A 144179-nucleotide genomic window follows, 5' to 3' on the forward strand; every position below is an offset into this window, starting at 1 on the left:
CGAAGGTTTCAGGTGTTGTGCCCTGGCACCGCTGGGTCTTAAAGAACCCAGTCCTTCAGTTGGCGCCCAACGTGGGGCTGCATCAGTGGTACCGGTCCAAGCCCGACGATCGTGAGGAACTTCGTGTGAAATCTCCGAGGGAAAGTGCACTCCGCTTCATCGATCCTGTTGTCGAAACAAGTGGCCCGAAGACTTTTCCCGCGAAGATTCCCGCCTCCTGACGGCTGCGACGGACTGCTGCCCTGACTGTAGACCTGTTTTGGCGCCTGGCGTAGACCTTGGTATAGCGAGACGATTGACGGGCCTTCCTGGTGACGCCATCGATCTTTGAGTTAAGTATTTGTGGGTCGCTCCCAGAGTTCTTGGTTGTTGACACTCTAGCGAGTGTTTTTGTTGTTAACGCTGTGTGAGTGTTTTTGTCGGTGACACTTTGCTAGCGTACTTTGTTGTGTTGTTTGACGACTGCAGCCGCCAAAAACCGAGGGTTTTGTTCTTTGCTGGGACTTGGTAAATCCCGTGACCCTTGAAGTTTGTGAAACTCGGCTAGTGTGCAAGATGCCTGGCCGCAGTACTTTGTTTAGTTGTTTCAGGCCTTGTGGTACGGATTCCCGACTGGAGGACTCGTGTCCGATACCTCCAGTTGGAACTCCCACGTATGAACTATATAGCAAACATGGGCTAGGCCCGATTACTTTTAATGATTACTGGATTAAATATACAAAGAAAGATGGTGACCTTCGCTGGCCACCTCATGGTAGCTTCGAGGCCCCGATCTTAGATAATCTAGAGGTTAAATTGTTCGCGAAAAAGTCAAGGCCGGCCATGTTCGATGCCTTTCGGTTGTGGCGTAAAGAAGCCCGACAGAAAGAAATCAGACAGACTAAGCGAAATCAGCGAGATAGTGCTGGTACCATTGTAAAGAAAGCAGAGCAGTTCCAGCATGATAAGGAGGTTAGGGAAAAGGAAGTGTTTGACAGATTACAGCGTATGACAATAGATAAATGTTATCCTACTTTGCCTACGGAGCCGGAAAAGAAGGATGAGTCAGTTGAGGATCCTTTAATGTCCTATCTTATGAAATCGCCACCTCCGTACGTACAGGGTACCACAGCCCCTGTGATTCCCCCTGTACCTGTTCCTGCACCTATTCTTCCTTTGCCTGTTCCTCAACCTGCACCCGTTCTTCCGACTGTTCCTGCTCCTTCATCTGTTTCTATTCCTACTGCTCCTCCGCTTCCACATACTCCTGCTCACGCTACTGCTCCTGCTCTGTTAACCCCTGCCGTTGCTTCTGTCTCTACTCCTTCACTTGTTAGTCCTGTGTCCTATACTTCTCCCTCTACTCGTAGTCGTAATTCTCCTCTTGCGGCTAGCTTCTTTCCTTCGCTCGGACCTGTTCGTGGGTCCGCTGGTTCAGATGGTCCTCAGAGACGTAGTCAGCTTCCTGGAAACAGAGAACGCATTGCGCTATATAATATGGCGATGGGTTGGATGGTTAATCCTCTTAGAAGTCCACCCCGTGTTGTCCTCGAAACATTTTGTCAATTCAATATACCAACCCAGAGATATGTGTTTAATGAAATGTGTAAGTTCCTTCATGATCAGATAGCGGCCGACGCACCTGACGAGGTGCTGACAGCGTTGTCTGATTTGCAACTTCAGTTCTCGAATGGACTGATAGTGGATACCAACGTTCGACGTGCTGTTGAGCGGTTACTATCTTTTCGCCCCGCTCCGATCCCTCATGCATTATTTGTCGAGGATGTCGAAAGACAGACAGACGAGTCTGGTCAATTCCCTATGCGTGAAGTTCCGCCAGTTTGGATGCCAGGTAACCCCGCAGCTGCTCCTCCGATCTTGCCGTTCTTCCAGAGAGTATGGATACATCTCCCGTGGAAGCGATCAGAGGTGTTACAGGTAAAGCAATCTTTGCCTGACCCTCGCAAAAATCCGGCAGGGTATTACAAAGAATTATCGCAGCTCGTGGATGCTACGATAATGAATCTTGCCGATATCGACATGTTGTTTGGCAATGTCGTACCACAGCCGGTATGGGCTAAGATTCGCCATGAAAACCATCCGAATGAATTAGGTGGTGCTTGGGCTGCCATTGTAGCGGCAGATGCCGGACAAGTTGGTGGTGCTAAGCCCGACCAGCTGATTACTGATCTTCCCCAAAGAATAATAACATTAATGAAAACTCTTATGCCGGCTATGAGGGTGAACTGGGACAAATTGTCAGCTTGTAAACAGAAAAAGGACGAGAGTGTCTCCGACTTCTTTACGAGGTTTGAGGAGGCATTCATTGATCATAGTGGTCAGGATATGAGCACTGAGGGTGGTCAAAGATTGTTTGTGGATAAATTTGTTTCGAACTTACTGCCCGATTTGAGCAATAAATTGAGGAATTCAGAAAGTGCATGGGCCGTTTCTACTTCAGCTCAGATATTGGCTACGGCACAATATTATGAGAACAGAGAGAAAGAAGAGAATGACCGTGCTGATAAAAAGACGAAAGAGCTAAAAACTAAAATACTGCTTCAGCAAGCGTATCCTCCACGTTCAAATCAGAATAATTCACAACAGAATAGATCGCAGCCACAATCGAATAGATCCCAAAATCGTAATGACTCCTCTTCCCAAAGATCCTCGTTAGGGTACAATCAATGCGCGTATTGTAGACAAGAGGGTCACATTAAATTTAATTGTCCCGTTCTAAATGAACGTAACAGTGGTAACTCATCGAGAGGTGGTCGTGGTGGTTCGTAGCAGACATCACGTGGTAGAGGTCGTGGTGCTCAGAACGATCGCTCAGATAACTCATCAAATTCCGATAATTGTTTTGATCAACGTAGTTCGTCGCAAGGACGATCTGCGCAGTACAATGTAGACGATTATTACGTCGATCAGGGGACTGACGACAGTAATTACTAGGACAGCCAAAGACAAGGAGAGGGAGTGGTATCAGTTCCGGTTGATCAGAGAGGGCCTTACGTCGCAGTTGCTACATCGGGCGTCGTTGAGCCTTTTCTGTTGGACACTGGTGCAGCGAAAAGTTCCATTAAGCATTCGAAACTCCCTGGCGCACCTTTGTCTGGCTTAACAAATGTTTCTGTTGGATTCTCTGGCGCCCCCGTTAGCAATCCAGTTTCGCGCCCTTTGCCCCTTAAAATTGGGCCACGTGAGCTAGAAGCTCCGTTGATTTTGACTACGGGTTGTGGTGAAAATCTTATGGGTCTGGATTTGCTTAAACGTTTGTATGCGACTTTGTATTGTTCTCCTGCGGGTGTGAAGCTTACGTTAGGAGAGAGGGTTGTCTCTCCCATGTACTTGTCCCTCGATAAGCTCCCACCGGAATTGAGTTCTCTTCCTGCGTCTTTGTGGGCAACGGGTCCAAATGATGTGGGCCTACTTGATATCTCCCCTTATGTTGTACAGTTGAAATCTAATGTGCGATTGCCACGTATCCCCCAATATCGTATCTCCCTTGATGGCGAGCGAGCACTGTTAGCGATCATTTATGATTTGATCGAGAAAGATGTTATTGAAGAGACTAGGGGAAACGTGTGCAATAGTCCTGTATTGCCCATTCTTAAACGTACTGATCCTTCAAAACCACCTGTTTATCGCTTTGTTATCGATTTACGGGAGGTGAATAAAATTGTGGTTCCTCAATTCCCTGTTGTGCCTGACATCACGGCGCTACTGACTCTGATTCCAGCTTCTGCATCGTGGTTTTCGGTGATTGACTTGAAAAATGCGTTTTTCAGCATCCCGATTGCCGAGGAGAGCAGAGACCTTTTCGGTTTCTCTCTTGGTGGACGTAGCTTCCGGTTTAAACGCGCTCCTCAGGGCTACTGTGAAAGTCCATCTATTTACAGCCAAGCCTTGAAGGGTCAACTGGATGCGTTTAGGTTGCCGACTGGTGCGGCCTTAATCCAATACGTCGACGACTTATTGGTGGCTGCTGATACTCAGGACATTTGCAAAATTGCTACGGTGTCGTTGCTGCAACATCTCTGTGAGTTAAATCACAAGGTGTCACCTTCTAAACTCCAATATTGTTGTCAAGAAGTAACCTATCTTGGTCACTTATTGTCAAAGGAGGGAAGGAGGTTGACCCCAGAGAGAATTGCAGCAATTGCGCGCATGGCTGTGCCAACAACCCAAAGAGATGTGCGTGCCTTTCTAGGTATCACGTCGTACTGCAGGCAATGGATTCCTAATTTTTCATTGCTAGCGAAACCATTGGTGGCTCTTACGTGCAAGGATGTTTCGACTCCTTTACCATGGACGGAAGAATGTCAGAAAAGTTTTTCTGAACTGCGTGACTCATTATGTTCGGCTCCTGTGTTGGGTACTCCTGACTATAGCAAGCCGTTTACATTATATGTTCATGAGAGAGAAGGTTGTGCTTTGAGTGTCTTAACGCAACCTTTTGGTGGTAAGCAACGTCCATGTGCATATTTTTCCTCGACCTTGGACCCAGTAGCTAGAGCATTGCCGAGTTGTTTACGAGCAACAGCGGCAGCTGCGGTCTCCATCCGACAATCAGCAGGACTGGTCATGGATAATATGCTTACGGTGATGGTTCCGCATGCAGTCGATACTCTTTTGAATCGGACGAAAACTCAGCACTTGACGAGTGCGAGGTTGTCTGGGTACGAGTTGACGCTGTTGGCAAGTCATATTCAGATAAAACGTTGTAATGTTCTGAACCCGGCAACTTTGTTACCAATTAGCACAGAGTCAGATGAAGTAGCAGAACATGATTGCTACTTGAGGACAGAGGAGGAAACAAAAGGTCGAGTGGACCTTAAAAACACCCCATTGGAAGATCCGGATGGTACATTGTATGTGGATGGGTCATGCTTTAAGTTGCCGAATGGCGATGTGACTACTGCTTATGCTGTTGTAACGTTGAATACTGTTGTTGAGACTGCAAGATTAAATCAGAATTCTGCCCAAGCTGCAGAGCTGATTGCTCTTACTAGAGCGTGTGTGTTAGCGAAAGGGAAACGTGTGAATGTGTTTACCGACAGCCAATATGCGTTTGGCGTCGCACACAGTTTTGGACGATTGTGGAGAGAGAGAGGTTTCTTGACGTCGCATGGTACGAAGATTCAGCATGGACAGCTTGTGAACGATCTCTTGGATGCACTTACGTTGCCTAAGCAAGTTGCAATTGTTAAATGTAGTGCGCATCGTAAGGTGACGGATGATGTTGGTTGTGGTAATGCGTTTGCGGATGAGACTGCTAAGGAGACTGCCCGGAACCTTAGCACTCGAATGTATGTGACGAGTTCGGTTAGGTGGCCTACAGAATCGAGCATGTGTGAGGACACTATCGAGAGTGTGAAAGCAATTCAGAATGAAGCCACCGACACTGAAAAGACGAAGTGGAAAGAAAGTACGGGAAAGTTGGATGCGAATGGTTGTTGGATTGATTTGTCTGATCAGAAAAGATGGATGTTACCAGATGCGTATGTGCTGGCCGTTGTGACAATGGCACATGGGTTAGCACATATTAGCTCAAAAGGTATTTGCAAATTATTGTCCCCTGTGTGGAAGAATGATGGTATCGCGAAATGTGCTGAACGTCTGGTGAAGAATTGTATGGTGTGCATGATGTACAATCCTGGCAAGGGAACCCCAACTCCTCCTGGCAGTTTTGCTCCCCCTTCATGCCCCTTTGAGGTGATTCAATTGGACTTCATCCATATGGAGCGATGCAATAACCTGAAATACGTTTTAGTTGTGGTTTGCGCATTCTCCCGATGGATCGAGGCTTATCCTCTCAAAGACAATACTGCTTTGTCTACTGCGAAAATCCTACTGAAGGAATATTTTCCTCGGTATGGAATGCCTAGAGTCGTGTGGTCAGATAACGGAAGTGAGTTTGTGGGTAGTGTGATGAAGAGTGTGTGTAAGGGCCTCGGAATTAATCAGAAATTCCATAGCGCCAATCATCCCCAGTCAGCTGGATTGGTTGAAGGGTACAACGGCACCCTTAAACTAAAGCTAGCGAAGATTCAGGCTACGACTGGTCTTTCGTGGCCTGACGCTTTACCTTTAGCATTACTGTCAACTAGGGCGACTGTACACTCCCGAGTAGGGCTTAGTCCCTATGAGATAGTGTTCGGTCGTCCTGCGAATGTGTGGGGGGTTCCTAGGCCGGGAATGTTCTGTGATCTTGAGTACCCAATGTTGATCGATTATCTTCATGACTTGACTGCTAAACTGAGGTTAATTCACCAACAGGTTTACGACGCATTGCCGACGCAGACGGAGGGTCCAGGCCACCAGCTCCAGCCCGGAGATTGGGTGGTGACGAGAAATTTTTCACGCAAGAATAATCTGGACCCGAGGTTTACTGGACCCCATCAGGTCCTCCTTGCCACGAGAACTGCAGTTCGTCTTGAGGGGCGGAAGAATTGGGTGCATGCCACGCACACCAAGAAAGTCCCCATTCCGTTACCAGCAGACTCGTGGGTGAGGAAAGGCATTGCATCAACTGAAACCGAAGGATTGCCGGCGTTTGTACCTTTTAGCGACGCACAGCCTGTCGGAGAATCCTCAGCGCAGCAGAAAGACATTGTTGAACAATTGTCAGCAAAAGACTCAAGACCAAAACATTCAACTGATCAGCAGGACGCTGTCCCTTCAACGGATCCTTTGTTTGACGAACAGACGCGTCCTGGGAAAACTCGATACTTTTTGCGATCTAGCACTAAAGACTAATAAAAGATCCTGCTTTGTTGTATTGATAACTGCATTATCCCGTTTTCCGTGATCAGTTTGAACATTCGGACCATTGTAATTATTCTGTATATATTCATTGAGTTTCATTCCTTATACCTTTTTTTTGCTTCCACAGCTGAGAGACTATTGTTTTGCATACATATACATATTGTGCATTAAAGGCCGTAGGGCCGCGCGCGTACTTCCTTCTGGATAGTAGGTCTTGACGCTAGGTTAAAGGCCGTCGGTTCCTGGGAACTCCTAGGGATTGACTATTGCTACACAGAACGAAGTGCGTCAAGAAACGTTGCGGACGGTCGTAGGGAATGGCATTCTCGAAGCTGAATGATTTGGAAGGAGCTCATGTTCACAGATTCAAGCTGCAGCAACTCAGTCGTACCAAATGCTTTAGATTCCAACTGTTTGTATTGTTTTTGACTGCTTCTGCATTATTGGCGGGTGGGGTGTATTACACGATGTCTTACTTCTTACCTTCTACTACACCTACTCCTGCTCCTGACCCTAAACTTACCTCCACTGTTTCTCCTCATTCCTTTCATATGTTACCGGAACACGAACAGGCTAGACGTGTAGAATTCCGCAACAATTCCTTTATTCAGCTCCTTCATCAGCATCAGTTAGTGGTTAACACTACTAATTGTTGGGTGTGTGGGTTGATGCCACATACTACGGATAAGGGAATTCCATATCTGGTGTTACCGTATAGTTCCCAAGGGTCAGCTCGAGCATTTCAAACAATGTTTCGGAGCGCACTGGGTTTCCACCCCATTCGAGAACCACGTTCTCCCTACTCTGGTCCTACCTCGTATCAAAAACCTTTGTCGATAGCAATAGAGGATTTAGATAGTGATATCTATGATCCCTCGCTTATTCCCGAAGAAGAGATACAAGCTTATAGGGTCCTAAGTAGAGGTGAATATAGTGTGTTCACTAGCGAAAAGCAGCTTAAAAGCTCGCCCCCGATATGGGTCGTACCCCACACTGGTAACTTTTGCCTTATGGGTCGTGGCCGAAGATCGCAAGCCCGACTTGGAGCAAGTGCTTGCACTGAAAATTACATACTGCCGATGGTCTCGTCCCCTGTGTTTCTGGCTGCCAAGGGCACATACTTTATCTGTTATGATCGTGCATACGCATGGTTGCCCGCTGACTTCATGGGCTCATGTTTCATTGCAAATCTGTTGCCTCCGACATTCACTGTAGATGCCGATTATCATAAGACTAGAATTGTGCGAGGCGTAATTAGCGAAGAGGATACTGCCGGTCAAGAGGCAGGAGACTTTTTCAAGGGTTTCCTCCCGTTTTGGGGACCTATGGTTAATAGTAGGAACCTGAGACAGTTGACTCGAGTGGTAGAATCGACAGCTAATATTACAGCCAGTGCCCTTGGTAATATCACCTCAGAACTTCAGGCGGATAGACTTATGACGTTACAAAACCGTATGGTTTTAGATGTCATCTTAGCAGATCGAGGTGGGTTATGTAAGGTGATCCATTCGAGCGGCTGCATTTTCATTCCAGATAACGCTCCAACTGTTTATCAAGCCATCTCGAGGTTGCATAAGATCTCCGAATCCATACACGTGGATGTAGGGGATTGGACGCTACTTGGGTGGTTTTGGGGCCTGATGTCGACTTGGGGTTGGAAGATTCTGATGATCATCGGAGTCGTTGTGGTGTTCCTGTTCACGTGTTGCCTTTGTGTGCAGTGTGGTCCTGCCTTATGTGGCCTCTGTGCTACAACGTGTATGAGACAGCCACCTGTTACCAAGGGGACTCGGTGGGACAGAGCTATGCTACAGCAACATCTCGATGGTCTGATGAATATCGAATATGATTCCGACTAGTGCTTGCCTACATGAGGGCAAAAGGAGCGTCTGAGGTTCCGTGACGATTGTAAGTGGTGTTTTCGACTCGCACGAATATGGTCGAGTCTAGTATCTATGAACCGCAAATGACGAGTTTAGTAAGTGTGCGCAGTTTCGCTGTGCTAACTTAAACCGTTCGTTTGTTATGTGGGTTTTTCATCTGTACCCACAGGTTCCATCTTAGATACGGCATCCATTTTGTCTCTTGCCCTCAAGTAGCCAGCGAACGGACGCTGTCCGCTTCGCGACCCTGGGACTCCCAAGATAGTTGCGGAAGACACATGTTCTTTGAAAGTGTCTTTATGACGAGGGGGATGATGCTGGAAGGCAGATAGGCGCCGCTCGAGGCTCATCTTGCCGCACGGACTTATTGTCTCAGCCGTGCATCTCATTAGGCACGTCCCTTTGATGCCTGTATCTCGTGTTTCCCGATACCTCCCCTTTTACACCCTTTCCGATCTCCCCACTGTCTCCGTCTTCCTCTGCACCTGTCCTTGTTCCTATTTTTGATCTGTTTTACTGCCAATTGGAATGCACTAATGTTGGGAAGATGGGTTTTTACAGTTGGGAACCAACAAATGTTTCCGCACTTATGTTCCGGACCTCATGTGTATCAAAGTGACCAAAGCGACCCCTCTGAGGGATAATGGTGGGAACCGGGTTGTAAACTTTTGTGTTCAATGTAAATGTATGGGTAAAAACTGTATAAAAGGAGCGATCCACAGAACCAATTTGAAGCAGTCTCCCCGAACTACACTCGATGTACTTCCTGTGATTTCTGTGTTCCCTGCAGCAAATAAACTTTGAATCTTTGACGCCGAAGGAAGTGTCCCGTGTCTCTGTGATTCGTACGCCGGAGCGGGTTACCCACGAAGGTTTCAGGTGTTGTGCCCTGGCACCGCTGGGTCTTAAAGAACCCAGTCCTTCACCTCTTGAAATACTTTGTGGTCTACGGTCCATCTTAAGCTCACCTGCTGATTTGGGACATCTATTGAGATCTTCACTGAGGCATCATCTGAGATATGTATAGGACTATGCATGACAGAGATGCGGTATCGACATAATAATCAGCAATAAAATGAAAAACTAATCCTGAAAAATAACCATATTTTTTGGCGTGGAAAATATACTCTCTTTCTTCACACATGCTATCCCTCCATATGCCCTTACCCCCAAATTCTGCATCATATTTAGTGTTGGACTTGGCCCTCTCTGCAGGGTCAACCGTAAACCTTCTGCCTTCCCCCCTCCTGTTTTCTGAACCTGTTTCTGTTGGCTTTTTGGACTATGTGCACTTTACTACTGCTAGCCAGTGCTAAAGTGCTTTGAGCACACTCCTTAAATCATGGTAACATTGGCTTTCTTCCAATTGGCACATTTAATTTACCTATAGGTCTATAGTGCAGTGGTACTACACATACCCAGTGCCTGTAAATGCCTACAGCCCTTATTGTGATATACATTTAAGGAGCCCTTTAAAACAGGTCTCATTGTAGCCTGTGTCTAGTTTTAAACTGCCAATTCAACCTGGAAAAATAAACCTTTTGCCAGGCCTAAACATTATTTATAATCAGGGCTCCCGGTTTTCCGTTTAAACAGACTTTTTCATATAAATACAGACGGAAAACAATTTTTTCTTTGTCTCTATTTATATGTAAAAACTGCAAAATACTAGTAAATTTTGCCAGGCGGCCGTGCTTCAGCCCAGAGTTGCCATTCGCCTGGTCCTTTTGTTGCTGCCCCAGCCCTTGTTTTGAATTCGGCATGTATTTCTGTGGCCTCAGGGGACAAATTAATGGTGCGCAACGCCCATGGTATCAAAAAGATTCAGACACCCCCGCCCCCCCACCCCTCGTGTGTGTCAGCCCGGCAGAGACAGCTTCCCGGGTACACACCAACAGCGGCACCAGAGTACTTCACAGGTCTTTAAAAGACCATTTATTTGCTAACGAGGGTTTGTTGTGTGTTCTCACCCCTTCTAAGCATCCCTGCAGCTCCGCTCTTCATATTGCTCCGAGAATCAGGAGTGCCTCAGACATTCACTGGCAGGTCGTGTACCTCTCACTGGGCCGTTGCAGTGCTCTTTTCTGCATAATTGGTGCTGCGCAGGTAGGTGCACTTAGGGGACTGAATACATGTGTCACTTCTTCTACCTTAGAATCTTTTATTAACTGCGGTCAGTGAGGGATGGCACTGGGGACCTCCTGACAGTCATTGAGGTCACAGGGTATTGCCTGTTTCCATTCATGCTGGGCAGCTTAAAAGTCCAAAGACATGAGTTCTATGGTGGCCGCTTCTATGAATGGGTGGCAAGTGCATTGTGCCGGTGTGTTTCTATAGTGAAGGCCCCCACAAGAGTATTGGGTGTGGTGCGCCAAGTAGCTGCTAGGTGGCAGGGTCTGCTCCCATTATGTCTGGTGGCATGTCTTTGCTGTCTTTATACGATGAAACCCGTGTTTAATGTCCATGTCCATGCCTATGTCCTGGCATTTTAATTTGTGTTTTTGTGTGCCTCAGCGCTCTGAGTTTTTTCAATACTTGCTGTAAATTACGCCCTCGGCCTCCGCTCTATAAATTGGCAAATTAGCTTGGTCCCATTAAGAAGCTAATTCATGTGACCTATGGGGGTTATCAGATATGCATGTTGTGCATGCGGTATTATGAGCTAATTTTCTTTTTCTTTGTTTACTGTGAATATTGCTGCTCTGCCCACAGGCCTCCAATCATGTTACCGAGTAGGATTGTAAGGCCATTGCCATTTTAAATGTCACCTTAAGATATATGGTCATAAAACAGTTACAACGAACAGGTAACATCATTGTAATTTATGGACATAATCTATACAGTTACACATTTCACTAGCAGTTGGACGCTGGCTCTTGTTGGCAATTTCAATGTTCTGGGTCTGCAACAACTAATCCTAGATCCAACTCTTGTAGCTGGATGCACACTTAACCCCATGTCCGTCTGCGGCTTGGTGGTTTGTGGTGTCCCTTTTGCATAGTGATCGGTGTGTGTTGAGTTTGTTGCCATTTAGTTTGTTGTTCCCTCGGCTCTTGTGTCCATATACAAGCAGTTGCAATTTTGTTTTGGGGGTCTGAAATAAAGGTGGAAAAATACTAGCTGTATCCTTGTCTTTTGCTTGTGGCAAAAATAAATGCGGATAAATACAGAAAAAATGCCCCAAAAATAAAAATGGATAAATACAGACGGAAATGGCAAAAAAATAAATACCATAAAACCGGAAGCCCTATTCATAATACATATGAGCCACTCCTAAAGTAGGCTCTAAACAGCCCATAGAGCGCTCTGGATTATATTTAAAAAGTTGCACATGTACTTTTACGTTTTACATATCCTTGCAGTTTTCCACTACTGTGAGGCCTACCTCTGCCATAGGATAACATTGGGTTACCTTATTACATTTAATAAGTGCTAATGTTTGAATGGTAACAGGTAAAAATATCATGTTTGGGCTCAAATGAATTGTAATTTAAAATCAACTAAAATGGTAAAGTTGGATTTTAAATTGCAATGTTGAATATGCCACTTTAAAAAAAATTACTGAGTAAAAGAGCAGGGTTGGGCCAAATAACTGTCAGCAAGGCTAGGGCACTCTATAATATCAAACATACAGATGCCAGGACTGACCTTATTAGTTATATAACTAGCAACCCAAACTCAAAGCTACAGGCATCTTCGCAGCAGGCTGGAAAATTGCCCACCAAGATTTCCTACAAAGAAGAGCAGCAAGCATGGCAACTCTTCTGGCCCCGCAGAGCGCCCAAAGGGGGCCAAAAACCATGGATGAATATTTTAGGAGGGTAGATACAATGCTCAATGCCATGTCGAATGCCATGATTGAGAACAATCACAGATAAAAGGACAGTGCACCTATGACAGGTGGTTATCAACAGACCTCCCTGACTAGAGGGGATACACCTCCAACACCACCAACGTCCACAGAGGGCTTAGAGGCTGAACAGGGAGTAGATGAAGGTGCAGCAGCAGCTCAGGCAATGGATGTGCACAACATGGACAACACCACAAAAGGTTATTTTTCCATTATTTGCCCAAGCCCACAGACAAGTATGGAAGGCAACAGTGTGATAGAACTTTCCTCAGGTTTGATAGCCATGCCTTTCATGGAGTATGAGTTATTCAGCGAGTCACTCTTAAAGATGTCGTGCTCCAGTCTATTCCAACTGACAGGTGACGGAGCACCTGTGACAAACACGCAAGTCAAAGCAGTAGTTTTGGCCGGTGACAACATCAAATTGAAATCTACCCAAACCAGCACTCAGAACCTAAGTGGATGGGAGGACGCAGGTCCAGGAAGTCACAAGGAATGGCCACTCAAGGAAGAGCAACAGCAAGGACCGAGGCTGTTTTGCAGGAGAGACATAATAGACCGGCCACCTGAAAGTAATGGATTCAGAACGAATCTAGAAATAAAGGTTGAAAAGCAGCTACAACTGAAAATAACAAAGCACATAGGATACTACCTAGATCAATAAGCGTCAGGAAATAAGCATGCTCGGTTGAAGACAAAGCAACTGATATTATCCAACAGAGCGCAAGAAAAAATGGATGTGGCAAACGGAACTAGTACTCCCAACCCTGCCATCACTCCCAACACCAGCAATACTAACAATCGGCTCAGACGGCTGTTTACTACTGAAGAGAGCAACAAGACTAGGTGCAGTAATAACACAAGTCTCACCAGCTCTACAAACAAAAACATCAAACCATTTTCAAGATGCAAGAAAAAAAGGCTGAAGACAAGAAATCTATGATGAGGCAAACTAAAGCACTAAGGAGCTGGGAGCAATACCCTACGCTAGAAAAGAAAATTGCTAAGAATGAAGATCCCTCCAGCATGAAACTCTTTCTGATCTTTGAAAAACAAAAGAGGTCTGTGACAATGGGCACACAAGTCCAAAAACCAACAACCTCAGAGGAAGTTGGAGCAAACATGGTTCAAACCACCAACTAAAATCTAGACAGAACAGTGCCAAGGCCAGCGCAAGTGGTAGCTAGGAGGAGCCCGACATATGATCACACGCCCGCGAAAGTGGTGATCGGAGGGAGCTCAGGACTAACAAGAGCCCAGAGTATAGACACTGCTTCTCAGGCATCGCAGGAATATCTAAATGAAACAAAAAGAAAGATCATAGGTGCAGTGGAGATTAAAAGCGATTAGCCTTGCCAAAGACTGGCAAGTGAGTGAATTAATAACATTGTGATGGAAAACAAGGGCAACAGAACTCCAGGCAAAAATATCTGAGAAGACTCACAGGCCCACGTACTGGCATCACAGAAAGTGATGCTTTGCCCTCAGTATACATATTTACAACAAGGGGTGGTGAGGGACAGAGTCTCTGAATTAAGCAGAATACTCTCACCCAGTCAAGAGATCAGGGCTAGATCCAACACCGTTTTTTAGCTCACTGCACCATCCCAGTTTCAGAACCTGGCTGTATGCAAATTAGTCTGTTCCTGTCCCAGTGCATGATGGGTACAGGGCAAACCAAACTACAAAAGCCAATTCTTACACTGGGAAGGAAACAAGCTACCGGGGACCGGTTTCTGGCATTTCAGCCGTCTTCGGCCCGGCTTGCTTGAATCCTGATGGTGCAATGAGCAAGGGACTCACATCTGAGTATACCCTTCCACGCTTAGGGTGGACAAAAATATTTACAACAAGGGGTGGTGAGGGACAGAGTCTCTGAATTAAGCAGAATACTCTCACCCAGTCAAGAGATCAGGGCTAGATCCAACACCGTTTTTTAGCTCACTGCACCATCCCAGTTTCAGAACCTGGCTGTATGCAAATTAGTCTGTTCCTGTCCCAGTGCATGATGGGAACAGGGCAAACCAAACTACAAAAGCCAATTCTTACACTGGGAAGGAAACAAGCTACCGGGGACCGGTTTCTGGCATTTCAGCCGTCTTCGGCCCGGCTTGCTTGAATCCTGATGGTGCAATGAGCAAGGGACTCACATCTGAGTATACCCTTCCACGCTTAGGGTGGACAAAAATATTTACAACAAGGGGTGGTGAGGGACAGAGTCTCTGAATTAAGCAGAATACTCTCACCCAGTCAAGAGATCAGGGCTAGATCCAACACCGTTTTTTAGCTCACTGCACCATCCCAGTTTCAGAACCTGGCTGTATGCAAATTAGTCTGTTCCTGTCCCAGTGCATGATGGGAACAGGGCAAACCAAACTACAAAAGCCAATTCTTACACTGGGAAGGAAACAAGCTACCGGGGACCGGTTTCTGGCATTTCAGCCGTCTTCGGCCCGGCTTGCTTGAATCCTGATGGTGCAATGAGCAAGGGACTCACATCTGAGTATACCCTTCCACGCTTAGGGTGGACAAAAATATTTACAACAAGGGGTGGTGAGGGGCAGAGTCTCTGAATTAAGCAGAATACTCTCACCCAGTCAAGAGATCAGGGCTAGATCCAACACCGTTTTTTAGCTCACTGCACCATCCCAGTTTCATAACCTGGCTGTATGCAAATTAGTCTGTTCCTGTCCCAGTGCATGATGGGAACAGGGCAAACCAAACTACAAAAGCCAATTCTTACACTGGGAAGGAAACAAGCTACCGGGGACCGGTTTCTGGCATTTCAGCCGTCTTCGGCCCGGCTTGCTTGAATCCTGATGGTGCAATGAGCAAGGGACTCACATCTGAGTATACCCTTCCACGCTTAGGGTGGACAAAAATATTTACAACAAGGGGTGGTGAGGGACAGAGTCTCTGAATTAAGCAGAATACTCTCACCCAGTCAAGAGATCAGGGCTAGATCCAACACCGTTTTTTAGCTCACTGCACCATCCCAGTTTCAGAACCTGGCTGTATGCAAATTAGTCTGTTCCTGTCCCAGTGCATGATGGGAACAGGGCAAACCAAACTACAAAAGCCAATTCTTACACTGGGAAGGAAACAAGCTACCGGGGACCGGTTTCTGGCATTTCAGCCGTCTTCGGCCCGGCTTGCTTGAATCCTGATGGTGCAATGAGCAAGGGACTCACATCTGAGTATACCCTTCCACGCTTAGGGTGGACAAAAATATTTACAACAAGGGGTGGTGAGGGACAGAGTCTCTGAATTAAGCAGAATACTCTCACCCAGTCAAGAGATCAGGGCTAGATCCAACACCGTTTTTTAGCTCACTGCACCATCCCAGTTTCAGAACCTGGCTGTATGCATATTAGTCTGTTCCTGTCCCAGTGCATGATGGGAACAGGGCAAACCAAACTACAAAAGCCAATTCTTACACTGGGAAGGAAACAAGCTACCGGGGACCGGTTTCTGGCATTTCAGCCGTCTTCGGCCCGGCTTGCTTGAATCCTGATGGTGCAATGAGCAAGGGACTCACATCTGAGTATACCCTTCCACGCTTAGCGTGGACAAAAATATTTACAACAAGGGGTGGTGAGGGACAGAGTCTCTGAATTAAGCAGAATACTCTCACCCAGTCAAGAGATCAGGGCTAGATCCAACACCGTTTTTTAGCTCACTGCACCATCCCAGTTTCAGAACCTGGCTGTATGCAAATTAGTCTGTTCCTGTCCCAGTGCATGATGGGAACAGGGCAAACCAAACTACAAAAGCCAATTCTTACACTGGGAAGGAAACAAGCTACCGGGGACCGGTTTCTGGCATTTCAGCCGTCTTCGGCCCGGCTTGCTTGAATCCTGATGGTGCAATGAGCAAGGGACTCACATCTGAGTATACCCTTCCACGCTTAGGGTGGACAAAAATATTTACAACAAGGGGTGGTGAGGGACAGAGTCTCTGAATTAAGCAGAATACTCTCACCCAGTCAAGAGATCAGGGCTAGATCCAACACCGTTTTTTAGCTCACTGCACCATCCCAGTTTCAGAACCTGGCTGTATGCAAATTAGTCTGTTCCTGTCCCAGTGCATGATGGGAACAGGGCAAACCAAACTACAAAAGCCAATTCTTACACTGGGAAGGAAACAAGCTACCGGGGACCGGTTTCTGGCATTTCAGCCGTCTTCGGCCCGGCTTGCTTGAATCCTGATGGTGCAATGAGCAAGGGACTCACATCTGAGTATACCCTTCCACGCTTAGGGTGGACAAAAATATTTACAACAAGGGGTGGTGAGGGACAGAGTCTCTGAATTAAGCAGAATACTCTCACCCAGTCAAGAGATCAGGGCTAGATCCAACACCGTTTTTTAGCTCACTGCACCATCCCAGTTTCAGAACCTGGCTGTATGCAAATTAGTCTGTTCCTGTCCCAGTGCATGATGGGAACAGGGCAAACCAAACTACAAAAGCCAATTCTTACACTGGGAAGGAAACAAGCTACCGGGGACCGGTTTCTGGCATTTCAGCCGTCTTCGGCCCGGCTTGCTTGAATCCTGATGGTGCAATGAGCAAGGGACTCACATCTGAGTATACCCTTCCACGCTTAGGGTGGACAAAAATATTTACAACAAGGGGTGGTGAGGGACAGAGTCTCTGAATTAAGCAGAATACTCTCACCCAGTCAAGAGATCAGGGCTAGATCCAACACCGTTTTTTAGCTCACTGCACCATCCCAGTTTCAGAACCTGGCTGTATGCAAATTAGTCTGTTCCTGTCCCAGTGCATGATGGGAACAGGGCAAACCAAACTACAAAAGCCAATTCTTACACTGGGAAGGAAACAAGCTACCGGGGACCGGTTTCTGGCATTTCAGCCGTCTTCGGCCCGGCTTGCTTGAATCCTGATGGTGCAATGAGCAAGGGACTCACATCTGAGTATACCCTTCCACGCTTAGGGTGGACAAAAATATTTACAACAAGGGGTGGTGAGGGACAGAGTCTCTGAATTAGGCAGAATACTCTCACCCAGTCAAGAGATCAGGGCTAGATCCAACACCGTTTTTTAGCTCACTGCACCATCCCAGTTTCAGAACCTGGCTGTATGCAAATTAGTCTGTTCCTGTCCCAGTGCATGATGGGAACAGGGCAAACCAAACTACAAAAGCCAATTCTTACACTGGGAAGGAAACAAGCTACCGGGGACCGGTTTCTGGCATTTCAGCCGTCTTCGGCCCGGCTTGCTTGAATCCTGATGGTGCAATGAGCAAGGGACTCACATCTGAGTATACCCTTCCACGCTTAGGGTGGACAAAAATATTTACAACAAGGGGTGGTGAGGGACAGAGTCTCTGAATTAAACAGAATACTCTCACCCAGTCAAGAGATCAGGGCTAGATCCAACACCGTTTTTTAGCTCACTGCACCATCCCAGTTTCAGAACCTGGCTGTATGCAAATTAGTCTGTTCCTGTCCCAGTGCATGATGGGAACAGGGCAACAGGGAACCGGTAGCTTGTCTCCTTTCTGGTGAAGAATTGGCTTGGTAGTTTAGTCTGCCCTGTTCCCATGATGCACTGGGCCAGGGACAGACTGATTTGCATATAGCCAGGTTCTGAGCTGGGATGGGGCAGTGAGATAAATAACGGTGATGGATCAAGCCCTGATCTTTGGACTGGGTAAGAGTGGTCTGTTTAACTCAGACACTCTGTTCATCACCACCCCCTTTTGTAAATCGTTTTTGGCCACTATAGGTGTGGCAGGGTATACTCAGACATGAGTCCCTTTCTCACTGCTCCATCAGGATTCAAGCAAGCCGGGCCGAAGAAGGCTGAAATGCCGGAAACCGGTCCCCGGTAGCTTGTCTCCTTTCTGGTGAAGAATTGGCTTGGTAGTTTAGTCTGCCCTGTTCCCATGATGCACTGGGCCAGGGACAGACTGATTTGCATATAGCCAGGTTCTGAGCTGGGATGGGGCAGTGAGATAAATAACGGTGATGGATCAAGCCCTGATCTTTGGACTGGGTAAGAGTGGTCTGTTTAACTCAGACACTCTGTTCATCACCACCCCCTTTTGTAAATCGTTTTTGGCCACTATAGGTGTGGCAGGGTATACTCAGACATGAGTCCCTTTCTCACTGCTCCATCAGGATTCAAGCAAGCCGGGCCGAAGAAGGCTGAAATGCCAGAAACCGGTCCACGGTAGCTTGTCTCCTTTCTGGTGAAGAATTGGCTTGGTAGTTTAGTCTGCCCTGTTCCCATGATGCACTGGGCCAGGGACAGACTGATTTGCATATAGCCAGGTTCTGAGCTGGGATAGGGCAGTGAGATAAATAACGGTGATGGATCAAGCCCTGATCTTTGGACTGGGTAAGAGTGGTCTGTTTAACTCAGACACTCTGTTCATCACCACCCCCTTTTGTAAATCGTTTTTGGCCACTGTAGGTGTGGCAGGGTATACTCAGACATGAGTCCCTTTCTCACTGCTCCATCAGGATTCAAGCAAGCCGGGCCGAAGAAGGCTGAAATGCCAGAAACCGGTCCCTGGTAGCTTGTCTCCTTTCTGGTGAAGAATTGGCTTGGTAGTTTAGTCTGCCCTGTTCCCATGATGCACTGGGCCAGGGACAGACTGATTTGCATATAGCCAGGTTCTGAGCTGGGATGGGGCAGTGAGATAAATAATGGTGATGGATCAAGCCCTGATCTTTGGACTGGGTAAGAGTGGTCTGTTTAACTCAGACACTCTGTTCATCACCACCCCCTTTTGTAAATCGTTCCCCTCAGTATACGTCATGAGGAAGGAAAGATACTCTCAATAGGGGAAAAATCCTGAAATTGCTTCAATATATTCCCCCGTTGGCACATATAATGAGCAAAGACCTCCTCAACATACACTTTGAGGAGGACAAGCTGCGGTCCACCATGGAAAACAGGCTAACAATATGGAAGACAACTGCTCAGCCTGACTTGGTGGTACGGGAAAAGAACAGCTTTGAAAAATGGGGCATAGTGGTCTGGGAGTCCGGAGATGAAAAATACCCCCACATGCTTGACAACCAAGCAGCCGCGGTCGACAGTAGGAGTTCCTGAAGGGCGGTGATGTGGGGAGGGGGAGGGGCAGGGTGGGGAGTAGTAATGTATAGATCACAGAGTTTAACAGGTAAGTAAACATATAAATAAATAAAACAAATGTTGTTGCGTACACTGCATCACCAAATGCGATGCAGTGCGCGCAACTAAATCCATTTTATTTATTTATATGTTTACTTAACTGTTAAACTCCGTAATCCATACTTTACTACCCCCCACCCTGCCCCTCACCCTCCCCATGTCACCGCCCTGCAGGAACTCCTACAGCTGACCGCGGCTGCAACCAAGATGGCAGCCTCCTCGAATAACAAAGAAATGGTGCAAACACACAATGCATCTTAAGAGGAACGGACTCCTCAGAAATTTCACCTAGCTTCCACAACTTCACGATTTAATTCAGTGCAATAGAGGGTAAGGTGAGCGAGAAGTAACTGACGGTAACAAAGCAGATAAAGGCTGGCTCAAATCCCAGACTTGTAAGGCAATTCATTTCAATATAGCTTTAGTCGGTGCAAATAAAAACAAACCCCATAAAAGCATATATACAAATAATAAAAGAAGACATTTCTATAATACTTCAAAATTAATACCCACAATTAAATTACATTTTTCACATTGAGCTTTTCATGGGGATAGTATCAATTTGAATATAGTGAAGTTCCAATGCATTAAAGTACCATAAATACAGAAGTACAAGCTGCAACAAGGTATACAATGAAGTGCTAGTGCTTATATGTGCATATAGATATATAAAAACGTACAAATATTAAAATAAATTATAATTAGTTGTCCTGTCTTTCGTATGACAATACGTCAAATTTGTGCATAATCTTTTCTTTTCCTAATTGAAAGTTGTACAAAACGAATGACAGAGCTGATTGTTTTCACATTATCCAGACTACAGACAAAATTAAACACATTTTTATAGTTAAAAAGTGTTTGTTAAAAACGGGGTTTTAAAACTGATTTCCGAATACCCATATAAAAAGGACTAAAAAGTATAAAATGCAGAGAAGATTGTAAAGTTTTACCATCACATGGACAAGGTGGTAATATATGACACCATTTTTCCATTCTTGGAAATGCAATTAAATAATGGAAGGTACCCATCCTTAACCTAGTCAGGTAGTTTGGAACCCAGCAAGGCCACTACAACACAGGGACGTCACAATAATAATTATTCCTAGCCCAAAGTCACAACATAAGGCAGAAATCGCAATCTCATCACAAAAATAAATTGATGATGGACTACCAACATATGTCTGAAGCTCATAACATGGAATGTGGCAGGAATCACAAGCACAAGAAACAGCAAACCAGCAATGGAAAAGATCCAAGAGGGGGACATTCTGTGCTTATCGGAAACCTGGGCAACCATGGAGGTCCACTTACAAGACTTTGCAAGCACACACTTACCAGCTGGAAGATTACACTCTGACGGCACGCCCTCGGGTGGCCTTGCAAAATATGTAAAACGTGCAATAGAAGTACCTATTAAATGAGATTGGAAAATCGCTGGATACGCTACAGTGCATTGTGATAAATGGACTATTTGACGGCAAATCCAGAAAGGAACTTTTCATTATCAATGTATATCTTAATAACAATGCCCCCCTGAAGTTGACAATCTCTAAACAGACTATTGAAATTTTAGAGGAGGTGCTTTGTGAATACACCCACATGGACCTGATCATTACTGGGGAATTCAACCTTCACCATCTGAGTCAACAGCTTCCTAAGCTCCTTCAAAATAATCTCAGCTCAGGTCTGGACCGAACAAAATAACCCAAAGTGTCAACTTTGTTCTCCTTTAACAATCAAACAACAATTGATTATACCTTCATCAGAAAACGCATGAGGTACAGGATACTAGGCTTTCGGACATACCAACTTGATACAAGCAACCATCCAATGCTCATTTCAGATTTCAATCTTCGATGTGAATGTTAAGAAGAACTACAGCCTATAAGTAAAACATGAGGGTTGGAGGAGTACAAATTATTGAAGAGGATTAGATAGAATCACTTCACTATTCCAAACTGGGAGTCTTGGAATCAGGGATTAACACTGAAGGGACAAAGAACGGCTCTCACCATATCTATTCAGATTTGGGCCACCTGGATTGAAGAGCTGCGGGCAGTCCTGTGAAATGAGGCCAGGAACACAGCCTATAAGAAGATGGGAAACTTAGAACAAACCAGGAAATACAACAAAGAAGCGAATGACAGCACCCTCACTCTCAGACATGCTAAACGGGCATGTAAAAAAACTGGCACTCCAAGGGCAGAGAGTGTCTACGAAGAAGCCCATCAGAACCATAAAAATCTAATATGGAAACAAAAATGCTTGATGAATGAGAAGGAATGGATTAAGCTATTTGCCTTGTTGAAACCCAGCAAACAGAAGCAAGTCTGAGAATATATAGCCAAGATGGAAAATATAAAAACAAACAGTCGAAATTCAGTTGAGGCTGAAGCTTGGTTTCCACACACAGCAGAAATCTACATGCCGAAACACGTTGGCCAAAGTATTAGGAGCAAAAACAACACTTGATGGACAGAATGCAGAACAATGTCATACATTCACCCCAGTACAGAGATCTGGGCCTAAATCCATCATTTTTTTGCACTCCACACCACCCCAGTTCAGACATGGCCATATGCAAATCAGCCTTGACCCTGTGCCTCATGGGAACAGTCCAGCCCAAACTGCCAAGCCATGTCTTTCCTGGACCGGAATCAAGCATCCTAGGACCGGTTTCTGGCTATCAGCCGTCTTCAGCCAGGATAGCTAAACTCCAGTGGTGTGGAGAGCATAGGACTAGGATTAGGAGGTCCTCATGGCCAGGAGGGGCAGCCACAGAGGTAGAAGACAAGACACATGAGGCTGGCACAGCACAGGAACTTCAAGTGATCATAAAGATCATAAAAATGATAAAAAGGGACGAATCTCCAGGCCCCAGTGGCCTACCAGGTGGCCGGTTTAAACATGATACTAAAGGCTGGGCGGAGTTACTATCACCTTTTTATGCAAATCTTCATGGGACATACTGGATTCTTGGCATGGTTCATTACTGCAGTCAATTTACAAGAAGGGAGTAAAGACACACCAAAAAATGACAGGCTTTTTGCTTTGACCGACATCGAAGGCAGAGCGTATGCTAGTACCTTGTTACAAGAGCTAACCACCTCGATTGAGGACAATGGAATCTTACCTTTCTATCAAACTAGATTTTGAAAAGGCTGCTTCAACCTACCGGTATTTGCATGCTTTGCTGACTATTCAGCAGGCTTCGTGGAATAAACCGTAGCAAGCTTTGGCACAAACTGTCCAGCTGGAGGATACCAGGTAAATTACGGAAGGCAATTATGCCATTGTATACCAACACCTAGGTGAGAATCAAACTGGCGGGGGACACGGTCACACACAAACCGCCACTGACCAAGGTCTAAAACAGGAATGGGTCCTAGCGCCAACACTCTTCAGTTTGTACCTGGCTGACCTGGGAAAAGTCCTACAAGCCACTACCTTATTAACCCCCAAAATCGGGCAGCAACATTTACATGTGCTTCAGTATATTGCCGATCTGGTTATTCTCGATCACACCAGAGTAGGCTTGCAAAGAGGGCTGAATGCACTAAACATCTTCAATACGGCAAACAAACCTGTGGCTAATCCCTGAAAACTAAAGTCGTGGTTTTTGTAAAATACCAGAAAAAGCGTTTTCAAAGTGGAGGCTGGGCAGCAACAACATAGCAACAGAAAGAGCATACCACTACCTAGGAGTGTGGCTAAATGATAAAGGAAAGGCAACCACTCAACAGGCTAAGACGCACGCCAAAATACAAGCCACCATCTACGCATTGTGCAAGCTGTCATGTAACTTATAAGGAGAGTGACAAAATCTAAATTACATCCCACGCATTCCCATGAAAGATGGAAAAGATCATGGAAAAAGCCCGGTGCTAAAAAAGGCTTTTTGCACGTCCCAAATATACACACAACGCCCTTATCCATCAAGAGTTTGGCCTGGTACAACTCAAATATGAATGTAGGAGCACCCTGGTAAAATTCTGGTTTAAGACATTAAAAGCCCAGAAAGGGTCCTTAAAGAAGGTACAAAATAATATTTGAAGGGGGACCGAACCCATGGCAGAAGTATTGTCTTGAGTCAGTGGCAGAGTTGGGTGTATCCAGGCATGCTAGACCCAAGAGGAATTAAATTATGCAGCAATCAAGAACTAAATAACCAAATCATCCAGTTATGAAGGAAGGACAAGACAGCCAGATTAACGGACATCGGAGTTTTGGCAGGCCTAATGAAATCATATGAGACAAATAACATCCAGACATACGTGAATAGCGCCCTAGGAAGGAAGTGCTTCATGGAATTCAATGGGCGCACTTAGTGCTATTGCCAATTAATGAATTGAATCCTGGCTGGAAATCCCTGATGAATATCTCCACATAGAAAAGATAGGAGAAGCGGAGACAAAGGTTTCTGGCCAGTGATTCGTGGATAACATTCGTGAGGAGGGGAGATAGCACTACTGGAGTAAGGTTTCCCATACCCATAAATGCCTCTGGGACTAGACTTTACAGTGTTTACTTCTTACAAAGGAGAGGTATTAAAAGAGCAGGGTCAATTGGAATTTGCTAGACTTTGCTGGAAAGGGGACAAAGTGGTCTTCTTTGGAGGTCTGGAAAGCTGTGAATATACACTATGATGAGGAGTTGATAGAAGAGATGGGTCTTTAGTTTGTTCCTGAAGTGGCAGATTGAAGGTGTTTGGTGAACATGGGTCTGATGACATTCTAGACGAGAGAAGGTCTGGCACTTAGTATTAAACTTCTATCTTTTGTATTACAGAACGTAGATGTTGCTGCAAAATATTCTGTGCAGTCCCCAGGAATTTTTTATTTTGGTCATCAGATAAAGGGAAATACTGGACTTTTATTGCCATGTAGAAAGCAAAGCTTGTTTTGAAGCTAAAGTAGGAAGCGGTAGGATGAACTTTAGAGGGCTGGTATAGTCCTGTCATGTCTTGAAGACATTTTGATGAGCTGGATTCTACAATTTAGAGTATTCTTGTAGGAAAGGGCATTCCGAATAAGACCATTGCCTCCTTCAAAATCCGACAAGAACAGTGCTTTGAAAATAGTTCTGAAGTCTTCTTCTACGAAGGAGGAAGTCATTCTGTAGAGAAGGGATAACTGGAGGCTTGCGGTCATTATTTGTGTAAAATGAGTCCTGAGGCCTGTGATGGTATTGAAGTATGAGATCAAGGACTCAATGTATCTAGTTTCATCTGAGTGAAAAGATCCTAAACATGTTGCTGGCTGTTTCCACTGACAATGAACATGAATTGTGTCATTCTGATATTGAGAATGAGGTATGCTTTTAACATAGAAGCTTATTATGGCTAGCAGGCATTCAATCAGCCAGTCAAAATCATTGTTGGTATACAAGTTGTTCAATTAAAGTTGAATGTCTTGTACATACTGATGAATGTAGATGTCCTTACCTGACTAAAGTCTTACAACTATTTCTAGTGTTAGGTTATAAATGACTGCCATGACTATGGAGCCTTTAGTGACAGCAAATGTTAGGACAATGGGCTCAGAATTAGAAGTATGCATCTGAGTTCTTTTCTTCAGGTATAGCTCCAACTGGTGCTGGAAAGTGATACTGAAGCTTAGTCAGAGATTGAAGGTATGAAGCTGGGGTCAGTGGTTGATAGTTTGAAGAATTCCAATATGGCAAGAAGACAGAGCCAATAATTTGTCTTTGACAGAAATGTTCCATTAGGCATTTGGAAGACAGCTGTCTCTGTAGTTGCTTGAAGTATTGCTTGAGATGGATTATCCTGAAGGATGCAATTGTTCTTGCTATTCACTGGTAGTTAAATGGCAAGAATCTTCTCAAGTGTCTCCTCAAGGAATGGCAAGGGCACAATGGGTCAAACTTTGCAAAGCAAAATTTGCAAATGCAAAGGTTTTGTTCAGAATATTATTTGAGGCTAAGGAGTTCTTATTAACAGTATTATCATTAGAACAGACATATTTCCAACTCTTTCTGTATGAGATAGCATTCTTGTTGCCTTTCCTTTGTTTCCCTTTCAAAAGAAATATCCGCTCTTTGTCTGAAGCAAAACATCCTGATTATTTTTCTGATGAATTACCTCTGTGCACTTCACATTATGGTTCTTCCAATTACATTTCGCAGTTCATAATAGTAATGATTTCATCAAAGAATACAGATGTAATAGTATTCACCTTAATTAACAGAATTCACATTTGTGAACAGAAAAATTAGTCACTTGCATAGCACATTTAAATTAATTTAAAATAATATCGGAATGATAGCAGAAAGGTCAATATCATTTTCGTTATTTTGAAATAGAATATGTCATGCTCCTTCTTTGTGACTTCATGTTTGTACATATTACTAATGCATTTCTGTTTCTCTTGATTCTTTCAATAAGGAATATATTTTATTTTGAAATGGCCTGCACCACATCTGTTTGAATACAATAAAAAAGAAGGCAAATTTCAACGATTTAAAACTTATAAAACTAGAAAAGCAAAAACATTTTTGCAAACATACTCACAAAGATACCATAATATTTATAGCATTTATTCATATTACCCTTGATACAGCAGAGCCTGCCTTCAAATCTTGTCTGTAATGTAATAGATAAAAAAACATTGAAATTGAGCAGTTTTGTTGGCACTACAAACTTAACTCCCCCAAAAAACTGTTTATGACTTGAAAAATTATCTTACCGATCATAACCACAACATCAGTCAATTGAGTTTTTCTGAGAATTTATATAATTAAGTATAATGAACACACATTCCTTTATCTTATGAATAAGGGTTTATAACTTTCCTTCAACAGAGATTTTTGCTTTGAATTTTATTGAGGTTTTAACTAGGCCTGGGCGACATATAATTACGCTGGCATAATTTGCGTAATTTGGGAACTTTTGTGTTATTCTTGAGAGGTGAAATGCTGGAAATTATGCCATTGTACCATTTTGCAGAATCACACCACTGTTGTGGCAAAACTGTAGTACAAAAGTGTGGGAACAATGCAAACAACCATAATGCAGGTGGCTGTTCTCCGCATTAAGCCCAGGCATAAATCTCCACTCTGTTCGAAGAGTCTTCGGAATTCGGCAATTCCGTATTCCGAGAACACGGAGTTAGTGTAAACTCTGCACTCCGTGTGTAATCATGAGGAACTAGCCCAAAACAAGAAGCTTCAAAATGTGTGTTTTTCATATTGGAACACCATTGGGTTCTTATGAAAGCCCTCACCTACCAGACTAGTTGGTGGCATGCTTCAACATCGGGCCCCACCCGGAGGCACCGAGTGTACCCCGGGTGTGCAGCAATGCCTGTTTACAGTGGAGCGGGATTTGATACGTGAGTGTGCAGTGAAAGTGTGCGAGTATTAGCTAAAAGACTCTCCCAGGGTCCCACTACCCACAAGGGTTATTTTACTGATGGGCCCTTGGCAGTGTTAAAAACAAGGCAGCGGATGTGCATGGAGGTGACTATGGTCTCCCACATCCATTGTGGTCAACATGTTACAGCAAGGCTTCATAGTGATCTGACTTTCTTCAGGACCTTATATATGTGTAAAGTGGCTAAAACTAGGTCAATAGATTGTATGTGACCAAGTATGTGACACACTCGCTAAGGTGCGAATAAGCATGGGCGAATTTTGCGAATCTGGCATTCGCGAATTTGCGAATTTGCGTATTTGCGAACTCGCAATCCGCAAAATCCGCAAATTCTCGCGAATTTGCAGATTTTTTTGTTTTTATAGTGTTCACAAGGATTACTGCCAGTTCGCGAGGATTTTGTACCAGTTCGCGATTGCGAACTTACTTGTCGGCACGCAACGGTCGCAACTATGTTGTTTCTACGTCTGGTTCATCATCACAGGTTCACAGCACCCTCTGTTTCAACACTGCCACCCTCTGTTTCACCCATGCCACCCTCTGGTACATCAATGCCACCCTCTGGTTCATCATCATCACTGTAGATTATGGGGGGAAAAGCAAGCACACCTGCCCTGCTTCAACTGACATGAATTAATTTGGGGTTGAATTATTAATGTGTCACTGTTTTAAAATTCCAGTCTGGCACCTGCTTCCTTATCTGTAATTTGCTTTCTGTTGCAGTGCAATTTTTTTTTCCAGGACCTTTGTGGCCTACTTGTAGCTATTCTATGATCGGCTGTGAGGGTCAGAGCAGGGTCATACAATTGTTGCAACTAGCAACTGAACTCTGGAGGGGCCCCAGTCAGGAAGCACTACAGGGAATGGTTACTAATGATGAATTTGAACTTTTGCACCTGCTGCTGAGTGCTTTCAGTCTAGCAAAACTTGTTTTTCTGCAGAACAGAAAATGTAATGCCCCCAAAAAAACTTACTTGTGAAAGTTTATTTCTAATCCAAAAGTGATCCAAAGAAAGTCAAAAGGCCTCAAATCCAAAAAAGGGCAGGCAAATGTCAACCTAAGGAGTTATTCTGATAAAAATCATCATTTTCAGAAGGTCTATGCTGCTTGCTAGTGGATTTCTTGTGCAGAATTGCAAATTTTGTAATTTCGCGAGTGCGAGATTGTTGCTGCCCGCCGCACCTACAAGTTCGCAATTGCGAACTTACACCGCACGCCGCAAAATTGTATCACCAAGAAAAAAAAATCCGCTGCGTGCGAATTTGCGGATTTTCGGTAAATTCGCGAGCGTTCGTGGATCGCGAATTTACCAAAAATCCGCAAAATCTGCGAGCGTAACGGATTTTCCGCCCATGCTTAGGTGCGATATATGTAGGAGGAGAATGTCCTCTATGGTTTTGTACCTGTAGTGATTAAAATATAAAAGACAAAACAGACAAACACACAAATATGAAAATTAGCATCTATAAAGGCACATATTAATCATGTGGTTTTATGCCGTTGTGTATATGCTCTAATCAGATTCAAACGACGGTGAGGTACGGAACATGACCGGGTTGTGGCGTATGATTGTCAATGTCATCCGTATACGCTACTGTGTCCAAAAATCAATAGTGGGATAATGGCATGGGTATATCACGGTGACAAATGTGCATAAAACAGAACAGGATTTTTAAACTCTTACTCAGATAATTGTCAGAGAAAACCTCATGAGTTTTCGGCAGGGGGGTCTGGTTCATAGTCACATCTTAGTTTGTATAAAAGAAGCAGAGAGAGTGTGGTTTGTAACGCAATTGGGATTGTAAAAAAGTACCCCCGTGATCTAGAGGTATTGGATCCCAGAAATGCCCACATACTTTGTCAAAGCTCCGGACCCACCTTAGACCTATTTCGCTGCATCGAATCTCCGGTATGGGCAAGATTTAAATGGAAGCTGCGTTTCTCAGATGGATGTAAACTCCTGCTTAGCGCGAATATCGTCTGCAGGGGGTGAAAGTCAAAAATAGAAAACAGACAATGGACGTGACTATAGTGTGGGTCACTGTTGTGCCTGCAAAGAATGGCAATTAGTCCTCGTACTACACTTTACATTATTGCTCATGTGCTGACTGAAGTAGTTTTATAGCGCACTGTTTGATACAAATAAACATTAAAATCAAAGATAAAGAATAACATCCAAAGGGTAAAGAGTGAAAACAGACTATGTATTTGTAGTTTTACACCCAGACGCGGTGTTTATATATTTGAGAGAGAAGAAAAATGCTCAGTTTGTGGTAAAGGAACCCAGATGTTGTTTTTGTCTGGCGGGATGGATATTAAAAGATGATGATTGAGCCACAGAGTTTGTGACTCATTGTGTCTTTACACATAATATCCCGGAATTTATCAGTTTCCCTTGTTTATTTATATATAGTCTAATGGAGACCAGTCAGTAAGCATGTTCTGTGTGGGGTTCTAGAGGGCACGATTGGTAATGGAGTTCAGGTGTTCAAATTGTGCCAGGGGATAATATCATTCAACCCCTGTAGGTGGGTTGAAAGGCGGTATATCCAACGCTGTTCTTTGGTGAGAAGGAATTTGTGATTGCTGGTGTTATTGCATTCAATATGTTCAATCACTGTTCAGGACATGTCATTTGGTGTATGTCTATTTTATATGTAGTGATTCGTTAGTTTGCCTATGTTCTTTTTGCACCGGATGGTGCTGTGGTGTTCCACAATTCTGGTTCTCACTTTGCGTGTCATCGTGCCGACGTAGCGGAGTTTGCAGGGACATTCCATCAAGTAGACAACATTGGTTGTGTTACAGTTGGTATGTTTTATTGGATGCCATGTTTTGCTGGGTTCAAGATCAAGTGTCTTGGTGGGTTGGGTCAGATGGCAGACACTGCAATCACCACATGGGTAATGGCCTACTATGTTGGGTAGGCCCCAAGCATTAAGGACAGAGATGGTGGTGGTGTTTTTAGACATCCTGGGACATGTGGATACCAGTTGGTCTTTGAGGCTGCTAGCTCTTTCATAGGCAAATAGGGCTTGGTCCCATTTTCCAGTTCCTGAGTTCACAATGCGCCAGTTCCTACATATTATTTTTGCAACCTTGTTTGAGCCCTGATTATAGGTTGTGACACATGTAAGTGGGGCAATTGTTTCCCCTCGTGTGTTATCATCTAAGAGGGCCTCAATGTTCTGGTTGCGGGCACGTTTTTTGTTTGTTTGGACAATTTTCTTTGGAGTATCCTCGTTCGTGTCGTTTCATGGCAAAATCTGCAGATTGTTCATGGTAATCTGAAGTCTGACTGCAATTTCTACGTTTGCAGAGAAATTGGCCAAATGAGAGGTTCTCCCTAAGTGTTCGGGGGTGAAAAATATCGAATTGTAACAGAGAGTTCCTTGGTGTCGGTTTGTGATATGTGGTCATTTTGAGAGTGCCTGCCTCCGCTTCAATATTGAGGTCCAGGAAAGCTATGTTTGTTGCATTGGCAGCACTGGTGAACCGTAGGTAAGGGTCACGTTCATTAAGCCAAGTGAGGAAGGTGATTAGTAATTCTGGGGAGCCAGACCAGATCATCAGGATGTCGTCTCTGTAACAACGCCAAAACTTGATGTTATGAGTATGGGGGTTGGTGGCTGGTAGTATGTGCGTTTGTTCAAAATGATAGACGTAGGGCCTGGCCATGCTTGGGGTAAAAATGCTGCCCATCGATGTGCCATTAGTCTGAAGGTAGAATTCCCCTTCAAACTCAAAGTAATTCTCCTTCAGAGCTAAAGTGGCGCATTTCAGGATGAAATCTCTGGGCGTGTTGTACTCCCAGGGGTCTCCATCAGTATATCATGTGTACCACTGTGCACTACACATAATCTTGGGGTTCGCCATGGCCTGATGACATTTCACAACATGTATATTATTAGCAGTATAGAGTTTCCACAATCACTTAGTATCTTCACCCCCACTTCTATGCCTTGTTGTTGTTTTCACTAATAAGTCATTCATTTTGTTTTCATTTCTCCTCCCTCCCTCCTTCCTTGTGTGCCTTTCTCTAGCCCTGATGAGTTACACCCCCTACACGGTGTGACGAAACACGTGTCGGCTGGCTACTATCTTACTGTACTGTTCACTATATGACTTATAAAAAACTTTATTCACACGAATCTCGATATCCTACGTTCTTTTTTGAAGCAACTACTTTCTCTCAGTAGAATCTTTAGTCCTCACACCCGGACTATTTACCACACGTGCATGTGCACAGGATCTGTTCTCCATCATGGAGGACTTGTAGTGTGGCATCCTGAGGAAGACTAACCCCACTAATAGTTGTGAGGTGGGGTCAAAACTCAGGTCCTTAATGAGGTTCAGTAGATGTTTTGTGTCTCTGATGTAGGTGGATGCTAATTGTACTAGAGGATTCAAGAAAAAATCACAGAACTGAGAAAGTGGTTCTAAAAGGGAGTTGATTCCTGAGACAATGGGTCTCCCAGGGGGTGTCTGGCCTCTTTGTGTATCTTTGGGACGATATATAGAAGTATGGGACTCTATGCTGGTTCGCTTCTGCATTATCCGCCAAATATGTAACAGTTGCTTGTAGCATCTTGGTTGGGTCTTCTTTCAGGGGTCTTAGTTCCACGTGCCGCTAAGTAGCCTTCTACATTCAGTGGTGTTGTCCCTTTGGTCCTGAATCATGATGCCTACCCCTTTTTCAGCCAGTTTGATAATTATGTTGGGGTTCTCCTGTAATTTGCGGACTGCTTCTCTGTCTTCTCTGGAAATGTGGTCAGGTTCACAGGGAGACTTGACGGATGGGGTAGGCAGGTGGAATTGACCTTTAAGCCAGTCTCATTGGTTTGTGTAATGCCTTCTGAGGATGGTTGCTTCTCAAAGAAGGCTTCTAATGTCAATGTGCAAAAAAATTCCTCCTGTTCAGTGTGAAGTTTGAATTTGTGCAGTTGTGTGGTGGGTACAAAGGATAATCCTTTGTTAAGTACTTCTTCTTCCTTTTTTGTGAGGGCGTGGAGGACAGGTTAAAGAGCAGGAACGTAGTCATCGGGTCCTGGGTACGCAACGGTGTCCGCTCGGTTCCTGTTGAGGTTCTCTTGTCTTTTTCCTGGTGTTGGGGCTCACTGGTCCTTCTTCCTCTTCCCAGTGTACCTGTTGTTGGTTCCTTCTCTGTCCTCTTGATCTCTGGCCTTGTCCTAAAAAAGGCAGCCTTTGGTTGTTTTGAAAGTAGCCGTGTGGTCCAAGATGGTACATGGGTGGCCATCCAAGGTATGGGTTTTGGGGTGGGTGGACAAATGGTGGTGGTCCAAAATTCTCGCCTTGATGTTGAAACGTACCCCAAGGATATTGCCATCGTGGTGGGTGTCCCCTACCTTTGGATTTGTAGGAGCCTGCGCTCGAGTCACTAGGGATCAAATTGTTATCTCCCGAAGTATCAGATGATCTATCCTGTTTTTTTGTTGTTGTTTTTTTTTGTCTTCATACGCCATTAGATGTTCTCAGAGCCATGATTATTTGTTCTCTACGGCCCCCTTTTGATTGATTGGCACCTGCAAGAGGGCTCTGATCAGCCTGGATGCGCTTTACACAGAACCTCTCATCTTCATCTGTTCAATTGTTCTATCCGACTGACCCTTTGAACTGACTTGAGTGGTAAAGTAAGTCTGTGAAAAGGCATAATCATTGGACAGATGGATCTCAGGTATTAAAGACTGTCAAGCCACCTCATACATGGCATCCACATTTTTTTTCCTCTTCCAGGTGGCTCTATCTAATTTCAGTGTATACTTAATCAGGGTTTACCCAGTCTAAAAAGATCAGAGAAGTACTCTTGATCCAATTGTTTTTAAAAATGTCTCTCCTGATGAGGAGGATTAAATAAACAGATAGCTTGCTTATATCTAGAGACAACAACTCATTGTTTGGGAAAATACCAAAATTATGCTCACCTGGATTTTAAAACCAAACATAGCTTCCATACCTTCAACAACCGCTCCCCAGAACTGTTGCAGGATTGGGCAGTTTAAAAACATGTGAGCATTGTCTGCTTTTTCCTGCTGATACTTTGTGCAGCAGGGATAGATCCCCTCCGAAATTTAGAAAGCCTGAGAGGAGACCAGTATACCCTATGGAGAGAGAAGAGATGATTTCGCTTTAAATTGGCAGTATATACTGTAGAGTATAGTAAATCATAAGATACTTGCCAGATTTCTTCTGTACTGGAACCAGGCAAGCATTCTCCCCACAGTTATGATGGTAATATGAAGTCGCCATCCACGAGTTCGGTCAAGATCCAATAAAGGTTAGCCCTCTCCTTCTTGTTCCGCTTGCTCATGTTCAAAGTCGTCTCCAGTTCGTTTGAGGCACCCACTTCTATTCCGATTGCCTAAGTCCAGCTTTTTATTTGTAGATATTTAAATTTTGGTAGCCCAGTTCCCGTCAAATTGCTTATTTCTTCCCATGATAAAAGGGAACCCTCTGGGCTAATTTTAGCCCAGCAGTATCCCGGCCAATTTTAGAGGAGTTGCCAACGAATCTTTAATCCACTCTGGTGAGCCTGGGGAGTCCCAAATAGGTGCCATGGCACTATAGTAACTGATTTTTTTTTAAAGTTTTCTGATTTTGAACCAGTTTGTGGCCATATCTTTTAGAGACCTCAACCATACCATCTTAAAAAAGCGTGGATCTCCAAATTTGTATATGAAATTTTGCTCTCCTCCTTTGATCTCCCAAAGCATCTCTTTAAACATGTTTCCTATATCTGAGTCATCTGGTGAGCCCATAAGCATTTCCCCTCCTCTGATTAAAAACACCCATGCATAGTCATTTAGATCGGGCGCACATAAGCTTCCCTTATTTTTCTTTCTTCATAATATTTTCCAAGAGATTCTTATTCCCTTGAATGCCCCTACAAAAGTGTAGATTTTTACCTGGATTTTCTTTAGGCCATCCTCCTTACAACGTAGTGGGATATTTTGGAATAAAAATATAAATTTAGGTAAGAGCATCATTTTCACTATATTGACTCTTCCTATTAATGTCAGTGGCAAATAAGCCCACCCCTTTAAAGAGTCAGAAAATTCCTTATTGATTCTACGCAGATTTGTATCAGTTATATCTTCAATGTTTTTTGCGATTCTGATGCCCAAATATCTTATTTCCTTTTTAAAATTGGAAGGCTATCATTCAAATTCCAAGCCATACATTCAGTTTTTGACTCATTAATCTCATATCCTGAGATTAAGCCAAATTGTTGTGCTGCACTATATATTATTAAAATCGACTTGACTAGATCAGCCGTATATATCATCATGTCGCCGGTGTAGAAAGATACCTTCTTTTCCCAGTTTTTATATTTAAAGCTAGATATTCCATCATGTTTTCTAATCCTTTCCGTGAGGGGCTCTATATACAAATTAAAAAGCAGTGATGATAAGGGACATTCCTGCCTTGTCCGTCTTTTTATAGCAACTACATCCGAATGTTTTCCATCTACCAAAATTCTGGCGGTTGGCGTGTGATAAATTGATGAGACTGCTCTGCTATACTTTTCACCCAGATTGCATCTTTTAAGTACTTGAGCTAAATAGGCCCAATTGACCCGAACAAATGCTTTCGTGGTGTCAACTGTAACAATGGTCATTGGTAGTTTATATAATGTAGCTATGTCTATAGCTCCGATCAGGTTATATGTTAGTTCTTGAATGCCGCTACCTCTAACAAAACCTTTTTGGTCTTCATGCAATAGACCTCCTATAACCCTATTTAATCTCCCTGCTAAGATCTTAGCAAAGAACTTATAATTTAAATTAAGCAGAGAGATTGGTCTATAGGAGTCCCACTCCTTAGATGACTTGGATAAAACAGTACAACAGTAGCTTTGTTTCAAGAGGGGGGATATTTCCACCTCTTTTTCAAAGATGTGAGAGAATAGCTTATCCATCACAGGGGCAAGCATCTCCACCGGAGAACTATACAGCTCAGCCGGTAGGCCATCGGGTCCGGGTGCCTTGCCCTTTTTCTCTCTGTCTGGATTGCCCTTTTTATTTCATTTAGGCTTATTGAGCTATTAAGATTGCTAGAACTTACTTCGTCGATTTCATTTCGAGGGAATTCATCAAGTCAGGCCTCTATCATTTTGGCTCGTGGGATAAGATCTTCTCTATAAATCTTTTCAAAATAGTTTCGAAAAGCTGCTTCAATATCTGTGGGGCTCTCAAGTAACTTCCCAGTGTTATCACAGATTATTTCTCTTATGTTACTTTTTACTAATTCCTGTTTGGTTTTCCAGGCTAGAAGCTCCCCACTGTTTTCCCCATATTCAAAACGGGCCAACTTACTAGCCTCCCACCTTTTCCTCAATCTAGTATCCAGCACTGCCATCAGATCTGTTTTGCAGGATAGCAAATTCTCCTCCAGTATTATGTCTCCCTGACTTATGATCTAATGTTCTAATTTCTTAATTTTAGTCTCAATTTCTCCCACCTCTGCCCTATATCTCCTCTGCCTAGCAATTTGGAGGGATGTTATGCATCCTCTCAGGAAAGCCTTTTAGGCATTCCATACAATTTCTATCGAGGCGGACTCCAAATAATCAAGAAGAAGTTCTCTGTTCCTGCTGTTAATTGTTCTATTACTTCTTCCTCTAACAAAATGGTACAATCTACGGTCCATCTCTTATTTGCTGCTTTACTTGGAAGTTTCAGAACTAACGATGCTGCCGAATGGTCAGACAGGTGCCCGCCTAAGTGTTTCGTATCTTTCACCCATCTCTTCAGCGCTATGCTAAATAAAAAGAAGTTAAACCAGGATTTGTGTCGATATTTTTTATTATGAAAGGTATACCCTCTTCTCCCCATTCTGTCCCTCCATATATCTATCCAAACCAACTGTTTCATGGCGCTTATTAAAGAGGATCTCATTTTACAGTTTTGTGCTGATCTACTTTTATAAGTTCTGTCTAGCAGAGTGTCTAAAACCAAGTTAAAATCCCCTGCCAGTATTAAAGGGTCACTAAATGTTAGCAGCTCTTTGTTAGAAATGTTAGAAGTTCCTTTAGCGGTGCCAGATCATCCAAATTAGTTCCATAATAGCCTGCCACTGTAAATATATGCATATGAAATCTAATACTCTCGATAACCCATCTACCCATCTTATCGACTTTGAAGCCTTTCACCGATAGGGCAGAGACTGGGATTGAACTGCGGTCCCGGGCAGCCTTGGAGATTCTGCAAGGTTGAAAAGCGGCAGCAAGATACCTACATAGCGGAAAAGGCAGGGGGAGCCTCGAACTGAAGTTTCCACAATCCATCAAGAAGGCACAGGGAGTACAAGGTGCTACTGGAAAGCAAGCAGCCCTGCTGAATGGAGCAGAATCCCCAGAGGTGCCAAGGACCGTAAGTGCTGTTAAAGCGCTCTTGGGAGGGAGAGGTGTGACAGAAGGGGAGTGTGCACAGAAACTCCATGGTAAAGGGGAGTTCACAGGTTCTGGCTCAATACTTCACTACAACCTGAGAAGTACAAGTATAAAAAGCTGCAGCCGCCCAAATTATTCCAAAATAGAGGATCCAGGCCACAAGGAACCTATCCAAACCCAGTCTGATGGTCTGGCCAATAGGAATCAAGACAAGCTAGCAAAGTCTAAGGTTTAGCCTAAGAGAAATAGAAAATCAAAAGCGATCCCCAAAGACAACAAGAAGAACCGAAAACAAGACCTACGCCCTCACTAAGAAACTACGTTAAAGTGGTGCCTACCAGCCTGGTACTAAAGCCAGTGGATTGCATGACGAATGATAAAGGGGGCAGTTTAGAGGTACTACTCCAGTATCCAGAGGGCATATTAAGCCCCAATAGCTTTCAACTACTTGAGGGAGAGACCGAAGTAGGTGGGCCAGAAGATCTTGAGATGTCAAACGCAGTAGACAATATACCAAACATACCAAACACAGCTACCCGGATTAATGAGGGGGTAGAGTCCAAGACAAAACAAACTATGCTTAAGAAGATAGAGAACACAGTCAGATCAAGCGAGAGTTCAGAGGATATACCAACGCCTCTTTCACTCTCATACTTGTTACAATCTTTAACACAGGAGATGAAGAGTAGATTCCTCATTTCTGAAAAAATCAAGCGAAAATAAAAAACAATTGCTGGAAAATGGAAGATAAGCTTGACTCTCTGGCAGCCAGAGCTACAGTTTTGAAATCCACAGTGGCAGAACTGACAGCTAAAACAGAGGAAAATAAAAAAGAACTTTCTAGACTGAAGGAAGGTGGAATTATTTTCCAGGAGAAACTTGAGTCCATTGAAAACTCCCAGAGAAGGAATAACCTTTGTATAGTTAAAGTACCGGAGGGAGCGGAAGGAAACAACATCAAGGAGTTTGTGGTTAAATTGATTAAACAATCAACACAACCTAACATCTCAGAGCAAATTCTTCTGACTGACATTCAGAGGGTCCACAGAGATCCGTTTAGATTAAACCCTAACAAAACTAGACCCAGAAAAATACTGGTCCACTTCTAGACCTATAGTCTGAAAGACGAAATACTAAACAAAGCTCTTAAGAGGAATGTATTGATTGTAGATGGGGTAACTTTCCAAATTAGATCGTATGTGTCATCGATAACTGCCTTTAAACAATGGGAATTAGGTAAGTTATTAGATCCATTCAAGCAGCTAGGTGCAACTGCCCAGCTAAAATTTCCCACTGCATTAAAAGTAATGTTTAATAACAAAATGCGGGTTTTCAAGCGGGTGGAAGATGCGGAAAGTTTCCTACAGTCAATTACTGAGTCTACTTTTGAAGAAATAGTTTGTCACCATGACTATCCCTTTCTCTGTCTTTATGTATTAAGTTAAACTTTTTTTCCCCATAGGACTGGAAGAGGATCTTCTGATTAGTTGTAGTAAGTAGCATTTTAAAAAACAGTAGGAAAAACGGAATGGAGAAAAAAAAAGCCAAAAAACAAAAAACAAAGAGCTTATATTTTCTTACTGTCCTGAACGCCGAGAGGGAAGCCTCAAGGCCGGGGTAGGGCCATGAGATAAAGAGTGGTGGTTTTCCAGGGGAGCATGAGGGTGGGTGAAAGGGGGCTGCGGGGGTCACGGGGTGAGGAGCAAGGGGAAAAAAGGAAAAAAAGTCCAATTCGCCGAAGCAGCCTAAAAAAATTCTTTAAACTATATACCTTCCAAATATTGAGAAATACCATAAAACACAATTGAGCAGGCAATATATCTGAAGGCCTTGTCATGGAATTTAAATGGGCTGAAAGTGAAACATAGGATAGAGAGAATTCTCCAATACCTAAAAGATGCCCCTGAACAGATTCTCAATCTTCAGGAGACACACTTAAGAGAGAAGGAGATGAGGACTTTGTGTAAAAACAATAGATGGATTCAGGATGTTATTTGCACTACACAACAGACAACTACAAAGGGGGTGGCTATAGTGATCTTTCCTGTTTTTGGAAGGTATGTAATTCTCCTCTGTAGACGGGTATGTTTTGGTATACAAAAAAAATGTCAGGTCCTTTTGGAACTTGACAATTTTTTATTGGGTGAGATACTATCTGTATTCTGTCATTTCTTTGTTTGACTCTTCAAGTTTCTTCTTGAAGGATGGTATTGTTGTCTTTAAATGGCTTTCTGTGTTCTGGATGTCTATTATCATGGCGTCTGATAATCGCTTAGCAGCTTTGATTATTAGACCCAGCCAGTCTCTGATGCAGTGCCAGGCGATCTGGGCCCAGTCCTTCCTGAAGGAGGCATCCTTCAGGAAGATCCTGGGGGCATTTGTCACCAGTAGAACTTTTGGTGCAGTGTTTGTGCGAAGGTATTCGGTTAGAATGACACAGTTTAGAATCGTGCGGATCCGATTGCGTTTCTTCTCAGTCAATAAGTACCAGTCTGTTGTTTGTGCTGTGGTCTGTGATATATTGATATCTGTCAGAAAGGAGGAATCAGCGAAGATTTTACTGACATCATCCTCAGTGAATGTTAAGCCTGCGTTTTCTGCCATATTGGGCAACAAGGACGTGTTATCAGTTACAAAGTGTGTGCTCTCAACAGCTGTGTGCAAGCAGTGAGAACCAGAATTTTGGAACACCGCAGCACCATCGGGTGCAAAATTAACATAAGCAAACTAACGGATCACTACATACAAAATGAACATACACCAAATGACATGCCCTGGACAGTGATTGAACATATTGAATGCAATAACACCAGCAATGACAAATTCCTACTCACCAAAGGACAGCGTTGGATATACTGCCTTTCAACCCACCTACAGGAGTTGAACGACAATATCCCCTGGCACAATTTGAACACCTGAACTCCATTACCAATCGTGCCCTCTAGAACCCCACACAGAACATGCTTACTGATTGGTCTCCATAGGACTAACTGGAAAAAAAAGGGAAACAGATTCATTCCGGGATCCTATGTGTAAAGACACGATGAGTCACAAACTCTGTGACTCAACCATCATCTTTTAATATCCATCCCACCATACAAAAACGGCATCTGGGGTCCCTTACCACATTGAGCGTTTTTCTTTTCTCTCAAGTCTATAACACTGCATCTGGGTGTAAAACTACAAATACATAGTCTGTTTCCACTCTTTACCTTTTGTATGTTATTCTTTATCTTTAATTTAAATGTTTATTTGAATCAAACAGTGCACTATTAAACTACTTACTCAACACATGAGCAATAATGTAAATTGTAGTACGAGGACTAATTGCCATTCTTTGCAGGCACAACAGTGACCCTAAACATATAGCCACGTCCGTTGTCTGCATTCTATTTTTGACTTTCACTCCCTACAGACGCTATTCGCGCTAAGCAGGAGATGGCATCCACCTGAGAAATGCAGCTGCTATTTAAAGCTCGTCCAGACGGCCCTCACAACGACAGAGATCTGATGCATCCAAGTAGGTCTAAGGCGGGTCCGGAGCCTTAATGAAGTAAGTGGGCATTTCCGGGATCCAGTACCTCTAGATCACTTGGGTACTTTTTTACAATCGCAGTTGCGATACACACCACACCCTGATTGTTTCTTTTATACAAACTAGAGTGCGACTATAAGCCTCCCCCCCTTGCCAGATACTCATGAGGTTTTCTCTGACAATTATTTGAGTAAGAATTTAAAGAGCCTATCCTGTTTGATGCATATTTGTCACCATTATATACGCATGCCATTATCCCGCTATTGATTTTTGGACACAGTAGTCTATACAGCTGACATTGACAATCATACGCCACAACCCAGTCATGTTCCGTACCTCACCGTCATTTGAATTCGATTAGAGCATGTACACATTGGCATAAAACCACATGATTTATATGTGCCTTTATCGAAGCTAATTTTTATATTTGTATGTTTGTCTGTTTTGTCTTTTATGTTTTAATCACTACAGGTACAAAACCATAGAGGAAATTCTCCTCCTACATATATCGCACCTTAGCGAGTGTGTCACATACTTGGTCACGTACAATCTATCGACCTAGTTTTAACCACTTTTCAAATATATAAAGTCCTGAAGAAAGCCAGATCACTATGAGGCCTGGCAAAAACATGTTGACCACAATGGATGTGGGAGACCATTGTCATTTCCACGCACATCCCCAGCATTGTTTTTAATACTGGCAAGGGCCCATCAATAAAATAACCCTTGTGGATCCCAGGACAGTCTTTTAACTAATACTCACATACTTTTACTGCACACTCACTTACCAAATTCTGCTCCGTTGTAAACAGGCATTGCAGCACACCCGGGATACACTCTGTGCCTCTGGGTGGGGCCCGATGATGAAGCATGCCGCCAACTAGGTTGGTGGGTGAGGGATTTCATAAGAAATCAATGGTGTTCCAATTTGAAAAACACACATTTTGGGGCTTCTAATTTTGGGCTAGTTTCTCTTGATTATACATATTTGCTCAGGGGAAGTGAACTAGCTTTTCTGGTCCTCTCTCTCTCCTTGATACTTCTAAACTCTGCACTCGGCCACAGAGCAGAGTTTGTTTGGGTCCATACGCTCAAAATTTCATTTTACCCACACAGGAGTGACTAGCCAGGCGCTTGCGATAGCCCACTAGATTTTTAGGACAGTTCGCGGGTACCACAAGATTTGCTAGCTGGCCGCCTGCTCGCATGAGATTTTGCTGTCACCACCACGTCATTTCGGAGCTCCAGCAACTTCTGGTGTATGTTTTCTGCTGTACCCAATGCCCCAGACACACAGGATCTACTGCAGGTACAAATCTGGGAAAGATTCTCTCCTCGAGAAGCATCAAAATCTTACGAACTGCTAATTTAGAGTTAAAAACCCCCTCAAATTGACATTTGGCATTTTTTTTTATGTGAGGAATCTTTTATTTTTACTTTCTACTGGAAGGAAGTTGCCCAGAGTCTCCAAATTCCTGTTCCTGTCCAGCAAGCTCCTCCCAATTCTTTACCCATCTCCTGGTCACTTTTAGGAGCTATTAAGAGGAATTCTGTTTTTAGGGCGTTAAGTTTGAGATGATTCTCTGCTAGCCAAGTTTGTGTGTTCCTAAGCGTTGTGCTGAGAAGTTTGATGTCTTCAAGGGTGGTATTTTAAGGTAGAGCTGGGTATCGTCTGCATACATGTGAAACTGTACATTAGATGCTTGGAGCAGTGCAGCAAGTGGTTCCATGACTAGATTGAACAAGGTAGGGGATAGGGAGGATCCTTGTGGGACACCAAGTGTTACAGGAACTGGAGTAGACATATTATTGTTAATCTTGAATTTCTGAGTCCGGTTGTGTAGAAAGGAGGCGAACCATTTGAGTACTGTCCCTGATATGCCCATTCTGAGATTCAGCATATCGAGTAAGTTCTCGTGTTTGACCGTATCAAAGGCTGATGAGAGGTCGAGAAAGATGAGGAGGCAGGTGCCATTCCCATCAAGAATATGAAGTGCATCATCAATTATGTGTGTCATTGCTGATTCTGTGCTGTGGCCTGCTCGGAAGCCTGATTGGTGTGAGTTGAGGAGTTGAAAGTGTTCGATGTGTTTTGTCAGTTGGAGATGTACACATTTTTCTAAGAGTCTAGAGCATGGACCCCACTTGCTTTACAGATTACCGCCCTGACCCTTAAACATGGACTCAGGGCGTGTAATGGGCGCACCAAATCTGATAATCCCAGCAAATATACCTTCAATAGAGCGGGTAGGGAGTCAAGAATAGACTATGTCCTAGTCCAACTGTCCTCGTGGTCGCATATCATTGACTTTAAGGTGTTAGATAGAGTAGATAGTGACCATAACGCCCTAGAATTGGATTATGCTGTCCTTGGTAAGGAGGGTAGGGACCATGCTACGGTGGTGGCAAATTCAGGCCTTCTCCTTGAAAACAACTGAAAGAGAGTAAGTTGGGAAAAATTGGCTAGCAGCAGAGAAAAATTACCCAGCCTTTATACGAGACTCATTCCACTATTAGAAAAAGTTGGTTCCCTCAGTGTGGAACCCAGCTCACGGGAAACCCATACATTATTGTGGTTGGCCCATGAGGAACTCGTTAGGACCTTGGCGACAGATCTCTTCTCCAAGGCTCATAGTAAAGGTGCCGGCTCCCACCGTTCCACATGGTACAATGCCGCATGTCGCAAGGCAAAAGGGGATCTCCTGTCTTTTATTAAGGAGGGTAAAAGCAGACTGGAGATACAGGTTAGAAGACGGGAATGCAAGAAATTGGTCAACAATGCTAAAATGGAATGGGATCAGGATAAATGGGAGGAACTTTCTAGCTCTTTAGCCGTCAGGGACTCCCGCAAGTTCTGGCGTATTGTCAACACGGGGTCTGAGGACCTAGCACCAGCAATAGAACCTAATATCGCACCAGGTGTATGGCAAGAACACTTTCAGTCCCTCTACACAGAGGAAATTGGGGCCAAACGTTATTTATCCCCAATTGTTGATAACCATGTAGAGGGGGACCTCTTTACAGAAAAGGAGGTCGGAGTTGTGATTGCGGGCCTGTCATTGGGCAAAGCGCCGGGGCTGGATGGTCTTCCAGGCGACCTGTTTAAACAGGAGCCTGATGTATGGGCCCCCTACCTATTGGTAATGTTCAATGCTGTTTTGAAGGGCATGGATGTGCCTTGTACTTGGCTGGGCGCAGAGGTTGTTCCTATATTCAAGAAGGGTTCGCCTTTGCTCCCAGCCAATTACAGGCCTATCAGCCTTATAGACGTGTCTCAGAAGCTTTTTGGGAGGCTTATATTAGATCGGCTTCAGAATTGGCTTGAGGAAACTGCTATTCTGAGCCAATATCAGGAGGGTTTTAGAAGGAGGGTATCTACAACTAACCAGATATTCCGCCTAAACCTCATCTATTGGAGGACCTCACTAATTGAGGGGGGCAGCTTGTACACTGTGTTCGTGGACTTGCAAGCCGCCTTCGATTTGGTGCCAAGATCAAAATTATGGAGTGTGCTGGCAGATATAGGTGTCCCGGTAGATATCCTATCTATCCTGATGAAATTACAACAGAACAACTTTGCACGTGGCAGGTGTGGCAGGAATGGGAACCTTACGGATAGATTCCCCGTTGACAGAGGGGTGAGACAGGGCTGTGTGCTCGCACCGACCCTGTTCTGCCTCTTTGTGAATGGGGTAATCGCCCACCTGAACAGGATCGGTGACATTGACGGCCCCAAACTGGTTGGCAGCAGGGTGCTCGCTATTATGTTTGTGGACGACACCCTGCTGCTGTCGAAATCCCCTATGAAAATCCAAAGGGTACTGGATGGGTTTTTGGAATTTTGCACGGAGAGGGGACTTGAGATCAACGCCTCTGAAACAAAATATATGATCCTAAACCCCACTCCCTCAACACGCCCTAATCCCCTGCTAGGTTCAGCCCGATTAGAGAGGATCTCCACTTTTGAGTACCTAGGGGTAACCCTAAATGAGAAAATGACCTGGGTAACACATAAGACCAAAGTCAACATGAAACTGGTGCAGTTAGTGGGTGGTATTTCAAGGGTGGTGAAGAACTCTACATATCGTCCACTCGGTCCTGTTATCCAAATGTACAAATCACAGGCCCGGGGTCACACTTCTGCCCAAAAGCTGATGCTTACGGAAAATAAATTCATCAGGCAGCTGGTAGCTCTCCCCTCAAGTCCCTCTGAGACTGGACTTGGGTATCAGGCCAATCGCTAAGGAATTGGGACTCAAGCCATTAACTTTTTGGCGACAACTGTGGAGTAGTAAAGAACTCATTAACTACAGGACTGAGCTCCAGGAGTTCTTAAATGTACCAAACGTCACCCATATCCCATGGTTAAGCTACATTAAAAGGTCACTTGAGACCCTAGGTCTATCAGATCTCTGGACTGACCCGGCAAATGCAAGTATCAGGATTACACGTAAAGTACTGTCAAAAGCTTATTACGAACTAAAGCTTACTGTTGCCTTGGATGCCATGCGGGTGGGTTCTTTAACAAACCTATTTATTCAAAGTAAAGACTTTTATTCCCTGGAATGTGTTTTGGATGGTATGACTCCTGTGTTAACTAGTAAGCTATTTCTGCAGTGGCGATATGGTACACTACCTCTAAGGTCATTCACCAGTTCCTGGTCTTCGCCCCGACTACTGAGTGCTGCCCGGCATGCGCGCATTTCCAAGAAAATGACTCACACGTGGTATTTTTCTGCAAATCCTACCAAAAAATCAGGAAATACTGGCTCATCCCCTTCTCAAAAATATGGGCTTCAGACACTTTCTCCCTGCGTACAGAATCCTAAAGACTGCTCTGCCCCCCCCGATAGTGTTGCAGTGGCAAAGTATCTAACGGCAATGTGGCACGCACGTTCACGCTTTTTGAAGGCGGACCTGGACTTTTAAATCTTTTAACAAACTTTAGCTCGTCAACTGGTTTTAAGCATCATTGAGGATAATCTGGCTTACATCGTATAGATAAAGTTTTATAATCATTGTTTATTGGATTGTGTAAATTTCATACGAATTTGGATGTCTGTATATCTTTTATGATCTTATTGGTCGAAATAAAGATTTCAAACAGCTTTACCCATCTCCTGGTCACTTTTAGGAGCTATTAGGAGGAATTCTGTTTTTAGGGCGTTAAGTTTGAGATGATTCTCTGCTAGCCAAGTGTGTGTGTTCCTAAGCATTGTGCTGAGAAGTTTGATGTCTTCAAGGGTGTGTATTTTAAGGTAGAGCTGGGTATCGTCTGCATACATGTGAAACTGTACATTAGATGCTTGGAGCAGTGCAGTGAGTGGTTCCATGACTAGATTGAACAAGGTAGGGGTAGGGAGGATCCTTGTGGGACACCAAGTGTTACAGGAACTGGAGTTGACATATTATTGTTAATCTTGAATTTCTGAGTCCGGTTGTGTAGAAAGGAGGTGAACCATTTGAGTACTGTCCCTGAAATACCCATTCTGAGATTCAGCATATCGAGTAAGTTCTCGTGTTTGACCGTATCAAAGGCTGATGAGAGGTCGAGAAGGATGAGGAGGCAGGTGCCATTCCAATCAAGAATTTGAAGTGCATCATCAATTATGTGTGTCATAGCTGATTCCGTGCTCTGGCCTGCTCGGAAGGCTGATTGGTGTGAGTTGAGGAGTTGAAAGTGTTCGATGTGTTTGGTCAGTTGGATATGTACACATTTTTCTAAGAGTTTGGCCAGAGTGGGGATATTGGTGATAGGACGATAGTTAATCAACTCTGTGGGGTCTGCTGTAGGTTTCTTTAGGATGGGCAAAACCTGTCCTACTTTGAGGGAGTCCGGTATGCATCCTTGTTGCAGAGAGCTGTTAAAGATTTTGGTCCAAAGCGGGAGAAGCAATGGGATAAAGTCATGTACAGCGTTAGCGGGTAGAGGATCATTCAAGTGATTGGAGGGCTTCAGTGAACTCAGAATCTTGCCGATAGAGTCTTCCGAGTAAGGTTCGAAGGATGCCCACGATGCATTGTTTTTTAGAACAAGGGGCGTTTTGCTGTGGGGGTTAGAATAAAGTCTTAGATCAGAGAGGAGGTCTTTCCTGATCGTGTCTGTCTTTAGAGTGAAGAAGGAGGAGAATTCTTCACAGGACGGTAGTGTACTAGAGGTGTTGAGTGGTCTTTGAGGTCCATCCCTGGATTGAGTTTTGATTAACTCGAACAACTTCTTAGGTCGGTTCCTTGCCTGGTCAAGTTGGAGGCTGAAGAAGGATGCTTTCTAGCGTTTGATTTTTTTAAAGTATGCGTTTCTTTTTTTCCTTAGTGTTTTGAGGCGCAAAGCTGAGGGGACTGATCTCCAGTTGTGTTCCGCTAGTCTCATGGCTCGTCTATCTTCATTAAGCACTCCGTTGTACCATGGTTTGGAATTCTTAGAGGAAATTCTCTTTAACTGAAGGGGGGCAACTTCATTGATAATAGAGGACATCGAGTTGAGGTAGTGGTCGGTGAGAACCAGTATGTCAGTAGCACCAGTAGGGGGTAGGAAAAGGTTGTAGCTGGAGGAGGGTAGAGAGGAAGGATTGAGTTTCTTCAAGTCTCTCTTCCAGACCTTAGATCTGGCGGCTTGAACCAGGTTAAGTTTAATTTTTTCATTGATGTAGAACGTGATAATGTGGTGGTCAGACCAGTCACAGGGTAGGATTGATTCGAGTTGGGTGGAGTTGCCTTTGGAAATGATAGGATCCAGGATAGAACCTTTGTCATGTGTAGGGCTGTTGCAAATTTGGGTGAGGTCGAGGGCGCTGAGGACATTTTTGAGACTGTTGACCACAGAGTCGTTGTGATCATTCCAATGGAGGTTGAAGTCACCGAGGAATATTTGTGTCTGTTGTTGTCCCGAATTCGATGTGACCAGGTCCATGGATTATTTCAGGGTACTGTGTTTGGTGCACTGCATCAACATCATTGTATAGGACTTTCTAAAAAAAAATGCTGGAACTCCACCTATTACATGCTTGAACGCCTGTTTGAGCAATACAGACCTATAAATTAATATGTCATGCAAAGATGGTGGGCAACTATGAAAGGCGTGATCATAGAGATGGGCCAATGGGGCCTAGTCAAATGCCTGACAGAGATGCTGCTTCCTTATGAGGTGTTCACACAAGAAGTCTGCAAAGAGGACACTACCATGGGCGAAGCTAACCCATTGTTGCACATGCTACAGGAACAGCTAAAGGAGATGTCTGCAATGTACACAGGTGTGGATGATAAAAAAGATGCTTATGACTTGGTGGAGAGCTTAATCCTTTGCTTTTCTGCTAATTTAAGGGAGCAAAGAAACATTGTGTCCACCAAACATTACATATGTGCCACAATTCTTGAGCCACGGTACAAACCATTACCGTCCACTTTCATTGCTTTTAAAGACAGCGATGTTAGAAAATACATAAAATGAATAGCTGAGGAAGGCAGCAAGCTAGAAAAAGAATGGCAGGGAGTTAGTGGCCCACTGCTACAGGGCATAAGTACTGTGGGGCAACCCGAACACAGTGCTATTGGCACTGTGTTTACCATCAACAACAAGCACAGGAGCCTCAGCCCCAAGATCTGCAACTGAATGGTTTCTACTGGCAGGGCTTTAGTCCAGTGCAGAGACAAAGGCAAAAGAGATTGAGCAAAGTGGAGCACCAGCACTTAACATTAAGAGAATGGTCCAGGCCTATCTGGATGACACAACAGAGGTCTACCTTGATCAAAACCCATTACTCTATTGGTATGGGAAGAGGCGCCGATGACTCTGCAGTCTGGCATTAAACTATCTGGCTTGCCCTGTAGCCAGTGTCTCAGCTGAGCATGCTTTCAGTGCTGCTGGTGCCGTTGTTACAGTGAGAAGGACCAGTCTCTTGCCCCAAAGTGTGGAGAGATTATCCATGATCAAAATCAGAACTGGATACTGTCGGATTACCATGACCTCGCCACCTAGATGTCCTCAAACTGTCTACAACTTAACAGAGACAAGATCAAAATATTACATCTTGGAAATGCTCATCTCTATTGGGCTGAGGACTGGTGGCTGATGGAGCTTGGCCCTGCCCCCACTCCTAGAAGTACAGTGAAGATCTTGGCAATCCTCTTTGATAACAAGCTCTCAATGAAGGACCATGTGACTTCCTCATGTGGCACATGTTTTGCGGATAATACGCCTCCTCAAGAGGATCTTCCAGTGGCTGCCACTGGATTTTCGCAAGATCCTCGTCTAGACTCTGATTATTAGTCACCTTGACTATGGTAATTCGCTCGTAGTAGCATCTAATACATCTCTCCATACCAAGCTGCAGGTGGTTCAAAACACTGCAACGCGACTTATTAATAAACAACAATCGGGCACTCCATCTGCTCCTTTGCTTAGAACCTTGCACTGGCTCCCTATGCAAACTTCTCTGCTTGACACATAAGGCCCAGACAGGTAAAGGACCCAAATATTTACATGACAAAGAGGAACCGTACTGCCCTAACAGGAACCTAAGCTCAAAAAATCTGCTCCTTCTCTGCCCTCTACACATCCTAAATACGGAGGACGTGCCTTTTCTTACCTGACTTCATTCCACTGGAACAAACTCCCCTTTACCATTAAGGCATGCACAGACTTTGCTGGCTGCAAGCGACAGCTTAAAACCTGATTATTTTAATTAGCAGCTCCTGACTCTAAGCTACATCGAGTGCTGAGATGTCACCTCAGGGACGAGACGTGTACTCTACAAATATTGAATAACATAACATAACATTACACCATACCTGAAGTACCACAGGAGGAAGATGAGGGAGATTCTGGTCATAAAGCAGTGTATTAGATGACCTACTTCTCGCCAAACCTCCAGAGTTTGAGGACGCGCTCTACTTTCCTTACTACTATGCCTGTGCAAACAACAACCAACGAACTTTCTCTGTCAATCTGTAGTCTATTGGGCGGGGGGCCTGTTGAAGGTAACTGCCGGAAACAGACATTTAGCCATGCTGCCTCTGAGTCTCAATATTGTACACCTTAAGCAGTTGAACCTTTCTCCATGATTTTTCAATATCATTTTTGTTTTTCAATCTACAGACCCTTTACCAAGTGCCACACTGGAAAAACAATATAACATACTCACACTTACCTTACCGAACCACATCTACCAGGCAACCAAAATTGACAGACAGCCCAGTCCAGATGAAACTCCCAATTTGGCAATACAGTATCATTGTTTTTTCATTAATCATAAGAAGTGTGTGTGTTATTTATGTTTGTTTACTTGACTCCTACAGATATTTTAATTGTATTTGCTATCTTTCAAAGCTCCGTACAACAGAATACAGGGGACCATTAGGCTGGCGGACGGACTTCAGTCCGCCCGCCACCCTAGCGGTGCTGGGACCGGCCGCCAGTGGTGCAGCGGTCCCGCCATGACAACTAGGTTGCCACAGCCATGGTGGCATCTGGCATATATTACATTGTGGTGGGCAGTGCTGTAAGCAGCACCTGCCACAATGCAATATATGCATGTTTTGCATTGGCATGCACAACGTGACCGGAACCGTGTGGTGCCTGCCACCTGGTGCATGCAAATGTTGAGGGGTACCATGGGTACCCCCCAAAAGCAGCCCCCCAACCATTGAAAATGCTGCATAATGATATGGATGGCGGTGCCTGTAAGGCACCACCACCATATTATGGGCCTTTTCTGCCCGGTAGGCAATCGTGACGATTGCCTACCGGTGGTAAAGCGGTAGACGGTCTTTCCGCCACCACAGTACCCCCCGCCATGCTAATGTGGCGGGGGTAACAGGCCGTCCAGCAGGGTGTTTTAGCGGGTGGATTGCCACCACCGGTCAGGCGGTGGCAATCCACCCAGCATGCTAATGACCCCCATATTGTAACTTGGGCAGACGGACAGTTTGATTCGGTTTACCTGTACTAATGCTCATCATCATGCATGCATTTTCTTTTCCTCCTATAACAGATTTATGATGGTCGGCTGCCAAGATGAATGTCGTCCTTGTGTAGTGTCTTGTCTTTGTCAAACCTTTCCCTCATTCCCATCCAGTCATCATACCCATAACCCTCTTCCCCAGGGCTGTGTGATTTTTTAAGGTGTGACTAAATTAAATTTACACCATTAATTAATCACACACTTGGCGGGCCGGATGTGGTGAAAGCAATACCAACTCAAGGCAGGGTGACAATCGTCTTCAGTTCTAAGTATAGCACACACTGGCAATATTATATATATGTATAGATTGCCCCCCCCATGCACTGTATTCAATAAAAAAAAAAATCAGAGGAACATAATTCACATTTGCCAGCATCATCATCCTTCTGGCACTGTATTGCGTGCATCAAATGTTAAGTTTGTTCACTTCATAGCTCGAGTCGATTTCATTTTCTATCTTTTACTAGCTCACCATTTTGATTATTTTATTTAGCATTGCTTATTATATTTTCTCATTTGGCTATCTTTTTCTTATGTACTAATATTACTCATCTGTCTCTGGTAAATGTCTCACTTTTTTGTAAAGCTTGCATATAAAATTGCTTAAACTCCGTTTTTTTTTCAATTTAATTAGTTCCCTGCAATGAATATACGTCATCCTACAGTTTGAGTAGTTCGACTAGGAGGGAATGGGACCTCGCTTCCACATCTGGTGCTTTTATTAGTGCGCTAGCATGCTGAAACTATCTACTCCCACCACCATGGCACCTTGGGAAACCATGTAGCCATTGCTTTGTCTAATCACAGAGAAGAACTGTGGGGGATTCATTGTTGAGCTGCAATATTCTCTATACAATAGAAATTCACACAGAGGGGGTCCTCTGAGTCCTTAGGTGTTAATATAGTAATAGTATAGGTTAATATAATTGCGGACTGCAGACTGCAGGGACTAGAAGAAAAGAGTAGTCGGACAAGTGAGGGTAACGCATAGCTATTTGTTGGTGTTATACTATCAGCAGATTTTAAAATCTGGCTGCGGGCCTACATCAAAGGAAGCAGTGCAAAGTAAAATTGTACCTCCAAAAAGATTTGGGGGTACAATTTAAATCATATTTACATCATTATTTCCCTAACAAATATAAACTAGAAAACCCACAACTCCCTAACTCCAACCAATGTCCAAAGTGAGCTTAGAAGAAAGAATGTCCAAAAATATAATTGTCCAGATATGTCAATAAATAAATAACCGATCTATGCCAACACTCCAGCCATGTCTATAACTATAGACACAGAGAAAGAGTTTGAATGGGTATATTGGTTGTGCTTAAATCAACGCATGAAATCCTTTGACCTTGGGGATCCATTTATAAAGATGGTCATGGCCCTGTCCGCGAAACCCACTGCGCGAATTGTGATTAACAGATCCCTTTCCGAGCCACTTACACTTCAACAAGGCACAAGACAAGGCTGCCCACTTTCACCATCCCTATTTCTTTTAGCTCTTGAACCCCTCCTACAGGATATTAAACTAAATACCGAAATTACTGGGATAAGGTTTAAGGATGTGCATGTAAAATTAGCCGGTAATGCAGACAACATTCTGATTGTCACAGAGCATTCTGAACCCTCAATCAATAATCTTATGCACACCATAGAAATGTACTCTGAACATTCAGGCTATAAACTCAACAGAGACAAATTAGAAGTATAGCCATTAAATGTTCACTGCATACGTGAGGTCCTAGGGTCATCAGGTTTGACAGGATACATTAAAAACCTGGGGACTGAATTTTGGAGCAACATAATAAATATATTGCACCACAATAAAAACACTACCCTAGATAAGATTAAAAAACTACTGGACAAATGGTCCCCTAAATATATCACCTGGTGGGGCTGGATCGAAACAAAAAAAATGATGATAACCCCGCTAGTCAATTACCTCATCAATATGCTACCCCTATAACTAACTTATGAATTCCACCACATACTAGATAGCTTGATCTCAAATTTCATCTGCCAGGGTAAGACGGCTAGAATAGACCTTAAAAAGCTTAGATTGATAGATCACTGGGGGGTGTTAACCTAGCTCATTTTAAAACCTACTAAACTGCCTTCATAGCAAAACAAGGCTCCTATTGGCTTTATCCTCAAAACAAGTATACCCTAGTGTGGCTAGAAATAGAAAAGGTCATCCTAAACAATCTAAGGCCACTCACCCTATTAACAACCAACACTACGAAACTAGATAGATCAAAATCTATAAAGAAAAACACAGAAACCGCGCTCTTAAAACTAGAAAATAATCTCCTTACAAGCATAAAAACTCAAAACTTGCATCTCTATGGAATAATCACAACATTAAATACAATAGTAAACCCATATATTTTGAGTCATGGATAAATAAAGGTATTTTCTTCCCACAACAACTAGAATGCTCATCTTATCCTATAACATTCACGGAACTCTAAAATACCTACTAATTTGATAAAATGAAATTCTATAATTTCCTTAAAATCAAAGCATGTAACAATCCCATCTCTCCCCGGTTTCATAACAAAAATTAATAGCTTGGGACATCAAGTCTCTCACATATATAAACTACTTCATCCTAAATCCTCAAACTTAAACAAAAAAAATTACTTTGTTCTGGGAGCAACATTCCTCTGTCCCCTCACCAGAATCACATTGGGTTCAAATATGGAAATCACCATCTGACCAATATTCTATCTAGTTTTATCACATACGAAACTTTGGCTCATCCACAAGGCTTACTGGACGCCAGTGCGTCTACACGCACAACAGGTCCTTTCAGACCCTACTTGTTGGAACTGTAAAGCTTTATGCTCTTTTTGGGAAAAGTGTTCACAATTGTATCACCTTATTTAATTGCCATCTAAAAAAATAATTGACCTCTCTAATTGCTGTTTTTCACAACGCAGACTTAGAAAACCAAACAGACAAGGAACTAATTGACCTTTTACTCATGTCAGTAATAAGAATTGTCCTAAGCAAATGGAAGGCCACTCAATAAGCCTCATTCAAATGTTGGATTATCTGTATCATATGTATTAGAGGCACAGACAATATCTCCATCCAACAATCACCATGGAATTCTCCGGTCAGACACATTTGGTACAAGATAGACATCTACTTCGCCACAAACAAACCATCTTAAACTTGCTTACGATCATACACTAACCTAATCACACCTCAATGCAATTAACCCCATAGGGCTACTAATAGAAGATGATGCGTAAGTCCCCATCACAAACCTTTAACAAACCTTTCACAACCACACTTATCAACCCCGCACACTAAGTTTGAGACTCTTATCTCAATTGCCATGGAAAGCATTGGTCCCATCTCCCTTCTTCTCACCCCTTCTTTCCTCCTATTTACCTAATCCACACCTACCCATTATACACTCAGTCAGGCCAACTTCTGCTTTTTATTATTATTATTATTTGCATTTTTTTTTTACTGCTTCATACTGTTTGGTATCACAGCTTAGTATTGCTGTTTATCTTTTTACTTATGTATTATTTCTGTGTCATTTTCTCCTTCAAAACCTAATAATTTTTTTTTTAAATACATGACCAAAAAAACACACGTTTTCCACAACTCCCACATTCCCACCCTCTCCCCAACAAGTCCCACCAACCAAACAAAATATTTGAAAATGGGCAGGAGAGGCCTAGCAGCCGGCTAGGAGCTTCCTCTCCAATCGCTTGAAATGCTCCTCTATACAGGCGCATCATCCTCTGGAGCATGTAGCGCTGAAAGGCTCTATAGAGTCTATAGAGGAGAGCAGCAGTGGTTGAATGCCAGTGGGTGGCTACCTGACCATGGCACCGGCACTGCGACCTGGCTGGGGTCCGGGGCATTGGAGGCTGCAGCTGCTGCCACCTCCTCTCCCTCCTTCTCCTCGGCCACCAACTGCTGGTATTCTGCCCTGTTGGCCTCCAGCTTTCTTTGCCGGGTCATGGCTGCTACCTCCTGCCTGTTGGGTTGTGAAGATGATGGATTGGCAGGAGTAGATATATCAAAAAAGAAAAAAGACATTGTTACCAATACTCTTAACAAAACAGTAACACATAAAATGATATAATGGCACTGTCGCTCTAGCAATATATAACATTTTCTGGTATCCTCGATTTCTCAGTCCAGTAGATTTTAATGGGTTTCAGGCATTGAGCAATATGGAGTATGAAAGTATTCTTCTTCTCTCTCTTGTTTAAGGAAGTAAATGTAGGCATGCCAGCTCAGCTCGCGCTCTAGACAGACATACTTGTGTTGCATTACTTTGCTAATGTCTGCAGGTGGGGCCGCAGTACTAGACAATTATCTCCTTTCCTATCATGGCCATGCACTGTTAAATACCTCAATTTCACCCTGACTACAAGAAGGCAGATACATTGTTGCAAATATATGAATGATATACGTCACATGAGTTACTACTATTGAAACCATGCAGCCGATAGACAACCCATGACTGTCACTGGTGAAATACCTTGGGTAGACTCTCGGAGGGAGGCGATTGATGATGATGGGTGGGTACATAATATATGTTGTCCTTGAAAACTACTGTGATTTAAGGGAATAGTCTGAAATACAATCTCAAACATTTGAATCAAAAACCTTGATTAAAAAAAAAATCCTTGTTTATGCTTCTTTCCAGGGATTTTTCCATTTATCATTGCATTGTTCTTCTAGTATTTTTATTCTTCACCCTTGGCTATGCTACTCAGTCATCATTCATGTTTTATATTCTCTTCATCCAGTCTTGACCTCGGAATACTATCCATTCATCCAAATATGGCTCTCATTAACAACAAATATTACACCAACATACATGTGTTATTTAACCACACATGCATCCTTGCTTTGACCCATCCAACCTCCCAATGGATTCTTTTCACCCATACACTTTCACCCACCCAGACAGGCATCCTTTCGCCTTTCCTCCATCCTTCACCCACCCATGCATCCTATCAGCCACCTATAGTATATGCACCCTCTCACCCATGCATCCATCTCTACCAATCACATTACTTTTCACCCGTCCCACCTCTTTCCCTTTTACATCAACCCATCAATGTCTGACTCTTCATGAAACTTTCTCTGCTGAGTTGAAGATAGAAGAGGCCATTAGTTATCCAACTCCCACTTTATGCGAAGTAAAGATGGGCGGCTTCAACTATTCACAAGTCTCAACACCCTTGCAGTGAGTATATAAATTGTAAATAAGCAAGCAATATGACTTACCACCTGCCACCACTGCCACTGGCTCACCCCTTGCAGCTGTTGCATCTGCTTCCAGGATGGTTCTGTCATCCCTGCTGGCCCCGGCATTGGTGGTTGGTGTGGCTAGAAAAAAAGTTAAACATTTTTTGATTCCATATACGCCTCCCCCTATAAATTTATTTCTGTAGCAAAATTGACAATAGATACACCATACACATCACTACTATTTGGATACAGACAGTATGTTTCAAAAATATCCAGTTGGGCATTATGTTGGTGGCAATTTTTGTTCTTCTGTACACCTTTTTTTGGGGGCATCCCTCAATCTCTGGACACTGCATTCTATACCAGAGGTGCCTCTGGATGAGGCTTGCATTGAGCACGTATTGTAACATCCGATGATAAATGCCACAACATCAATGTGGGGCGGATGAAGAATATATACCGCTTTTCCAATCAACATTGAGTTTTTGAGGGTGTTTCATTCATTTTTCGAACCAATGGTTTAGAACTGTAACAAGTGTCCCTTTTCCTTTTTGATAACTGAATTTTTGAAAAGCCTCTCAAGAAGACATGTAAAGGAATGGTCTCAGTGGCTAGAGCTATTGGTGAATCTGAGTTTTTGAAAAGAAATAAGAGTGGTCAACTGAGTAGACATAAGGTCTTCTTGGTTGGAAAATGCCCTGGGGCCATCCTCCTGATACTTCCTTCTAGCCATGGTGCATTGTAATCATTTTGAATCACTGACAGAATATCAAAGGTCAGAATATCGACCCACAGAATTATCGAAGTAAGAATATTGACGTTTAGAATATCAACATCCTATCTACATTATTCTAATTAAAATAAACATAGTTAAAAATATTTCTATATTTTAAGAATGATAAGTAGTAATATATATATAATGTAAAAATAACACATATAATATATAATATATGTATATACTAACTTATTAATATCTTGTAATTATTTTAATATCTTATACATTGTTAAAAATATCTTATAAATGATAAAGACATCCATACACATAAAACAATATTATAAATAAAAATTAAATAAATATATACAACAAATTATAAGTAAAATGTGTTTAATATTTTTTAGATAATTTATATACTACAATAACTAAAATAATACAAAAAATATTAGATATTGGAGTGAATAAAATTACTATTCCAACTCCAAACAGTGCAACAGTAGGAAAAGTACTGGATAGCGTAAGGATAACATTTACTATTCCAACTCCAAACAGTAGAACAGTAGGGAAAGTGTTGGCTAGCGTAGAGGTAAAAATTACTATTTCCACTCTAGTGAGTGCAACAGTAGGGTAAGTGTTGGATAGCCTAGGGGTAAAAATTACTATTCTCACTCCAGGGAGTGCAACAGTAGGGAAAGTGTTGGATTGCCTGAGGGTAGCAGTTACTATTCCCACTCCAGTGAGTACAACAGTAGGGAGAGTGTTGGATAGCGTAGGGGTTAAAATTACTATACCCACTCCAGTGAGTGAAATAGTAGGGAAAGTGTTGGATAGCGTAGGGGTTAAAATTACTATTCCCACTCCAGGGAGTGCAACAGTAGGGAAATTGTTGGATAGCGTAGGGGTAACAATTACTATTCCCACTCCAGTGAGTGCAACAGTAGGGAAAGTGTTGGATAGCGTAAAGGTAAAACTTACTATTCACACTCCAGTGAGTGTAACAGTGTGGAAAATGTAGGATAGCGTGGGGGTTAAATTAACATACTTAATAATAAAATAATTGTTGTAAAATAAATAACATATTAATAATTAACAAAGAAAATTATAATAAAGACCAATAAAATTGTATTAATATTTACTTAAATAACATTAAATGACTTCCCACCCTATTCCCCCTTAAACACACAACCTGCCACACATAAAAAATAACACAATTAATTTAAGGATCAATTAATCAATTATTAAAAGTTATTACTAATGAAAAATGATTTGACAAAAAATTAATAACCAATACCAATTAAGAAAAATGTATAATTACTTAATTATATTAAATTACTTCCCACTCTATTCCCCTGTAAACCCACAACTGGATACACATAAAAAAGACTAACACCATTAATTTAATGAAAATTAATGAAAATTAATTATCAATTAATAATACATTTACAATAAATTAATGAACCATAACAATAACAAAATATTACATCACACAGAATTAATATAAGGATACATTTATCAATTAATAAAAGTTAATCACCAATTAATAATTAAATAACAATAAATGAATAATCAATAACAATAAATAAAAACATATCAATCAATTATTTATAATTAAATTATGTCCCACCCTATTCCCCTATAAACTCTTAACCCGCTCTGATACAAAAACGCAAAATTTACATAAAAAAATTACTAATTTATAAACATTTAATACATATATTTAAAAATAATAAAAATGCATTAAAAAATGTTATGCAGATAAAATACATACTTAAATACATAACACTTATATAAATATCGATATTATTATCAACAATATTTTTGCTTACGATATTACTTACTTCAATATTACTTAATTCAATATTACTTACTTCGACATTAAAAAACCCAATATTACTTACATTAGTCAGTCAGTCAAAACACTTTATTCGATTAATTAAAATCATAAAAGACAGTATAAAGCATTTGTAAAACATGTTAAACATAATTAAAAAGACACTCTATCACATTAAAAACAAATATACCTAAAATCCATACAGGTACAAAAATTAAAGGTATTACTTACATTAAGGTGGATATTCTGGTCACTGATATTCTTGACATCAATAATCTGTGCCAACGATATTAAAAAATTGATATTAGTGTAGGTCGATATAAAAAAAATATATATTCTAACTGTGCACCAATCAGTTCACCATCAACTGCTGCTAAGAATACCAGGCCTAGATAAGAAGATACAACTTTGGGGTGTCTAACTTGACCATGGGCACTTATTAGTTTTACAGATTGAGCATGAGAAAGTTAAAGAAAGCCTTCTCATCTCAACAATCATGTGTAGAATACCTTACTTGGTCATGCAATCTGCACTGCAAAGTAGTAGTACTAGTACTAGTGGTAGTAAGTGACGATGACCAATAGGTTCTCTAAGTCCTACAGTACCACCAATAGGCAGTACACAAAATATGTAAGGGGAGTGGGAAAGCTGACTGAAAAAACCAGAAGAAAGGAAGCTACAGACAGACTAATACAGACAGAGACAGTTTGAGGTAAAATACAGACATTAGAAGGATAAAATATCTTAGTACATAGTGGTAGCAAGAAATAGTTCAAAATAAAGCAGACAAATGTAGGGAGATATATATTAATATTAACAATAGGAGAACTTACTGGGGCTAGCAATGCCATTGGACAAGGATTGCTCTTGGTGTAGTGTAGTTCCTATTTTCCCAATAGGCTCTGCACATTGGAATAACATAACAGCAGTGTAGGCGTAGGATTGAGGTCATCTAGGTCTCTACTGACTATGCTAAACTTAATTTAGGTTTGCGCCAGCTAGCTCAGAGGTCACTGGAAACTTTCTCGAATGAAGAGGGATGGATAACCTTCCCTGGCTCAGACAAGAAGGGATTCAGTTTCCGACAACCGCATAAACATGACTATTTTGCTCCCTCAGAATAAGAGTATATCTCTAGAGTCGTGTGAAAACAATAGGCAGATATTTCACTCAGTCAGCAGTGCATACTTAGTTTCACCAGAGTGCAGAGAAATAGAGAGACAGGCATTTTCAATAAAAGGTGTTATTTATTGAGCAGTCTTCTTTCTCATACAAGAGAAGTGAATTGCCACAATTGCAATACTTAGAGTAAAGTAAAGTGCGTACAGTAAAAGTAGTATTATGAAATAATACTGTAAAAGCATTGATACGGTTTCTTAGCCATATGATACTTTAAAATGGATAAAATATATACATACACAAATACATTGACTAAAATACTCAACTGGTGCTTCTAACTAAGCCTACCCCGGTGTACCTGACCTAAGCCTAATACTCGGGAAGGGACAAGTAAGTAGCGATGTTAAGTTTAGTTGGTTAAGATAGTTTTGCCAAGAATCTGCATCAAGAATTCTCCTAAGGTTTTAGTCAGCTCCGTACCTTGGTAATAGAATGTGGGAGGTCTGGTATCTCTTTCCTCAGGACTCGCTATCCCAGCAACCTGGAGAAAAAGACAGCGTCTCTCTCAGTGCGTCAAACAGGAGGGGCGGCTTCCGCGGGTACTCGCATCAGCTGGGCTCTTGGGCAAGTAGATGGTCGCTCTGCTCCAAACCACAGTGTTCTTGCTTAAGGCAACTGTTGGTATTTTATACCTGAAAGGTGCCGGGTTTGACGTAAGGTTGGACATAAGACGTCACCAAGAACTAACAGTTCTTGCAGGACTTCAGGAGTTCTTGTTCGAATCAAAACAAAAGCAGGGGGGGGGGGGGTTTCCCGGGCTGCTGAAGGCTTGGTTTGTTTAAAGAACGCATTGTGCTTTCTAGGAGTCGATGGGAGTAGCCGTTATGTGCTTTGGATTGCATGGGCTATTACTGAATATGAATCTGATTCTTATGCCGTTGTCAGGACATTATTGTTTATAACCTCACAAGGGCATAAATCGGGAATATCAAATTAGGGTCCTAGATAAGAACACGACACCCACTCCACGAATTGATGTCCATCATTACTAAAACTAAGCAATATTAAACATTCAAAGGTGCATGTGTTTTTTTCCGACCCACCCCAAAATACATATATTGCGTTTGAAATGGTATACGGTAAATACACGGAAAATGAGTATTTGTACTGTACGCTTTTCAAGCAGTGTTATCATTCAGAGAAATGCATATATATTATCTGAACGAATTGCAAAATTACACATGAAATGGCTCTAAATACAGAAAAGAAGGTCGAGACCATTTCATCACATATTTATACAAATTTCTGTTATACGTGCTAGAGGCTGAGGTAAAATATTGTCTCTAGTATCCTAAAATAGAAGCTCTGTTCTCTAAGAATAGTTCTACTTTAAGCAGAGTACCATGTGCCAAAAAAAAGGTAAATATTTTGGAAATATGGGCAAAAATAATTTCGCTTTCAGGGGAAAAGTTCCAAATATTTTCTGTAGCTTTGTTTATCAAAAACTGAAGGCCGAATTCAGTTCAGGGAACGCTGTGTGCTCATTGTTTTTATTAAGAGTTATTCTCGTTGGTCGGACAGAACATTGTTTCAGACATACTCGCAAAAAATAGGTCTACCACATCAGGTGAAAGTTCGACCAAGTATGAAAATGCTGCAACTGTGCAGTTTTCTGGGTGAGTGCTAACATCGATGGTAGGATCAGCAATGCTCACAGAAAGCTGTACCTGTTCGGTGCTGCTTTCCTCTCTTACCTCACCGCCACATACTCATGGTGGTGAAATCTCAACGAATGCCATCATCAGAATCGGTAGGCGCTGGGGACAACACGATGCATGAGTCGTTACCGGACCTAGCAAAGTATCGATATCCATTGGTACTGCTGATTGTAGAGTAAGATAGATGTCCAACACGCATTATTCTCCGCATAGCAGACATCGAAGCGCAGGTATGATGCAATCTTGCCAGATCGGTCTGAATGAAAGAAACCAGGTTGTATCTAGATCTCTTAGCCAGGCCAATCCGAGGACCTCAGTGATACGGTCTCGGTATCGTATTGCTAGGATCGTTTCTTCCTTCGTTGCTAGAGTCTTGCCTGTGGATTGGCTTGCCATATCGGTGCAGAAGAAGCAAAAATAAAATTCCTGCCTCGAGTCCCAAGATTAAGGGTAGGCCGCCAAAGACAGAGTGGACAAAATTCGGGAAGATGCCCAGAACTGTCTCAAAGGGTCCTAACAGTTCCGAAAAAATTGTCTTAAATACATGTGCGATGCCACTGGTACATGTTTAAGTTTTGGCTCAACACTTAACAATTAGTTGATAAAAGGGTATGTATCGCTGCTGCTGTCCTTGCAACTTGCAGATCATATGTTTCTTTTGATGACGTTAGAGGCACAGTTGTTTGTAAAAGAATAGACTTCATTCTGCATTCTGCTTAAAGTATCAATTCGAATAGAAGAGATATTCAACCGAGGCCATAACGCAGCCCCATATCTGGATTGCTGTGTGGATACAATACTTGCATACAGCAAATGGCCCCGGAAGTTACAGTTATCGGATAGGCTTTTCCTGGCAGCATGCCACAACAGCTGTGGTCACTTATTAAAATGTAACTACCGTTTGAAACTGGTCTAAAGAATGGCTCTATCTGTTTTGCAGGCGTGCCATGCAAGTGACATGAAAGGTTATTTGAAGACCCTTCGCAAGCTCCATGCAAATTAATTCCTTGACACCGAAGTGTACAGCTTAGTGATTTTTTACAATTTTTACCACTAAGAAATACCTCTCTGTTTCCTTCACTATAACATCTGTGTGTATAAGGTAAATCCCAGGTTGATTTGATGTATTCTTTACTCAACCTTTCATACTGGCCTGCTGGTATAACTCTTGACAGTAATTAAACTGGAAAGTTGTTATCGGAATTGTAATCATTCCATGTATTATCCATTCAATGACAGGTCTTTCTGACATTGTCAATGGTAATCTCTCGAGTTTTTCAATGCTCAGGATTGTATAATCTGCTCCTTTTTGTGCCAAACTGATTTGTTTATCAGTAAGGTTAAAGAGACCGAATAATGACGTTGTGTTGATTAAACGCCATGGTACGTAGCCTGAACGCAGATTATGCAACGTCCAGCCGAGTTGTACAATAGAACGTAATTGAGACTGACCATGTTGTAGCATTAGTAAGTCCTGCTCTATTATATCAAAGGCAGACAATACAATACTGTCCAGTGAATATATTCTGGAAGACAGAGTCGTTAACCCATTGTCCACAACAGAAAGTGATTTTTCCAAATTAATACGATCAATTTCTCTTATTTTTTCTGCTGTTTCAATTTGCATTACTTTCCATGCTTCATTGTATGCAGCGTATATACCGGCCGCTATGAAACTTTTTTGACGCTGTTTGCGTGGTCCCATTAAGAAATCACGCAAGTCAGCACCGTCTTTATGTAAAGTGAAGTGTTGCTTAATTTCAGCCAGTGTGGATTTCTGTAGCCACTCAAGGCATATTTTCCCTACACTGTATGTTGTAACTATCCCTGGATGTTGTCTCTGGGAATATCTAGGGTCTGGTCTGGTCATTTTGAACCCCTGTGTTTTGTTCAGGAATCTATCTTGACAGTTATTCGTGTATGTTGGCCAGATCAACCACTTTTTCCAATCAGCATGTGTTCTGTTTTGGTATAAAATATTAGAAACGTCTATCTCCACACCAGTAGTGCTGTCACTATCAGGCATGGGTTTTGGAATAGACCGTGTGTTCATGTCTTTTATCTTAGCAAGGCCATGACAAGTAGTTTGTTGAATTGTGTCATTCAAGAAAATAATTTGTTCTGGGATCCTGCAGACCCTAAACAGTGATTCTAGGCCTTTTACTTGTCAATCTTTGGAACCCCAGATTGTTTTTGTTTCAATGGTGTTTTTCCAAATTTCGAAACGTAATGTAGACATTTTGTCATAAAAATTTCTGAATACATCAATTTAGTATTTGTCAACATTGTTTTCATTCCTGTTCTATTTGACATTTTAAAATAAAACGTTCTTGGGTCACTGTTATTAAGTCCTGAGAAGTATTGGAATTTATCAGAAAACTTTTTTGAACCTCCTTTTGGTGGTGTTGGACAGTGTTCCCACTGGTTAAAAGATAAAACATTTCTAGGCTGAGCACTTTTATGCAAATAGTGATCACCATAATGGTTGTAGCAGTAAAGCTCCTCATACTTGGACGAACCCTGCAAGTAATTTTGTTCTGTAAATTTTGCTGACATTACTAAATCTGACATCATATTATTAATGTTTTCAAAGTCCCAGTCATCAGAGAAGGTACTAGGTGTTACAAAATCACTTAATGAAATCTTGAGCTGGTGGGATACTTTAAAAGCTCGACCGGGCCCAAAATGTCATAATCAGTTCTGTCCCATGCTACCCCACCGGGTATTGGAATGGCTGTGATGTTCACTGATGACAGTTCTCTTTTCTCGATGTGAGACGATGTGTGTGGCTTTAGGACCAAGTTGATTTTCTGACTTGCTGTGTCCATTGTACTATATTTTCCTTCAATGAATCTTCCCAAACATATAACCATGATGAGCCAAAGCAGGAGGAAAAGTACACCTAACACAATCCAAAATTCAATCCGTGGAGAAATTAGATATGTCTCTTTCAGTTGGAGAAAAAGTTCAATTACTTTGTTTTTAAAACTTTGTGATGGAGGCGTTTCTTCATGTTCGCTTGGGTCTTCAGAGAAATTGTCGAAGTTGATGAAGTAGCCTGATGCAGTTCTGTCAATTGTTGGAATTGCTTTAGGATTTTCATTTGCTTTTGAATTTTTCTTTGTTTCATTAGAACAGTCTAAAGCTACATCATTGTAGATTGGTGTTTCTTGATGAATTGTTATTATTTGGGTTTCAATAGGCACACGTTCCATGGCATTATTGCATAGTCCTTTCTTATTCATTGCAGATTTTTCAATTTTGATTAGTCTCTCAGCATGAGCCTCTTGGATTGTAGCAAACCTTGGTATTCTGCTCTTTCTTGGGAGTCCACTTGGCCTACTACTTATTATTGGCCACATGATTGTGGTTTTACCAAGTCGATGGTTACAACTCGTTTCTCCTTTTTACCAGCAAGGGGCGGTAGTACTACTGATCTTGTTCCGTTGATAGCTAAGACAGGTACTGCTTTTCTGTATGAAGGCCCAAATTCCTTCTTTACCGCGATCTTTTCTCTGACCAGGTCCCCAATCTTTGGAATACAGACAGGTCTTGCTGGGACAGGTGGTTTTTCTTCAGTGGATTTCGACTGTTGTTTCAACTTTATGTTACTCAGGTTTTTTCTTGTTTCATCTAAATCCTGTAAAACAACCAAACTATCTTTGATATCAAAGCTTTTTTCTTCTACCACTGAAGTATGACTATCTAAGTCCTGAATAAGCATTCTAGTTTCGAACAATAGTTCGTATGGAGTGAGACCTTTTAGAGAGTTTCTTGGCAGATTATTAAGACTACGTTGGACACTTCTTAAATGTTTGACCCACCCATCACCCAAACCTAATACCCTCGCCGTTATAGATTGCTTTATGTCCCGTTTTTTTTTTCCACAACCGCATTTCCCTCAGGATGGAAGGGAGAAGAATACCGCAATGCGATGCCCATACTGTTCATGGCCTCTTTGTAAGCTTGAGAGCTAAACGCAGGACCCTGATCAGAATGTAGCATGCCAATTGCGTATGTGCCGATAAAGACTCGCAAATCTTTTATAACAGCTCTGGCGTCAGCCGAGTGCTGGGGTCTACATTTTAAGTGTATTCAGTCTTAATTATTATGGGGACGCATTTCTCCGACTGGATTTCTGCGATATAGATAGCCTGATGCTCTCTAGTAGTGGTATCTGGGCTACAGGCTGGACCGGTTCAAAACTGCGATCTCTGTTGCAGTCCTTGCAATTCTTTGCAAAATAGTAGATATCTACGCTCATTCCCGGCCACCAGTATTCTGATTATAGTTCCATCAGAGATTTCAGGATCTCTTGGTGCCTCAGACCCAACCCCATATGTGCTTCTTGTAATAAGAAGATTCTCCGGTTCGTGTTTGGAATTACCCTATCCCCCACTCCAGGAATTCGAGCAAACGGAACAGAGTTCGCATCAATTATGTATGTATTACTGAGTGGATGGTTGAGAGGTAGTGCTGGATAATCGCCTTTTAATACCTAAAATCGGGAATTACAGGCAGTGTCGCAAACAAAAAACAATGGCCCAACCGGGAATAATGCAACAAAAACCAGGAACCCGTTTTGCACAAAGGAACATCACCCCGATTTTAATAACCAAAAACGGGCAAAACCACAATTGTACAGTGCAATCACATCCGGCTATTGAACCCAAAAACAACCATAAGCCACCATTAACCCTTTCTCCCGTAAGAAGTTCCAGCGATAGGGGTTCAACACAAAACGTGACCAAAAAACAAAAAAACATCCAGTGAGTAACCCCAATCATTCTATCACACGCCCTCAAGAATCATTGAAAAATTTGATACCAGATCTAGAACCAAAGCTAACATTTACCCCCGAATATGAGTCAAAGGGCTCGCATGACATTCTAAACAGAGGAAATTTATTGAAATTATTTGGACTTGTTCCCGAGCTTAGAGGCATATCCTCTCAAGACCTTGTCTCAGTTGAGTTCGGCCAAAAAACAGATCATACAAACTTCGAAGTTTCGGTTACAACCTGGGCTACCAAGGAGATAGCCGCAAGAATCTTTGAAAACAAAGGATCATTCGAACACTGGGGAATTATCATTACACAACATACACGCAAGAGATATCCCTTCCCGCTTGTAAAAAGTTTGCAGAATACAAGCAGTGAGGACAGAACCAACCACAAGCAAAACTTGTGTCTTCATGGTGCCCTCTCGGCTACACTAGCCCAAGAGAACTGTGGTAATGATATATTCCAAACGCATTCTGGTCCAGGCGGGTCCCAAACCCAGGACTGGTCATGGATCCCGTTAACCTTAAATCAAAAGTATACCTAAGAAAAATGAACTTTTAAATCAAAGTACACAGCCAAAACTTGCATTCAATGACGGGGTTAAAATGCCTAAAATAGGCATCTGCAGTTGGAATATTCATGGATTTAGTAGTATGGATCAAGACAGTGAGACCAAATTGTTTTTTAACAAACATGACATTCTACTATTACAAGAGACCTGGAATCTGGTATACCCCACCATTCCTGGCTTCACCGAATATCACATCCTTGCCGAGAGAACATCCAAGTTTGGGCACCCCAGTGGTGGGTTATCCACGTACATCTCGCAGAAATACAATTGGGAGCCGGAAAAACAGGACGTGGGACTAAGTTGGGTGCAGGTAACCAAGATCTCTATAAAACCCTGCCACCAATTGTTATTAATAAACATTTATATTCTCCCTGATCGAACGAAAAAAAAAGAGAAACTGTCCGTGCTTACAGAACTTATAAAAACATTCCAGAAATCAAACTCCCAAAGCTTGCTGATTCTATCAGGTGAGTTTAATTTAAACCTAAACGATGACGATTTATATACTTACATCTCTAGACAAAACACCGGGGCAGAGCCCAACTCATCAATCTCAAAACAACTGACTACGTTGGGATTAACAATCTTAAAGTCTGAAACAGCAGGCGGATTGACAACAGTTCCCACATACATGAGTGGCAAGGTTTCGTCAACGATCGACTTTACCTTAATCAGTAACAAACTGAGCGACTTATTGGAGGGCTATGAAATAGTAACGCGATCTAAAAGTGACCACTTTCCTCAAATTACTTGGATCAACTTAGGGGTGCCGGAGTCTGCCCAACTAACTGCTCTCTCTGATCATACAGAGAAATGCAATTTACGAAGACTGCGTTGGAGGGGCAGCGGAACCAAAGCCATCCATGAAACCCCAAGCGACTTCTTTGCTCTACACGAAAATGAACAAAAAGAAGATCCGGTTTCAACTTGGAAAAATCTGTTAGAGAACCTGTCTATTCAACACTCGGTACCCTTTGCTTCACATCAAGTCCCACTAGTTTTACGCGAACCATGGTTTAATAATAAACTAAGACAGGAAAAGAGAAAATTAGCCCAGGTGCAACGGAAGGCAATAAGGAGTAACATCGAGCGCTCCTCACTAACCTACTCCCTTGTCAGGAGCATGAGAAAAAAGTATTGTAAAATGGTGTGGAAAGCCAAGAATAAACAGAAGGAAGACATGTGGGCGAAATTGCTAGTAGCCAGTAAGAAGCGTAACACAAGGGACTTCTGGGACATTATTAATAAATTAAACAATGCAGAAGTAATATCCCAGGACCCCGGCATTAGCAAACAAAGCTGGGAAGACCATGTTAAAAAGCTCTACTTTAAAATGGACGTATCTCCTCCTGAAAATTATTGTTGTTCCAATCCCACCACAAATTCAATCCACCTGAAAGGAGCAGTAGAAAACTCAACAAATAACAGAGATATAGGAAGGCTTAATGACCTGCCGATACAGTCGGACTCATTCTCCAGCGATAGAGTCAAAAGGTTTATTAACAAACTTAAAACAGAAAGGGCACCAGGTCCCAACGGTCTACCCAATGCAGTATTTAAATATAACGCTGATTTTTGGGCCCTCCAGCTCTCTGCCCTGTTTAACCAAGTTTTTTCCCATAAGCAGCAGCCTCTATCATGGAACGGTAATATCATCCACCCCATTTTCAACAAGCACTGGTGTTGCCAATAGGTCTCGCAGTAGGAAAGTTGGAGCTATTACAATTGCAAATAACAATGCCTTTTATTTTTGTTTTCATTTTAAAAACATAAAGGGCTTTGTCATTTACAAAACCAATAGCTCCAACTTTCCTACTGCGAGACCTATTGTGCACTGCACAGTGTGGGTGAAAATGGCACTGCGTGGGTGTGAGTGGCTTTGAGTGAGTTGCGTTGCGTGGGTGAGTGGCGTTGCATGTGTGAGTGTTGTTGCGTGGGTGAGTGGCGTTGCGTGGGTGAGTGGCGTTGCGTGCGTGAGTGGCGTTGCGTGGGTGAGTGGCGTTGCGTGGGTGAGTGGCGTTGCGTGTGTGAGTGGCATTGCATGGGTGAGTGTGGCGTTGCGTGTGTGAGAGTGGGCTTGCGTGGGTAAAAGTGGTGCTGTGTGGGTAAAAGTGGCACTGCGTGGGTGTGAGTGGATTTGCGTGAGTGAGTGGCGTTGCGTGGGTGAGTGGCGTTGCGTGGGTGAGTGGCGTTGCGTAGGTGAGTGGCGTTGCGTGGGTGAGTGGCGTTGCGTGGGTGAGTGGCATTGCATGGGTGAGTGTGGCATTGCGTGTGTGAGAGTGGGCTTGCGTGGGTGTGAGTGGTGCTGTGTAGGTAAAAGTGGTGCTGTGTGGGTAAAAGTGGTGCTGTGTGGGCAAAAGTGGCACTGCGTGGGTGTGAGTGGATTTGCGTGAGTGAGTGGCGTTGCGTGGGTGAGTGGCGTTGCGTGGGTGAGTGGCGTTGTGTGGGTGAGTGGCGTTGTGTGTGTGAGTGGCGTTGCATGTGTGAGTGGCGGTGCGTGTGTGAGTGGCGTTGTGTTGCGTGTGTGAGTGGCGTTGCGTGGGTGAGTGGCGTTGTGTGGGTGAGTGGCGTTGCGTGGGTGAGTGGCGTTGCGTGGGTGAGTGGCGTTGCTTGAGTGAGTGGCGTTGCTTGGGTGAGTGGCGTTGTGTGGGTGAGTGTGGCATTGCGTTGGTGAGTGTGGAATTGCGTGGGTGAGTGTGGCATTGTGTGGGTGATAGTGGGCTTGCGTGGGTGTGAGTGGCGTTGCGTGTCTGAAAGTGGTGCTGTGTGGGTGAAAGTGGCACTGTGTGGATGTGAGTGGCGTTGCATGTGTGAGTGGCGTTGCATGTGTGAGTGGTGTTGCATGTGTGAGTGGTGTTGCATGTGTGAGTGGCGTTGCATGTGTGAGTGGCGTTGCGTGGATGAGTGGCGTTGCATGTGTGAGTGGCGTTGCGTGGGTGAGTGGCGTTGCGTGGGTGAGTGGCGTTGCGTGGGTGAGTGGCGTTGCTTGGGTGAGTGGCGTTGCGTGGGTGAGTGGTGTTGCGTGTGTGAGTGGTGTTGCTTGGGTGAGTGGCGTTGGGTGGGTGAGTGTGGCATTGCGTGGGTGAGTGTGGCATTGCGTGGGTGAGTGTGGCATTGGGTGGGTGATAGTGGGCTTGCGTGGGTGTGAGTGGCGTTGCGTGTCTGAAAGTGGTGCTGTGTGGGTGAAAGTGGCACTGCGTGGGTGTGAGTGGCTTTGCGTGAGTGAGTTGCGTTGCGTGAGTGAGTTGCGTTGCGTGTGTGAGTGGCGTTGCGTGTGTGAGTGGCGTTGCATGTGTGAGTGGCGTTGCATGTGTGAGTGGCGTTACATGTGTGAGTGGCGTTGCATGTGTGAGTGGCGTTGCATGTGTGAGTGGCGTTGCGTGGATGAATGGCGTTGCGTGGATGAGTGGCGTTGCATGTGTGAGTGGCGTTGCGTGGATGAGTGGGGTTGCGTGGGTGAGTTGCGTTGCATGTGTGAGTGGTGTTGCATGGATGAGTGGCGTTGCATGTGTAAGTGGCGTTGCGTGGGTGAGTGGCGTTGCGTGGGTGAGTGGCGTTGCGTGGGTGAGTTGCGTTGCATGTGTGAGTGGCATTGCATGGGTGAGTGTGGAGTTGCGTGTGTGAGAGTGGGCTTGCGTGGGTGTGAGTGGCGTTGTGTGTCTGAAAGTGGCACTCTGTGGGTGTGAGTGGTTTTGCGTGAGTGAGTGGCGTTGCGTGGGTGAGTGGCGTTGCGTGGGTGAGTGGCGTTGCATGTGTGAGTGGCGTTGCATGTGTGAGTGGCGTTGCATGTGTGAGTGGCGTTGCATGTGTGAGTGGCGTTGCATGGATGAGTGGCGTTGCGTGGATGAGTGGCGTTTCGTGGATGAGTGGCGTTGCATGGATGAGTGGCGTTGCGTGGATGAGTGGGGTTGCGTGGGTGAGTTGTGTTGCGTGTGTGAGTGGTGTTGCTTGGGTGAGTGGCGTTGCTTGGGTGAGTGTGGCATTGCGTGGGTGATAGTGGTCTTGCGTGGGTGTGAGTGGCGTTGCGTGTCTGAAAGTGGTGCTGTGTGGGTGAAAGTGGCACTGCGTGGGTGTGAGTGGCTTTGCGTGAGTGAGTGAGTGGCGTTGCATGTGTGAGTGGTGTTGCGTGGGTGAGTGGCATTGCATGTGTGAGTGGCGTTGCGTGGGGTTGCGTTGATGAGTGGGGTTGCGTGGATGAGTGGTGTTGCGTGGATGAGTTGCGTTGCGTGGATGAGTTGCGTTGCGTGTGTGAGTGGTGTTGCTTGGGTGAGTGGCATTGCGTGGGTGAGTGTGGTGTTGCGTGGGTGATAGTGGGCTTGCGTGGGTGTGAGTGGCGTTGCGTGTCTGTAAGTGGTGCTGTGTGGGTGAAAGTGGCACAGAGCCTTTGATGTGGCCTGGTGCAGGAGAAATGCTGCTGCTGCTAATTAAATATAAAAAGTGTTTAGGGACTCACGGCAGCCGAGAGTAACAAGGCAGTGCTGGGAGGGGGGCTGCGCACCAACGGAAGTGCTCTGGTTGCACGGCCTGCGGCCGTGTGAAGTGATAAGCCTTTGAAGTACACAGGCATGCTGTGACGGAGGTGTGAGAGGTCTGGCAGGGAACAGATGGCCTGGCTGTGAAGCAGGGGGCGGGGCAGCGCTGGGGAAGCCTGTGGGAGGGTGATTGATGCCTTTGATGTGGGGAGGGAGGAGAGCCTTTTGCGAGCCTTGTGCAGGAGAAATGCTGCCGATGCGCGTGCATGTTTAATCACGTGATTCACGTGAACTTAAAGAAAACCGCGGCTGAAAGCCCGTGGTTTGACGATGATTTTGGCCACTTGAATTCTAGTTCCCTCAATGCGCTTGCGCGCATTGTAGGTCACGAGACCTAAAAAGGGGGACAGGAGAGTGCCACAGAACTATCCGCTAATATCTTTGATAGACGTGGAAGCCAAACTATACGCATCCTGCATTCTGGAGGAAATACAGGAATGGGTGGATAATAACAATCTAATCCCCAGTTATCAAACAGGTTTTCGAAAAGGGACAGGGACAACAACAAATCTCACAGCCTTAGCACTCCTGATAGAAAGAGCCAAAACGAAGAACAGCCGGTGATACGGCTGCTTTATCGACATCAGAGCAGCCTTCGACCGAGTTAGTAGGGGGGGACTCTGGGCAAAACTCAAGAAGTGGGGCCTGTCAACAAACCTTCTCAACTCACTAATGCTTCTCTACACGGACACTTGGGCAAGGGTTAAACAAGGACAGGGCACAAGTCTCACGTCAAAAATTCCAACCGAAGACGGACTGAAACAGGGCTGTGTCCTGGCTCCTTGCTTATTTAATTTATACCTTGCCGATCTAGGGAAAAAACTTGGTCAAGTTGTAAGTCAAGCTCCGAACCTCTGCAATACCCCAATGCCAATCATTCAGTTTGCAGACGACATTGTCCTTTTAAGCCAAACTCCAATCGGGCTGCAAAGGCTGATAAATGCTCTACAACTCTACTTAGAGGAAGAACATCTGGAACTTAATAGAGACAAGACAAAAGTAATACGTCTTGTAGAGCAAAAATCAATCAAATATAATTGGACATGTAACCATCTTGCAATAGGGGAACAGCCGCACTATCGGTATCTGGGGGTCACCATTGGCAAAGATAATTAAAAAAAACAACACTCTGCGGTGTTAAAAGCTAAGTCCCAGACGTTAATCTACTGATACAGGCGTCTCTTGCACAAACTGGATGGTCCAAAATATACCCATCTTTTAAAAGTAATGGCCTCTCAGGTTTTACCCACATTATCGTACGGGCTGGTAACATGGCTTGGAGAGGAGGCCGGTCTACTAAAAACTCTACAAAACAAAATTTATAAAGAAGTATTCAAACTGCCTAAATGCTCCTCACCAGCACAGGTGAGATTAGACTTCGGGCTTCAAAATCAAAACTTCAGGGCCAAGTCAACATTTGTTAAATTTTGCCACAAACTTCGTGCCGCCGACCCAGACACTCTAAATAATCTTTGTTGGCAAGCAATCAATACAGATCCCTCTCAGGCCTGGGCCATTCATTTGCAGAAATGTCTTGTGGACTTCGATCTGCCAGTCACATGGAATAAAAAAGTTGATCAAGCCAGTTTCTGCAAAATAGTAAATTCTATTGCCAAAAGGAAGTCTGTTCTAGAAGACAAACAAACATTGTCCCATCGACGTCATGCCTGGTCAGTCATTTCTTCTTACTCACTTCAACAACCTCAGGCCTATTTGGCAACCCATTTTAGCCACTATTTAAAAAAATACCTTATCAACCTCCGTATGGGCCTTCATGAATCTACGGATTTACTACCTTCCAGGAAACCTCAAGATGATTGCCCAAAATGTCGACTCTGCGGATATCATACTGAATCTCTAGTTCATTTGTTTTGTGTATGTCCATCCCTTATGGTATCTAGAAGACGTTTTATACGGGGCATATTGAACAACCTGAACATAAGAACATGTCGCCAGGACGTTATTTTCTGGCTGGGAGGTTCATCTCCGATCCTTACCTGTCGGGGTCTCAAATTTACGATGGAAATTAGAAAGCAGCTACAGGCCTCCCAATGATAATTTTTTCATATTGCTTTGCCGCTACCCTCTTTGCTAGTGACCCTCAGCCCACTCCACAAATCCTTATCTTGTAAGAGGGGGCGGGTTTCGAGTAGAGCTTTAGTTTTAACTCTGTTTTAAATTGTTATCTTCTTGTTTTTATAAAAAAAAATAACCTGCCTTGCAAATACTGGTTAATCTTACCTTTTTTATTGTAAGGATTTTTATTAATTCAACAATAAAAACATATTGTATTGTATTGTACAGGCCACCCCACGCTTGCTGAAAGAGCACTGTTTTTAATTTCTTTCGGAAGGACAACAAGTTGGTTTCCTTCCGCAGTTCCATTGGCAACTTGTTTACAAAATGCTGGGAGAGTATAGGAAAAGGCGCGACCACCCACGGTAGCCAGTTTACAGCGTGGTTGAGTGAGGAGGGTAGCTTCTGCAGATCGTAGCGCCCTACCCGGCCTATAGGGAGTCAGGCGGGATTTCAAATAACTTGGCGCCCTGCCATAAAGGGCTTTGTGCACAATGCACAGCCCTTTAAACATAACCCTCTGCTTAACTGGCATCCAATGCAGTTCTCCCATGAGGGGGGATGCATGCATTTTCCTCTGCTTTTTAAAAATAAGTCTTGCAGCGTCATTCATGACAACCTGCATCTTGTTCAAGAGTTTTTGCGGCAGCCCTATGTATAACAAGTTACCGTAGTCAAACCTGGCTAGGATCATAGCAGAGACCGCACGCCTCAGGGTGGAGAAAGACAACAACGAGGAAACTTTCCTAAGTTGTCGAAGAAGGCCAACACAAGTACCCACAACAGCCATAACTTGTTTCTGCATGGACAACTTACCATCCACATGGATGCCCAAGCTGTTAACAACAGCCGCCGGTTCCGGGGGTGACCCTAGTTCTCTTGGCCAAAATTGATCATTCCATGGGTTGCCAGCGATGGTAATTGGCAACACCTCGGTCTTATCAGGGTTAATCTTTAAGGAGTTCATGGACATCCAGTTGGCTGTGCACTTCAAGAAGTTTTGCAATCTTGCGAAAGCACCCAGACCATCGTCCAATTGGATGATGATCTGGGTGTCATCCGCATAATTGTACACCTGGCAGTCCATCCGGTTAAGCAGCAGAATCAGAGGCTGTAAATAAATATTGAATAAAAGGGGTGACAGGGCAGACCCTTGCGGCCCTCTGCAGGTGATCGATGTTGTGGTGGAAAGCAGGTCACCAAGCTGCACTCTCTGTGTCCTCCCTTGGAGGAAAGAGGAGAACCAGGCATGTGCTGTGCCCTGAATGCCGAAATCCCTCAACCGCGACAATAGTTGTTTGTTTACAAAATGCTGGGAGAGTATAGGAAAAGGCGCGACCACCCACGGTAGCCAGTTTACAGCGTGGTTGAGTGAGGAGGGTAGCTTCTGCAGATCGTAGCGCCCTACCCGGCCTATAGGGAGTCAGGCGGGATTTCAAATAACTTGGCGCCCTGCCATAAAGGGCTTTGTGCACAATGCACAGCCCTTTAAACATAACCCTCTGCTTAACTGGCAACCAATGCAGTTCTCCCATGAGGGGGGATGCATGCATTTTCCTCTGCTTTTTAAAAATAAGTCTTGCAGCGTCATTCATGACAACCTGCATCTTGTTCAAGAGTTTTTGCGGCAGCCCTATGTATAACAAGTTACCGTAGTCAAACCTGGCTAGGATCATAGCAGAGACCGTACGCCTCAGGGTGGAGAAAGACAACAACGAGGAAACTTTCCTAAGTTGTCGAAGAAGGCCAACACAAGTACCCACAACAGCCATAACTTGTTTCTGCATGGACAACTTACCATCCACATGGATGCCCAAGCTTTTAACAACAGCCGCCGGTTCCGGGGGTGACCCTAGTTCTCTTGGCCAAAATTGATCATTCCATGGGTTGCCAGCGATGGTAATTGGCAACACCTCGGTCTTATCAGGGTTAATCTTTAAGGAGTTCATGGACATCCAGTTGGCTGTGCACTTCAAGAAGTTTTGCAATCTTGCGAAAGCACCCAGACCATCGTCCAATTGGATGATGATCTGGGTGTCATCCGCATAATTGTACACCTGGCAGTCCATCCGGTTAAGCAGCAGAATCAGAGGCTGTAAATAAATATTGAATAAAAGGGGTGACAGGGCAGACCCTTGCGGCCCTCTGCAGGTGATCGATGTTGTGGTGGAAAGCAGGTCACCAAGCTGCACTCTCTGTGTCCTCCCTTGGAGGAAAGAGGAGAACCAGGCATGTGCTGTGCCCTGAATGCCGAAATCCCTCAACCGCGACAATAGTTGTTTATGACAAACGGTGTCAAATGCCGCGGAGAGGTCCAACAGCACCAGGGCACCTGGAGTTTTCTTATCTGCCCTGTTCCTCAATTCGTCCAGAATAGACAACATAACGAGCTCCGTGCTGTGATTCGCACGGAACCCAGCCTGATTCGGCTCAAGCAGGATGTTACTTTCCAGATGTTCCGACAAAATGGTAAGTACATGTTGCTCCACCACCTTCGCCAGGAACGGTAGCTGAGAGATTGGCCTGAAATTTTTCAGACATTTCACGTCCGCCCCCGTTTTTTTCCACAGGGGAATGAGCCGGGCCTCCTTGAAGGAAGACGGAACTTGTCCTGTTTGTAGGGATATATTCAGAAGGCTCAACACGTCTTCCTCTATACCAGGTAGTGCCAGTTGAGAAACTTCACAGATGAAGTTGAACCTACAATAATTTAAGCTAATACAACGTAAAACATTTATAATTAATAAGCATATATCCATGGGTAATATCAAGATGTCATTATTCTAGTTTAAATCTGATGCATTTAGTAATTTAGTAGGGTTACAAGTAACATGTGTCAGTATGACACATTACATTGTTTTGAGTGTAAGTATCTTTCAAATTACATTTTAGGTGTTTGCATTGGTACATATGGGAAATGCATTCTCTGAAAGTTTCACATAGGCATCATTAGTTAGGGATGTGTAACACCTATTTTCTCTATGTCATTTCTGTGCACACTTTTATTGGCATAAAAGATAATTTTAGTAAATTTCACCATCATAATTAGTTAAACCATAATTTTCAATTATTTCTCAGCAGTTATTCACATTTATTCACAGTTATAAGAATGATTAGAAAAGCTCTCCATAACGTGAAAGTTCACCATTTATACATTTTCAAACATACATTAATGAAATGTAGTACATGTCAATCAGTAGGGCATAATCTATATTATTTGCACAAATGATATCAGTGGAAGAGGTGTAGCGCCTCGGCCAGGTCGACTGACTCCGGAATCTGGTGATCACGGTTCGATCCCAGGTGCTGGCAGCAGGTTAGCCCAGCACCATGTGACTCTGGGCAATAGCTTACTTAGGAGCAGATGTATCAAAATACCTATTTGCGATTCTGAAATTGCGATTTTTTGAGAATCGCTATTTGAGAATTGCAAAATGGTATGTATCTTAAAAATCTAATTTTTTTGCGATTTCTTATTATTCCTTATTTGAGAATAGCAAATTACGAATTCGCAATTAAGGAATAATTTCCCATTCATTTCTATGGGCCAGGAGGCCCATATGAATGAATGGGAAGTTATTCTCAATTTGCGATTCGCAATTTGAAAATCGCAAATTGAGAATAATTTCAAGGTTGCAAGGGTGTCATAAGGACACCCTGATGCAACCCTGAAATGTACATGTGTGCGCATATGGCACACATACATGCCCTAAGGGCATGTATGTGCACCATATGGCACCTTCTCAAATGCCAAAAAGTGAATTTGTGAAAGAAATCGCAAATTATCACCAACTAGAAGTTGGTGGTAATTTGTGATTTCTTAAGGAGAATTCGGAAAAATTAAATGCTTGATGCATAGAATTTAAGGAATCGCAATTTGCGCGTGCCAAACAAATTTCGCTGGACAATGGGTAAAATGATTCTTATCATGAGAATTTTCTCAGGGAATGCCAATAGCCTTTCTTTTGCCCAAGATGATAAAAAATAAACACAAACAAATTGCAATTTACATATCATTTCGTACCAACCAGATTTCTTAGTATCAAAGAAAACAGGTCAAGGAAAAGGAACCCAGCATCTTTCAGGTAACAACAGGTGCAGATAGGTCCTGTGTTCTCCTGGTCTTCACCTGGGTGCCTCACGTATGAATTCCATGCAGTAGGAGTTCAGCATACCTATTTGGCCTCAGATGGGAGAGATGCCTCCTACCTCCCTGCCCCCCTCGCTTGGTCGTCTGGTAGTCGCAGTCCTAAGCTAATAAAAAACATGCCCACACAGCAGGTCAGCCAGTGTGTATGGCCTCAGATGGGGAAGGTGCCTCAATTCTCCACTCTTCCCCACTTCCAGTTCCAGTTTTTGCTGCGAAAATGCAGATATTTGCTTCTAATTTGAAAATCAATAGTAAGAATATGTGAAGGAAAATATTATCTAATATTGTCTAATGGTACTGATAATCAGAGTGGATGGTCTTTGTACAGTTTATTTGGTAATTAAAATCAGATGGGAAAGCTGCTAGAAAGGATGATATACATAGTGAGTTTTGCAAAACCTTTATTTCACTTTATTCGACAGTTAAAGTGCTTTATTATAGCCAGTTACTATACTTTTATTTATTTATTGTTTCAGCTTTGCAATAAAGCCATACAATAACTGAGCAAAAAAAATCTAAAAATTGCAAGTTACCTAGATAGATGTAAAACATTAAAACAATACAGACTCCATATAATACAATGTTTAGAAAGACATTCCCATCCTCGTACACGTTCCCTTATTAATAGCATACCTCCCTCCTGCACAGCCTGGGCTATAAATGGCAGCCTGAATAAATCCTACACCTCAGTAAGCTTACAGTTAGTCACATGACCTCCCTACTGACAGAGAACTAAACCAAGAATTGTGGAGCATATTATCAAGAACTGGCGATAACATTATCGACATTTTATCGGCAGGAAACTGCCGCTAAAGCGGCGATAATGGACTTGATAATATGCCCTTGTGAATTCCCATAGCAGCCCAGGTTAACACCAGAACTTGGGCTGCTATGGGAATTCACAAGGACATATTAACAAGCCCATTATCGCCGCTTTAGCGGCAGTTTCCTGCCGATAAAGCAGCGAGAATGTTATCGCCTGTTCTTGATGCCCCATATTTCGGCTATCGTCCTTCACTTCGATGCTATTAAAGCTCAGTATTTCTTTCCGGAGGCATGCAGAAACAACTAGCAGCTAAAAAGAATTTGATTCAGTAGTGCATCACCACTACAAGAAGGCACCAAAATGAAAATAGCATATTTACTAAGATGACGAAGGCAATTACCTAATTGTAAAAAAGTTCTATAGGATAAAAACAGACAGACAGTAGTGTTATTAACTGTGCAAAGAGCAAGTAAAGTCCTACTTATGATAATCATATAAAGCAAATTTTTAATTGGTTTACGGAATTAATGGAACATACAGCAACATTTTTAAATCAGTACTTATTAAAGCAGCTAGAGAGGGCGTGGCTTCGGTGACACCTAAGATGGCCGCCTAGCTGAGCCGCTCCGGCACACCGTGGAATGAGGAATAAAATGAAGGCATTTCACAAGCCGATTTTAATAGAGGTGTGTGGCTGCAGGACAGGAGGAGAGTTAGTGAAACAGCCGGGCTCTTTTTTAAGAAGAAACATACAGGCACATGCATCAAGCTAAATTGCTGTCGCAAAGGGTCAGATTTGCAGATTCCTAAAAGCAAAAATCACAATTTACGATTGCATTTAAAAAAGTTCAAATTGCATTGCCTTACCTGCAATGCAAGATTGCATTTACAATAGCGATTTTGCTATTATGGACCGCTAAATACCGGTTATTGCAACATGAAGGTATTTAGCAGAAACTTCGAAAAATGCTCTAAAGTGCATTGTTCAAAGTTTCAGGTTACAAGCACACATGCCCTTGGGGCATGTGTGTGCGCAACATGGGTGAACACCACAATTCCAGGGGTGCATCAGGGTGTCCTTTTGACATCTTGGACCCTTGAAATTGCATGTGCAAATAGCAAGTACCTATTGGTACTCGCAAATTGCACATGCAATTTTCCATTCATACCTGTGGGCCTGTAGGTCCATAGGAATGAATGGGAATCCATTCCTTAATTGTGACTCGCAATTTGCGAGTCACAATCAAGGAATGTTTAGGAATCGCTATTTTTATAGCAATTCTGTAGTAATCTGTTTCTTCTGTAATGCATCTCCCTGGCCCTGTTTCTCTGCTTGATGCTCTAGCTATATGATGTCATTTGGAATGTTATGGATGTTTGTACTTGAAGGTGGAGCTGTTGGAGAAGATGGGCTGAGCAGCCAGGAGGCTGCTCCTGGTAATGCTTATATTAAGATTTACATTGGAATTTACTGAGCTGAAACTTGAAGAATAAACTACAACTACAAGAGCTGTCTACCAGACTTCATTGATTTCTACATTGGCGACGAGGATAGGGAGGTGGATTCCCCCTTGGGAGGTTACTGTGTGTGGTGGTTTATATGGAGGTGGATTCCCCCTTGGGTTACTGTGTGGGGTGGTTTATAGGGAGGTGGATTCCCCTTTACGAAGAGGTATGTGTTCTCCTATTGGGAGGTTACTGTGTATTAATGCGTGTGTGGTTCTGCACTAGTATGCAGACGGAACATTATAGTATGTGCATTAGAGGATATGTAAATTTACCTGGTCCTTCAATAGCATGCAGTAGAGGGTGTTCTTGGTAACTGAACGGTATATTATAGCAGTAGAGGGCCTATGGTATTTCCTGGTCCTGCCATTTGTTTAAGTTTACGACTTCTATATTACTACTTTGTTACTTATATTACTACATTTACTATGTCATTATTATTATTATCATTACATAGAGAAGGCTGTCTTACTGTTAAATATTTACATTAGTACTATTGCATCGTTATTATTATTTTACATAGGAAAGGCTATTTTATTACTTACATTACTATTTTCTCATTATTGCATTACTTTTACAATAATATTATTATTACATAAAGAGAGTTTGGCTCATGTTATTATGGTGTTCTGTTACGTTTACTTCTGGAATGTTTATCTTCTCTTGCTATGCTTATATATGTGTATACTATTTCATTTTGTTAAAAATTATAAAGGGGAAGATGTGTAGTAATCTGTTTCTTCTGTAATGCATCTCCCTGGCCCTGGTTCTCTGCCTGATGCTCTAGCTATATGATATCATTTGGAATGTTATGGATGTTTGTACTTGAAGGTGGAGCTGTTGGAGAAGATGGGCTGAGCAGCCAGGAGGCTGCTCCTGGTAGGGTTTATATTAAGACTTACATTGGAATTTACTAAGCTGTAACTTGAAGAATAAACTACAACTACAAATGCTGTCTATCAGACTTCATTGATTTCTACAGATTCCTTCATGCATAGGCTTTTGCGAGTCTTTATTTGCGATTCCTTATTAATCACAGTTAAGGGCTCGCAAAAGCATATCTTGATGCATGTGCCCCATAGCGTTTCAGAATTATTTTTTTCACTGATGTAGAAGTTTTCCTCAGGCGGTTGCGGCCTTTTTATATCTTGTCTCATACTGACAGAATTTCAATTCATAGGATGCAGCAGAGGTATTTCCAGCAGTTTGTAAGGTGCGTCGGACACTGGAAGTTTTAATGTGTTTTGAGTTCTGAAACCTCAGAGGAATTTCCCTTTATTTAATTTTTTTTATTTTAAAGGGGATATTTTATGCTGCAGTGATGTATGGAAGGCTTTCTGCAATATGTCCCTTGTAACACTGTTCTGGGGTCATAAATAGTGTATTATGACATTATTTTGGTGCCAGAATAATTGTAATTTTTAATTGACTGATAGTGATTGTTTGGAGTTTATTTTACTATTGAATCCTCTTCATATGAACAATTACAGTAATGCTGCTTCTGTGAAGAATATTGGCATACAGTAATTTTCTTTTCTATTGGAAAATTACTGAAACCACAGTTTGTTTTCACTCCTAAGGCTCAATCCTCATCTCCTGGGTCAGGTGCTGGATCTGTTGTTTCTACTTGAAAGACATTATCAATTGTCTCTTTGGACTCTCCTTGTGAAATGGCAATGTTACAGTACCTCATGCTGTCTCTCTGCAATGCTTCCAAGGTGAGGATTAATCTCCTTCCTCAGTATCTAGGACTTAAACAAGATCCTCCATCACCTGAGAAGTTAATGTGTCCTATTTCTCTGTAAATTGTACTGGAAGAGATTTGTGCTTTGCGTCCCTTTGTGAAAGAAACTAATAACAGGTTGCAACACTTGGACGATTAATGGTCAAGAATGGAAGAACATGTGTCTTTGGCAGAGCAACGGATTGTAGACATGGGTGAAGAAATTAATAAACTCAATTGTCAGGAGAAGGAAGTCTTTCGACTTAAACAACATACAGAGGATTGGGAAAACAGGAACAGGCGTAATATTCTCTAAATGTATGGCCTTCCGAGGGCATTAGACGGGAGTGATCCTGTCTCCTTTTTTACCTGCCTCCTTCCAAATCTATTAGATATGCCTCCCTCTACTACACTAAACATTCAGAGAGCACATAGGCTTGGTCCTCGCCCTGCATTGCAATCATCTTCAGGCAAACTGAGAGTAGTTATTCTTCTTTGTTTTTAGGTTTACTGACCTGTTGATTGTTCTTTCTGCAACTAAAGTGAAACATCAAGTCTCCTGGTTGAGTCAGAGAATTTTTCTTTCTCAGGATGTCTCTAATGGAATAGCAGCTAGAAGGAAGACATTCCTGAATCTTTGTACTCCTCTCTGCTCCCTTGGCGGCAAATATGGTCTGTTTCATTCCTGTCCTTTTAAGGTGACATTCCAGAATAACACTACAGCATTTGAGGATCCAGCTGAACTTAAAGAATTCATTCAGGGCCAGATGTAGGTAAGTATATTTTACCGATTCATAAATACCGAATTTTACCGAATCGGTATTTATGAATCGGTAAAATAGAAGGGGGGAGATGTAGGGAAAATCGGTAATTGAATTACCGATTCTGTAAGAATCGGTATTTACCGAAATGGTAAATACCGATTCGGTAATGCCCATTGATTCCTATGGGCATTGAAGCCCATAGGAATCAATGGGCATTACCGAATCGGTATTTACCGATTCGGTAAATACCGAATGTTGCAAGGGTGCAGGGGGTGTCACTTTGACACCCTTTAGCACCCCGATTTAAGGCATTTGTGACATGTGGCACACAGACATGCCCTAAGGGCATGTCCGTCTGTCACATGCCATAGGTGTGCATGCACACATGTGCATGCACACCTGGAATCGGTATTTTACCACCCAATTGAATTGGGTGGTAAAATACCGTTTTGGTAAGGCCTGTGGGACTCAGAATAGTCCCACCTACATCTCAAAATTACTGAATCGGTAAAAATACCGATTCGGTATTTTACCGATTCGAATCGGCCGTTACCGGTCGGTAAATGTCGACCTACATCGGGCCCACAGTCTCATGCATTGGTTACTATGGATAGAGCTGGTCCCTCCAATGGTTGTTGTTAATGTTGTGTCTGTCTTCTACAGATTTTCTCTTCTCCGCTAGTTTAATAAGGTTTCCTTGAAGACTTGATATGTTTCATGAGTACTTTTGTCAGAAATGTTTTAATATGTCACATTATTCCTTGTATTTTTTTCTCTTCTCTTCTCCTTGCATTCATTACAGATTCTTCATATATGTTTACTTTGTGAAGTCCTACCTCGTAAGTGTGTATATTCCCGGTGAAACGTGGACTCCTTTCCCTCTGGGTGTGTCATTGTTCATGTGTCGTCAACACCCTGTTGCTTTTTCTCCTATTATAACTTATTCAGGTATATCCTTCCAGTCATCTTTTTGGTTATGTACTGTCTTTTCTCCTTGTGTCTCATTTCTTCTTGTTACCATCTTTCTCTGCCTTTCCCGGTGTTCTTCTCTCTTTATCTTTCATTTTTTTCTTGTATTTCCTCCTGTGCTATCTTTGTCCTATTTTCTTTTTTTCTCTTTCAATGCTTTCTGTTTTTCTCTTGATAGTGATGATGTCTTTTTATGGTTCTCAAATGTTTTGCCCCTAATTTACTCCATAAAATTACGGTTGATATCATAGATCATTAAGGGGTCCCTCAATCTGGTTAAACAACAAAGAATGTTATCACATTTCGGTAAGTCTGATGCTGACTTCATTCTTCTACCTGAAACTCATCTTACCCAGTCGGAAGCACTGAAATTTAAATAAAACTGAGTTTGGAAACTGTTTGTTTCTACCTCTGTAAATAAAAGAATGGGATTGTGATAATATGTAATAAGTCTCTTAATCTTAAGATTGTCTCACAAGAAAAGGAAGATGTTGGTAGGTTGGATATTATTAATGTCCTGAAAGATAATCTATCAATAAATAAGTTGAATGTTTCTTCTCCTACAAAATAGATCATACTTTATGGCCTTCAATTGCAAGAAAATGTGCGCAGTATTATGATCCATATTTTATCCTAGGAGGGTATTGTAATCACATTTTAGATCCTTTTATGGATAGACAGTCATCAGTTCAACTTGTATCTCATTAAATGTACAAGCAATTTCTTTCTATCATTTCTAAAAGTGCCTTAGTTGATTCATGAATCTTGTTTAACCCTACTGTTAAGGATTATACTTAGTACTCTGCTACTCATGGTACACTTTTACGACTAGTCACTTTCGCGGCCAGTATTTTGCCTTTTGGGATGCATCAACCCAAAAGCAATTTGCAAAATAGGTAATCGCACATCTTGCGATTATCTATTATGCAAATCCAGTTAGGAAATCATAAATTGCGTGACCCTCAATGCAATGCATTATACATTCACAAATTGCGTTTTCACAATTTAGAATCACAAATTACCATCAACTTCAAGATTGGTCCGTTTTGAAAATTTCCATCTTTCAACTAATTTTGAATTTCAGATGTGGATTATCACTTTTGGAGCTAAAATGACCATATTTATAGTCATTTTCATGCCTCAATGGAGCTAAATCTAAAGATTTGCGCAAGGATAAAAATGATGTAAAATGACCCAAATGCACACTTTGAGGGCTTTAAACATGTTTATTTCCATGCGGGAAGTGATGTAAACAGCATTTGGAGATATTTCATGTTCATGCAAGAACGTCCGATTTTTCATGCCAAATGATAGAGGACCCGCGTACTGAGGAAATTGCTTTGAGAGGACCAAAATGGTCAGTTTTGAAAATTTCCATCTTTCAACTAATTTCGACTTTCAGTTGTGGATCATCCCTTTTGGAGCTAAAATGAGCATGATTATAGTCAAGTTGATGGTAATTTGCAATTCCTTTGAAAAATGCAAGAAAATGCATTTTTCAAAGTGCATTGTGGTGCATACACATGTCCTTAGGGCATGTAAGTGTACCACATGTGCATACTTACCTTTTTTGGGGTGCATTCGGGTGGCCTTTTGGCCCCTTGCACCCTTGAAATTGCATGAGCAATTTGCCAGTACCTATTTGGTACTCACAAATTACAAATGCAATCCCATTCATTCCTATGGGCCTCTAGGCTCATAGTAATGAATGAGAGGCCCATATGAATGAATGGGAAGCCATACCCTATAGCGAATTGCATTTTGCGATTCGCTATAAGGAATATGTAGGAATCGCAATTTGTATTGCAAAACCTACATGCACAGGTAATTGTGACTCCTTAATAATCGCTAGTAAGGACTCGCAATTCCTACCTTTGATGCATGTGCCACGAATGTCTAATGTTCACTAACACATAGCAAATCAAAAAGCTTGCTCAGACCCTTTATTGTGAACTGTCACACAAACATTTAGGGGCAAATGGATTGTGTAGCTCTTGCACCACGCAATGGGGCACAAGAGAGACAAAACTCTTAAGTTGGATTTATCAAGCCCAGCAAAGCCACCTTACATTTCCTTGTGTGGTATGATAAATCTAGAGTAACGTAGCGCAGGACATATTGCCGCCTTGTGTTACTCTGCCCCATGAAGGCCTTCCATGGGTGGAGAGTGGGTGTTTGCATTGCAGCCACCCATGGGGTTTGGCTCATTCTCAGATTTTCCACTACTGGTAAACCTGGGAATGCTTCAAAATGCTATTCCTCCCCAGGTGAGGTGTGACGAGGAGAAATATCTTTATTTCTCCTTGTTAGTTCCTCTTTCAATGTGCACTGCACTCTGAAGTACTCATGAAAAGAGGAATATGTCTTACGGGATTGTTTTTGTGGGGGAAGGTGTACCTTTCTGCACAAAAACATCCTGCTTCCAGCACAGGCACCCTTGCAAAACAGCGCAAGGGTGCCTGCTTTGGCGCTAGGCAGAACATTGTGCACCAGCTCTAGGAAATGGCAGGAATGCATTGTATATAGTTAAAGTACGGCTCATTTCTGCCCTTTCCCTATCAAGCAACACACCAAGGTGACTTGCTGCACTGCGCAGCGCTGCATGATTTTACGCTAAATATACCCCTTAGTGTTTTCATATGGCTGCCCCGCCTGGTGATATGCCTCCATGTTTGCAATGCATGCTGTAGGTTATGGTGCCATGCAAAGTCTTAAACTATCTTATTTCTACATATGTCACCCCTAATGTCTCTCCTAGTGCCCTAGGGGTAGGGTGGAGGAACATTATAAAAGATGTTTTATACGCCCTTGTGAAGGAAGAACTCGCAATTTCATATCTCCCCATTGTAGCACATGAGCTCCATAGGCTAACATGGGAATACTTTAATTAAGTATAAATATTGACAGGAACCCGCTAAAAATCTATGTCAGAGCACTACGTTAGTTAGAATACATCCAACAACTTGCCAGGGTTAGATTTATTACAACTATCACAGAAAAGAAGTTATAGTACTTTCTGATGAACTAAAATCCAGCCTTCCAGCAGACTCTCTTGATTAGCCAGCGTTTTGGCAGGCTGAGCCACACTGCTCTGACGAAGTGTGAAGTGGCCTGTATAGAGAAAAGGGTCATCTGGTGGGAGGATATCTGCAAGCTGAAGAGCAGAAAGGCAGGAAGGGGGATGGATAGCCAACTGGTCTTCAAAGAGGGAATGGCATTTAGGACAGGACACATTCTCAACACCACTTCCTGCACCCCCAGCCAGACAGGAGCCCCAATGGATGTATTAGCAGAAGGGATGGAAGGGGTGTGTTAGGAAAACTCAGCCATGCCAGTGGGTTGGCTTAGCCAGATCCTAACCTCCAGAAGAGAGTCTCTCCATTTTAGATCTGAAAGGAATAGTGTTTTCTGGGACAAGAAAATGCTACACTTTGGAGGAACTAGACATACTTCTGGGCGGAACCCTGTGCCCCATTGGTCAGCGGTACCCCCCTGCTTGTCACCCGGAGCTGTGGATAAATATGGGAGAGCTGCTCAGTATCTCAGATCCATGCTTGAAACTACAAGAAGAAAAGGGACTGCCCTGCTGGAACCCTGGCCTGCACCAAGAGGATTGCAATATTGCTGCACACTTTGGGAACTATAGCTCTAAAGACTTTTCACTTTGTTTTAAACAGAGAAGTAGTGTATTCCCTAAAAGCAACAGATTAAAAGAGTTCCCCCTGCATCTTCTTCAGCAAGAAGAAACCAGCTTCAGCTGGACTTTAAAGCATTTTGCCAGGTGCATTGTGGGAAACGAAGTCCCAACATTCCAAGGAGCAACTTAGAGCTTCTTGAACCTTGGATTGGTGTTGAGGACACGTTGGAATCCCAAAAGGACCTTCTAGAAGATGATCCAGAAGTTTGGAGCAGATTGGAGAACTTTTGGTAAAAAGCTCCATAAGGTGACCGATCTGTTGGCAAGAGTCATGCTGGCGATGTCGAACCGCAACCCTGTCTGGGATCCAGGTTTGCCCCGCTGAAGCTCCAGAACTTTTCATTGTCTACCAAACTTCTAGGAGTTGAATGAGGTATTGCGCTGAGCCAAGCTGCTGTCATTGACTCGAAACCCAGTCTGATGAGGAGCCTGGCTCAAGGTCAAGAGAAAAAACTTCACAAAAATTGACTTAGTCAGAAGGTAAAAACTTGAACGAGCCCTAATGCTAAGTGTATCCGACCTGCACTTTAACCCCTTGCGTGCGGGGCGTATTTTCCGCCTGTGCTGACTCCGCCTTGCGCGGGCGGAGTCATGACGGAATGGTTCCGTCATCAGCACAGCTCAACCGATGCTGATGACGGAACCGTTCTGTCATCAGCACGCAAGGGGTTAAGGCAGTTGGCATGAAACTTTGACTTTGACTGGGTCAAGTGCGCTTCATAAAAATATTTCCTATTTTTGAAAATTGGTGTTGGATTTTTATTGTGTGTTAGTTCTTACTTATTTAATGTATTTGTGTTTTAAAATGCTTAAAACAACTGTCTCCTAAGTCACGGCTGCCTGCCTGTAGCTAGCTACCAAGGGTTGAGCAATGGAATCATTTATTGAGACCTTGATTGGGCCTTATATTGTGAATGTGACCTGATTACTAGTGGTAGGTACCTACTTACCCCTACTAATAATCCACATTCCCATATTTGGTGCACAGTAGTGGAATCAGTACTTGTCTTTGACCACACCATACAGTAATTAAGTCAAGATCTTCAAAAATCTGGTAAATTGACTAAGAACAATTATTTATTCAATTTTGGCTTTCATAAATTGTTCTACCTCTGTTTTCAAACATTTTTATAGTCACCCAAAACTAAGTATACCATGGATCTTGATCTGGCTAACCTGACTAACCTCAAAGTAGCTGAGCTTGGGATACAGTGTATTGCTAGGGGCTACCAGCTGCTAATTGAATTAGAAAGGCAGAGATGATTAGGCCCCTTAAAGCCTGGGTAGAGTCAGCTCCAGGGGATGAAGGGGAGAGGGAAGAGGACTCCTCCAATAATCTCTAAGAGGAGGGTGATGACATTTCATCCATAACTTCTAGCACTAGCTTCAGACTTCCAGCTAGTGGTGGGGTTAGGGGAGGCTCCCCCACAGAGAACCCAGACTGGGCTCTCAGAAGGCAAGACCTCCAGGCTCAGTTAACTTCCATAGCTTTGGAAGAGAAGAAGTTGAACCTACTCAGAGAGAAGTGGGAGGAAGCAAAAGCAAGAATGATTGGTGGCAGCGAAAATGAAGAAGATGTTGAGATGTTCCCGGGGTAGTGGGTTTGATCCCAGGCTTTCCATGGAATAATTCCCAAATATCTTTAGGGAATGACATTGACAAATGGCTGACTGTATTTGACAGGACCCTTAAAATAAGAAGGTTCCACTCTAAATAATGGGGTTCACTCCTGTAGGAGATGATCCCTGTAGCTGGGAGGGATGGTCCCCTGACCCTTGAAGGGATGAGGCAGAATACTACTCCCACATGAGAAAATGTCTAGTCAGAAAATTTAGTCTCACTGTAGTGCAGTGCAGGGTAACGTTCAGGGACACCTAAAAAGTAAACACACAGTCGTGGGTGAACTTTGTAGACATCTCAGTGAAGGCACTAGAGGGTTAGATTCAAGGTAACCAGATGAGTAATATGTGGGGCTGTGCAATGTATTCCTTAAAGAGCACATCCTGACTCGTGTACAAGAGAAGTTACACCAGTATCTAGCAGACTCTAAGCTGTGTGGTCCCATGGAATTGAGAGAGACACCTGAGGAGTGGGTGAGAACACAGCTCCAGGGGGGAGACTCTGAGAAGAGGGGGGGATAGGCCTAAAAAGCTAAAGGAAGGAGGTGGTAAGCTCACCACTGAGACTCCCTCAGTACCCCAGAACTCTAACAGGGAGGACAGCAGATCCCACCCCAACTCTGATAGACAGAGGCAGGGACACCCAGGGCTTAGAAAGCACTTGGACAACTGGGTGCACTTTGACTGTCATCAGTCAGGTCACTTCGGGGGTGACTCCACTTGTTCTAAGAAGGTGATTAGCACTAGGCTGTCCGGTGAAGATATAGAGGAGGACTCCTCAGATGAAGTGTTCATCATAGCATTGTGCTGGGAGACAGGTGCAGATGGTAAGCTGCTGATCCCTGAGGGTGGGAGTAGGCACTTCCACCCCATTCAGGTGAATAAGATCTCTGCAATTGGTCTGAGAGACACATGTGCCAGTCACACCCTAGTGAGGGACAGTTTGGTGTTCACAGACCTGTAAGGGCCAGGAGAGACAAAAAGAGTCAGGGTGGTGAGGTCACCACCAAACCTGAAAATGTATTCCCCCTAGAGAGGTAGGGTACCTTTAACTGATATATGGTGGTAGTCTGTTCTGACATCCTCCTAGATTGTATCTGGGCAATGACCTCCTAGAGGTTGGTCCAATCTCAAGTGGGGCAGTTGCCAGGGCGCCCCCCAGCTCAAAGATCATGGGGAGCCAGTCCCTACCGTTAGGAGACTGATTCCCAAAGGAAAGAAAAAGAGAAGAGAAAAGGTAAGGCACTCTTAAAGAGAGTTCCAGTGAGCCATGGGTCTTCCTTCCCAGTAAGGGAGGAACACAACTTTAGTCCTGGTAAGGCTTTACATGTCTACAAGGAAGTACTGAGCAGTCAGGCCACTTTCAATGAAGAGGGTGCTCCCCTGCCCTGACAGAAGGGAGAGTGGAAGAAGAGTATCTGCCACTGGTGACATTTTATAAATTGATGTTGGATTTCTATTGTGTGTAGTGTGATTTTCTTATTTAATGTATTGGTGTTATTACCCTAAGTTAAGCCTGCCTCCTCGCAGCCAGATACCGAGGGGTTGAGAAAGGGAATAATTTATTGAGACTTTGATTGGGCCTTATATTGTGGCTGTGACCCTAATACTAGTGGTAGGTACCTACTTACCCCTACTAATAATTCACATTCCAACAGGCAGTTAATGCACAGTACTTGAAATCCCTTCATTAAATATATGCATGTTTTTGAATTAAAAAAAAACATATAAAATCTCTCTTTTAATTCTGATCATCTGCACAAGTTTGTTTATTTTTTCACATATGCACATGAATAGAAATGCAGAACTGAGCAGCGCAACACTAGGGTCAGTCACATTACTTGTAGAACAGGGGAATTTGTAAATATTTTGTCATCATGTAATTAACATGCACAGCGGGAGAGCACTGTACCATCTGCTAATTAATGTCCTAATGTGAGTAGGGCACAGAATGTGTTGTGAATATTTTATCTTTGGCTCACATTGAGTTTCACAGCTAATTTGGCCTTGACTATGCCTTCTTCAGCTGGGAAAGATTTACATGGATGCTTCATTTTTCACATGGTTCATTCTTGAAAGTGTTGCATGAGACCTGGAAATACATGCTATTTTATGTTATATTGCACGAGCATGGAAATAAAAATTGGTGATGTTTGAAAAGTTTCACAACGAGATACAATATAAAAATATGGTTTTAACATTGCTATTAAGATAATAGGAATAAGAAAATCAATGAATCTTGTTTATAAAGAAATACTTTAAGTTCAAAAGGAGGAGGTTAGGGGGTAATGTGTCAAGTTTTGCACCTGAATAAAAAGCAATTTTTGCTTGTAGCATATATGTATAAATATTTTTTTTTCACTGATAATAACAAAGGTCAAAGTAACGGTATAGTAGGTGAAATGTTCAGTAACAACATAACATTTTGAAAACTAACAAACATAGAAATGTTGGAGTTATAGTTAAAGTTATCACAAGTAATATTTAATTAGCATACTTAAATCTTACCCCCGCTGTGCACGGTAGTTTGGGTGCATCGCAAGGCCCTGCAGCCCATCTCCCTAATACAGCCAATGCCACATGCTGCACACAGCCTTTGGCCGTGCACAGCGGGCTGCTGGCCTGGCCCAGGGGACCCCATCTCCCAGGACCATTTTCAAGAACACAGTTGACCAGAAAGGGGTTTCTGCACTACTTCTCTTGGACCTCTTAGCTGCCTTTGACACAGTTGCACATGACACTAATGCAAAGACTCAATGTACCAGCATAGAGGGGGCTGTTCTTGACTGGATCACATCCTACCTTCAAAACAAAAAAAAATTACATCCATACCTCTCCTTTCTTATCCAAACCGTACATCACAAAAGCAGGAGTCCCTCAAGGCTCTATCCTCTCACCCATGCTTTTCAACATCTATATGAAGTCATTACCGGCACTGATCATTTTCACCTCACATGCTGTACCTATGCAGATGACAAACAAATACTCCTTAAACTGGAAAGCCCCAAAGACATTGGAATCTCACACATTTTCAGTTGCCTCAGAGCTGTTGATCAGTGGATGCCATGGAGCCATCTCAAATCTAAGCATGGGTGGATTTTGCGGATTCGCAATCCGCGAAGTTGCGGATTTGCGGATTGCGAAAATCCGCAAAATCCGCGAATCCTCGCGGATTTTGCGGATTTTTTTGGGGGGGGTTTCGCACTGGTTTCTGCAAGTTCGCGAGGGTTTTGTGCAATTTCGCAAATTGCGAACTTATTTGTCAGGTCACCAGTTTTGCGAACTTGTTGTTTCTACGTGCCCAGCCTGTTTGCAAGCCTTTCTTCATCACTGCCACCCTCTGTCACCACTGGCACTCTCTTTGTTCACCCATGCCACCCTCTGGCTCACCCATGTCACCCATGTCACCCTCTGTGTCATCACAGCACCCTCTGGTTCACCAGTGTACATTATTGGGGCAAACAAAGCACTGCCATCCTCTGTCAACACTGGCACTCTGGTTCACCCATGCCACCCTCTGGCTGGCACACCCATGCCACCCTCGGTGTCATCACAGCACCCTCTGGTTGACCAGTGAGTGTACATTATTGTGGCAAAGCAAAGCACACCTGCTAAGTGCCTTAAGTTTTGCATAATTAAATTACAACAACACCTGCCCTGCCCCAACTGACATTAATGAAGGCTGGCACCTGCTTGTCTGCTCCCTTTCCTTTCCTTTTCCTGTTTGTTGCAATGTAATTTTTTTTAACAGGAACCTAACCAAATTCTGGAGGGCCCCTTCAGGAAGCACTACAGGGAATGGTTACAAATGATGAGGTTGAACTTTTGCACCTGCTCATAGCTTTTCCTTTTGCAAAACTCGTTTTTTGGTAATTTTGCCCTATTCGCGAGGCGCGGCGTCGTGCAAAATCGATCGTGTAAGCCGCGAACTTGTGCGAGTTACCCCAAGGTTGAGTACGGGTGCCGCCATTTTGTTTGCGTGACGTATTTCCGTTTCCGCACGCTATGTGTAATCTCGCGCGATGAGCGCCTTGCGAATACAAGTTTGCACGAGTTCGCGAGAGAAATCGTGTGCGAACTTACTTACGCGCACGTGATCGGCCGCCATCTTGTTTTTCATTCATTCCTATGTGTCTGGGCATGGTGTTTCTATCCTCTGTATATCTCTGCCATCCTTTGCTTATTTTATTTTGTTTTTGATCTATTAAACTTTTTTTCTATCCCTCTTGTTTTCTAGGTCTATATTTTTGTGTTTTAGGCTATTTTTGTTTACTTTTCAAGTACTTTTTAAACTTTTATTTCCTTCTTCTCTACTCCTATTCTTTTTCATTTTATCTCCTTACCTGCCCAGAACATGGTGAAGACAGCTGTCAAGCTGCCCAAGCCGGGCACCGCAGCCCGTGCCCGGCTCCCGTGTGGCCGCTTGAGGGCGGAAATGGTGGTGCCCAGGGAGATCTTCAGCCCTGAGGAGGTGGGCTCACTCGTTTATTATGTGCAGCGCCGTCTCCCCAGGACCATCGCAGCAGGCGGCAGGATTGCTGCCGGTTATACCAACAGGCAGGAGCGTCGGAAGCGGTGGGGGCAGGTGTGCCGGGCCCTTTTTCACATCACGGGGGTCCAGCGCACCTGTAATCAGGTGACCCACCGCTGGACCGATATTCTGGAGCGGGAGCACGACCTGCTCGATCTGCTGGGAGTGGAGGTCCCCGGGCTTGGTGAGTAGTAGTAGCAATTTTTTCATCACTCACTACTCTGTTTTTTCTCCTGCTCTGTGTGTTAATATTGCAAATGTTTGCTTCAACTTTTTTACAAAGAGCAATAATGCTGCTGATTACATTGATAGGAGAGCTAAATTAATATTTCAAAATCTTCTGTGCATTTCAGGTGCACTGCTCTCCTTCTCTGTGGCGGTGCCACTGCTTATTTGTTTTCTATTTTGTGTTCATTTAATTGGGCTGAGTAATGTATGAGTGTACTTTACAGAACTGCGTAATGCTAGACACAAAGGGGCAGATTTACAAGCCCCTTGCGCCACGTTTACGCTGCCTTACCTGACGCACAGTGACGTAAACGTGGCGCATCCCTGCGAGTCATGTACAACGTGATGCTTCTAAGGAGATGCGCCACGTTAAGACCTGGGCCTGCGCCACAATGGGTGCGTTCCCACGCAGGGGGAGGGGTGGCGGTCAGGCAGATGTGCACCTCGCAAAAGTGCCTGTGTGAAATCTACAAGATTTAACGCAGGCACTTCCGCGACGCTGCTACGTCAATTCTTTATGCCTGCTTGCTTGAAGCAGGCGTAAGGACTGATGCGGTATGTTGAGTATTGGGCATCCCTGAGCATTGCTATAGTTGTTTGATTTGGTTGACAAGGACATCGACAAGCAGCAATCATCAATTTTTTCTGTTCTTTCTTTCATGTTGTACGTCAGGTCCGCCCAGGGGCAAGCGGACAGAAACAGCGGATGCAGTGGCTCCAAAGGAGGAGGATGATGCAGGCCAGGGTGGCGAGTGCTCCTTTGCTGGCCCCAGTAAGTTTTCATTTAAATATAGAGGACCTATTGTTGTCCAAGCGTTCCTAATTTAAATTTTTCGAAACAGTGTTTAGATAGGAGCAAAATCAATAATACTACTGTTGCAGGGACAATTCTCCACAAACCGAACTATGGACACCAAAGACCAGAGAGTAATAAATAATATTTCAGAGTGGCGTGTTTGGCACACTGTATACTATAGTATAAACTTGGTAGTGTCAGCGGCACGGACTCCTCCTTGCAAAAATTACAAAACCTTTCGCTCAGTCACTCTAGTCTGGAGGACCAAAAACCACAGAGTCTATTCAAGTTTACAAGCTTTATTAAAAAAAGTAAAAGTAAACACATATATTAAAATAAAGTTAGCTGGAAAAGGAAAAGTGCTTGGTGCTGAGTTGATGAGTAATGGAACACATTTCTTGTGGTCGAGCCGAGCTTTCACCTGGTTTAGTTGATGTTGCGCTTGTCCGTAGAAGTCCAGCGTCTGTCTGTTCAGAGAAAAAAGATGTGTGTTAAAATTAAGCAAGCATTCATCAATTGTGACAAAAAAGTGCAGCAAGACAACAGCCTTCCCTGGAAGGAGGGACATTTTTACTTCAGACTAGAGTAGACAGTCAATTATTTTTCCTGTTGTTTTCAAATTTCTTCATTCCTAGACCAAATACTAGTGAGTGGTGTAATCTAACAGTCTTAAATATATTTTTTAGGTGGAACAGCTGGTGGCGGGGCCAGCTCGGACGTGATCGTGATCGACTCGGAGTCTGAGGACGACTCTGGGGAGGATGCGGCGCAAGAGGACAATCAGACTGTGAGGAAGCAGGCAGTGGTGGTGTGGAGTACAGGTAAGCTGGATCATGGTACTATCTGACTCTTAGATAGCATATGATGTGTATCCAGTGCTGTCCCAGTGACAAATTACAATATGGTAATTACAGCAGGCTGGGACCGACAGACAGATAGAGGCAGAGAGAGAGGAAGACAGAAGGAGAGAGAGAGAGAGGGAGGGAGCCAGAGGGAGGGTGAGGGAGGGAGACAGAGAGAGAGAGACAGCAAGGTAGAGGGAGACACAGGGAGACAGAAAGAGGGAGAGAGAGAGAGAGAGAGAGAGACATATCGCCTGGGCCTGGTGCAGATGATACGGTTGCTGGTGTGGTTAACGGCTCAGAGGAAAAGTCACTCACTTCTGCCAGATCTCTTTCATATGAAAGAGCACCAAACCAAGGATACAAGTGAGTTGTGGGAAGGGAAATGGTGATTCAAGCGCCCCCCCTTGCCCCTCCATGCGGACGCCCATGATACTGGCCTGAATAGTTTTGTACTGCGCTGGCTAGTTGCTAGTTGTACTGTGACACAACTTCCTGCTGAATCATTTTGTGTTAATCATATTCTTAAAGAGCATTCGTTACAGATTATGTTTTTCTTTCTTCTTATAGTTGGTAATACTAAAACATCAAAACCGAGCAGGAGAATGCGGGCTGTACTTGCCCGGCTACGGAGGCTGGATGCGACTGTTGCGCAATATCGCCGGCTGGTGGAAATGGAGGGGGACGACACGCACTCCAGTGCATCAAATGTAACATCTTCTGCATCCTCCTCCGTGACCCCACGTTCTGCCGGTAAGCCCAGTGCTCCAGCCAACCGGAGCCGTGCTGGAAGACGCCACCGCCGAGCAGCAAAGGCTGCACCTCCTCACAGTACTGTAAAGGCTCGCTTGCGCCGTGCACTCCGCAGAGTGTCCAACCTAGAGGCGGAGGTCCAGAGATGGAAGGAGTATCAGACTCTGGTGGAGGGCCTCTGTTTAGATCAAGCCATCCTCCAGGAGAAGTATGATGCCCTAGCCCTAAGGCATGATGCCCTGGAGGCCAAATTAAACAACCTGCATCCGTAGAGTGTCCCTTGCCCCTTTTTTACAGACTTTTGGGGGGTGGGAATTGGGAGTTGGGGTTTTTGGGGACTTTTGATGGACTATTTATTTGTTGGGGTTAGGGAGGGTCTTGCGGAAGTTTATTTTGTTAGGGATATAAAAATATACTTTTTCAAACTTTATCTGAGCATAGCGGTTTTTTACTACTTTTGAGCCTGGTGGGTGGTGGTTTTGCAGTAAGTTTGTTTTACGGAACACTGTCATCGTGTTGATTCACGTGTAATTGGCCAAATGTTTTCCAAAGTTAAATGCCTGTCACAGAGTTTCCTAAATCAAGAGTCCTAGGAGTTTACTAGTAGTAGCACTGTCACTCTCTCGCCTCTCCTCCTAATACTCCATTACACTACCTCCCATCCAAACGCTTATCTTACCTGTAATTTGTGTTTGAGGGCTGTCTCCACCTGGAATTCACAGTGTCCTAAAGCGTTCTGCCGCAGGGCCCCAACTGGAGTTTCCCGGCGTGGATTTTCTGCAAAGCAAAAGCAACCTGTAATTGGCCAAATGTTTTCCAAAGTTAAATGCCTGTCACAGAGTTTCCTAAATCAAGAGTCCTAGGAGTTTACTAGTAGTAGCACTGTCACTCTCTCGCCTCTCCTCCTAATACTCCATTACACTACCTCCCATCCAAACGCTTATCTTACCTGTAATTTGTGTTTGAGGGCTGTCTCCACCTGGAATTCACAGTGTCCTAAAGCGTTCTGCCGCAGGGCCCCAACTGGAGTTTCCCGGCGTGGATTTTCTGCAAAGCAAAAGCAACCTGTAATTGGCCAAATGTTTTCCAAAGTTAAATGCCTGTCACAGAGTTTCCTAAATCAAGAGTCCTATGAGTTTACTAGTAGTAGCACTGTCACTCTCTCGCCTCTCCTCCTAATACTCCATTACACTACCTCCCATCCAAACGCTTATCTTACCTGTAATTTGTGTTTGAGGGCTGTCTCCACCTGGAATTCACAGTGCCCTAAAGCGTTCTGCCGCAGGGCCCCAACTTGAGTTTCCCGGCATGGATTTTCTGCAAAGCAAAAGCAACCTGTAATTGGCCAAATGTTTTCCAAAGTTAAATGCCTGTCACAGAGTTTCCTAAATCAAGAGTCCTAGGAGTTTACTAGTAGTAACACTGTCACTCTCTCGCCTCTCCTCCTAATACTCCATTACACTACCTCCCATCCAAACGCTTATCTTACCTGTAATTTGTGTTTGAGGGCTGTCTCCACCTGGAATTCACAGTGTCCTAAAGCGTTCTGCCGCAGGGCCCCAACTGGAGTTTCCCGGCGTGGATTTTCTGCAAAGCAAAAGCAACCTGTAATTGGCCAAATGTTTTCCAAAGTTAAATGCCTGTCACAGAGTTTCCTAAATCAAGAGTCCTAGGAGTTTACTAGTAGTAGCACTGTCACTCTCTCGCCTCTCCTCCTAATACTCCATTACACTACCTCCCATCCAAACGCTTATCTTACCTGTAATTTGTGTTTGAGGTCTGTCTCCACCTGGAATTCACAGTGTCCTAAAGCGTTCTGCCGCAGGGCCCCAACTGGAGTTTCCCGGCGTGGATTTTCTGCAAAGCAAAAGCAACCTGTAATTGGCCAAATGTTTTCCAAAGTTAAATGCCTGTCACAGAGTTTCCTAAATCAAGAGTCCTAGGAGTTTACTAGTAGTAGCACTGTCACTCTCTCGCCTCTCCTCCTAATACTCCATTACACTACCTCCCATCCAAACGCTTATCTTACCTGTAATTTGTGTTTGAGGGCTGTCTCCACCTGGAATTCACAGTGTCCTAAAGCGTTCTGCCGCAGGGCCCCAACTGGAGTTTCCCGGCGTGGATTTTCTGTAAAGCAAAAGCAACCTGTAATTGGCCAAATGTTTTCCAAAGTTAAATGCCTGTCACAGAGTTTCCTAAATCAAGAGTCCTATGAGTTTACTAATAGTAGCACTGTCACTCTCTCGCCTCTCCTCCTAATACTCCATTACACTACCTCCCATCCAAACGCTTATCTTACCTGTAATTTGTGTTTGAGGGCTGTCTCCACCTGGAATTCACAGTGTCCTAAAGCGTTCTGCCGCAGGGCCCCAACTGGAGTTTCCCGGCGTGGATTTTCTGCAAAGCAAAAGCAACCTGTAATTGGCCAAATGTTTTCCAAAGTTAAATGCCTGTCACAGAGTTTCCTAAATCAAGAGTCCTAGGAGTTTACTAGTAGTAGCACTGTCACTCTCTCGCCTCTCCTCCTAATACTCCATTACACTACCTCCCATCCAAACGCTTATCTTACCTGTAATTTGTGTTTGAGGGCTGTCTCCACCTGGAATTCACAGTGTCCTAAAGCGTTCTGCCGCAGGGCTCCAACTGGAGTTTCCCGGCGTGGATTTTCTGCAAAGCAAAAGCAACCTGCAATTGGCCAAATGTTTTCCAAAGTTAAATGCCTGTCACAGAGTTTCCTAAATCAAGAGTCCTAGGAGTTTACTAGTAGTAGCACTATCACTCTCTCTCCTCTCCTCCTAATACTCCATTACACTACCTCCCATCCAAACGCTTATCTTACCTGTAATTTGTGTTTGAGGGCTGTCTCCACCTGGAATTCACAGTGTCCTAAAGCGTTCTGCCGCAGGGCCCCAACTGGAGTTTCCCGGCGTGGATTTTCTGCAAAGCAAAAGCAACCTGTAATTGGCCAAATGTTTTCCAAAGTTAAATGCCTGTCACAGAGTTTCCTAAATCAAGAGTCCTATGAGTTTACTAGTAGTAGCACTGTCACTCTCTCTCCTCTCCTCCTAATACTCCATTACACTACCTCCCATCCAAACGCTTATCTTACCTGTAATTTGTGTTTGAGGGCTGTCTCCACCTGGAATTCACAGTGTCCTAAAGCGTTCTGCCGCAAGGCCCCAACTGGAGTTTCCCGGCATGGATTTTCTGCAAAGCAAAAGCAACCTGTAATTGGCCAAATGTTTCCTAAAGTTAAATGCCTGTCACAGAGTTTCCTAAATCAAGAGTCCTAGGAGTTTACTAATAGTAGCACTGTCACTCTCTCGCCTCTCCTCCTAATACTCCATTACACTACCTCCCATCCAAACGCTATCTTACCTGTAATTTGTGTTTGAGGGCTGTCTCCACCTGGAATTCACAGTGTCCTAAAGCGTTCTGCCGCAGGGCCCCAACTGGAGTTTCCCGGCGTGGATTTTCTGCAAAGCAAAAGCAACCTGTAATTGGCCAAATGTTTTCCAAAGTTAAATGCCTGTCACAGAGTTTCCTAAATCAAGAGTCCTAGGAGTTTACTAGTAGTAGCACTGTCACTCTCTCGCCTCTCCTCCTAATACTCCATTACACTACCTCCCATCCAAACGCTTATCTTACCTGTAATTTGTGTTTGAGGGCTGTCTCCACCTGGAATTCACAGTGTCCTAAAGCGTTCTGCCGCAGGGCCCCAACTGGAGTTTCCCGGCGTGGATTTTCTGCAAAGCAAAAGCAACCTGTAATTGGCCAAATGTTTCCCAAAGTTAAATGCCTGTCACAGAGTTTCCTAAATCAAGAGTCCTAGGAGTTTACTAGTAGTAGCACTGTCACTCTCTCGCCTCTCCTCCTAATACTCCATTACACTACCTCCCATCCAAACGCTTATCTTACCTGTAATTTGTGTTTGAGGGCTGTCTCCACCTGGAATTCACAGTGTCCTAAAGCGTTCTGCCGCAGGGCCCCAACTGGAGTTTCCCGGCGTGGATTTTCTGCAAAAGCAAAAGCAATCAACATTCGAAATGTGACAGCGGGCCTCACAGACCCCAAAACCCTAGAAGCCCCACAGACAGCACCCCTAAGACAGGCAAGCGAGCAATAACGCCTAAACGTTTTCACCTCCCATTTCCTCCTAACCAATTTCATCCCTTAATAGACCTTGCCAGCAATGGCCCAGCCAAGACCCGTAAACCCAAGCGCAAACAAGTTTGACACCCCCCAAACAGCCAAAAAGCAAATCCGGGAAAAAAGCCACACTTAGCAAAATGTATTTAATCAAGGACTCACTACTTCCAGTACCTCTTTAGGGGACTCGTCAACGTAAGTTTCTTCAATGTGCGGAATCCAGGCATCAGCATTACGGGAAATGGATAGGGTGTGTCTGGAGGAGGAGGATAGACGACCAGGACTGAGTTCTTGGCAACTAACTTGTGAACCTGATGAATGCTGCGGCATCAAAATCAAGACAGTTCTGCTGATGGGCTTGTTCTTTGATTGGGTGATTACAGTTTTGTTGTGAATGGGATCAAGCACTTGCTAAACAAAGAAAGACAGACACACAGGAATAAAAGTGAATAAGGAGGCGGACTAAAAATAAAGTTAATGAATCATTGACTCATTTTCAGAACTCGGTGTCAGGGAAAATGAACTCGTCCTCATACTCTGCAAATTCAGTCGGTAGTACTTCTGGTAACTGAGGAGAACTTTCCTCAGGTAGGTCGGTGTCCTCTTCTTCCTGCGTGCATTCTCGTACTTTGTAATCTGGTGGTATGAAGTGCTGGTTCATCTTTATCATGGTGAGCCGCTCCACATTTGCGGGCAAGAGGCGGGACCTTTTGGAAGTCACAATGCCACCAGCAGAACTAAAAACACGTTCTGAAGACACACTTGCGAGTGGGCAAGACAAGTAATTGATAGCCAGGTTGGTGAGCTCTCGCCATATGTTTCTTTTCCCATGCCAATACGCCAATGGGTCCTCAGTAATATTGACCGCTGTTGAGTCATCCAGGTAGGCCTGCACCATTGAAACAATGTTCTCCCGCATTCCTGTACTTTGCACTTCTGTGTCCTTTCTGGGACAAGCAAACCCTAGCTGACTTAGCCAATCCTCTTCAGACATATCGCCTGAACCTGGTGCAGACGATACGGTTGCTGGTGTGGTTAACGGCTCAGAGGAAAAGACACTCACTTCTACCACAGGCACAGAAGTGCTTTTTTGGGACGCCTGTTGGCCTGCTGATTCACTAGTACTGTCTTCTCCTACAGTTTCCTTCCTCTCTCTTTCAAAACGAATGGCTGACCGAGCTAGCCAACCTTTGTACTCTGTAACATCTGAAGTTTCAAAAGGAATTAATACTTTTCCTAACAATGGCTTTCTGTAACGTGGATCCAGAATAGTAGCACAAATGTAGTGCTGTTGTTTCTTGATATGTACAAGCCGTTTATTGCTAACTAGGCGTTGTAATAATCTCTGCGCCAACTCATATGCTTCATTCTTTCCAGCATCCTTTAATTCTGAAGACACCACCTTGACTTGGTGCTCGAGCTTCAGCAACAATGGGATAGCTTTGCTCAAAGAACAGTCCTCCCTGCTGACTTCACGCGTGAAGACTTCAAAAGGACGAAGCATGTCTGTCAGGCTTTTAACTAGCTGCCATTGCTCCACCGCTAGCATCATTTCTGTCGTATCACTACCCAGGTTGTAGAAATACTCATTGACTACTGGAAACAGCTCATGCAGACGCTCAAGCATGTAGAAGGTTGAGTTCCAACGTGTTGCCACCTCCTGGATAAGTGCTTTCACTGGCATTCTACGTACATTTTGCTGGCGCCTCAGCTCCTTCCGGGCCTTAAAAGAATGGTTGAAATGTGTGCATATTCTTCTGCAGATGGTCAGTATTTTGTTGACTGCAGGTTCTTTTTTCAAGAACTTTTGCACGACAAGGTTCATACAGTGCGCCAAACACGGCACTCTGAAATAGTCACCGTCCGCCATGGCCTTAACTACATTGCTGCCATTATCAGTAGAAACATAACCAACCTTGCAATTTCTTTTGGGCAGCCATTGCAAGACCTTTTTGTTAAAGTCATCCAAAATGTTGTCTGCAGTATGAGTTTTCTCCATGCCAAACATGGCTAATGTTGCATGTTTACGAGCACCCTTAAAAATGTCGACCAAGTCACCACCTGCATTTAACCGTTTTGCAACCCCTGAAAAAGAGACCCAGTGTGCAGTGATGCACATGTAATCAAGGGCTTGGCAACTGGTCCACATGTCTGTTGTCAGGTGTATAGTGTGAACAGCACTCTTCTGCAAAGCTGCCCCAACCAACTCAAGCACCTCCTTATGTAGTGCTGGAACAGCAACCTTGGCAAAATAGAACCGGCTAGGAACCTTTCATTTAGGGGCCAGTGTTGCCACGAGTTCAAGAAAACCCACACCTTCGACAAACGAAAAAGGGAGAAGGTCCACCGCTAGCATTTTAGCCAGCTTAGTGTTATACAGGCGCACAATTGGGTGGTTGCGTTGAAATGGCGCATCTGAGGAGAATATGTCTGTAATGCTGCGCTGGACAAGTTTAATGGATGATGCTGATGCCTTCTTCGACCCACTTCTGCTCAGTGTTGACATTTTCCGCATTGGTGTGTCTCCCAGACTCTCAGTGTGCCTCCTATGTGTTCCGGAGGGTGTGGTGCTGCCAGGGGTACTGGGTGCGCCCGAATAAATGTCTGACGCTTCTTCTACCTCCCCGTCATCTTCAGATGAAACACCTAGTACGGGTATATTTTGGCCACTTGCCCTTTGGGATTGCTTTCCCTTGATGTTTGCTAGGTGCGCAAACCATTCGACAGCGTGCCTTCTTTCAAGATGACCTATCTGGCCTCCGGTACCATAGTTGGTACCAATCTTACCACGGCTAACTGTAGTCGTACAAATGGAACAAACGGCTAGGTTATCATACTTTGCATGGACACTAAAAAAGTTCCAAACTGGGGACTGGAAACTTCTGGTTTTGCCGCACGAGGTGATGATACTGCCAATGCCAGATGAAGCAGTGGTGGATGAGCCTTGCAGACATCTACTGGGTTGTGCAATTATTGCAGCAACCCTACTTGAGGGAGTCGAGCTGGATGGAGTTCCCCTCTGGGGAGAAAATATGGGAGCTGTAGGTTTTGTTGAACTTGTACTACATGACTGCGTTGGTGGTGTTACCAGTGCCACATCGCCAGGGTCACGCTCAGCATGAGGTCGGGATAGGGTATAAATGTCTGTCTGCTGCATGGCCGGTGTGGCTGGAATGACGTGTGTGATGACTAGGTCATTGCTGTCATCCTGTTCATCAACATCAGAATGCACCACTTCATCAAGTCCGACGTTCGGATCCATAAGTATGAGCTTTCCGGGGCCCTTCCTTTTAACATTTGATACCTTTCTCAGCTCATGGTGTGCCTACCTCTCAGACGTCGGAGATAGTTGCCAATCTGGATCCAGTTCATCTGATGGAGCAGGGCTTGAAGAGGAACTTCTACACACCCTCCTTGATCTTTTCCTTGCTGGGGAGCTGGGAGAAAATGAATCATCAAGAGGAGTGGCTTCGTCTTCCTGACTTGATACCCCGGCTCCAAAGTCAATTTCCTCCTGTGCCCCTACTTCTGGAAGAACAACCATTGTGGCCACTTGCACCGCTCCATGCGCCGCTACATGGGCCTCTTCACTGACCTCTACTTGCAACTCTCCATGGACCTCTCCTTCTCGGCCTTCTCCTTCTCGGCCTTCTCCTTCTCGGCCTTCTCCTTCTCGGCCTTCTCCTTCTCGGCCTTCTCCTTCTCGGCCTTCCCCTTCTCGGCCTTCCCCTTCTCTGCCTTCTCCTTCTCGGCCTTCTCCTTCTCGGCCAGCTCCTTCTCGGCCTTCCCCTTCTCTGCCTTCTCCTTCTCGGCCTTCTCCTTCTCGGCCAGCTCCTTCTCGGACAGCTCCTTCTCGGACAGCTCCTTCTCGGACAGCTCCTTGCGCATGTACTTGTGCTTGTACTGTTAGCTCATGCAGTTGTTGTTGCGGCTTTGGTTGTTGAATAGTACTTGAGCCAACATCACTGGTCGTTGGTGATTGAACCACTAAACAGGCTACCTGTGCAGCACTCATGGTGGACTTTTGTTCTTTTTTCCACATAAATTTAGTGGTCGAGGCACCAGACTCCTTGGTAAGTGGTGCCACTTGCTTCTTTCTTCTTCTCCTTAGTAGAGACATCTTTCTTGCAAGAGGAGCTACGGGCACCTCTTTTCGGACCCATCTTCTGATTCTTCTTCAGATGTCGGAACAGCAGGCCGCAGCAGGACTTCTTCCTGGCACTGATGCTCAACGATGATGCGGAGTTCTTGACTTTGTGCACCTAAAAGCAAACGAAGACAGAGGAACATCAGTTAAATATATGTTGCATATGTGGCGCTTCAATTAATAGTTTGCAAGTAGGCATTTATGAATACACACGTGCACACCACAATATGGAAATATCAAAAATAAGAATTGCTAAATTTTTGGGGAACAGGAATTTAACATTGATCCAAGAGAGCCCACAGAGAGGCTTGTAGTTTCATGTACCACTGACTCAACCTGGGCACAATGGGTGAACGCAAGGAAAAATGGGTGCAGGCCTATGGCACAAAGCTCACTGCCTGCCTTCAAAATGGCCGCTTGACCCCCATGCACATGGCCAGGAGGACCATGCCTCAAAATGGCCCCACCCAACATAGCCAGCCCCCAACCCCTACTCCAAAAAGTCAAAAAAGACAACACAAATCACCACAATCCAATGCCATCCATCAAGTTTCAGAAGGTTTATGCTGCCTGCTGGTGGTTTTCTGGTGCAGAATTGCACTTTTTGCAATTTCGCGAGTGCGAGATTGTTGCTTCACGACGCGAACGTGGCAAAACACCTGCAAAATCACCAAAACAACCGCAAAAGTCGGAAAACACACACAAAAATCACCACAAAGAAAATCAACTTACTTGTGAAATCAAATTTCGAATACACACGTGCACACCACAATATGGAAATATCAAAAATAAGAATTGCTAAATTTTTGGGGAACAGGAATTTAACATTGATCCAAGAGAGCCCACAGAGAGGCTTGTAGTTTCATGTACCACTGACTCAACCTGGGCACAATGGGTGAAAGCAAGGAAAAATGGGTGCAGGCCTATGGCACAAAGCTCACTGCCTGCCTTCAAAATGGCCGCTTGACCCCCATGCACATGGCCAAGAGGACCATGCCTCAAAATGGCTCCAACCAACATAGCCAGCCCCCAACCCCTACTCCAAAAAGTCAAAAAAGACAACACAAATCACCACAATCCAATGCCATCCATCAAGTTTCAGAAGGTTTATGCTGCCTGCTGGTGGTTTTCTGGTGCAGAATTGCACTTTTTGCAATTTTGCGAGTGCGAGATTGTTGCTTCACGACGCGAACGTGGCAAAACACCCGCAAAATCACCAAAACAACCGCAAAAGTCGGAAAACACACACAAAAATCACCACAAAGAAAATCAACTTATCAACTTACTTGTGAAATCAAATTTCGAATACACACGTGCACACCACAATATGGAATAATCAAAAATAAGAATTGCTAAATTTTTGGGAAACAGGAATTTAACATTGATCCAAGAGAGCCCACAGAGAGGCTTGTAGTTTCATGTACCACTGACTCAACCTGGGCACAATGGGTGAAAGCAAGGAAAAATGGGTGCAGGCCTATGGCACAAAGCTCACTGCCTGCCTTCAAAATGGCCGCTTGACCCCCATCCACATGGCCAGGAGGACCATACCTCAAAATGGCCCCACCCAACATAGCCAGCCCCCAACCCCTACTCCAAAAAGTCAAAAAACTAAAAGACAACACAAATCACCACAATCCAATGCCATCCATCAAGTTTCAGAAGGTTTATGCTGCCTGCTGGTGGTTTTCTGGTGCAGAATTGCACTTTTTGCAATTTCGCGAGTGCGAGATTGTTGCTTCACGACGCGAACGTGGCAAAACACCCGCAAAATCACCAAAACAACCGCAAAAGTCGGAAAACACACACAAAAATCACCACAAAGAAAATCAACTTATCAACTTACTTGTGAAATCAAATTTCGAATACACACGTGCACACCACAATATGGAAATATCAAAAATAAGAATTGCTAAATTTTTGGGAAACAGGAATTTAACATTGATCCAAGAGAGCCCACAGAGAGGCTTGTAGTTTCATGTACCACTGACTCAACCTGGGCACAATGGGTGAAAGCAAGAAAAAATGGGTGCAGGCCTATGGCACAAAGCTCACTGCCTGCCTTCAAAATGGCCGCTTGACCCCCATCCACATGGCCAGGAGGACCATGCCTCAAAATGGCCCCACCCAACATAGCCAGCCCCCAACCCCTACTCCAAAAAGTCAAAAAAGACAACACAAATCACCACAATCCAATGCCATCCATCAAGTTTCAGAAGGTTTATGCTGCCTGCTGGTGGTTTTCTGGTGCAGAATTGCACTTTTTGCAATTTCGCGAGTGCGAGATTGTTGCTTCACGACGCGAACGTGGCAAAACACCCGCAAAATCCCCCAAACCACCTCAAAAGTCGGAAAACACACACAAAAATCACCACAAAGAAAATCAACTTATCAACTTACTTGTGAAATCAAATTTTGAATCCAAAAGTAATACAAATGGCCCCCCACCAACATAGCCAGCCCCCAACACCACCCCAAAAGTCGAAAAACACACACAAAAATCAACACAAACAACATCAACTTATCAACTTACTTGTGAAATCAAATTTCGAATCCAAAAGTAATCCAAAAGGCCTCAAATCCAAATATCCAGCAGCATCCACAAAAAGTAATCCTTCCCAGTCAAGATCGAATCCAAAATGGCCAGGAAACAGGAACAGGAAGTTGGAGACTGGGGCACTTCCTTCACCCCACCCCAATGGGAGGAGCTTGCTGGACAGGAACAGGAAGTTGGAGACTGGGCCACTTCCTTCCTTCACCTCTCCGCCATTTTTATTTTTTTTTGTAATTTCGCGACTGCGAGATTGTTGCTGCCAGCGCCGCGGGCCGCGAGCAGTGCGAACACAAGCAAAAAATCCGCAGCGCCCGGATTTGCAGATTTTGCGGGAAATCCGCGAATCTCGCGGATTGCGGATTTACCGAAAATCCGCAAAATCCGCGAGCGGAACGGATTTTACGCCCATGCTTACTCAAATCGAATGGTTCCAAAACGGAAATATTCACATTAGGGAATTGGAAATATTATGATCCACTTGCCGCCTGGCCTGAATATCTGGAAACACAGTCTAAAGTAACTAAGGAAGTAATAAACTTCAGAAATACCATAGACTCCAAGCTATCAATGAATGCCCAAGTGGACAAACTAGCAAGATCAAGCTTCATTACTATAAAAACTCTGTGGCGCATCTTCCCCCACCTCCGATGTCTGCACAAATTCCAGGTTACGGTTTCTCTTGTAATGTCTAAACTTGATTACGCCAATCGCCTTTACCATAGATAATTTTTAATAAGTATGAAAATACTACAACCGATTCAGAACTCTGCTGCCAGACTACTCCTACATGTAAAGCCAGAAGCCCACATCACCCCTGCCATGAAGGCCCTACATTGGCCACCGATTGCCAGAAAATCCACATTAAAGCTGCTTTGTATCACCCACAAAGCAATACATGGTACAGGGCCTCTCTTCATCAGGAATCAAATCTACATATACATTCATCAAAGGAACCTCTGCTCTAGATTGAAACCTCGCCTCAAAGTCCCGCCATACAACAAAAAAAACATAAGTGGCACATCCCTCTCTGTCCCCTTGACAGTTGGCTTTTCCCCACATAACCACCATACTCAAACATAAATGTAAAGCATATCCCTGTGTATATAAGCCTTAATTTGGATTATATGAGTGTATCTAGATATGTGTGTTCATTTGTTTAACTGTGTATAGCATTTATGTTTATAAATATATAGAAATTCTTTAGGTTTGCTAAACAAATGCACAAATTACCTATGGGTTTATCATTCTATGTTTAACTTGTATATAGGTCACTGCATAAATAAGTACATTTATATCATAACTATCTATCTACAATTGTGTTATTGTTGAATTATTAAAAGATAAAATATATATAAACAAATAAACTAGCTTTAAGTACGGCAACATTTGAAACTCTGAGCTTATTAAATGCAACTTAACTCTAGATATATTACCTTCCTTATACATATATTTCTCCCATGTACTTTTGTATCTTTATATATATTAATTTTCTCCCAATGTAGCATCTCCAATGTACTACTCTATATCTCTCCCTTTACATCTCTCAAAATATCCTCTTCCTCTACTCTCTGACTCTTCTATCCTCTACTGCTCCTTGCATCATCTCAAAACTCTTTTGCTATCCAGATCTACCAAACAAGCCTTTCTAAACCCTCATGTATCCCTCCTAGACTCATCTAATACCTCATCTTTCTCCCTTATCTACTTCTAGAGACTCTTCCCACCTCCATCTCTTGTTTACTCATCAGAAACCATCTCCTGTGCTATTTCTACAAATAAACACTTTCTAGATCCTTCCCTATTCTATCCCTCCACTATCCTTTTCAATCCAAATAACAGACTCACATGTCCACCATCAAAATATTGTAATATTTCCCTAAGCTAATTTACCACTAATATTTTTGGGTTCTATAGTAGCATGCTACTAACGGAAAAGCACTTTGATGCCTTGTCAGTACACGCTATATAAATTAAATTACAATGAAATTACAGTTTGTTTTAAAGGCTCTCCCGAACCCAAATATGACCCTGGGGACTCCATTCTCCAGGGCTATATATATTTTAAAGGGAAGAGTAGACATGTGGCCCTCCTCTCCGAGTCTTATTATGCCCTGGAGACCCCATTCTACATGTCCATATTTATTTTAAAGGGGAGAGGGTCATATGGCCCTAGGGACCCCATATCCCATATCCCAGGCCCATATATATTTAAAAGGGGAGGGGGCTTCATGGCTCCCTTTCCCAATCCCCATTAGGCCCTGGGGGCCCATCCCCAGAGTGTTATTTATTTATTTTAGTGGAGAAGTAGCCATGTGGCGCCCTTCCATGAGTCTTAATAGGTCCTGGGGACCACAGGGCCTTCTTTTTGTTAAAGGGAAGGGGAGCCATGTGTGTGCACCCCATCCCCTGGGGCCCATCATACTTAAAGGTGTGGGCCCTTGTTTCCAAGCAGAGCACCTAGCATATACTCGTTTGTTTGTTGCTGTGGCAGGATCCTCAAAGCCCCTGAGTACCCAGCCAGCTCCCCGCATGCAGTGGGAGCCTGCATGGGTCCCACCAGGAAGGAGCAGCTGGTAATGCTGGCACCTCCAGGTAGGAGCACTATTTTGAACCGTTTCCCTGCCCACATCGGTGCAGGCATGGAAACAGATCCACAGTCTGCTTCGAGCTACAGGAGCAATTTCATGATTGCTCCCACTTAGCGTGAGAACCAAAAATGCTGTGGAGAAGGGCCCCACATACACTCCATCCTAAAAAAACTAAAAAGCATCATCCTCCAGGGCCTGGCCCACCTTAGAGGGTTTTGAAAAGAAACACAGGAGACGCACTTCATTTAAAAAACAAAAAAATACCAGCACATTCATGGATCTTCTGTGAATTTGCTGCTAAATAAAAAAAATACAACGTTCTGTCCCAAGGAGGGTTCTCGCTGGAACACCACCACCAGTTCTAGGGGTCAGGATATCTATACCTTGCCCCCTTATGCCTTTTTTTGCATTTTTATTGGACTCAGGCCTGCATCCAGAGTCCTAAGATGGCTGCCATCACTTCCTGGTTGAGGTGGTGCAAGTCAATCAGACCTCACTTTGAGATCTCTCGATTTCTTGGATCAACCACAGCATGAATTACACACTTGTTTGAACATCAGATTCACCAAATCTACAGAATGGATTTACACCAAAACACAAAAAGTTCTCTTTCCGAATCAAGATCTAGTTTTCTGTCAAATTTGGTGTAAATCCTTGCAGCGGTTTAGGCTATAGTGGTGTCTAAAATTCCTATGGAAAAATTAATGGAAACAATGGGTTTTGAGACCCCTTTTTTCTCGGCGTCCACTTTACATATCACCCTACAACTTTCAATATGTAAAACAGTCATGAATAGCACTTTTTAAAAAAAAGATTTGTCAAACAGTGCCAAAGCTATTAGCAACACAAAAAATGCACTTCCTATCACCATCCTTACTATAACTACCCAGTGGTGACCACCACTTCCTATAATACATTTATAAAAACCTAGTAGCAGCCGGTACTTGGTAGCTATAGTTAAGTCTCCTTTTCCATTGAAAGAGTGTTTTTGATTTGCTAATAACTTTGGCTCTGTTTGACAATTTTTCACAAAGTTCTTAGAAAGTTTGACAGTGATCCATTAAGCGAGGACCCAGAAAATTAATGGAGTCCCAAAATGTAAAATTGCCATGCATTTTCCTTGGACTTCTGTAAGATGAGCCACAGCAACAACTGCTGAACGGAATTAAACCAATTTCGGTGAAAGGTAGATTTTGGTCCACAGATTGTGCTTTTTGTGGATTGGCCATTCAGTAGTTTTGGAAAATTAAGGGTAAAAAATAGTTGTATCTCTGGACGGTTGAATCCACAATAGGCTCGAGAGCTTCTTGCTAGAGCGCCAATTTAAAAATGGAGAATTTCGATTGGCCCAGGGAGCTTTATTTCCCTTGTGTTCCCATGGGAGTCAGACTACCGTGTGAACAAGCTCTCTGAATGGATGCCAGCAATATGAGTAACATTTCACTGGCAGCCATCGCCGAACTTGTGGATTTAGTCCCCTGTCTTGAAATGATAAAAGAAAATAGTTTAAAGGGGCAGAGTAGGAAAATCCTGAACACCTAGGCCCTAGGAGAGGGACCCAGAGGGATGCCCTGGAGGATAAAATTTTAAAGAAATGAAAAAATATGCTGTGATCTGTGAGACTCTCACAAGATCATAAAAACGAGAAAAAAAACAATGGCAACCAGTGTACATTTATTATGCTTATTCCCCACGGAGTCCAGCCCCAGGGCTGTATTTATGAAGGGGAGGGAAGTTACCTGGCGCCCTTCCCTGAGCATCCAAAGGCCCTAGGGAGCTCACTACTGATGGTGAAATTTGTTTATATGGAAAGTGGGGTCACCCTAGCCTTTAGAGACCCTGGGGAGCCACCCAGAAATGTGGTTATATATGGAGGGGGTCACATGGCCCCCCTTCCTGAGGAAACCTGGGGAGCCCAACTGGAGGCTGAAGATATTTTATATGGGTAAGTATGTCTCAAGGCCCCCCTCCCGAGCCTCAAAAGCCCTGGGGAGCCTATCACTAGCACATAACTGTTACAAAATGTGGAGAGGGACGCATCTATCTGAGACATTTAAGGCTCCAGGGAGCACACAGCTGGGGTCAATTACTTTAAAGAAGAGGGTCATGCAGCCCACCTTCCTGAGCCATAATGGCCCTTGAGGTTGGCTCAGTAGCTATGTCCTGGTGAGCCCACCCCTGCAAGAGAGCATTTCCTTGCCCACACTGGTGCAGGCAGGGAATCTTGTGTTTGGTCTCGCTGGGTGGGAGCATTTTTGAATTTCTTGGCAAGCAGGAGTAAAACACCCAGGGACAGATTTACTATTTTTCAGTTAGTGCACTGCAGCAGCCACAAATTATGTGCTGTGCTATGTGAAAAGGAGAGAGGAGGAGAGTACCCTATTTACTAAAATAAGTCAGTCTCCTTCCCTCTCACTAGCGCCAGCACTGAAATCAGCTGCTGTGCACCACAGACACGCCTTTGCGTTATGGTGCAAGGGTGTCTCAGTGAGTCTAGCGTAGGTTTTGCACTGGAAGGAACCCTTGCAGTACAAAATACTATGCACAGACTTACTTTAACCATTTTTCCACTCTGTATGTGTGCTTTAAAGTGCAGCACACATGCAAAGTCGGAAAAGGAAGGAGAAATTAAAGCATTTCTCCTTCCTTGTGCCTACTTGAAAAGGGCATCGTTTTCTCACACTATACCCAATCTACTTTATTTAGTAATTTGGGTTTAGCATGAGAAACCTTGGGTGGTTGCATGGTAATGCCCATACACAACCCTTGGTACGCCCCCATGGCGCAAAGTAATGCAAAGCAGCGCTATGTGCTGCTTCGCATTACTTTTCCATTATTTTCAACGCTAAACAAGTTTAGGGCTGGGAAGTAAATTGGGGAAAAAAAGATGTTTTGCCAATTTCCATCACTTTTGTGACGCAAACACAGGGCAACATCTTAGTAAATCTAGCCTGAAGCCAACTACCAGTGGCAGGAGATTTAAAAATGCTCCCACCCACTGGGAGCGGACTTTTGATCTGTTTCCCTCCCCACACAGAAGCAGGCAGGGAAACAGAACAAAACATTGCTCTAATGCTTTCTACTGCAGTATGTAAAGAGCAAAGCTGGGGCCTCAGGGGCTTCCCCGCAACCCCCAAAAAGAGTATGGTGGGTACCCACCTTTAAGTTTAAGAGCACAGGGAGATGGCACTCTGGGAGCAAAATTGTCCTGGCTGATATAGACCTGGGGAGATGGGCTGCGTGCCCCCTTCCCCTGAAAATTAAGCTGGGCAGCAGGGATAGGACCAATAATGGCTCAAAAAGGCCCCCTGTCCATAAAAAAATGGACAGCAGCCAGGGATGGGTTCCCCAGGGCCTAACGAGGTGCTAGGAAGGTGCACCATGGAGCCCCATTCCATTTTCTTCAAATAAGTGGCCCCAGGGGATGGAAACCCTGGGGCCTAAATTTAGAAGATAATTGCTAAGGCAGGGGACTCTGTGGCCCTCCCTTCCCTTAAGAAAATACATAGCCCTTGGGTATTGAGGTACCCAGGGGTTAAAGAGGCCAACTCTCCTCTGCACACAGCCAAAGGCGGTACACAGCATGGGGTTGGCTACATGTGGTGGGTTGCTGGTGGGCCTGGCCATAGGTCAGGCCCTGCTGCCAATTCACCGCCATGCACAGCCTCCATAAGGTAATTAAATATTTCAACATTTAAAAAAATGGAAATTCAATGAAAAAAACAAAGGTTAAAGTAACATTATAGTTAGGTGTGATAAAAAGACCTGATTTTAAAAATAAAAAATTCATAGAAACTCACTGAAAAAAACAAAGTAACATTATGATTAGGTGAATAGGTCAGTGACAACATTAACACTTTGAACCAAAAAAACACAGGAATTCACCAGTTATAGTTAGCAGAGCTATCTATAACTTGCGCCCCCGCCATGCACTGCTTATGATTTCACATATTACATCACTCACGACATGTTCTATTACATCATTTATGACATCACTGATGGCATCTCAAATGACATCCTTAATGACATTTTAATGACATCACTGATGACATCATCCAAACTTCTTTTGTACACATTTCTCTATAAACGAGAATAGCATTAGTGCTCTGAATGTAATTGCAAAATAGCTCAGAAAAATATGAGGCACCATTAATGTCATTACAGAAAAAACACCCTTAGGTGTAGATGGCACGGGTTATGTCACATTGACCTTATTCCATACACTCCACCGGTAGTGTAGTTCACATTAACAGTCAACCACAGATTTATGGGAAGCTCTAATTGCATACAGTGTTCAGTCTGTAAACAACGGTTCAAAGAAAGGCATGTTCCTAAATGTACTGAAAGTCTGTTTCAAAAGTAATCCCCTACTACAGACAGCTTTTATATGTGTCAAGCCCCTGACACTCACCAAACCTACACTGAGAAATGAAGTTAATATAAGTTGAGAAGTGGGTACTGTAAACACTAGTCACTCTATGGAGAGAGTTTACCCTGCACCAGACTATTTGCTGACAGTGAAAATCTCATAAGAAAAGCACTACAGACTATTAAAATGATTTACTAAGAACAGTGTACACTCTCTGCAACACGTGGCAAAAGAAAACAACACTATTCAATAAAAATAACAAAACCCTGAAGGTGCTAAAGATTATATTACATATAGTTGTCAAACTGTGGTGAAGGTTTTATAGATAGCCCATCTTCTGAGGCAAAATAAGCACATGTACATGCCTGAATACCTGGTGCACACAGTCTTATATGTTAAATAGATATTGCCATGCTGGCCTGCCCTGCTGCTTTAGCCCTGTTTCATCACTTAAACCCAGGGCTACCTGAGAGATTCCACGGGCAATTTTCCTGCCCCCTATTCAGAGCCTCATGGTAAAACAAAAAAGGCTCACACTTTTGAACCCACAACCAAACAATGCCTGAGTGAGTCCTAACCTCCAAATGGTGACCCTTCAGTCCTGGACCCTTGGTACCCAGCTATCCGAAATCCAAAATGTGCCACCTAGAAACTTTTTTCGCTAAATACTGCTCTGATTACAAAGGGGAGACCAGGATCTATCTGCCCAAGTTGCATCACCAGTCAGTCTGAGTTAGCTTAAGCTACATTCTTCTCTGCAGCAGGAAATCTTGTTCAGTGGTTCCTCGGCAAAAGGTCTCATGAAACTCTCATCATCTACAGCCTCCAGGTTTGTACCACTGAAGATTTGTTATTTCCAAAATAAAGACAACATCGGAACGTAAAAATCTTAAACATGACCTCGCCAGCGGCTCCCTGACGATGATGCTCCCTTCTTGGACACAGCCTGCATCCTTGCCCCACTGAACTTTTCCTTCATCAAATTCTTTTTCTAGAACTTCTTCTAAATAGTAAGGTAAGCACTCACAGAGTGAATCCACTGTTTGTATTCAAATTGCACCCCATCAAAGTTGGCTATAGGTTTTGACTTTGACCCTGATTCGCGTGACTAGATTTCCCTTTTGCCGCTTGGATGTTTCAGGTGCTAGATTTTACTAAAACTTTGAAAGTTCATGACTCCAGTTCTGCTGATTTAATTTTTGTTATTTTGGTATCAAATCATTGATTGAAATTTACTCTATTTTCTAACTCTGTGTGGGAATTTCTTGTGTTGTGTTTTCACTTTATTTCTGCTTATGTGCTTAACAAATACTTTACACATTGTCTCTTACTTAAACCTGACTGCTTATGTGTCAAGGTTCCAAGGGTTAAGCACGGGTTAAATTTGTGGCTTTTGCGGGTCACCTTGACGGGATTGCAGCCCAACAAACAAACCAAGTAATAAAGTGAAAACACAACACAAGAAAAATCCCACAGCAATTTTAGAAAAATAGAGTGAATTTTAATATATTATTTGACACCAAAAGAACAAAAATCCAATCAGTAGAACCAGAGCGTTCTGTACATAATACTGGTGACACCACGCTTTGAAAACCTGGATCCTGAGATCCTAAAAGAGAAAATTAGAAGCATCTGCAGGCTAGTACAAGTCCTGATTAAATATGCAAAGGATAGGGCACATATTCAACAACAGATTGATGCCCTAGAAGAAGAATTAGCAACACATAAACAGAAGGACATCGTTGTAAAGTATAGAACGGATACGGGAGTGTGCCTGAAAAAGCACAAAGACAGAGCAAAGGTTTACTAGGGAAAAACTGGACTTGGGGAGAGGGCAAATATTTATGTTTGTGAAAAGATGCAAAAACATGAGGAGGTAGCACCCAGTACAAGGCAATCAAGATAAACAAGAAAAATGCACAAATGACACTGAAACAGAGCTTGTAGTGTAGTTCCTATATTCCCAACAGGCTCTGTGCATTGGAATAGTATATCCTATAGATTAGACATAGGACTGAGGTCGACTAGGTCTCTATCAAATATACTAGACTTAATTGTGTTTGCCAGCTAGCTCAGAGGTCACTTGAAACTTTCTCGAATTCACAAGAAGGGATTAGTCTCTGACAACCGCATAAACATGAAAACTTTATTTCCCCAAGATAAAACGTATCTTCAGAGTAGTGGAAACAATAGATAGATATTTCACTCAGTCAATCGGGCATGCTTTGTTTCACTAGAGGTGCAGAGAAAGTAGAAAGAAGGGCGTTTTCAATAAAAGGTTTTATTGAACAGTCTCCTTTCATAAGCATAAGAAATGAACTGCTACAACCGTAACACAGTTTGTAAAATATAATGCGTACAGTATAAATAGTAGAATAAAATAATACTGTAAGAGCATTGTATGGTTCATAAACTATATAGAAATACATACATAAATAACAGAGGCTAAAAGCACTCAACTGGTGCTTCTAAAATACACCTAGCCCCGTGTACCTAACCTAAGCTTAGTACAAGGGAAGAAGTAAGTGAGGTGTAGCATAAATGTAGTATTCTTTGCCAAGAATCTGCACAAGATTTCTCTAAGGGTCTAATCAGCTCCGTACCTTAGTTTAGAATGGAAAAGGCTGTTCTCTGGACTCGATTTCCCAACAACCTGCAAGGGTAGCTTGGAAACACTGGAGCTGGATTTCTTGGCAGGAGAAAAGACAGCGTCTCTCTTAGTGTGTCTGTTGGAGGGTCGGCTTCCTTCGGCACTTGCTGTAGCAGGGCGCGTCAGGCAAGTAGATAGTCGAACTGCTCCAAACCACAGTGTGTTTGCTTGGGTGAGTGTGGGCATATTTATACCTTGAGGTGCTGAGTTTGACATACATTTGGACATAATAACGTCATCAAAGAGACTCAGTTCTTTGAAAACTCCATGAGTTCTTGGACAAATCAATATTCAAGCAAGGAGAAATCCCCGGCTGCTGAAGCTGAGTTTTCCAAGAAATCGTTGGGGATTTTCGGAACTAGTGGAAGTGGCCCTCCCGTTTTTGGACTGCATGAGCTATGCCTAAATATGGGTATGATTTCTATGCCTGTATAAGGATATGGTGATTTATACCTATATAAGGGCATGAATCTGGAAACTTATAATAGAGTCCTAAAATAATACATAGCAAGCTGAGTTCATTGGAGACTGATACAGAAGAAAGTGTGCAAGCACTAGACTCAACGAGTGGTACAGTGACCAAATCATCCTCAACCACAGAGGGATTGGATTTTTAAGGTTTCATTTTCCATCCTAAACATATAAAAATGTGCATTCCATACATGGAAATGCTACTTTTGCTAAAAGGAATTGCAGCACATTAATATACACACAACACTGTCAAGAGGACATGAAACAAAGGTTTTTACAGAGAGGGAATAGCCTCAAAATGATTGAAGAAGGACAGAAGTCAGCAGACAACAAAGATAGGGAGACCATTCTGTTTTCCACATAACATAAGAGAGAGTGAAGGGCAAGTAAAACAGAAGTAAGATTCATAGCAACATATAACAATCAAGAACATAATTTGGGAGCCCTTTTCAGGAAGAATTGGTATATAGCCTAAGCAGATCCAGTAATAGGTACACATGTACCTAAATTGCATTTGATTACTAACAAGCAAGCACCTTCATTAAAGAATGCTCTTGTGGCAGCTGTCCTGAAATGTTAAATAAGGAGAGTTGGTTACAATGTCAGGCGTGCTTTTAAAATGAACAACATTTTCTGGCCGATCTGTCACCTTTCAGCGTGAAACAAATCAAAATAAAGGGCACATCTAGTAGGAGAATGGAACATGCAATTTGGTTATTGATTTGCACATACAACTTGATATATATAGGCAGCACAACATCAGTTATCTACTAGAGGATTTTGCAGCACATGCATACCATTACAAACAATAACCCAACTTATCCAGACATTGTGCAGGACACCATCAGAATGATCCCAAGCAGATAAGGTATTATGTGATCAATGCTGTTCTCCCTGTCAGGAGAGGTGGGCACTAAGGGAGCTTCCATTAAAAAAAGAAGCAGAGAACTCTGGATAGTGCCGAAGTTTAGGTGGAGAGCAGCTCCTGTATAGAGCACCTTACAACACCAGGGAGACTCTGAATTTGCTTAATTCAAATGTCTGCCTTTTAATTAATGTTTTTAAGCATAGGATTAATACAGTGCAATCCATGTTATGATGGAAAGAGACAAAGAGGATATCTACAATGAAATGGCATGGCACTGCAAGCAATTTTGCTACAAGTTGGCCATTACAAAAGTGCAGGGAAGCACTGTATTTGCCCTGCTCTGGTGCATAAAACAGGAGTCGTGTGCCAATGCAGGCACCCTTGCACCATGGTGCAAGGTTGCCTTAGTTGCAGGGATGATTGTGTTTGTGCAGGAAGGGACACCTTCCAGGATAAAAGTCATCATTAATGGTTTTTACTCCTTCTATGTGAGACAAAGAAGGAGCAAACAATGAGGAGAAATAAAAGTATATATTCTCGTTGTGCCACTTTATTACCTCCCCTTGATAGGTGTTAGTTTTTGGCACTGCCTCAGATTTACCAACCCTTGTATATATGGGGCAGGGTCAATAAGCCATTGGTGTTGCATGTGAACACCCACAGCAACACCCAAAACAGACCCCTTTAACGCAGAATACTGCATGATAGAGGGCACTATTTACAAGGCTGTGTAAAGCTATGCAAAGTTGCTGTGCATGGCCTTGGAAATATGGGCCAGCGTGAATCACCTTACTCTCTTTTGGCTTTTTGGAGGGATGACTTGTATTTCATCCTGGCAGTACTATTGTCTCCTCTATTTTGGGATTCAATTGCTTTCAATAGTTGAACCAAGAAGTTCTACATTCTTTGTTGAACAAAGTTGTGGGATCCCTTTTAATGTTCCAGGGTGTTGGCCAGTGCCTTTCTACAATAAAGTCTGAGCTAAGTCGCTTAAAGAGTTCAGTATAGGTACTAGTTACCTCTGCGGACCCTCCTGTTTTCTCATATAACAGTTCTAATTTGGTCAAGCTTCCCAACTGTAAAAAATGCTAATTTACTATGGTATCTAACTACTTAAGATTGTTCTCAGCATTGGTTTCAGTTCTTGGAAAAGTTCGATATATCATGTTTCCACCCCCCGTTTTCATATATATTTCATGATATCTTTATACTGAGTTTATGATTGTTGATATCATTTTGTACTGTGATCTTTACTTGTTTCAATAAAGCTTTTAAAGTAAAAAAGAGCCTTCCAACAGATCTTCTTGCAACCCAGGGAATTTCTCTTTGTGAAGGATTATCTTATGCCACTTTAGGTGGCGTTGGTCATTAGATGTCTGGACTTCCTTTGTTAGCTGGTGTCTAGGTCCTGCTGGGTGACCTTTCTCCGCTGAGACTGCAGGATAATAGTAGCTAACATACTCTGCCTTATATGTGAGAGCTAAACACCATGTTTCTTGCAAAAGACAAATATCATAGCCCTCCATAAAGTTGTTCCAATGAGGCATGGTCAATTTATTACTTAATCCTGCCACGTTTAAGGTAACAAGACTTAAGTTTGCCCCTTGGTCTGGGCAGACATGATTCGCCTTATTCAGGCTTTCTTAGTTTCTAATAAGACCAGCTGCCCAAGTTAGTTTCCACTTGAGCCCCCTTGTCCCACCACCATTACATATTGGCGTATGTGGGCCATTACATATTGGCGTATGTGGGCAGCTTGTAAAAGATAGATGCTCAATCAATGGGATAGCCAACAGTTGCTGGGGTCATATTTGGAAGTCATGCAATTACTCCTGTGGTAATATCTAGGCTGGGGCAATCAGTTGAGTGTGGACGGATTGCTATTGCCTGGCCCATATGCATGCATTGCTTGAATTGCATGGTGGATATAGGAGGTGGGCAAGTTATGTTGAGAGATATCACATTTGTGACCATGTCTCCACTTTTTAGCAACAGCTATATGCTATCAAAAGAGGAGTCATGAGACTTATTCGACTTGCCCTTAAAAAATCTTCTCTTATAAGTGATCGGCAACTCCTCACATTTCTGAAACAATGTATTGTTTTTTTTATTAATGATTCCTCGCCCTCGTACCTGATTGAGATTGCTAGTTTGGGTCCGTTTGCCATATAGATTGTGTTGTGGAGCATGTTCTTTGGTCTCTCCTTCTGTGTGTCAAGATGGCTTCTTGTCTTACTTAGTCCAGCTCCCTTCCACTGATTTGTTGTTTGCCCCAGGGGAATCCCGACCTTGCCTTGGGGTCGGTGTAGTATGATATTCTTTAAAACATCTCATGTCCGGTAACCCCTGGATCTTGCCCTGGCTTGCATGAAGCAGCTCTGGTCTGCTACGTTAAAGGGGGGCAATCTGGATTTAAGGGATGGCTGGATAATCTGTAGCCTATCGATTGATTTGTTAACCTGGCTTGGGTTGCTTGTGTTGTATTTACAAGAACTGCAGCTGACTTCCAGGAGCTGTTTCCCTATCCCCGTTAGTTTGTCTATTATAGATCAAAGGGCCCCCACCTCCAACCTAAGCTCATAAATGACCTGGTTGTCATACCTTCCAGATGGCTGCAGAGCTATTATAGATGTTCCTGGGGCTACCGTTGTTGGATCCACAAAGGCGTCTTGGGGGTATTAGACATATCTATGAGAGGGGAGAAACTTTTGCTACATGGGACGTCTGTTACAAGTACGCTCAAGGAGTCTTGCTCAAGTGATGCAGGTATTGCTGTGTGGGTGCTTGATACAGCCCTCTTGGATGAGGTCATTGTCAACAATTTAGGAATCACTGGCATAATACTGGGACTTGTGTTCATATTTAGCATGGGGCGGCATGTAACAGGGGGGAGGGTTAACTTGGGGTATTAAGATGTCCTCGCATTCGACCAAAAGAAAGGCAATGTGATCGAGCACACAGTTACTACCAGTGTGTATAGTTTTTTTCCTAGTTTTTTTCCCTTTCCTGGTTGCCCCCGCTCCTCTACCCTCAGTCGCTTTTCGTTTACCCATTTAACAGTTATTGGCAATTGGAATAATCAAATAAGAAACGAGCTGCCTCTTTCTAAAAGTCACAACTTGTAAGGCTCATCAATATACTTCATACATTACCTTTATGTCTTGGCTTCCAGGTGTAAAAAGCTTAGAGGGGTGGCCCAGCCCAGCCTCTTCCTGGCTCTGAAGGGCACAGACGGGCACGCCCTTGGCCCAGGCTTCTCCCGGGTGCATCCCAAGCACCTCTCATGCTGCGGGGCACAGCCCGTAGGTTTATGGCGCTCCTGCGCCTGAAAACGGCTTGGCAGCCCCTCCTTCCAGCAGAGACAGTCTGGGAGAGAGAGTCTCCCCTGAGGGCAGGTTGCTCATGTGTCCCACAGTGCGGGGCACAGCCCATAGATTTATGGTGTTACTGCACCTGAGAACAGCTTGGAGGCCTCTCCTTCCAGCAGCGGCAGTCTGGGAGATGGAGTCTCTCCTGAGGGCAGGTTGCTCTTGTGTGCCTTTCTGATCGGCCTCAGTATGCCAGGTGGCCCTTCCTATATCAAAAGTAACATTCCCTACGGTCTGGTTGCTGCCAACCTCCATGGTCTCTGCTGCCTTAGCTGGGTTGAAACTGTCTGGAGTTTGCGGTGGAGCTCTCTTTAAGACCTGTGCCATTTGCTTGCTCGCGGCCAACGAAGCTCCCTCGAGGGCAGTCTTTTCCATCTTGTCTTGGACCGGACCAATTTAGCAGTGTCTCTCTGGACTTGCTCTTATTTTTCTCTGTTCTTCTCTTGCTTATTTTTGTGGTAATGTAATTTAAGGGCTTTTATCTCCAACCAGGGTTTGGTGCCTAACTAAACAATGCTGTCCAATCCGCTTTGTATCTCGGTGGGCAACCCCTTTTTGAGTATATTGAAAAGGAATGTGACTTGTGGGCCTGTATAAATCCACGGCGGTCCTGTCTTTTACCCCCATAGTTCCCTCATTTTATCCTGAACATTGTTTATACTCTCCCCTGAGTTCTTAGCCTCCGCCATTAACCTTGTTACATCTGAGTGGCCAGGGAACATATGCCTTAGGGCTGTCCATGTCTAGTACTTGTATGAAATGAATGGGACCTCTGCATGCTCAGTATCCGTCAATGTAATTGACGGGATGAGAGCTTCGATGAACACCGAGTTAGCCTATGCTCTGATAAGACTACTTAGCAGACTTCTAATATCGCCAGTCACTAAATTAATTCCGGTGGTCTTCTTCTCAAAGCATGAGATCCATTTCCCATTTCATCCAATAATAGCTGCACATTTGTCCCTAACCCCTCTTTATCCATCTGAGCCCATGGTACATAGATGGTCCCAGACTTGCCCTCCTTTACTAACCAGTACATTCTTACTTCATTTAGCTCTACGGGTTTCTCTCTGACATGGCACTCCCATCTTGGATGTAAGGGAAGTTCCACTAGGTATGTCCTCCCCCACATCAGATGCAATTCTCCGCCATTGCCATGTCCTCTAGCTCAAAGGAGCCTTCCTCTGGCCAAGCTCTATCATACTGGTCTTTTTCCTTGGTAATGCAGACAACAGGTGGAAGAATGGGCATGCAAAGATCCTGCCTTCCTCGCTTCCTACCATCTCCCTTGGGGTCAGTTTGTCCTTCCTGTGCGTTCAGGTGCAGAAGCACAGGTCCTCGTCGCTGCTCCCTTTGGGTGCACGGAAAGGTGCCATCTTATTTTTTGCAGGGTTTTGGTTGGGTCAGTACCAAGTTGCCTTGGTCTCTTTTTTCCCATTCAACCCCTCTTTTATGTTAGAGTATTGGTGAGGCTCGGATCCTTGCCAGTAGCTTCTATTCTAATTCTACTTTCAACTCCTCCACGATCAGTGCCCTGTATCTATCCTAACACTGGGCAGAGTTCATGGAGTTGCACTACGCGGAGCTATGCAAAGTAAAAATAAACTTGGTTGCACTACGCGGAGCTTCACAAGTGGCGGAGTTCCATAGAAAAATTCAGTTTGCGGTGATTGCACAGTGCAAATGCTTGTCCGCACTATGCAATAAGGACAAGCTGTCCCTTCTTTCTCTTTTCTGCTGCTCGAGTAGATTTTTTTATTCGAGCGGCAGCTTTCTCAACATGAACAAGCAAGCATGTGCGACCCCTTGCAATTAGAAACCACCCCGTGTTGAGAAATCTCGCCGGGATGTTTATTTTCCACGCTCGTGCTCGACAACATGATGTTGACAATCGTGAACAAGGAAAAATATGTCCGGGAGGGTGATTTTCCCCGCTCGAGCTTGCCAACTTGACGTTGGTGAACACGAGCGAGGAAAAAAGATTTTGGGAACTCCTCGAGCTCCGCGTAACGCAGAGTGCGGGAAACTTCACCGCCCAGGCTTAATCTATCGTTGGCTCCCTTAAGGGGGTTCACAGTGCTTTCTTTGCTCACTGTGCTTCCTGGGTGCATGCTCTTTGTTTATCTAACCTTGGCTTGTGCCTCTCTTCTTCATCCTGTCCAGGTTGCCTCCTTTGCTCTGAGCTATGCACTGTCCTTTTTGGATGAGCTTTGCCCTCAAATTCGCTCTCCTGTGCTTCCTCAGCTGCCTAGGCAAATCCTGTAGCCTCCCCCTTATCATCTGTCCCCGGGTAACTGGGACTTCCTTCCTCTACTCCATTTGCTGTATCACTGTCTAAGACTGCCACTCATGTATGTTCACATGAACCAGTGGGTGCATGAGTTCTCCAAGCTGATGGGGTTTTATATGTCGGACATGATAGATTGAGGGTCATACATTTGGGGCCCTTACCAGGAGACTTGGTTTGGACTGGAATTGTTTGTGCTTGCTGGCCTGTTAGTTCCTTAAACTTGGGCCTCACCGCTCCACGTTCGGTGGGGTGCCCAACAAATGATGCTATTGTGGACTGGAATATCCTAATGCAGGGGGAATTGGTGTGAGCACCTCCATACCTTCATATGGTGGGGGAGGTGTTGATGCTTTGTTTGCTATCTGTGATGAAGCATATCAATCTGGGCCTCCTTAAAGATGACCCATAATTCTAATAATATCTCTCAAATGTCTTTCTTTTGACCTGTGTATTGAGTTTGTATGTGTGTTCTCATATGTTAAATTCTGTTAGTATCAACTGTTTTGTCCTTTGTCCAGGGAAAAGTGTGTGTGCCATTCTTGGCAAAACTTATTGAGTTTTTCGCCTACCTAATCTTGTAACTGAGCACAAGGTAAGCGTGTTAGCATGGATAGCCTGGCTTTGGGCTTGGAATGCGGTCCGCCTCATCCATGGGTGTTAGCATGGGATAGCCTGGCTTTGGGGTTTGGAACAGGGTCCTCTTTGTCCCTAGGTGTTAGCAAGGTATAGCCTGGCTTTGTGCTTTGAACAAGGTTTGCCTAGTCCCCGGGTGTTAGCATGGGTTAGTATGTACTGCAGGGCTTGGAGGCAAGTCAGTTTGCATAGGCCCTGGGTGTGATAAAGAGCCAACATCGCAAGCTTTATGTTTTAGTTACAAAAGTTCTTAGGGCTGTTGATTCCTTGACTGATAGCACCTGATAGAAGTAAGATGTTTTCCCTTTTTTCTCTCTGCTTGGAGCATTTGGCATTAGACAGTGATATACACAACTCCTGGGTGTAATATAGAGCAGTTAAGGAAACATTTTCAGACCTGGGTGGGTCAGGTATAACATGTCTGGCACAACAATCTGCACTGTATTGGCTTCATTGTAGTATGGTTTCTATTTTAATGTTAACCAGTTTATGTTGATGCATCAGGTTGTTTTTGAGCTCGTAACCAGTAAATAGATTTTTGGTACCAGCCTCATGTACACAGTTCTCCCAAGTAAAGTAGAACTGGTAATTATTGTTAAAGCACATCTTGGGATAATCAAAAATTAGCAAACCATTAAAGCATACAACTTTCCAAATTCATCCTTGAGATTCCATTAACCCACATGCAAGCAAAGTTCCCCAGCCAGGCTTAGAGACTAGAAAGATACTGCAGTGAGTGGCACACCTATACTAAGACACACACATTCCCCTGGCCTAAGGTGGCACATTCAACCCCAATACCACAGAATGTACCAACACTGTCATTCAGACTGCACACAAGGGTCAAGAGACCCTGTTAAGGATGTGGGCAGACATAAGGACAGCCCCAACACATACCATGCATGACCACAGAGCTAGCAGCAGTGAAGAGGAAGGCTCCAGCTCCTCCAAGTTGGATAGTGAAGGTGAAAACCTAGAATAGGACCTGGCCAGCCAGGGGATAGATAGGAAGTGCTCGCCAAAGACCATCCAGGCAAATAAGAGCATGCTTAACTATCACTCAACTGAACTCCAGGTTTTCATTTAGGAAGAAGAATGGACCAGATGCCCCCTGAACCCTTTCTAAGCTTCAGTGCTGACTAATTAACACTGAGCTGTGAATGGCGCCAGGTGGAAAGGGTTTGGGAGGAGAGAGAGACACAAAATACATCACTCCGACATTCAGGGAACTGGTCTCTCTCTGTCAAGGGATTTATGGCGAAGTGCTCTGGATTCAGTAGGAGGTTCAAGGTTCTAGTAGGGTTTTTGTTTGGGGATGAATGTGTTTTCAGTGTTCTCATGGGAACCATCCTGAATAAATATAGTGATTGTTCAGTAGTTCCCTTTCAATATCCTATACATTCTCACATTTATATTTGTTGAAATGTCTTAATTATCATTAGCAATTACCTAGCATTATGTGCTTAATAACCAGCTTTCTTTCTTTCAGGGTCCGTTTCATGGAGTATACATCTTTCCTATAATGAACACTGTAAAATAAGTATAAAACAATGTTTATACAATCTGTTGTCTTATTTATACAATGTGCGCAATGACATTTGAACACCTCAGCATAAACACAATAGTCCTTAGATGAGTATAAGTTAAAATAAGGTAAACACTGGGGGCCTCATTTATGAAAAGTGACGCATCGCTGCGTGAAAACAGCGATGCGTCACTTTTCACTGCGCACTCCTTACGACATTCCTGATGCGTCATATTTACATTATGACGCATCATGTCACCAGGAGTTACAGATACGTCAGTATTTCTGACGTATCTGTAAGCGCAAAAGTGACGCATTGCTGAAGTGTGTCACAAAAGTGACGCAACTCCAGCAATGCGTCCTTTCACATGGGGAAAGCCCCATGTGAAAGGGCTTTCGTCAGTCTTACGCCTGCTGTGAGGCAGGCGCAAAATTTTGATGCAACAGCGTCCTAAAAGTGACGCAGTGAAATCTCATAGAATTCACTGCGTCACTATTACGAGGCTTTTTGCGGGGGAACGCCCCCTCTGCATACATTATACCTGACGCAGGTATAATGTGGCGCAGGGGTTTAAAAAGTGACGCATCTACCTAGATGCGTCACTTTTTAAATATGGTGCAACGAGGCGCATTTTTTACACCCCTGGTGCGTCACAAAAAGTGACGCACCGGCGGCGCAAAACTGACACAAGGCCTTCATAAATAAGGCCCCCGATATTTATGAAGTTCAGTTTATTTCTTTAGCACCACCAACTGGATGCTGCCAGTCTCTCCAGTCCTCAATCTCCTAACTGCCTACATGCAGTCATTGCCATGGAGACTGGAACTTGGAGAGCCGAACAATTGACATGAAAACATTCTATGCTACAGCTAATGAATACAACAGTATACTTCTTTGCTTGGATACAAAATTACTTGAATCAGTCTTTGCATCTTGAACATGTTTGTTGCCTCCTTTTGATTTAACAAATGTCAAGTTTTTTCAAGTCAAACAATTAAATACCTGATGAGAGAAGTCTCTCTACACTATTAATACTCGAGTGACATCGAAGAGTAACTCACTGTTATGTGGTTTGTCCTCGTTGCAGGAAACAGGAAGACAGAAGTTCGCTTGATCCGAGAAGAACCCAGAAGTCAGGCAGAGTCACATGGCAACAAAAGGCAAGGTCTGCGGCCACCCAACAGAAGACCGTGAGGAAATAAAAAGCGCTGTTGAGTCGTCACTGAAGAACAGGTAAGTTCTGTAAAATCGAGGCCAAGCAGGGAGTCTTTGCACCGCAGACCTTTATAGGCTGATAGCCAAGTGTTTATTCACAGGCGCGCAGTGGCATGTCACATTTTAACCTTCAATGATTGGAAACGTGCATCAACTTTTAGCTAGGAGCCCATCAACAAATAATAAAAGAAATGGAATGTACAGGTGGCACCTGATGGAGAAAGAGATCAGCCACAGGACTCGAGGCGAATGCAACTGAGTGCTAGAGCCAGAAAGCCAAAAGGCAGAAACCACAAAGCCGCCCATTGTCGTCTCTAGGTATACAGTGAATGGAACAGACTGTCATCGGGGTTACCCCCGTAGAATCCCCACATGCATGGCTAACCCCAGAGCCCCCAAACAAGGAGTGAATCCAAAGCCCCAGCACCCATTATACACCAGCTTCAGAAACTTACCAAAAACAAAAATAGCAACATCACAAAAGTAGGGGCAACTGGAAACTATTAATTAAAACAGTAACAATAGCTCAAAATCTTTATTTAACAGCAATAGTAGGGTTAACGTCAACCTTTACCACCAAACAGTAGGGATAATTCAGACTCTTCAATTTCACACAGGAAACCCTCAGGACAACCATGCTATGTCAATGGTAATTCACACTGCAATTTTCCATCCTGGTGCCCACTGGAGGCATAAGGCCCACACAGCTGTTGATCCCCCAGGGAGGACAGCTGGCCACGCCCCCCGAGGGGAAGACAGTCTGATGAGTGAAGGCGGCAGGACTGCACCCACCGGTGCATGAAAGCGGGCACCCAGGTCCTCATGACAACATCAACATGGCATTCCACAGTTCAAAAATACCCCACTCTCCAATGTCTTTCAGGCCCTCTCCAAATGGACGCCTGCCTATTGTTACAAATCTGAGTGAATGCTCCAGTGGTGGAAGACAGATGTTTCAGGCAGTTTGGGAAGGGGGTTTGAAAAAGAACAATAGATCTCTTCGGGTCTCAAACTACTCCAGCACTGAGTCGCAAGATATACCCACCAGCGAGTAGCCATTTCAATTTGTCTACTCACCACGCAATAAGCCTTCAATGGCACACCAGACTCCCCTTTGGGGGCAGAGCATTTGGCTCCGTCGTCCTCTCCCCAAAAAGATTCTTAAATCTTCTGAGGTCAACCCATTGGACAGCACCTCAACAGAAGCAATAGGTCTGGAACATCCATGATCCGAGGGAAAGGGGGACAACGAGAGGTAGTGGGTCTCCAAAGATAACCCTTTCGGACAACGTCAAGTGTACGGGGTGGGCATGTCAACCATGCCTAACTGGTCAAAATGGCACTCACAGGGCCACAAGAGGCTCTTTCCAAAGAAGTAGATGGCTCAATTCCAGCCATGGCCGCGTTCTAGCCACAGAGTCCATAGAACAGCGTCTCAGCAATGGATCAATCAAAGCACGGAAAAAAGCCCATCTCCTGGGCCATATTGCAATGCAGCTTCTCACCAAGTTCATTTACGCCATCGCCACCAGGTCGGACATGTAAAGTCCCAACAGGATCCCTGACTCATGCAGAGAAGACACTGCAAGTAAACATAGTCCCAACCATTTTCTCCACTGCAGGTCCCCAACCAAGGTTCCACACACAACCCTCTAAACATCTCCAGTATTCCTTGTTAGAAGTGGCAATGCCCAAGAATAGGGGCAGCCCACTAGGATCCACACAAAAGAGCCCAAAAGTTCTTGACCCTTCCAGAGGCCGGGTGGGACTCATAAATTCAGCCAAAATTAGAGAAACCTCGTACCACGACATATACGAACACCTAAGGGGCATACACTGTCAACGGAAACTTAAAAAGTAAACATCTGCCTCTCCTCATATTTACATAAAGCTCAAAGAAGTCAAAGGGGCACCACAACACCTGCTAAAAGAACACACTCTGAAAGGAATAGCCTGCAGAGAAAATACTGTCCCAGCTGCAGCAAGGAGAGGGGGGAGAAATCCAAAATTCTAAATGCTTTTGAATTACTTTAAAAAAATCCCCTGTCATCCCTAAAATTCTAAACACATTCAAATTAATTTGGAAATCTGCATTTGTCCCCAACATGTTAACGCTCACTATAAATAGTTTAAAAACGCCAATACAGTTGAAAAATATGTCACCTCCATCGAATCCCGATAGAAAAACTCGTTGCCAGTAAAACCATTTAGCAGGATCATTTTACAGATGAAACAGTAATGTTCCAGTAAATGCCTAACAATTGAGTTTTACCCAGTTAACATATGATTCACGGCTCTTACCCTACACGTCATCGTTCAAACTGTAAGTGCACCAATGTTGTCATAACCTGCCATTCCTTAATCTGGACTCTCAAAAAACTTTCGAAAGATCAGTTGTTCAAGTACTTCAGAATACAATTGACTTTATAAATTCATTTTTAAAAGACACTCTATCTACACCGCACCAAGACGACAAACACCCCTGGGTGCACAGACAACAACCAAACCAGGCACCAGACTACAGAAAGCGAACAACAAGAGACAGACTGAGACAACCGACATCTCTCCTGAAGACGATCTTACATTCTACAAATGCTTTTCAAGTTATGTGTTCTATATTTTTGTACATGCTCTCCTTAGCTACTGTGCTTTTGAGCCTCTCCAGAGGTAAAAATGTACATGATTTTGTAAACTTTACATTCTTGCATGCACAGAGACCTCTGTCATCTCACATACACTAAACCATACGCGAGTATTCCTCACTCACTACACAGCGCACTCCTACACAACACCGGGTTCCAACACATGTCCGAGGTAGGCACACAAACTACGAACAGATCATGTTACATCTGTTCATTGATAGCTTACTAGGTAGGCAGACACACTTCAGAATTTCAGAATTTTTATTAAATTTGATTTAGACCTCAACTGAGGTCAACAAATACATGAATAGAAAATGATAATACAGTTGTATTATTCAACAATAAAAAAAATGTTTTAACATATAAGTTATAACAAGTAAATTCATCTGGTAGAGATTTACAAAACTCAATTAAACTTCTTGCAGATCTGAGGTGATGTCCAAAACATATGGGCCTTATATGCCGGTGCCGGGCCTTTACCAGAATCAAGTTTAGACAAATTAATAACACATGCACGAGATCTTGCCGCCCTCAATTACATGAATCACAAATTTCTGTAGAATTGTCCGATTTGTCCCATTTAAAAGTCGTAGTCTTTAAGGGAAGGATCCCTAGACCCATTAAAATGATGGTACGCTTGACCGAATGCTCTAATGAAAAACATATGTACTGTTGTGGTGTTTTATATTGTTTAATATCTGCAAAGTGTGCATAGTGTTTTAGCCAAGAAAAGTGGTCTAAATCTAACTTATAGCTTAATCTTGAGGTCAGGTTCTTTAGATCAAGCTTCGGATGTAAGGGAGACATAGATTTTAATAGGGCAATCGTGCAACCAGACTGAGTTACTGCAGTATCCTGAAAATAAATTCTATTCGTACTTACAGTAATTTGAATTTCCTTCCATAGGCTAACATTGACTGGTTTCACTTGGAAATTCTTCTGTGTGTGGAGTTTTAGAACTTTAAAAAGTTCCTCTAAAATCAGCCGAACTACGAATTCCGATTTACTCACCTGTTATCAGGAGAGACCTCAGTGCTGCATCTTACAGCCTACTACTTATCCTGAAAAGTAATTCTAACCATACTTACAGTAACCTGAATTTCCTTCCATAGGCTAACATTGACTGGTTTTACTTGGAAATTCTTCTAAGTGTGGAGGAAACCAGGAAGACGGTCACCCAGGCACTCGTCACCAGCCGACTGGACGCCGGAACCACAGCGAAACTTCAGAAAAGACTCCAGCTCATCCAGAACGCCTCCGCACGACTCGTCCTGGACATCCCCCGACACAGCCACATCTCCGGCCACCTGAGAGACCTGCACTGGCTCCCCGTCAGCAAGAGGATCACGTTCAGGCTCCTCACCCGTGCACACAAGGCCCTCCACGACCTGGGCCCCAAGTACCTCAACAACCGCCTGACCTTCTACGCACCCACCCGCCAGCTACGATCGACCAGCCTCGCCCTCGCCGCCGTACCACGCATCCGCAAAGCCACTGCCGGGGGAAGATCCTTCTCCTACCTGGCAGCCAAGACATGGAACTCCCTCCCGATCAGTGACCTCGGTGCTGCATCTTTCAGCCAACTACTGATCCTGAAAAGTAATTCTAACCATACTTACAGTAACTGTAATTTCCTTCCACAGGCTAACATTGACTGGTTTCACTTGGAAATTCTTCTAAGTGTGGAGTTTTGGAACTTTAAAAAATTCCTCTAAAACCAGCAGGATTACAAATTCCAATTTACTCACCTGTTATCAGGTGAGATCTCAGTGCTGCAACCTTCAGCCCACTACTGATCCTGAAAAGTAATTCTAACCATACTTACAGTAACTTGAAATTCCAATAATAGGCTAACATTGACTGGTTTCACTCGGAAATTCTTCTAAGAGTGGAATTTTGGAACTTTAAAAAACACCTCTAAAATCAGCCAAACTACGAATTCCAATTTACTCACCTGTTATCAGGAAAGACCTCAGTGCTGCATCTTTCAGCCCACTACTGATCCTGAAAAGTGAATCCAACCATACTTACAGTAACTTGAATTTCCTTCCATAGGTTAACATTGACTGGTTTCACTTGGAAATTCTTCTAAGTGTGGAGTTTTGGAACTTTAAAAAATTCCTCTAAAACCAGCGGGACTACGAATTCCGATTTACTCACCTGTTATCAGGAGAGATCTCAGTGCTTCAACTTTCAGCCCACTACTGATCCTGAAAAGTAATTCTAACCATACTTACAGTAACTTGAATTTCCATTAATAGGCTAACATTGACTGGTTTCACTCGGAAATTCTTCTAAGTGTGGAGTTTTGATACTTTAAAAAATTCCTCGAGGAGGAGCTTCGCGCACAACCAAGATGGCCGTGTGAGCACAGGGCTCCCGAGACCCTCGTAACCTTCCGCATATATCCTGCCGACTATCCTGACTTTTCTATATGTCTTCGTGAAGACGAACCACTGGGGAGGCAGAAACTGCAACCAGAATCCAGATCAGACCCCGGGAACCGGAGTTGTGGCGATTGGAAGATTGCAGCCTGCGCCTCCGTGATGCTGTGGAGTTGGCATGGTGCCCGAGATGTAATTGAACAATATCGGCCTGAAGTGGCGGTGACGGCCGGTCTGGTCCACTTTCACTTTCGGTTTCGCCTACTGGAGAGACCCGATACTGGGAGAGCCTCCCTCTCGCCGAAGGCAACTGTCTGGCTTGGCACTCAAGTGTGTGTATTTCACGGATTGACCTGCCCTGGAGAGACGCTCGAGCTGTGTCCTCGGGCTGATTCTGAACTTCCACTCGAGGGACCTTTGAGGCCTCCATCTTTCCACTCTGTCTGACTGTTCCAAGTTGACCGACGTCGATTGCTGCCGGGCATAGCCTACCACTCAGCCTCTTGGTGTGCGCTTTATCCCCCCACCCCCGTTTGGTACCATACCTGCTATTTCCCACAATGGCGGGGAAACCGGAGGGGGACAAACAGAAGTATTAGACCACTCAGCGGGGTGGATATACCCAAACTAACATCATGGACCGCTATGCCCAGGCTAAGGTATCGCCTAGTGGACCGGGTAGGTCACTGAAGGGAACAAGAGATTCACTGACTTCTGCGGCCGAGCCGACCCTACAAGACGTCATGGCCGCCATGGATGGGATCAGATCATCCCTCGGGAAACAAATGGAGGCTCTCGCCCACAAACTTGACACGGTGGCGATTGATGTGAATCTGATCCGCACGGACCTAACGAAAACCAACGAAAAGGTTAAATCGTTGGACATTAAGACTTCCGGTCTGACGGTCGACTTTGTTGAGATACAGACGGAGGTTCGCAATTTGAGGGCCTCCAATGACCTCTTTGCATGTTGTCTGGAGGATTTTGAAGGAAGGGCTAGGCGGAACAATGTCCGTATCATCGGGGTTCCGGAGAAGGCGGAGGATCCGGCGGCTGATCTCTTCGTGGAGAACCTCATTGTTAATCACCTTGCACCCAAGGGACTGAGTAATTTTTTCACTGTGGAACGGGCTCACAGGGTTCCGGGTGGTAGACCCAAGATGGGTGCCCCGCCGCGGCCTATGATAGCACGGATTTTTAACTTCCGTGATAGAGACGCTATTCTGCAGGCCTCGCGGGCGGCGGTCCCATAAAGGTTGAAAACTCTACCATCAGTTTTTATCCAGACTTTACCCAAGCTGTTCAGAAACAGAGACTTGGTTTTCTTGGGGTAAAAAAGAGACTCCGTGAGATGTGCCTCAAGTACGCCATGCTTTTTCCGGCCAAGTTGCTAATTGAACATGCAGAGCGGACCTATTTTTTCAACAGACTTGAAGTGGTGGCCGACTGGCTGGATACTCTACCGACCCATCATCCGCAGGACGGGCAGACCGGTGGTGCGGAGGGCGGATCGATGGACCAGGAATAAGAGCTATCATTGTCTTGTTCCTGGGGTCTTTCAGGGGCTTCGAACTGTGGTGCACTAATTGTGCAGTATGATTCTGTGAGACATTTTGGGGGGTTGCGGGGCTATCGGCGGGTCGTTTTCCTCCTCTGCTTGACTTTCTGTAGCTTAGTTTAGATGTGGGGGCGACAGGCACACTGCAAGTTGGGGTGGCTTTCTAGTCTTATGCAGGGGTGCAGGGTGGGGGGGCTTGTAACGGGCTGTTGGTGGGGTAAGGGGGGATTTGTTGGTTTTTCAGTTTCTTTTTCCGCAAGGCACAGTATTGCAAGACTTTCTGATTGAAGTGCTGGGTTCTTCTCGGGGTTGGATCTTTTTCCTCTTGTGGGATGGGGGTAGGGGGTTGAGGCTTATGAGCTGGAATGTGAATGGGTTGGGGGATAAGATAAAGCGTGGAGTAGTGCTGCAACTATTAAAACGTCACTCCCCGGATGTGGTCCTACTTCAAGAGACTCACTTGATAGGTAATACATGCCATGCCATGAACAGGAAGGGGTATCCTTTGGTTGCCGATGCAGGGTTCTCCTTGGGCTCCCGGGGGGTGGGTATCCTTATTAAGAACTCTCTCCCATTGGAAGTTGATGCAACTGTCCTCGATGATAGAGGGCGTTATGCCGTTCTTACTGGTCGATGGAAGGGCAGGACCCTTTCCCTGGTCTCCATATATGTGCCTCTAGGCCTACAGTCAACTACCTTTGCGGACTTAGGACGGGTCATCCTTGCTCTCCCCGAGGGATCATTGCTACTGGGTGGCGATTTTAATGCTGTTGTATCTGGTATTTCTGATAGACACCGACCTAGGGACCTCAAGGTGGCGCAGAATTGGCTTGATGACTTCATTGATACTTTAGGCCTTGTAGATTGCTGGAGACTGTTGCACCCCTCCCAGCGGTAATATACATTCCATTCTGGTGCTCATGGTAGCCTTTCAAGGATCGATTACGTCTTGGTGCCTGCTGCACAGGCGCCATTTGTCACTTAGGTTAAACATATGGCTCGGGGAATATCTGATCATTCTCCTTTGTGGCTTCGGATTAAATTGTCTTCGGGGACCGAGGGGCGGATGGCCCCGATTAACCCTTGGTATCTCCGCAACCCTAAAACTCATCACAATTTGATAAAGTCACTCAATTAATATTTTTCAGAGAATGAGGGCTCTGTTTCGTCTGCAGTGTCACTTTGGAAGGCCTTTAAAACAGTTCTTAGGGGCCAAGCCCTGTCTTTGATTGCGGGCGTTAAGAAACGGAGAGATGAGGCAGTAGTGAAGGTTGAGGCTGAAATAGCAGACCTGGAGCTAGATCTGGAACAGGAGGTCACCCGCGCAAAGACACACGTATTGTGATTAAAACAGTTGGAATATAGGGCGTTGGTCACAGATGCAGCTAAGGCCATGAGTCGAGAGCAACAGGGTCGTCTATATGATGTGGGAGATAAAGCAGGTAAATTGATAGCATGGTTGGACAAGAGGGACAGAGCTAGTCGTGTTGTGCCTGAGATTGAGGCAGCGAGTGGTGTGCGGGTCGCAGACCCTGTGGAGGTTGTTGAGTGCTTCGCTGATCATTTTTGGATGGTGTACGCCCCGTGTCGGATAGGCCGGAGGAGGACTCTCATTTGTTGCTGCAGGACATTGCTCTGCCGGGTCTTTCAGATGCAGATAGAGAGCAAATGGACAGCGCAATATCTGCTGATGAGATACCCCTTGCAAACCGCTCCTTGCGGTCTGGCAAAGCCATGGGTCCCAACGGGCTGCCGATAGAGCTATACAAGTTGAGGCCCGACAAGATAGCTCCCTATTTGAAAGATATGTTTTTAGAGTCTCGTGAACGTGACTCTCTCCCCCGGGATCAGCGTCTTGCGACGATTGTTGTTATACATAAGGAGGGGAAACCGAGGGACAAGTGTGTGTCGTACCGACCTATATCTCTTTTGAAAGCAGAGCCTAAGATTCTCGCAAAGGTATTGGCCGATCGATTGATTACTGTTATCAGCGAACTGATCCATCTGGCTCAATCCGGTTTTATTCCCCATCGTAACACTGCGCTGAGTCTTAGGCGTCTGCACGGAGTTCTCACGAGGGCTGCGACGCTACGCGAGCCGGCCATTTTGGCGTCCTTGGATGCCACGATGACTTTCGATACTATTGAATGGCCCTATCTGTGGGCTGCCTTAGCTAAATTGGGTATTGGTCCCGGTTTTATCGGCTAGGTGTGACTTCTTTACGAAAACCCCCTTGCGCAAATTGTAGTGAACGGTCGAGTCTCGGTTCCGTTTGGTCTCGGGCGCGGCACTCGTCAGGGGTGTCCCCTGTCACTGCTCCTGTTCGCTCTGGCCCTCGAGCCCCTCGCTGCATGGATCCACTGGGAGCCCTCGATGAGGGGTATTCGGTGGTCCACTGAGTATGAAGATCGCATCTCGCTCTACGCAGATGACATTTTGCTATATCTGACATCGCCCAGGAAGTCGTTGATGGTTTTCTGCGATGTCCTGGCCTCCTTTGGTAGAAACTCTGGTTTAATTATCAATTGGGCAAAATCCTATTTGTACGTTCTTTTTGGTGACGTCCCCCTCCTTCCGCGTAACTGCCCCATACAGGTGACACAGACGGGATTTAAATATCTCGGTATCAGGGTCTCTATGGACCCTGTGGCTCGGTATGAGCAGAATCTCCTCCCACCTCTGACCAGATTAAGGCAGGACGTCTCGGGTTGGCGTAGACTTGCGCTCTCACTGTTGGGATGCGCGTCCCTCTTTAAGATGATGTCTCTGCCTCGTTTCCTTTATGCCCTCCAAAACACTCCAGATATAGTCCTCGCTAGTTATTTTCGTAAAGTTGAGGGTCTTCAGAGGAAATTGATATGGGACGGTAGACCTCGCATTGCGCTTGCCAAACTAACGCTCCAGTGGTACGACGGGGGTATCGCCCTCCCGGACATCAAGCGATATTACTGGGCATCTCAGTTAGGGGCCAATTATCATGGTATGTATGGTCCTGAATTGAACCCTGCTTTCGCTATGGATAGATGGCTGCTGCCTGGGGGTAACTACTATAGGGCCCTGTACTCGAAATCAGTGATCAAGTCATTATCGGTGCCTACTAAGACGGCAGTTCGTATATGGCAATATGCAACTAATTCAATGGGATGGAAGGACCGCTTGACTTTAGCGACCCCACTTTTCGACTCTGATAGACTCGGTAAACTGTGGAAGACAAAAGGGTTCGATAAGTGGGACCTCATTGGTATTAGCAAGGTGGGAGACCTCTGGGTGAAGGGACAAGTTAAATTGTTTGATACTTTGAGGACGGAGTTTGAATTAGGGAACTCTGAGTATTTCCGTTATGTCCAGCATTCGCCATGCCTTGATGTCAGTCTTTTCGTCGCGGGAGGCGGTCCCTGAGTCGTCCCCACTTGAAGATAGATTGCTAGATGGTCACGTTCCAGACAGTACTATTTTCCTTGTCTATAAAAATAGGTCGGACCTCCTGTTGCCCTTGCGTGATCTCTGGGTCCGTGACGGCCTAGAATTGGATGACGAGGACTGGCAATCGGAGATCTCCTCTCCCAAGGAGGTCGCGATGCCAGCGAGACTTCGGCTGGTTCAGCTTAAGATTCTTCACAGGGTGTACATCACGGGCCCCGTCTGGTTCGGATGGGCTTTTCCGAGGAGGGTTTGTGTAAGCTGGGATGTGGGCAGGTGGGGACATTTCTTCATATTATTTGGGAATGTCATGAAGTTGCGGCTTATTGGAACGGGGTGTATGATGTAATGAAAGAAGTTACTGGTATTGCTCTCTTACCGGAGGCCAGGCGCTGCTTGTTAAATGTCTGGGAGCCTATGGATTACAAAGTAGCCCAGACCCAATGGGCGACCCTGGGGACCATGATTGCTAAGCGTGATATTGCACAATTGTGGGGGTTCCAAAGGCCGCCTACAGTTGAAGTATGGAAGGAAAACATGGACTGGTGCATGTTTAGGGAAAAAATTGTGTATCTGGCCCAGGGCCGCCCCCGGAAATGGCATAGAGGATGGGGGCCATGGAACAGGTATCGTGGAGACATATGTACACCACCTGCAGTGGATAACATCGATATCCCACTCTCCCCCTGACCCCACATTAATGTTTGCATTATTGTCTGCTTACTGCTTCCCCCCTGTACTCCTCCCTTCCTTATAATGCTTACTGATTATTTGATGTACTGTTTATCTGGCCTCATTTGAACAAAGTGCTCTGTATATTGTCTTCTTGCCTTGCTTGTTATACTTAATTAAAATAAATATTAAAAAAAAATCCTCTAAAATCAGCCGAACTACGAATTCCAATTTACTCACCTGTTATCAGGAGAGACCTAGGTGCTGCATCTTTCAGTCCACTACTGATCCTGAATAGTAATTCTAACCAGACTTACAGTAACTTGAATTTCCTTCCATAGGCTAACATTGACTTGTTTCACTTGGAAATTCTTCTAAGTGTGGAATTTGGAACTTTAAAAAATTTCTAAAAAATCAGTCAAACTACGAATTACGATTTACTCACCTGTTATCAGGAGAGACCTCAGTGCTTCATCTTTCAGCCCTGTACTGATCCTGAAAGTAATTTTAACCGTACTTACCAGTAACTTGAATTTCCTTCCATAGGATATCATTGCCTGCTATATAAAATATATATAAATTAAAAAAATATCTAAAATAAAATAAAAAAATTACAGTTTTAATATTTTTGAACACATTTTTTTCAATGTATATTAAAAATGTGTAATGCAATTTAAAAAAATATCTAAAAATAAATAGTTTGAAACAATGTAGTAAATCAGTAGAAAAAAATATAACAATTAATACATTTAAAAATTATCATTTACAAAACCATTGAAATTCACTGAAAACTCCAAAGGTTTCTGCCACGTTATAGTTAGGAAATAGCATTTAGAAAACCTTAGAAATTCACTGAAAAAACCATAGGTTTCACACATGTTATAGTTAGGAATTAGCATTTAATAAACCTTAGAAATTCATTGAAAAAAACATAGGTTTCACACATGTTATAAATAGGAATTAGCATTTAAAAAACCTTAGAAATTCATTGAAAAAACCATAGGTTTCATACATATATATACACATACATACATATATATATATATATATATATATATATATATATATATATATATATATATATATATATATATATATATATATATATATATATATATATATATGTGTATATATATGTATGAAGCATGTGACTGCAAAAACTTTGTACATAGAGAGATTTTGAGCAGACGCATTCTGTCCATGCTCTCCCAGCCGCTGCATTCAATTAAACTTACTCGTTCCTGTTTTGCCAAATGCCTTTTGTATTTTCATTTATTTACGGTGAATTCATATCCGAGCAACAGCTATCAACAGATGGATTAAGCAATTCAATATGAACATTTCATCAACACAAATAACAATGCATGTGAAGGGTTGCAACATGAGTAAAAAGTGCAATAGACAACAAATGCAGTTTGTTTGAAATAGAGGTACCCTCGTATGAAACATTGAGACATCGATGAAGAAGAAATACAACATTTAGGACAATGTTTGATCAACTTTTGTACAAAATGCAGTTTGCAATAATTAATAGCACCATGACATCATTTATATATATATATTTATTTATAAATATATATATATACTGAGAAGAACTCACTAAACGTGAGCAAAGTTGTGAGTGAGCTGAAACTCGTTGGTTTGAGTTCTTAACTTGAAATAAATTAAGTAGAAATCCAAGCTGTGAGTGCAGCATCCTTTTTGTTAAAATTGACGACTTTGGGACAAGATCCGGCCCCAACGCAGAGCACCCGCTGATTAGCACGCTGGATCAATGGGTCACATTGCTGGAAAGAAGAAGTGATCAGGTGGCGCCCAGTTTGCTGTGAATGAAGTTCTCAGGAAACTAAGGGCCATATGTAGGTAATCTACATTTACCGATTCTAAAATACCGAATTTTACAGATTCGATATTTCAGAATCAGTAAATGGTATGTAGGAAACAATTCGGTAAATATTACCAAATCGGTACGATTCGGTATTTAAGAATCGGTATTTACAGATTCGGTAATTCCGATTCATTCCTATGGGCCTGGAGGCCCATAGGAATAAATGGGAAGCCATTCACTATTACTGATTCGGTAATTACTCAATCAGTAATAGGGGGCACATATTCAAGGGTTGCAGGTGTCACATTGACACCATGTTGTACCCCTGAATCGTGCATGTGTGCACATGTGGCAGACATACATGCCCTGTATGTCTGCCACATGGCACTTTTAAAAAAGCACAAAATTGCTTTTTTAAAGGTTTTCGATATTTACCACCAACTTGTAGTTGGTGGTAAATAACGAATCCTGAATGCAAGAAGGCACTCACTTGAGTGCCTCCTACATAGCTTTTCGGATTCAGTAGTTACCGATTCCTTAAAATAAGGAATGGGTATTTTTCAGATTCCTTAATTACTGAATCCTTAAACCTGCCTCCTACATCTCAAACCCAAAATACCGGTTGGTAACGGCTGAAATTCGGTCATTTCGGCCGTTACCGACCGGTATTGGGTTACCTACATATGGTCCTTAAAGGAGGTAGAACCCCGTATGACGGGGTCGGAGGATGCCATTGAGTCCGGAGTCTCCCAGGAGGTGAGTAGCAAGAAACCGCATAAAGCAGCAGCGAATTGAAGCGGCTCTGCTTTCTTCTGTGATTGTAATTTGGCCGTAAACAGTACGGCGGGTTGGAAGGCAGCGAGCAATAGTTTTTGACAGCTTTGAATTAGGACGCACAAGTTAAGTCCGTAAAGAGCACTCAAAAGTGAGGCACAGTCAGGAACTGCTCAAAAGACTTTCTAGTAACAGTATCACTGCAGAAATGGAAGCGCACGCAGCTAAATGTGCAACAAAAGCTGTTTCATTATTTAAATCAACAGGAGAGATACAACGCGTGGAGGCCAGTACAATCAATGTAACTGAAAGAACGGTGAATTCATTAACCTCATAGCTGCTTCAAACGTTCAGCACCCAGTGCTGAACGTTCGAATAACGAGCGCTGGCTCGACGGCCAACGGTCGTGCGCAGCACTGGGGAGGTAGCGCTCGTGATGACCGTTGGCCGTCGGCAGCGCTTAAGGGGTTAAAACAATTGGTTAACCAAATTGAGAAATTGTACAAAAAGGAGGTGAATAAAAGCTGGGAAACCTTTGCGCTGGAGAATTACATAGAAGTAAAACGTATTCCCAGAATACAAATTTTCACAATGCCGACGCACCCAGAGACAAAAATAGAATTACTTGAATGGGTGAAAAACAAATTGCAATGTTCTCTAAACATGATGAGCATAAGACATGCGATAATGGATGTAGTGGAGATCACAAAAAAAATGGAAGAAACTGAAGACTTAAAAAAACAACAAACAAACAAGGAAGATGTAGCCAAATTGCGCAAAGAAATGGATGGCAGACTGGAAAAATATAAACTGAAAATGAAGAGAGCAAACAAAGAAAATTTAAAAGAGACAAACAACATTATGCACAAGGCAGAATACCTATATTTGCCAAACGTTTTGGTACCTTGAAAAGGAATTTTCCCACTCAACAATGCAAACACCAGTGAGTACCAGTGAATTAGATGTGAGTGAAGGAGAAACACCCAGTAGAGTAGGGAGCACTGCCAAAGTCACTTTTTTAGAAGAGATGCGACTCATTAACATGGACAAAACATTAACCAGGGGAGGGGGTCGCGGAAGAGCATCAAACCGAGGGTGAGGAAGAGGAGCAAGGAGCAATATATACACACACACACCAATCTCAACAAAAACTGACAGAGAAAAAATTATGACTTTGTCAAAAATCTCTTAGCCTGCTCTTAGTGCATGCTATTCTGTGATTTGGGGATGTTCTGCATGCTATGCATGGTATGCAGAACTAAGTGAGCCTGATAGTGTGCCAATATTGGCTCGGGGACAAAAGTCAATAGTTTGTGGAAAACAGAGAATAACTCAAGAACCGAAAGTCCCTCTTGGCCACACACAAGTTATACCACGTTTTTGGGGTCCAAATCTTTTTCCCTAAATGTCTTAATTGCAACCTGTATCACACTCAGGGGCCAAGCGTACCATTGGTGTCATGCCCAGCAGTCTAAGCGGCCAACACCTCTCACTCCTTTCAGATGCCAACTGTGGTAAGAAACTGGTGGTATTGAGAAACCCTCTGAGACTAAGAAATAAGATTGTTGTACCAACTCTTCCAATTCAGGATAGCTTTATCACAAAAAAAGCTTCCTGGGAGCATAAAGGGCTATACAATAAAGTTTACCTTTCCTGGTGTGCTGACTATCACAAAAAAGCATTTTCAAGTTTGAGCTATTGGTATTGTAAATGAATTTTTTTTATTGATGTGTTGGTTTTGAAAATAGCGAAAAGAATAGCTTTGTCATTTACAAAGACAATACTTTAACTTTCGCAAATGTGACACCTATAGCATTTGAAATGCAATATGTGTTGTATTTACGTGACTTAGATGTATTGATATTACAAATAACAATTACTTAAAAAAAATTAAATAATTAATACTTAAATAAAAGTTATTGTAATTTATAATGGCAATAGCTTAAACTTTTGTAAATAACTTTTGTGAAGATTATGTTCAGTGTATTTTATTGTGATGAAAATCCAAGAACAGAAGTGAAATATTAACATCTTTTTGTGATATTTGTAATAAAGCTTGAAACATTGAGGGAACATATTTGAACCAGTTGTTGTTGAATGGTTGCACAGATTGATGCTGTGGTGGCGCTGAATGAGGATGTGGTGGCGACAAGTGATGCTGTAGCTTTCAGTGATGCTGTGGTAGCATATAGTGATGTTGTGGTGCCCCTGAGTGATGCTGTGGTGGTGCTGAGTGATGCTGTGGTGATGTGATAGATAGAGTGTAATTATGTGGCATGTAACTATGTGGCACTGAGAGGTATTGTTTGGAGTGTATGTTGCATTGAGTGCATTGTAATTATGTAGCATATAATTATGTGGCACTGAGTGGTATTGTGTGGAGTGTGTGTTGCTTTTAGTAGAGTGTAATTATGTGGCGTGTAATTATGTGACACTGAGTGGTATTTGGAGTGTATGTTGCATTGAGGGCAGTGTAATTATGTGGCATGTAACTATGTGGCACTGACTGGTATTTGGAGTGTATGTTGCATTGAGTGTAGTGTAATTTTGTGGTGGGTAATCATGTGGCACTGAGTGGTATTTGGAGTGTATGTTGCATTGAGTGCAGTGTAATAATGTGGCATGTAACTATGTGGCACTGAGGGGTATTTGGAGTGTATGTTGCAAGGAGTGCAGTGTAATTATGTGGCATGTAATTATATGGCACTGAGTGGTATTTGAAGTGTATGTTGCATTGAGTACAGTGTAATTATGTGGCGGGTAATCATGTGGCACTGAGTGGTATTTGGAGTGTATGTTGCATTTAGTGCAGTGTATTAATGTGGCATGAAACTATGTGGCACTGAGGGGTATTTGGAGTGTATGTTGCAAGGAGTGCAGTGTAATTATGTGGCAATGAGTGGTATTTGGAGTGTCTGTTGCATTGAGTGCAGTGTAATTATGTGGCACTGAGTGGTATTTGGAGTGTATGTTGCGTTGAGTGCCAGTGTAATTATGTGGCGTGTAATTATGTTGCACTGAGTGGTATTTGGAGTGTATGTTGGATTGAGTGCAGTGTAATTATGTGGCGTGTTAATATGAGGCACTGAGTGGTATTTGGAGTGTATGTTGCGTTGAGCGCAGTGTAAATATGTGGTGTGTAATTATGTAGTACTGAGTGGTATTTGGAGTGTATGTTGCAATGAGTGCAGTGTAATTATGTGGCGTGTAATTATGTGGCACTGAGTGGTATTTGGAGTGTATGTTGCATTGAGTGCAGTGCAATTATGTCACGTGTAAATGTGTGGCACTGAGTGGTATTTGGAGTGTATGTTGCGTTGAGCGCAGTGTAAATATGTGGTGTGTAATTATGTAGCACTGAGTGGTATTTGGAGTGTCTGTTGCATTGAGTGCAGTGTACTTATGTGGTGTGTAACTATGTGGCACTGAGTGGTATTTGGAGTTTATGTTGCATTGAGCGCAGTGTAATTTTGTAGCATATAATTATGTGGCACTGAGTGGAATTATGAGGAGTGTATGTTGTATTCAGTAGAGTGTAATTGTGTGGCATGTAATTATGTGGCACTAAGTGAATTCTTCAGCTTGTGCCTATAAATGAGAAATTATTTCCACTCTTTATAGGTAGTCTAGATGGTGCTTTTTTCCGTGAGCGTACATATGGATTTTGTTTTTCAGAGAAATGATCTCTTTGCCAAATATGTGTTTGGGAATCAAAGCTTGATTTTTTTTTATTTCAGATCGGTGTGCTGCAGCCATGACTGATTCAGAGTGTCGGCATGCTGGAAAAATTGAATAGCAGCTGGATCTCCATCCTCATCATAGCACAGACTGGCACATTCCCAGGGTATATGAGAAAGTTGGCACAAAATGTCCAGACTCTCTTGAAAGTGTGCACAGATGGACACAGTAGAAAATTTAGATAGATACTGTGTTCCCATCTAGCTTGGGGACATCCCTGTTTGTTGTGCACACTGTGGGTGCTTGAAAAAATAAGCTTCCAAATGGTAAACTGTTTATGTTCTTTAATCGTATTTTATCATTATTTTCATGATTTTTGATTCATTCTCTTTTTATATACATTAAATATCCTTGACGGCATTCCTATTCTCCGCGAGTCCACTTCCTGACTCGCGGAGAATAGGAACGCCGAAACTTAACCGTAGTGCACGGAGCACTCTAACAGCATATATCTAACGACACCAAGCATACAAGCTCCCAGATGAAGGGTTTATTACCCGAAATGCATTGGAGCCATTTCAAGGATATTTAATGTATATAAAAAGAGAATGAATCAAAAATCATGAAAATAATGATAAAATACGATTAAAGAACATAAACAGTTTACCATTTGGAAGCTTATTTTTTCAAGCACCCACGGTGTGCACAACAAACAGGGATGTCCCCAAGCTAGATGGGAACACAGTATCTATCTACATTTATAAACGCGCGCCAAACGGATGCGCCACCTGTATGTAGCACCCAACCTTCAAACAAATCTAATTAAAACATCACTAACATCTCCAGAACATTGCTGTGCGCCCTCCAACAAAAACTTTCACAGTAGAAAATTTAACACCCCATATCATCACCACTCTAGGAGAGACTGGTTAGAGCTGTGATGCCTCATCACATCGACCTACTCTGCTCTGCACGGGATGTGTTTCTAACAAAATTCTAACAACACAAAATGCCACCTGGCAAAAGCAACCTGGTAAGTAGTCACTTGGCCAACATCAAGAGAAAAATTGTCCAACAGATCTGCTATTGACTCAAGTTTAATAAATTTGCTTTCGAAAAGTCCGAATATTTACCACTATTTCTAAAGTCACAGGACATGAAAGTTAAATTAGTTAAAAAATAGAAAAGACTAGAAGTATTTAAGAAACAAAAACAGGGCCCTAGTGTTTGGTCTCTCATAATTATCATCATAGGGCCAACATGGAGAGGAAAAGCTAACATCAGCATACGAAAGCAGCAAATGAAAAACAAGCACAGTCGCACACAATAATGGGTGCAGACTGCAAATAAACAGCGTGCTGCGTGGTGACATTTTAAAGAGTGCTTCACGTTTGCAATTTACCTCGAGGCAAACGCTTTCAAGGTATACGAACCACTGCAGTGGTGTGGCCAAGGTGCCCTCGGTTAGCCTCGGTCGGGGGCATATACGGGTGCACCATTAAAGATCCCGGCAGTGGGGTAACAGGGGGGCAGCG

This window comes from Lissotriton vulgaris, unplaced genomic scaffold (assembly GCF_964263255.1).
Source record: "Lissotriton vulgaris unplaced genomic scaffold, aLisVul1.2 SCAFFOLD_2322, whole genome shotgun sequence".
NCBI classification, from domain to species: domain Eukaryota; kingdom Metazoa; phylum Chordata; class Amphibia; order Caudata; family Salamandridae; genus Lissotriton; species Lissotriton vulgaris.